Source organism: Erithacus rubecula, assembly GCF_903797595.1.
Source record: "Erithacus rubecula genome assembly, chromosome: 10".
NCBI lineage: Eukaryota > Metazoa > Chordata > Aves > Passeriformes > Muscicapidae > Erithacus > Erithacus rubecula.
Genome location: NC_136662.1, coordinates 2,176,241 through 2,298,905, shown reverse-complemented (window position 1 = coordinate 2,298,905; position 122,665 = coordinate 2,176,241). Strand labels below are relative to the sequence as shown.

At 46.0% G+C, this 122,665-nt stretch overlaps 3 protein-coding genes across 20 annotated transcripts; 2 read left to right on the top strand and 1 right to left on the bottom strand.

The window, feature by feature from the left end:
* The first annotated feature begins 16,343 nt into the window (after positions 1-16,343).
* USP1 (ubiquitin specific peptidase 1) lies at positions 16,344-28,338 on the top strand. 2 transcript variants are annotated; one of them, XM_079313977.1, is made up of 9 exons: positions 16,344-16,995; positions 17,197-17,362; positions 18,437-18,560; positions 18,883-18,990; positions 19,463-19,623; positions 20,103-20,806; positions 21,922-22,092; positions 23,177-23,378; positions 26,714-28,338. In XM_079313977.1, exons 1-9 carry the CDS (start codon positions 16,359-16,361, stop codon positions 27,417-27,419), a joined length of 2,979 nt encoding a protein of 992 aa, XP_079170103.1. In that variant the 5' UTR covers positions 16,344-16,358; the 3' UTR covers positions 27,420-28,338. The 2 variants fall into 2 exon arrangements, with proteins under 2 accessions (XP_079170103.1, XP_079170104.1); XM_079313978.1 differs by having other exon boundaries at positions 16,857-16,995; positions 17,169-17,362.
* On the bottom strand, positions 27,801-119,484 carry DOCK7 (dedicator of cytokinesis 7). 17 transcript variants are annotated; one of them, XM_079313963.1, is made up of 51 exons: positions 119,336-119,484; positions 111,102-111,207; positions 98,800-98,975; positions 98,633-98,701; positions 96,141-96,270; positions 95,807-96,019; positions 95,347-95,432; positions 93,485-93,551; positions 92,077-92,226; positions 91,280-91,360; positions 90,109-90,274; positions 89,379-89,521; positions 87,870-87,963; positions 86,822-86,984; positions 71,542-71,659; positions 70,773-70,843; positions 69,893-70,031; positions 69,607-69,708; positions 69,293-69,379; positions 68,323-68,554; positions 66,842-67,006; positions 65,322-65,491; positions 61,700-61,792; positions 60,435-60,524; positions 59,319-59,414; positions 59,083-59,223; positions 58,852-58,965; positions 57,586-57,756; positions 56,749-56,888; positions 53,089-53,258; positions 52,135-52,289; positions 51,335-51,517; positions 50,782-50,917; positions 49,679-49,775; positions 49,213-49,230; positions 47,305-47,401; positions 46,457-46,591; positions 45,690-45,842; positions 45,065-45,223; positions 44,704-44,804; positions 43,767-43,959; positions 43,191-43,334; positions 42,290-42,421; positions 41,704-41,718; positions 36,936-37,070; positions 36,009-36,098; positions 34,970-35,206; positions 34,308-34,451; positions 33,421-33,527; positions 32,366-32,533; positions 27,801-31,139 (listed from the first exon to the last, which is right to left on the bottom strand). In XM_079313963.1, exons 1-51 carry the CDS (start codon positions 119,371-119,373, stop codon positions 31,097-31,099), a joined length of 6,423 nt encoding a protein of 2,140 aa, XP_079170089.1. In that variant the 5' UTR covers positions 119,374-119,484; the 3' UTR covers positions 27,801-31,096. The 17 variants fall into 17 exon arrangements, 16 of the variants coding, with proteins under 16 accessions (XP_079170089.1, XP_079170090.1, XP_079170091.1 ...); XM_079313964.1 differs by having other exon boundaries at positions 36,936-37,061; XM_079313965.1 differs by lacking the exon at positions 49,213-49,230 and having other exon boundaries at positions 36,936-37,061.
* On the top strand, positions 77,043-86,124 carry ANGPTL3 (angiopoietin like 3). Its single transcript, XM_079313992.1, has 7 exons — positions 77,043-77,607; positions 78,609-78,719; positions 79,523-79,640; positions 80,341-80,454; positions 81,612-81,707; positions 83,228-83,485; positions 84,704-86,124. Exons 1-7 carry the CDS (start codon positions 77,119-77,121, stop codon positions 84,883-84,885), a joined length of 1,368 nt encoding a protein of 455 aa, XP_079170118.1. The 5' UTR covers positions 77,043-77,118; the 3' UTR covers positions 84,886-86,124.
* Positions 119,485-122,665: the final 3,181 nt, after the last annotated feature.

The window sequence follows — 122,665 nt, the reverse complement described above, 5'->3', positions numbered from 1 at the left end:
ATTCACAGAATGACTGGGTTGGAACAGACCTTCAAGATCATCAAGTCCAACCCAAGCCCTAACACCTCAACTAGACCAAGTGTCACATCCAGGCTTTTAAAAGCACATCCAGGGATGGTGAACCCACCACCTCCCTGGGCAGACCATTCCAGTACTTTATCACTCCTTCCATGAAAAACTTTTTTCTGATATCCAGCCTATATCCCCCTGGCACAGCTTTAGACTGTGTCCTCTCATTCTGTTAGCTGCTGCCTGGTCATCCATCCAAACTTCCAGCTGGCAGCTGGCAGAGCAGACACATGGAACAGGGTGCCCAGAGAAGCTGTGGCTGCCCCTGGATCCCTGGAAGTGGCCAAGGTCAGGTTGGACAGAGCTTGGAGCAACCTAGGATAGTGGAAGTGTTCTTACCCACAGGAAGGAGTGGAATGAGATTTAAGGGCTTTAAGGCTTCCCTCCCAAGCCCAGCCAGGCTGTGATTCTGTGATTTCGGGCATGTGGCTCAGTGATGGGCAGAGTGCCCATCCCAAGCCTGTCCCAAGCTCCTGCATTGGCATTCCCCTCGGGCATTGCTGCCACTCCAGGCTGGCAACAGGGACAAATCCCTCTGTCCCCACACTGAACTTCCAACAACCTCATGCCTGCAAAGGCCGAGGGGTTCAGGGCTGCAAAACCCTTCCAGGGCTGGGAAACAAAATCCTGGGAAGTGGAGGCATCCCTTGGGGCTCTGCTGGGGGCTCTCACCAGAGCAGTGCCTGCACCTTTCCCATCCCTGAACCAGCAGCACAGCCCGGATCTCATGCTAGAGAGGAAAACCACATCTTGTCACAGTGTGAGAGCAGAGCTGCTGGCGCTGCTCCAGCTCCCTGCAGCCCCCAAACGGGGCTCTAACACATGCACTCTGAAGAAAAGCAGACAAGTTTTGCCTTTGCAGGAAGCACAGACCCAGCAGCGTTTGTCCTTCTGCCAGCTCTCCCCGAGAGAGGCAGGGATGGGTTAAACTTCCTACCCGAGGAATGAGGAATCGTTCCCAATCCCGCCGTTCCCACGCGGCCCCGTCCCACGGCTCCCTGTCCGTGGCTTTCTGCTTCCACCAGCAATTACTGAGCCTGGGCTTCCAAACCAAGCCCAGAGCTGGCTCGTTTTCTGCTGAATTCTTCTGCTTTAGTTACGCTTGTGTGTCTCTTCCTGAGCACATTCTGCTGCTTGTGTTCTCCAGGCAAAGAAGCACGGCGGAAAAAATACACGTATTTCTGTATGATGCTGGTTTTAGAGTCATTCTGAAAGAATTGCTTGGTTTTCCCACTGGACAGACCTAGCAGGAAGCTTTAATTTGGAGCATTTCCTCATTGCAATTACCCACATACGACCTACAGTTGTTCCCACATTTAATCCCTCTGGAACTGGAGAAGCCTGTGACCCCTTAAATAAGCTTTTAATCGGGAGCTATGAAGGGAAGGAGTCAAAACACGCAAATTAATTAATTATGGGCTGGTGCTTGATGGATTTACATCCAGCCTCTGATAGCGTTGCCCAAGGGGGCTGCTGCAGGGTGGGAAGTGGGGAAGGGGCTCACCAAGACTGTCCCCCAAGCATGAGAACTGAGGTCATGGCCTGAAAGTGCTGCTGCTTCACATCAGGCACAGCAGCTGCCAGGGGGGTTTGCTCCCATGGATGAGAGGAACCAGCTGGCCCTGAAGTGGCTCAAGAGCCACCCATGCACCCCTCTGCTGCCCCCCTGGCTGCTGGCAGGGCTGCTGCCTTCCCCTCCCCACACAGAATCCCTGTGGGAGGGATGGCAGGTCTGGGCTTCACCCCTCTCCTCTCCACCACGGCTCCATCACAGATTCGGGTTAGAAGGGACAACTGGGATCATCCAGTGTCACCTCCCTGCTCCAGCAGGGTCATCCCAGAGTGCCCTACTCAGAAGTGTGTGCAGATGGGTCTGGAATATCCCCAGTGAGGGAGACTCCACTGCCTCTCTGGACAATCTGCTCAGGGAAGTTCTGCCTCATGTTCCGGCAGAAATTCCTGGGTATCAGTTTCTGCCCATTCCTCCTGTCCCACTGCTGGGCACCACTGAGCAGAGCCTGCTCCATCCTTGTCCTTTGGATACTCATATCCATGGATGGGGTCCCTTCTCAGGCATCTCTTCTTGAGACTCAACCCTCTCAGCCTTTCCTCACTCCACAGCCTCCACTCCAGGAGCTCCACGTCCCTCTTGTCCTGAGGGGCCCAGAGCTGGACACAGCACTCCAGATGTGCCCCACAGGGCTGGGCAGGGAGGCAGGATCACCTCAGGGTGACCCTGAGGCAGAGCTGGCCCTCGGCACCCAAAGGGTTACACCCAAACCTGCTCCATGCAGGCGGGCTGGATTGCACAACAACCGGCTGAGCTGTCCCTGCAAATGGACATAGCAGGAATAAAAATGGCCTCTCGGGGAATATTTGGTGTGCAGATTTTTCAATTTCTGTTTTTGCTGCAAAGGAAGGAAAATAACCCCCTTGCAGCCTGCTGGGGCTGTGCACACGGGTGGGATCTCTGCTGTGATCCACTGGCACAGCCAGGGGAGGAGCTTCCCTCCAGCAGGAAAAAAAAAAAAAGAGGTTTGAAAACTTTGCGGGATTAAATAAATACCTGGCTAAATAAAAGCAGTTTAAAGTTCTGGTTTGTACTGCAATGAGTTGTTGCCATGAGGTTTCCCAAAGTGAGAGCAAACAGGGCTCCTGCTGGATGAGATCTGAACCCCAGGGGCCCATCAGCACCTTCCCACGTGTGTCTGGCATCACAAAATCACCACTGCCCTGTGCCCCACAGCATCCCTTGGAACAGCAGCTTGAGGGGGCAGAAGGCAGCTGAGCAGACCCAAAACTAAAGTGGGGAGAGCAGACAACACCTGAGCCACTGCTACAAACCCAACAGAACCCAGGAGAAGTTCCCAAGCTGGATCCATCCCAGCTGAGGTGCTGGGCAGGCTTCCCTCTGTGCTGGTACCACAGGATGAAAAACCTGTTACTTACTGGAAGAGCCTTCATCCTGGGGCCAGGGGATGGTTTCAGCACATGCTGATGACAAGGGGTGCCCAGTGGCACTGGGATTTTATCACACCCCAAGAGGAAACCCCCTTGCTGCTGCCTGCCCAAGACATCTCCAGAGCTGAGCTGGGAGCTGGAAGCAATTTGGGAGTGTGCTGGAGAGGGATGAGCTCTCTCTGCAACCCATCAGCTTGTGGCTGATGATGGAGAGGTCCAGGCTGGCCTCCCACCCTCTCTGAAAAAAAAAAAAAAAGAAAAAAGAAAAAAGAAAAGAAAAAAAAAGCAGCAGAGGAGGAGGCGGATGGGGCTGGAGCTGGGGGCTGTGCACATGGAAAACATCCTGGAGGCGTGTGGGGCCTCCCCGGGGTTTGAAGGGAGAGGGCTCACGAGGAAGCTGAATAATGAACCCAGCAGCACTCCATAAAGGGGAGGATCTCTGCCAGCAGCCCCGGGTGTGCAGCCCTTGGTACTTAAACAGCCATTTCAGGCCCTTTCCCAGTGTCTGTAATAAAGCCGTGTGGATACTGATTTTATTAAAGCAGCTTGTTGCTGTCTAATAAATGTTATGAGCTTCCTGCCAGCATTTCCATTAGAGACAGGGCAGACCTGGAGGGATCAGATATCCAAACTCTGCCCCTCCTTTATGGCTTTCCAGGAGGGGAAAATGATCACATTCACCCCCTCCTCTGATAACCTCTTTTCTGACTGACCTTCAGCTCATTCCAGCCACAGACTCACAAAAGCTTTGGTGGATTCTTGTGATTTTATCCCTTGCCTTGAAAACTGTGGTGTTTTCCCTAAAGTCTTCTTTCCCAGAGCCAGGTGATCACAAAAAGCACCCAAAGCCCTGGGACAAAAGTGCTCCACAGACAGAAGGCAGACAAAAATCAGAGGTGCCTCATTTTTAATGTTTACTCTCTTTTCCTCAATCCCACAAGTTTTGAGAGAAAACAATGAAGCCCTGCAATGGTTTCTGGTCTCTTCCAGGCTGCTGGTTTCTACCTCCTTGACCTTGGGACAAATCAAGCTTTGCTGCCATGATACTGAATAACACCCACGTGGTCAAAGTGGGAAATTTTAGGTGCTTTTAGGAAAATCCTGTTGTCTGCATTTCTCTCCTCCTCCCTGGGTAACCACCACCATCCCCCATGGAGACAGAGCCACTTCCCATCGATTTCTGACCTGAGCCAACAAGACTTGGATTGATCACACTCCTGACAAGTTTAAAAACCTCTTCACACAGGAACTTTTCTTTTTCAGGCCACCTGAAACCACTGTCCTCATTGATTGGGAGTGCAGAGAGGGTGGATGTGTCGCCTTCCTCCTCTGCTGGTGATTTCTGTGTGGATAATGGGAGTGGGAGCCCTGGAGCAGCATTTCCCACCCCTCACCCATTTAGGAAATGGGGATTTTCCTCCAGGTTTTTGACCAAGCCTCAGCCACATATTGCTGGTGCAGTTTTCATATTCAGGTTTCACATATTCAGGTTTCAGTAGTTTCAGCTTTCTCACTTGTACCACATTCAGCCCTGACGGGCAGAGGAACCAGCTGCAAAGATGAATTTAAGATACTCTCACTCTGAAGATGGAGACCTCTGTGTCTGGATAGGTTTTTCACCATATTTCACATTTCTGACTCCATCAGATTGTCCATTTGGGCAGTGTATTATCCTAATAATGACACCACCTTCTTTTTTCATGTGCTATTTAAACCCTGCAGCCAGTTCCTCCCCACTGCTCTCCCTGGCATTGTCACTGTGAGGATTTCTGCCCCAAGCCATGGGCTCCTTCACACCTCTGGAGTTGGGCTCAGAGTTTTATTGACCAAAATCTGCATCCTGCTGCTCTGGAGCCAGGCACAGTCACATCACCCCTGTCAAGTGGGGCACCAAATGGAAAATACAATAACTTTCCACATTGACTTTTTTCCCCTCATCAATGGGGCCACTGCTCATCCCTGTGGCTGCTCCCAAAGCTTCCTTGAAAAGACCCAAGATCTGACGAGTTGGGCTGCAGCACACAGTGATGAAAATGCAACATTTAAAATATTTGGCAGCTGTAAAACCACCAAGGGAGGGACCTGAGCTGGCACTGAGCTCGTGAATGAGCCTGTGTTCATCCAGCAGCCGTGTCCCAGCATCCCAACACTGCCCCTGATTCAAGGAATGCTTTGAGATCAAACCTCTCCCTCCTGAAAGGCTCCCTGCCAGAGCTGTTTGATGGGAAGCAATGTCATATTGGTGGCAAAGAAATATTGGGAATGGGGCAGCCCCAGCACTGCATAAGGGATGACACCCTAAAACCTTACTCACAACAGGATTTTCTGGAGAGCAGCAGAATGTGACCATGGTTTTCCTGTTCACAGGAAACTGCAGCAGGAGTCTGACAGAGCCCACAGCAGCAACAGGCTCCCTGACATCCCATCTCCAGCAGCAACAGGCTCCCTGACATCCCATCTTCCAGCTCCAGGACTGCATTAATGAATTCATCCACTGATCCCTCCTCAACCACAGATTCCCCAGCCAGGTCCCTGCTCATCGGGCTGATTGTCACTTCAGCAGATACATTTACTTTTTAAATATTACAATCAAAGTGACAAATAATCAATGATTAACTTAAGATTCCAGGTTCCCCCTCCTCCTTTACCATCCCAGGTATCATTTAAGAGATCAGCTTTTCCCATTTAGCCCATCTGAAATCAAACACCTGGAAGATTGCAAAACACGTCCAAAGGCAAATGCTGATTTTTTCACATTGCTGTGGTTGCTACCCTTGCCCTGCATGAGCAATGGTTTTGGGTGTTCACCAATTTCATTTGGGCAACGCAGCTAAAATATTTAATATCTAGGGTGGCTCTGGACAAGGGAAACCCTTCCTGGCGGTGTCAGGAAAATGAGATATCCCTGAAGAGTCCAGACCCTTTTCCACTCCTGGATGGTGAAATCACACTCAGAGCATCCAGATCGTGAATTCCTCCATCCTGAACTCAGGTGAACTTCCAGCTGAGATTATCCAACCCAGCTGCCCAGGGCACGCCTGGTCCCGGCACAGCTGGGCTGCTCAGAAATGCCCTGGCAGCACGCACGGGAGGGGTGCCTGTCCCTCCCTGTCCCTCCCTGTCCCTCCCTGCCCGCTCGGGACACGGGGAACCCGAGCACAGCCCCGGCCAGAGCCAGCAATGAGTCACGGTGCCAGGATTTGCTCCGTCCTGGACGCCGGCAAAGAAATTGGGAGAGGCTGCGGGCAGCGGGGGGAGACCAGGCTCAGCCTGGCTGAGCCACATCTCCATGGCTAGGCAGGGATTTGTGGTTCGGCTTTTAGGCTCAAGGCAACTCTGGGGACTTCTCCAGGGTCTGGGGGCTCTTCCCAGCACTCACATGGTGATTTCTGGGGGTCCCACAGGGCTCGGAGCTTTCCTGCCCTCTCCCAGCTGCCCGCCCAGCCACGCTCGGTGCCTCCATCCCGGAGCCAGGGGTGCTTTGGAAACATTCCTGTCCCGAGTGAGCCACGGCTGATTCTGCCCCTGGGCAGCCACCCGAGTGGCCAAGAACCCTGAGCACCCCCGGAGCATCCTTGGAGCACCCCCGGAGCATCCTTGGAGCACCCCCAGGAGCATCCTTGGAGCATCCTTGGAGCACCCCCGGAGCATCCTTGGAGCACCCCCGGAGCATCCTTGGAGCACCCCCAGGAGCACCCCTGGAGCATCCTTGGAGCACCCCCAGGAGCATCCTTGGAGCACACCCAGGAGCATCCTTGGAGCACCCCCAGGAGCACCCCCGGAGCATCCTTGGAGCACCCCCAGGAGCACCCTCCCAAACGCTCCCACGCATCCCCTGAGCACCCTGGAGCATCCCTGAGCACTTCCAAAGCATCCCTCTGAGCATCCCCCAGGAGCAGCCTCTGAGGCAGCCCCAGCGCACCCCGCGCATCCTCCCGGAGCCCCCGAGCACCCGCAGCGGCAGAGCCCCGATCGCTGCCCGGCTCCCCGGCTCGGCCGTACCTGCAGGGCAGAGCTGCCGCCGCGCTCCCGCTCTGCTCCGGGAGGGACCCGCGGCGGGCCCGGGGGCGGAGCGGGACCCGGTGCCCTCCCCCGGGCTGCGGGCGGGGCGGCCACAAAGCTGCTGCTTGGGATGGTTTTTTAGTTTTGTTGGATTTTTTTTTACTTTTCCCCATGCCCGCGGTATTCAGTTTAACGCTTTATTTATACTTCTGTAGCTCATCCTGTTTGCACAGATGCGGTGGGAAGGGAAATCGGCGGGGATGGGCTCGGGATGCAGAACTTGAACTGGTTTTGCACCAGATGTTCTCTAGCTCGGCATTTCAGCCCCGCCCGGTTCCTGAATGCAATCACATGGAAAATACAAAGAAAAGGCAATTTGGGTTTTAGCCTTTGAGCCTCCCCATGTGTCCCATCCCAGCTGCACCAAGTGGGACAGGCAGAAATCCGTTAAGTGATGCCAAATAATACCTTCAACACTGGCTAAAGCTTTTGATTTTGCTTGTCTTCGAGACACAGGGGCAAATCCCAGCCCTGCTCCAGCTGTGGCAGAGCGTGGGAGAGCAGCAGCTCCAGTGATGCTGGGGCACCACATGCTCTCCATCTGGGCCAGGAACTCAGCATCCAGTGGGGATGGATGTGGCTCACTGGGATCCCCCTTCCTTTCAGAAGAGCCCAAAAACCTTTAAATTCTGACTGGGAACGTCGCAGGGGGAGATCGAGGGTTGGGCTCTGGCTGCTGCCTCATCACCCAGGAATTGCAGAGCCCTCCTGGCAGTGCCCAGGCTCCTGGTGAACAGGGAGGAATCAAATATCCCATTACCCAGTTCAGGAGTGGCTGGGGCTCTGCCCTGAGGCAGTCTGCCCTCATTTCACGTGAGGGGCTCAGGTGCTGAGTGAGAGGAACACATTTCCTCCTAACAACAGGTCAGAGAACTAAGGGAAAAGTGTGGGATCATTCAGGCTTCCCAGGACAGTGCCTGCTCCTGCTGCTCAGGGTATTCTGGCAGTGCCCAAAAGAGAGGGATTGTGGTATTGGGGTTTTTTTTCATTGTTGTTTTTTGGGGGTTTTTTTACTGGTGGAGGTGGGGGGTGATTCTGACATTATTTTCTTCTCTTGATCCTGATCAACAAACCAACTTTGATGTGCAGCCATGGTCTTGGAGAGACAGCACCTCTCCTGCTGCTCCTGGGAGCATGCACTTTATCCATTACCCATCCCTTGTGCTCATCCCATGATGATCCCTGAGCCTTAATGACAACAATGAAGCTTTTGCAGCAGAAATTTTGAGCTCCTACAGGAAGCTCTTGTGATTGCAGACATTCAGCTGAGCTTGTTTTTGTTCTCATTTCCCTGGGGTTAGATTAAAGTGCTCAAAGGTGTGTGTGTGGGGGGTAAGAAGCTGTGCTGGCAGCTCACAGCTCACGTTTCTGTAAGTGTGCCTCAGAAAAGTGCCAACTACCAAAAACCCCATTTTTGAGGAAACAGCCAAACCCAGTTCCCCTTTTCAGTCGCTGAGATTTCACTTGCTCAATAGCTGGAAGAAAAAGAGTCTTTTCCATGAACTCTAGGTTCTTGGAAGTGTAATATAGAACTGTGGATAACTTATATGACCTGTTTGATCCCAGAGAATAAATGGTGCTTTCAAACAAAGCAGGATAAACAAGGGGAACTTTGCTGTCTGCACAAACGAAACCGGATAATTTGTTTAAAAGCGGATTAGGTGAATATGGTGAGCACTCCAAGGCAGCTGATACACATGAATATTGAAGAACCCTCTGAGATGCAGCCTGCCAGGAGCTGGGAGGGGACATCAGGAATGCAGCCACAGCCTCTCCCTGCCCATCTCCCACTGTGTCCTCCAGCTCCCTGCTCGGGCAGCGTCCGAGGCCGCGCTCAATTTCCATCTTGCAGAGTTCAGCTATTCTTAGGCGAGGTTGTGAGTCATTAAGAGCTTTCAGATTGTTTATTTGTCAAGCCACAGGCACTTAGATTTACTTCTGAAGCCAGACAAGCTGCTCCAAGGCTTTGTGTGTGCCACAGAAATGACTAGGTGAAATTCCAGGGTGGGAGGTCAGCCCGGCGCCCGGAACGCTGCACCGGACCCGCCCGGGGGCTCCTTCTCAAAGGTCAATACAAGAGGGGAAAAGAACAGCAAGAAGAATGTGGTTTCCTACAGCCTCTCACCACCTGATTCAGCTTTTATGTGTGTGTTTTTAAGAGAGGCACTGGACTTTGCTGGCTGGCTGTAATGCCTTGGAGGCTGGATGGTGGTTTGGAAGGGGAAAGGACTCGCTGGGGAAGGTTTCCCTGCTGGGGTGGGATTAAACCCTCCTGGAGGCCCTGCAGCTGCCAAGAGCAGCCAGACAGGAGCAGAGAGAGGCAACAGAGTTGATGTTGTGTCCAGAGACTGCAGAGCCAGAGGAGGGGCTGATGTGCTCGAGCCCCTTTGGAAAGGCAGCACAGAATCACTGTTGTTCTATAGGATGTCATGTTTGTGCCAACATCCATTTTTGTAGATGCTGTGCAAACTTCTGCTGTGCTCACAGAGCTGCCTTGTATGGTCTGGGAATGCCAAACCCCTGCCCCATCCACCCTCCATGCCTGTGGCCTTCCACTTTTGGCTGGCAGCACAAACAGGGCAAAATGCTTCTGCCAGTGCTACAGGAGAACAAATATCAACCCAACAAAGCAGCTCAATTTGGGAGGGTTTTATGAATCAAGACATGATTATAATGAAATTTGACAGTGCATCCCCTTTCACACCCCAAATCCAGAGCTTCCCTACACATCCCAACCAACTGGATGCAAGCAGGAAAAATTGTGGAGCATAGATACAACCTCTGTGTCCAGGAGAAGAAACAGCCTCCAGGAACCAACCTGCTGCTCATTCAGCCCTGTGCCACCCTGGTTGTGCACATCCTGTGATCACCAAAGTGATGTGGAAAAGATTTCATTTGCTTATGGCACACAGATCACCCCTGTGATGTTCACATCAAACCACGTGGGCTTGCCTGGCAACTAAATGTGCTGTAGTTGTGTTTCCAAAAAGAAATTGTTATGTCCTTGCAAGTATTTAGGTTGCCTAGAGAAGTTGTGGCTGCCCCATCCCTGAAGTGTCCAAGGACAGGTTGGACAGGGCTTGGGGCAACCTGGAATAGTGGAAGGTGTCCCATGGCAGGGGGTGGAATGGGATGAGCTTTAAGGTCCCTTCCAACCCAAACCAGTCTGGGATTCTGCAGTGAACAAGAAATGCTGTTGCTCATAGCTCAGGTGGCCCTGGCACAGCCACAGCTGGAATTCACACATCCACTGACAGACTCCAAATGTATTCAAAGGGAATTTCTTTGTTCAGTTGTCCCTTGTAAAGTGCTTCTCATTTTTCCCTAAATCTCTTGTGGGCAGGTGTGTGTTCATGACCCTGGGCTTACTGTAATGCTGCTCCCTTCACATAACAGAGAGAGGCTCAGCTGTTCTCTGCCTTAGCTTTGGTTTCCAGAATTTTCACTCATGTGTCATCTGTCCCTCTGCTCTGTGGTCTGATTCCCACTGAGTCACCACGCTGGGAGTTCCTGCCCTTCAGCAGTGGTTTAGTGCCTGATGACTCAGGGGCCAGCTTCTCTGTAATCCCTCCAGGAGCTGCACCTAGAGAAGCCCTAGGGATTCCTCCAGTTCCATCCTCCAGGCTGAAGAGTCAAATGTGACCTGTTGGCTTTGCAGGGATAAAGATGTTACCTTTATAAAGCTGCCAATTCTCTCTAAAAGCCAAGCAAGGGCATCTAGTGATGTTCTTGGTGCTGTGAGCTCCACAGACTCCTCCACAGGAGATGTTGGTTTTTTCCTGGACACCTCCCTCCTGTACCCACTCACAGCCTGTTCTTGTACCAAGGGGTGGGGCAGAAGGAGGAGCTGATCTCTCCCTGCACACCTCAACATCACAAAAGTTTTGTTTTCACTTGAGTTATTCACTCACATTATGATGTTTGTGGCTGTGTTTAATTTTAATATTTATCAGGTCTCTGGGATAGGCAAGAAGATGACAGGATCCCATTCTTCAGCTGAGATTCCAGCAGGGAGTTCAGAAATCAGGAGGGGATGGCACTGTGGTGGGGACAAGCCCTGGTAATTCTGATGAGCAGAGGCTCTGCAGTTCCCTGCTTGTGTTGGGGTCACTTTGCTGTGTAATTCCTTAAATCCTGGCAGAAATGGCTCTGCTATGGAGAAAAACAAGTCCTCACCTGAATCTGAAACTTTTATAACGTGACCTCGTGTCTCTGGGTGTGGATGAGGAGTCACAGAATCCCTGCTAGGAATGTGTGGCCGTGGAGATGCTGCCAGCAGATGGTGCCAGCATGTGCAGGTCGGGCTCCCTCCTTCCTCTGCTTCCAGGAGTGAGCAGCAGCTCCGTGCCATGTCATCCCCACCTGAGAGCAGAGACAGGCAGGCATCTCGTGTGGATTTTTATTTTGGTTGTGGTTTGCAGTGTAGCACCTGCCTTCTGATGTGAATTCCAGCCCATGGCAGCAAACTGCCTCTGCTGCCAGAGAAGCTCTGGATCCGTATTTATCCGTGCAAGAAAATATGCACAGATAGGAAAAACTGGGAAAAACATCCTTAGGGATGGAGCAGCACCACATAGAGAGCACCCCCTTTTTTTTTTTTTTTTTTTTTTTTTCCTGCAGCTTTGCTTTCAGAGAGATCTGAGGAGAAATGTTCTGTTCCAGACCTGGCCACAGAACCCTCTTGCCTTTGGCAGATTTTCAGAACTGTATGTTTATTGTTATGAACTAATTACTTTATCTCTATGTTATAGGTGCAATTCCTGCTATTTTCTGAGATACCAGACAGGCACATGTAGCTCTAGGAAGTTCACATATCACAATCCAACTGTGTTTTCTCCTAGAAGGGAGATAAACAAGAGCCAAGGCTGTGTTATCAGTGGCTAAATACCTTGACCTCCAAACTTATAAACTCTCCCACATGGAGGAACTTGTTATGGTTTGTGCATAGACAAGCTCATGCTTTGTGGCTCAGTCCTCAAAGATGACATTTGCCTTCTGAAGCTGAAATTAAAAGAGCTCCTTGCAGGCTTTCTGTGGAGTTTACAGAACTGTAGCAATTTCTGATTTATTCTTTCCTGCTTCCCCTAAAATCTGTATTTTTATGGATTCCAGCAAACAGCTGGCCACTGAGGTCAAGGTTTTGGGCCAGGTTTTTCTTGGCAGAAGCTGAAGCTGCTGTAAGTCCCCAGGTGGGAATGAGCTGCTCTGTGACCCAAACTAAGATCTCACCCCTGACAGAAGACAGTGGCTGTGCTCACCCCTCAGCCTGACACCAAATTGCCCAAACTCCTGTTTTGTTGCCAGAGCCAGGCACAGCCCTGCACAGGGGCTGCTCTCAGAGTTCTGCAGTGGCCAAATTGCTCCCAAATACCTCGAGGCAGCAGCACTGGAGTTAAAGGCAGAGTTATGAAATGATTTGAGATGCTCTGAAAGCAGATGTAGCTCGTCAAGCAGGGATAATTCAGGGTTTGTGACATTCCCAGGCTGCTGGCTGTGGGAAGAGTCAGATTTCCTTTCCTGTGGAGAAAAGCAAGTCAGACAATTTGTTCCTGTTTCTGGCTGTGAAAGGGCACAGACTCTGCATGAACTGTGGGGACCACCAAACAATAAAATCCCTAAATAATCATTTCTATTCCTTGTGCCTGAAGCCAGTCCTGTCCTGACTTTTTCCAGTCAGCATTCTTATTTGTCTGGATGGTTTCTTACCTTTTCTGTGTGGGGAATTTTACCAACAGTCATATTCCTCAGCAATAAAATGGGTTTTGCCCAGCGTGGGCTGCAGAACTTCCCACCCCAAGGTCCCTGTGTGATCCAGGCCTGCTGAAAGAACACATTGTCTGCAGACAATTTGCACCAAAATTCACAGAATAATTCTAACAATACCAGAGCCCTGACAGATTTATAGGCCTATCACAGATATGGCTGCAGGCTCTGGAAATTGATTTATATTATTCAGCAACAGCTAAAGGTTGGGGAGGTTTTCCCCTGCTGGGAGTTGTGCTCTGCACTGGAGGCTGCCTCCAGGACTCCAGAAATCCCATCTCTGGGGAATCTGCTCCTTCCAGGCATTTCATGTGGTTATTTTTGGCTGTGCCTGTGGAGATTTCTGGTCTCCCAGCACAGCTATTTTTATAGCACATGGCTGTGAAGTCCATAGTATGAAACATAATTTGATTTTGAACATTGGAGTGCCCCAGGACCATACACAAGGAATCACTGCCTCCTGCACCTGCTCCTTCTTTGGCCTGTGCCTCAAACACTCCTTTACTGTGTGGAGTGAAGCTTCAGAGCCTTCTAGACAACAGTTCCTTTATAGAGCATGCTAAGCTGCCATAAATATTTAATTAGGTGTTACTGTGGGTTTGGAGAGATACAGAAAAAAAAAAATAATCCCCATTTCCTTACATTTAAACAGAACCTTTTCCTGCTGGAAAAAATTTCCCAGCATTAAGCACTGACAGGGAGCTGTATTTTAAGAGGGGGCATAAAAATCTGAGAGGGTGAGAGGTTGGTGGAGATTTCAGGGAGGGTTTTTCCTCAGTGGGAAGGAGCTGCTGGATGGCAGGTTTGAGATGGAGCTGTGTGGGTGTCTTTGAGGCAGAACAGCTCCATGTCAGGCTGGGGGGTGAAGCTCCTTCCCAACCAGGGCAGCTTCTGCTTCCTGAAAATAAATCATGGCTTCAGGGGCATTTGGTAATGAATCAGCAAAGCAGGCTGTCCTGGGGGTGGAATTCTTTGGGTACAACAACCTGGACTGGGATTCCAGCTGATGAACTCATCAGAGAAAGGTGAGAGAGAAGAAAGAGGAGGAAGAAGTGTGACTGTGTTGCCTAATTTAAAAAAAAAAATAAATCAATCAACTGACAGACCTGCAGCTAAGATTTCACCCCATTTTTCCATCCAGGTGGCAGAGGGGAAGCTTAAATATCACTCAGAATGTCTCATAATTATATTGGCTTTGTCTCTCAAAGGCAGAGAGAACTAATTTGGAGTGGAAATTAAAAATGATATATGCATGGTTTGGTCAGAATAACGATGATGGGGAATTAGGGATTAATTTGTGTGTATATTAAGGGAAAGAAATTATTTAGAGCAGAGTAAGGGTTATATGTAATCAGATGAAATTATCAGTAGAAAAAATAAAACAGGAAGTTTTAATTTTAAAAATGCAGGAAGCAGAGCTGACATTGAGCTGGCTCAACACTCAACACAGACCTCTTTAGGGGAGCATTTGGGAATTGTCCCCACACTGTGAGAAAAGAGCAGGTAAAGTTGTTCCAAATTTAGTTGGTGTGCTGAGTGAGTATTCTGAGGTGTTGGGTTTGCCTATGTACTGCTTGTGTGGCAGAGGCATTTGTTGATTGAAATAATGATATTACCTATGGAAACTGAACTGCCTGCTTCATTAGCCAAAAAAAGAAAAATACAATAAATGTAACACACAGACCAAAGCCCCATAACCACCATGAGAAATGCTGTGTGCACATCCAGCCCCCCAAATTTGCTCTGCAAACATCTCCTTTCCCCTTTTTAGTCAGTTATTGCCCCTGAAAAGTCAAACCACGAGCATGGAAATGCCCCCAGGTCTGACTTTACCCCCAAATCTTGGCCTTCCAATGTCACTGATGGTGTTCCTAGGCAGGAGCACACCTGGAGTTCAGCTGACTTATGAAATGAGGAACTACCTAACGTGGATTTGGACTCCCAGAGTGTAAAATTGGATATAAATAGTCTTCTCTCATGTCTGCTGAAGCAGATTGCACAGCCCACACTGAGCAGGGCAGACCTTGGTGGAGATGAACAGCCTGGGTCAGGGAACTTGTGTATCCCAGAGCCAGCCTGGAGCACCTGGAGCCCTGCCCTGGGAGTTTATTCCAGCCTGGAGCCCTGCCCTGGGAGTTTATTCCAGCCTGGAGCACCTGGAGCCCTGCCCTGGGAGTTTATTCCAGCCTGGAGCCCTGCTCTCAGAGTTTATTCCAGCCTGGAGCACCTGGAGCCCTGCTCTCAGAGTTTATTCCAGCCTGGAGCTCTGCTCTCAGAGTTTATTCCAGTCTAGAGCACATTGAGCTCTGCTCTCAGAGTTTATTCCAGCCTGGAGCCCTGCTCTCAGAGTTTATTCCAGCCTGGAGCTCTGCTCTCAGAGTTTATTCCAGCCTGGAGCCCTGCTCTCAGAGTTTATTCCAGCCTGGAGCTCTGCTCTCAGAGTTTATTCCAGTCTAGAGCACAGAGTTTATTCCAGCCTGGAATCCCATCTCAAGGCCCAAACACTCTGAGATTTTCTCATCACAGCCCCAGGTTTGACTGCCCAGCACCTTCCAGCTGCCAGAGAAGCGACTCCTCAGCCAATGCCTCAAACCAGCAGCATCACACAGCCTTAATTAAACACTTTATTAACCAGCCAAGCACTTCCACCACCCCTGGGCACCACCCACCTGGATAAGACTCTTGTCTGACACAAAAGCAGCTCTGTAGTCCTGAGTGTGTGTGAACTGCAGGGACCCCAGGCAGTGTTTGTGGAGCTAAAGTTCACCTGGCAGAGCTCCAGAAAAAAAATCCATCCATGTCCAGTGGGAATGCGAGATCCCAACAGCTCTGGGCATCCCACAGGCCAAGGAAATAAATCAGTATATTCAGCCTGGGAATCTGAACCCTGGATGTGCAGGCACACGTATTTTACCTACGAGAGAAATCAAAACCTGTGCAGGAGCATGCCTGTGACTGTTGGAATATAAATTCCTTCTGTAATTCATGTGAGTATTTAGGGGTGGTGAGCTGCTGTGATAATTAATTTATGCAGCAGTAAAAAAAAAAACAAAACACTCAAAACCACTGCAAGAGTGCAGAAAAAAAGTGATTTTGTGGAGTTCAGTTTGCTTTAGTGCTTAACAGTGCCACGCTCAGGGGAGGCAGCAGCAGCTCGTCCTGGGGAAATTCAGCTTTTGAGTGCTCGAATTTGGGATAATTCACCCAGGTCTGGGTATTGCTCATTCAGTTATGCAATTGTATAAAATATCTCACGTGAGTAACTTACTAACTTCCCTGTTAGAAAACCTTTATGTGTAAGCAATGTGCATCCTTTACCTATAGACTGGATGTGCTGGAAGTTTAAAGAGCAGAGTGCGGTAATCTATTGCATTTTCCCACATTCTCTATTTTTTGGAGCGTGGCAATCCCTAAACCAGAAGTTTTGCAGCCTTAAGAGCCTGAGCGGTAACAATTATTCACTGCCCCCTGCAGAGCCGTGCCGGGAGGGCCCTCAGGCCGGGATGCGATGGGAATTGCCGCTGGAACGCTCGGTTTTTATGGAAAAAGCGCGGGAAGGTTCTGACGCGGCCGCTCTCGGGCACTGCGGGCCGGGCCCTCAGGGCGGGGGGAGGGGGAACGGAGCCGCCGCCTCTGATTGGCCGAGCCGCACAGAGGGCGTGGTCACAGCGAGACCAACTCACCTCCCGCCGGCGGGGGGGTGGGGGGTTCTCCCCACGCAAATGGTACAGCCCCAACCCGAGCCCTTTGGCCGGGCCGTTACCAGCGCCCGCGCGCGCTCAGGCAGGACCCACGGCGGGCTGCCCGCCGCGCTGCCTGATGCGGCGGCGGCCTCGCGGGGCCGGTGGCGGAGTTGCGCCGGCGCGCAGCCGCCGCCGGTCTGTCCTCCGGCTCCCGGCAGACACCCCGCCGCCGCTCCGCATGGCTCTCGGCCGCCGGCCTCTCGCGGCGGCGCGCTCGGTTTTCCGGCATTCTCGCGGGGCGGCCGCCGGCGGGGTGGGGGGGTTGCGGCGCGAGGCGGGGCGCGCGCGGGGCGGGGGGGTCCTCGTCGGCGCGCGGAAAAAAACGCGCCAAGTTCGCTGACGGTGTCCCCGCGGTCTCCATGGCAACGGCGAGCGGGAGCGGGGCCGGCATGTAGCGGTGAGTGAGGGGAGCGGCCGCACCGCGGCCTCGGGCCCCGCCGGCCGCGGGGAACATGCGGGGGGCGCGGGGGGGCGGCCCGAGCCCGGGGCGGGGGGCGGCGGGGCCGCGCTCGGCCCCCTCGGGGAGTAAATGGCGCCTGGTGTGCGCGTGTGTGTGTGTGTGCGCGCCAGGTGTGAGCGCCCCGGCCGCGCCCCGCAGGAACCATGCCCGGCGTCCTGCCCGGCGACAGCGCCAGGGCCAGCCCCTCCAAGAAGAACAGGCTGTCGCTGAAGCTCTTTCAGAAGAAGGAGGCGAAGCGAGTGCTGGATTTCATCGAGGCGCAGGAAAATGAGCCGAAGGGCGCGGAGCTCCGAGGCGCCGAGATGTGAGTGCCGCGCGGGACAAGCTGTTGTGGCGGTGTTGGGTCGGTCTGGCGCTGCTCCATCCTCCGCTCCTTTCGCTTTCGTGTTCTCGCACACATAACGTGCTGCGGCACGCGCCAAATTAAACGATTAACTGGCGTTAAATTAACCGTCCGGCCGGTTTCATCAAACTGAACGAACTAATTGCTATCACCGATGTCTAGTCTAAGGAAGCAGCTTTGGCCCACCGGGGATGTTTAGTTGGATCAAACTTCGGGATCACTTGCAGAAGTTAGTTTTTAAAACCTAATTAATCGCTGGGACCAACTTCTAATGACTCTTTTACGAAAACAATTTTGCCCCCATGGGGGTGTTTGGTTGGCACAAACTTTGGGATTAGTTGAAAAAGTTGGTTAGCTTTAAGTTAATATAAGTATTTATTGTGTCACTGAGCTATTTATATTAATATTTAATTTCCTAGCAAGGTGAACTATAGTGAAAATGTGTAGGATGTTTAATTGTTGTCATTCATTGGGGCTTTTCAGGCCCTGTGCAAATCTAGCAACTCATTTCATTGCTGGTGAGGGGATTTAAGTGGGAAAAAGAAAATTGTGGTCAGAAATAATTTAAGACTTTAAATTTTGTTTCTGTTGTGTCATTACTGTGTATTAATCTATCACTGATTAATAATAGTGATAATCAGGGTATAGTGTGACAAGTTTCTTTTTAGATTTTTTTTTTTCTTTTTTGTTCTTGCTTTGCATCCAGAGATGAAGTGATGTGACTGGAGCAGGGGGCAATGTAAAAATACATTCTAGGCACATTTTTCTGCCTTATGAATGAACAAAGCATGTACAAAAGCACTTAAATATGAAATTTTTGATCCATTGAATCAGTCTCCTGGTATTTGATGTGTTGGAACTTAGAGCAGGTTTTTTTCCTGTGTGGTTTTGGGTGGGTTGCTGAGGAGTCAGAGTGAATTCAGACACACTTTGCCATGACTTTGATCTGCATTTCTCAGTGCTGAATTCTCTGAAGTGGGGAGAGATGGAGAGTTTTCCCCCATGTGTCTCTTACCCCAATTCTCTGTTTCCCAGTGACCAGGTGGTTCCTGCAGCACAGCCCCCCTCCCTTGTCAGCTGTGAGAAAAAAGACAACATGCTGCCTTTTGTGGGCTTGAACAACCTGGGCAACACCTGCTACCTGAACAGTGTCCTGCAGGTGAGGCCATGCCCAGGGGGGCTCCAAAAGGGAGATTTTGGTTAAGTATAAATGGGTCAAAGCAGTTCATTGTGGGTGCAGTATAAAGGGCATCTCATTACAGCAGGGAAATAAAGATGCTGCTGCAGGAGATGTTTGCCCTGTGGTTGTCTTGATTGGGAAATTCTTCAGTTTTCACACTCGGGGCTCCTCCCTGCTGTGAAAAATCCTGGATCTTTGTATGCCTGGGGACATGCAGAGCTGTGTGGATTATAAATGTGCATTTATGTGTGGAATAACTTCTTACTTCAGTTATTCTCATGTTTTCAAATGTTGCTTTCAGGTATTATATTTTTGTCCTGGTTTTAAAACTGGAGTAAAACATTTATATAACATTATTTCAAAGAAGAGAGAGTCTTCAAAGGATGAAGGAGAGCAAAAGGCAGAAAAGGTAACAAATCCCCCTGTGTTCTTTATTTGTAACCTTGCAAGGCAGGCTGCCCTGAATGCAGTGAAAATGGAACTGATTTCTGTTTCTAAGAAGCTTTTCAGCATTGTTTTCTACACTGTTACTTCAGATGGAAGATGTATTTGAGTTGTTTTGGATTTTAGCACAAGTTTTGAAGTCTAACAGAAGAAATTTGAGGAAGATACTTGGCCATGCTTCTGGCACAAAGATAATTATGATACAGTACCTGGAGCTGATGGAAATAGGATGGTTTGGGATTTTAGACTAATGGCTAATTGGGCTTTTGTTTTCTTCCTACTTTAAAAAAAAAATCTGAAACCCACCTGCCTCTCATAGCAGACAAAAAACTCAGCCAAATACAGAAAACCAAGGGAGGGAAGGAGAGAAAAATGTTACTCTTTGTGACTGATTGACTGTTACAAGTTTTTTTATTCCTTTTACATTGTCATTGCAGGGAAGCTGTAAAGAAGATCCCTTGGCAAGTTATGAACTCATCTGCAGTTTGCACTCCTTGATCCTTTCAGTTGAGCAGCTTCAAGCCAGTTTTCTCCTAAACCCAGAGAAATACACGGATGAATTGGCCACTCAGCCCCGGAGGCTGCTGAACACCCTCAGGTACAAATCCCTTTAAATGCTGACAGAATTTTTGCCCTGACATTTCCAGGCCATTACACTGCCCAGCTTTAGAGGCTGGTGGAAGGAAATGGCCTTAAGTTTGGGGTGGCCTTCTGGGAAGGAGGTTTTTTGTGCTTGTTGTTTGCACCTTGGTGTTGGAAATTTGAAAATAAATTTGAATTTTGTCAGACTGTAATGCAGAAGGAGTTTAAAAGAAGGTTTGGGTACAGAATTGTTACTGAATTGCAGAGTGGTTTGGGTTGGTGGGGGCCTTAAAGCACATCCAGTTCCACCCCCTGCCATGAGCAGGGACAATTTCCACTATCCCAGGTTGCTCCAAGCCCTGTCCAGCCTGGCCTTGGTCTCCTCTCTATACCTGGAGAAGATCCTCTGACTTCTAAATCCCTGATTTCAGTCTCAAATCTCATTCCCCAGTTAACAAAGGACACCCAGCCCTCATTTTTTGTTTGTTTGCACAGGGAGCTGAACCCCATGTACGAAGGGTACCTGCAGCACGACGCCCAGGAGGTCCTGCAGTGTATCCTGGGCAACATCCAGGAAACCTGCCAGCTGCTGAAGAAGGAAGAGCTGAACAAACTGCCTGTGGAAGAGCCTGCAGCTAAACTGGAGGAAAAAGCCAACCAAAACTCTGAGAGCAATGGATCTGTCAGCCCTGCTGAGGAGGAGAATCCCAGCCTGGGCGGAGACGCCGCCAAGGAGAAGCTGCTCAAGGGAAACGGGAAAAGGAAAAGCGACGCCGAGGGAGGCAACGCCAAGAAAAAATCCAAAGTATCAAAAGAACAAATTGCAGCAGAAGAAAATCAAAGACAAACCAGGTCCAAGAGGAAAGCCACGGGAGAAAAGATGGAAAACCAAACTGATGCCATTGCCAAGTGCTCTGGGGAGAGCGAGAGCGCCAAGCCCACGCAGAAAAAGTCACGCCTTAGGTTAAACTGGTTAAAATCTTCCTGCAAACAGCCCAGTATCCTGTCCAAATTTTACAGTCTAGGAAAGTTAACTACAAACTTGGGATCCAAAGACCCTGGGAAAGAATATGACTGTGAGTTTGAAGAGTCAGCTGTCAAGTGTGAAAATGGTGACAGTAAAGAAGAATATAATGAACCAGCGTCTCCCGTGGAAAGCCATCATGGAAAAGGAACTGAAAAAGAACCAAAAAAGGAAGGTTGGTGCACAAGTGGATGGGCTTAAAATTAGTAGGATTAAGAAAGTACAATGCGTGGGAAGTCAACCTTCAAACTGCACAGCCTGCAGAGCTCTAAACACAAAATTAGATTTTTCAGGAATTGAAGATGATTTTTTTAGGAAAAGTAATTTATTTTTATATGTGTTTGTAATTTTTTTTTTTTCTTTTAGAACTTGACCTGTTTAGCTTAGATCTCAAGGCATTTCTCTAACATTCTGTAATCATTGTACAATGTGTATAAAAAAGGCAGAATATTATCAGGTTTGTATTTACCATTAATTTTTGTCATCCATAGAAAGAGCAAGTGGATTCAAGATGAAAAGGGATATTTCTGGCAGGAGCAAACAGAACCAAACCCCACTAGCTATGGTTTTACAAACAATATCCTCTTCTTCCCTTCCAGTTCCTTCATCTTTCCATATTCCCAACCTTCCCAAGAACCAGGAAGGACTCAGGATGTATTAAAGATCTAATCTATTTAGATCTAATAGATACCAATTAGAAATGCTAATTGGCTGGCAGGTCTGGATTTTGTTGATGTCAATGAAATAAAATACGTGTTGAGGGAAAGGCCCCAGTATGAATCCAGTACTTACTAATTTGGAACTTTCCACCCACCAGTTTTTTATAAAAAATTTGAAGAAACGAAGAGTCTTCTGCATTTCTTCTGCAGATTTGGCCAAAACTGGCCAGTAAATTTAGGAAGGAGGAAAGGACTGAGAATAAATAGAAACCAGGCAAACCCACAGTGTGGTGCTCCTTGAGGAGTTCAACAATCCTTGCTAAGGAGTCAGAGCATTGATAACAACCAAATATTCCAGAATGTGACACTGTCACACTTCAAGTATAAAACAAGAACCCAATCTTAGAATAGAAATTAAAGTGTGAGGCCCAAGAGACAGAGTGTCCTTATTTACTTACAAGCAGGTGATACCATGAAAAGTGCACGTGATTTGTTTTGCTTTTTCATCCCTATCTGAGATCCCTGAAAGGCCATGGCTGTAAGTGTTTTTTTTTCCAAGGATAACCAGGATCTGAAGGGTCTCTGGGATGAAGTGCACCTTGCTCAGGGATGTGCTGTGTACTCTCTCCAGGTACAGAGCTGGCTGTCTTTGAGCTGGTGGAGAAACTCTTCCAGGGCCAGCTTGTGCTGAGGACAAGGTGCTTGGAGTGTGAGTGCTTCACAGAAAGGAGGGAAGATTTCCAGGACATCAGTGTCCCAGTGCAAGAAGATGAACTTTCTAAAAGTGAGGAGAGTTCTGAAAGTAAGTAATTCCCTCAAAAAAAAAAGAGTTGTGAGGTGTGTGCCTGCCCCAGGCAGCCGTGGGGAAGGGACAGTGCTGCAGTTGGGAACATGGCTCCTGTTTGTGCTGGCTAAAATTAGAGGCTGTTATCTCCTGTCCTGATTAACTTTAGACTTTGGAAACATGGTGCTGATAATGTTGACAGATCCAGATAATATTCAAATTGTTCCAGATCTTAACACGTAGCATGGACTGCTCACAATCCATCACTTAGGCACCTGTTTTCCTGCTTTGAATAGGTATTTCCTATGATTTGAGTCTTTTTTCTTTCTGAATGAGAATTTTTTTTTCTTTTTGTAAGAAATATTTACATTTTTTTCTTAGAAATAAAATAAACAGTAATCCAGTTTTTTTCCTTAGTTACTCCAAAAAAAAAAAATCTTAGTATTTTCAATTGTTGTTACCTTAATAATATTCATATTATGTTTGTAAATGTTAGTCATGTGGTCTCTTTCACAAATTTTATTGATCTATATGCAGTTTTTAGCTGTTTTCAAAAGGAAGCGTGGCAAAAAAACACATCTTGAAATTCGAAATTTTAAGGGGATTAATTTTAGTTGCCATTGGCTTAATTTGGAGCAGCTTTTCCTGCTTTTGCTCCCCATTTTGCTGAAGGATTCAGAAGAAAAATGTGTGGAGTGATGTTCCTGTGTGAAGTGCTGCCGACAGTGTGAGGGTGGCAGGGGAGGCAAAATGCAAGAAGTGAGAGGGAACTTTCTGGTTATTTTGGGGGTTTGACTTAATAAAGTGAAATTCTGGTCTCATACAAGCTCTCCATTTTCAGACATAGCAACAAAATTGTGTGATCTGAAACGAGCTTTGGAAAAATTCTAATTTTGAGTAATGATATCCATTAAGTGATGTTTTCACCCCTTCCTGAAATGCTCCAAAGATTAGAATCCATCACATGTTTTGCACATACTGAGTGTTCTTTGCAGTGTTGCAGGTTTGGAGTGATCTGAACTTGACATATTTTGTTTTGTTGCTTTTCTGGCGGGATGTAAATATTGGCATATCCGTGAACGCAACGATTCTCTTTTTCTAGTTTCTCCAGAGCCAAAAACAGAAATGAAGACTCTGAAATGGGCAATTTCCCAGTTTGCCTCAGTGGAGAGGATTGTAGGAGAGGACAAGTATTTCTGTGAGAACTGCCACCACTACACGGAAGCCGAGCGCAGCCTTTTGTTCGATAAAATGCCCGAAGTGATCACAATTCACTTGAAGTGCTTTGCTGCCAGTGGCTTGGAGTGAGTATGAATTGCCTGTCTTACCAAACAGGGTCCTGCAGCAAGGGAAATCCTACCCCAAGAGCTGGAAATGCTTTGGATTTTTTCCAGATTTCCAGATTAGGAGCAGCATCCCAGTGATTTAATTCCAATGCCATAAAGGCTTTGTGTTGTTTCAGGTAGTGGCAGAAATTACCTGCAGAAAAATGGACTAAAATTTTTTAGCTCTACTCTTAGAACAACCTGATGTTTCTTAAAATTTTATTTACTTTAAATATCTCCTTATTTTAGGGGATATTTTAAGTTTTAAGTAATAAACTCTGAGTTCAGAGGCAACTTTAAGTGCTTTACCAGAACTGCATTTTATGGTCAGAGGTTGTCTCTGCCTAAATGTGAGTGAGGGAAAAAAAATAATCAGGAGATACACACCTTAAAGAACTATCACTCATTACCCCAAAATTGACAAATTCCTTCAGAAATACTTTGGTCTGTACCTGAATGTGAACACTTAAATTTTGGGGAATAAAAATCATCAGGTAGACATTTTAATGAGCTCATACACACCCCCACCATCTAAAACCAAACCAATTATTTTAGAAACACAATAGTATCAGCATCATCAGATATTCAATTACTGGGTAGTCAGTTTGGTATCATAATTGTAGCAATCATTATGTTTTTAAAGAAGTTGTGGGAGTGTTCTTTGTATTTTTTTTCCAATACTTAGGAATTTGGGATGAGAGGAAACAAGAATCTGTCCCTGCAGCATTGTACAGGAATATCCAGGTTTCTGACAAAGCAGAAAGGAAATTTCCTTTGTTTTTCCAAAGTCTTTCCTGACCTACAAAATTGTCTTTCCATTATCTCCACAATATTTGCTAAAACACGGATTTGTATTTACTGACTTAAAGCTGCACACTTAGAAATCATCACAGTTGAGCAGGAAACATGAAAATTATTTTTCATTTGCTCCTGTATTTCCTATTTTCTTATTTCCATGAGGAAGGACCTGCAGTTAATCAACTCTGTCCTGCCTCACTCACTTCTGTCCTGGCCAGTTTCAGGTCCTTGCTCCAAAACACTCAGACCAGTTTCCAGGTCAGAGTGAATCCAATCTCTTGTGGTTTTCTTCATGTGTCCTCTCAGTCATTCCATAAATTTTCTGCCAAGGGCTACCAGTCAGAGATAAAGGAAGTCATAGTGGAAAACCTGACATAGAAACCTGTGATGAAGCTGAAACTTCTAAAGAAGAGTTTCTTGATTTTTTTTGGGTTGGATGTTTTGGGCAAGATGCTGTCATTGCTAAAAGTAGTAACAAACTCTTCTACTGGCTTTAAACTTAATTTTTTTGAGATAAGAATCTTCAGACAACTATTAGCTCCCACAAAAATTTGGGAATCTGGTCTGCTCAGTTGTGCTCTACTGAGTTCTCTGATGACTGAGTTGCAAATAAATGAAAAATGAAGGGTACTGTAAATATTTGCAGTTAATAGGGATTTTATTCATATTTTCTAGATGCTGCTTTGCCAATTGTTCTGTTATAAAATAAAGCAGCCAGTGTGAAAATCTCCTTGCCTGGGGAGGAGTAATTCTCTTTGGCAAGTGTGTGTGTGGGGAAATATGCCAGGCCATGTGTGAGCAGGCTGTGAAGCTGTTCAGAAGGAATTTGTTAATTGGTAATATGTAATTAAGAGTTTCCACTATAGAAATTTAACAATCTGTGAGAAAACCAGTTTTTTGTCTTGTGAAATTCAGTGCAGTGGGTAAAATGTCACTAATTGACATCAAAGGATGTGGCTGCAGAAATCAGGTTTGCTGTGTTTGAAGTGCATCAGTCAGAGCAGGCAGAGTACTTGGCATGCAATTTTTCTGTCTTCAGATTCTTATCATTAAGAAGAACAAAAAGCTAATAGGAAAAGATTTCCTCTCTTATTTCCTCCTCTCCAAATCTTTCTGATGCTGGATGTCATTGAGAAGAAAGGTAGAGCCTGCTTTTTCCTGTTTTCTGTCAATATGATTGTCCCAGTGTGCTTGAGTGGAACTGGATTTCTAATCCAGGCTATCAGCCAGCAGTTCTGTGTTTGTTGACTCTCCTCTGAATATCTCTTATTTCTGGCTGCTGACAATAGGGATTTTCAGAAGATTTAAGCTGTGTTATTTCTGATTCTATGCTCTTCTGTGTTGCTTTTGGTGGAGTGAAATATGTATGGTAAGAGAGATCTGAAGTGAGGTTTCACTGAACTGGAGTGACTGAGAATCTGTGTGTGTGTGTCACTGTTTATTCTGTGTCTCAGGGTTCATGGCTCAGAACAGGAGTGAAGCAGAACCAAAATTAAATCCAGGAAAAGACTAATCAGTTACTGCAGTTATGCCATGGCTGCAGTTTCCCTGGATTTAAGAGTCAGTTTTTCCTAGGGTAAATCAGTGAGCTCTTGGCAACCTCAGTGTTACAGGCTTGCCTGTACTCCCCAGTATTTTTCCCTACAACACCCTCACAGTTGAGTAAGACTGAGTCATGCCTGGAATTTATTAGGACATCACAACCTATTGTTAAATAAAGGGGTTAATTGATCTGGGCTGATGCAATGTGTAACTCATCAAGAGCAGAATTACTCAAGGAGGCTGATGCACAATAATGAAATCCCAATACTGACTTTCTCTCCAAATTCTGTAGAAGATCCTTACAATGAAAGGACTTTTTCCTTCCTGGTAAATTTGTGTGCTATGAACAAAATACTGAGTATTTATGGAATACTAGAGGCTTTTCCAAAGTAAATTAGCTACAGATTTGTTTGAAAAATTTAGAATTGCCATAGGACAGCTAGTTAAGAATCCCAGGTGAGCTCCACTAATACAGCTACAGTGCACACTGGGGGAAGCTGAGGAAAATTAGTCACAATCTCTGAGTTATATTAAAGCTACTTGAAAGTAAAATAAGTAACACTTTATTTAGTAAATGACTCTTCCAGGAAGAGAAAAAAACAAACCCAGCCCTGTTTGGTTCAGCCTTGGCTGTTGAAGAGGTTTTTGGTTTGTTTTTGAACAGGATGGTGAGAGAGAGAAGGGGGTGTTTGTGCAGAGATAAGAGCAGGAGTGATAACAATCAGCTGAACTTTTATCATTACTATTTAAAAATGATCTTTAGCTGACACTTTCAAAAAAGAGATTAAAATTTACACTTTTGGGGCTGTGAGATTTAACATTAGCCATAAAAATGCCGTTCCTGACCGGGGGTGCTTGGGATGCAGGGAGCAGTTTTCCCTTGGAGGAGAAGGGATGAGGATGCACCTCTGGACCACCTGCAGCGTTTTTGGAGGCGCTGTGTCCAGATGTGTAAGCTGCGTGTCCCTTGGCAGGTTTGACTGCTACGGGGGCCTGTCCAAGATCAACACCCCGCTGCTGACCCCGCTGAGGCTGTCCCTGGAGGAGTGGAGCACCCGGCCCACCAACGACACCTACGGGCTCTTCGCCGTGGTGATGCACAGCGGCATCACCATCAGCAGCGGCCACTACACGGCCTCGGTGAAGGTGACGGACCTGCAGAGCCTGGAGCTGGACGGGGGCAACTTCCTGCCCGAGCCGGGCTGCGCCGCGCTCAAGCCGGAGCCGCTGACCGAGGAGGAGGCGCGCGCCGTGGCCGAGGACTACGACGACGGCGAGGTCTCCTTCAGGCTCAGCGGCGCCGCGCCGCCGGGCAAGGTGCTGGGCAAGAAGAGCACGGAGGCCGTGGGGCTGCTGGGGGGGCAGAAGAGCAAGGCTGACTGTGAGCTGTGTGCCAGCAAACAGCCCAACCCCGAGAAGCTGCTGAGCGCGGCGCCCGAGGCGCGCGGCGCCCAGCCCGGGCCCCGGCAGGGAGAGCCCCCGGCGCTGGCGGCCGGCGGGCCCGAGAACAAAGCGCTCTACGTGCTGCACAGCCTGCGGCAGTACCAGGGCAAGTGGCTGCTCTTCGATGACTCCGAGGTGAAGGTCACAGAGGAAAAGGACTTTCTGAATTCTCTCTCTCCCACATCGTCATCCACATCGACTCCGTACCTACTGTTTTATAAGAAAATTGTAGAGTGATGCTGTACTTGGACTGTAAATATTCGGGATTTGCATACACCTCTCTGATTTGCATCCAAACTACCTGGAAGGAACGGCTGGTTGTTTTTTGAAGCTACTGATTCTTCATCTTTTCTGGTTTGTTTTTTTTTTTTTTCCTTTTGGTGTCAAGTGGCTCGACTTGAATTAACAAAACCTGACATTGGACTTGACTCACACCATAACTTTTCTGCTGGAGAATAGTGCTCTGACCTTTTAGAAATACCAGTTTGTATAGATCCTAAACGATGCCCACAGCACCCAGTAGTGGTTTTAATGCAGCTCTAGGTCTCAGACATGCCTATTGTATTATTAGCTTTTATTTTTTTTTTCCTTTTTTTTTTTTCCTTCCTCCCCCCCCCCTTTTTTTTTTTTTTTTTTTTTTAATAAAAGTTATTTGTATTCATACCCTGGAGTAAATGTATATTAACTAGCAAATTTCATCAGAAGTTGTGTATTTTTGTAACTTGGGAAGTAACACTTCATATTTAGTCTTTGGGTAAGGGACGTGGTTTATTCTCCTGCTCCAGTTCTTCCCTGCTCCTTGCAATCTGAAGCACAAGGAAAAAGGTCTGGGAAGTTTGTCCAGAGCACTGGAGGGAACTGAATTCATGGAAGTGTTTGACTGGTCTAATTTGCATCTTGGTGCATAGGTGTTAATGAGCAAAGTGTAAATAGGTGTGATTAATCTTTTAAACCAGAGACAGAGTGTAGTGTAATTAAAATAATTTTGTACTTTGAAGAGTGAAGCCCTCAAATCTGCATCTCTGTTTGGGGTGGTTTGGAACCTTCTAACTAAAGTTAATTTGTACCTGGAGCTCACTGAAACGTGGGGGAAAGGAGAGCATTTGGCTTTGATGCTTTGTTAAGAATGTACATACAAAATAAAAAAGTTATGATCTGCATCTGAGACAAACAGCTCAGCCTGTTGTGTTTGGAGAGGGAAAGCAGCAAGGGAAAGGGCTTTGGGAACACTTACAAAAAGACTGGGAAATGATCTTAAAGAATTAAAGTGCTTTTAGAATACATTCTGTGCTTCTCAGCTGGTTCTTGGACAGCATCTCCTAATTTGAAGGTACTGACTACAGTTGGGAGGTTAAGGGGAAACTGCAAAACCAAAAACATTCGCACTAAATACTAGAGATGAAAATCCCAAATTCTCTGCCAGAGAAGGGAAGGTGACTCCTTCAAACTGGTAATGAAAATCTTAACAAATATGACTCAAAAAAGGGGATTGTTCAGTCTGTCCCAGGATGGATGCAATGACATCAAGTGTTACTACAGGCTCTCAGTATGCCCTGGTTATATTTAACTTTTTTCCACTACAAATTAATTTATTTACAGGAAAACCCCTAAAAACCTCTCCCTAGTTAATTCTGCAAACTTAATTTTTACTGTCTTTTATTATAATTTTGTATAAACACAGAGGTAAGTCAGGAAAAATCTCTTTTAGTGTATTTTTCATGTTAAGTTTGACCTCTGATTGGTGTGCAGGCCTTGATTTTGCAGCATAAAAAATCTGCAATGACAAAATACATTTGCCCTTTTCCAAAGCATTGCATCATAATAACAAATAATTTCAGAGTCTAAACCAAGAAAAAGCTACATTACAAAAACAGTCATCTTACCTTGCAAGGGCAGCCCAATCCTATTACAGAATGCAATTTTTTAGGCTTTGCTGAAATTCAGCCTGCAAATGAAAGTTTATTTTTCCACACCTGGTGCAAGACTTTATCTTTTTCATTCAACTGCAGCATCAGGAATGTTCCAAGGAAACAAAATACCATTATTTACACTGAAATAGGATGGAGGGAAGATCCAGGTGCCTTCCATCATCCCAGTCCAGCTTGGGAGGAGATTCTTTGTGGCAGCTGAAAACAGCCTCAGCTGAAGATGCTGAATGAAAACCCCTCCTCTGGCACAGGGAGAGGACTGGGGCTGGATTTTGGGATATTCACTCAAGCACCACTTGCCAACCCCCTGAACTTGTTGCTTGTAACCCCTGGCCTGGAGCAGACTGCTGTAAATTAAAGTTTCATCCTTCCATGGCTCCTGGGATTTGTTTGCACTGTGTAAATATTTTAATGCCTCTTCCTGTAAATCTCTTCCAAAGCCATTCCCTCCTTCCTTAATATTTTCCATTCTGACATTCCCTGACTCTGGTAGCACCTCCAAGGCCTTGTCAACACCCCATGGAATATCCATAAAAAGGTTGGAGTTTTTTTCTGCAGGAAAATCCATGCAGGTGTTCTGTGTTCTACCCATGACACAGAACAGATTCAGGATTATTCTGTTCCAGGGAACCTTTCAGAGCCTGGCACACAAAACACCATCACTGTGGAGCTGTTGGGATAACAGCATGGGAGAAGTGTCCAATAACCTAAAATAAGTATCAGGAATTTTTAAAAAAATGCCCTCCTCACCCTAAACTTTCAGTGCTGCTGCAGAAAGGGGGGCACTTCATGTATAAACCCATTTTTCCATATATATATATATATATAATGAGCATGTTTATCAAATTCAGGTTTTGTGTGTATATCTGGTTATTTTTACGCATATTTAGGTATTTATGGAGAGAGAATAAATGTGTTTAATCACACACCACCTCTTCCAGGGGACTTTGTTCACCACAGAGAGGGAAAATATTAAAGACAAGATGTAGGAGTTGTGGACTCAGCTCCAAATCTGATGTTTTCTCAAAGTGCTGTGTTAGACCCTAAAATACCTGGCTGTAAAACACATATTTCTTCATATAAACAGCAAGGCAAAGAATTTTGCTTTGTACCCTTTTAAACAGTGATATCATATTAGGTTCTTTTGCCATGTGAAATTAGGCTTTAAATTAAAAAATGGACACAAAATCAGTTTAGTTCCATGGACTAATTCCAAGGGGTGAGGAGATGCTGGAGATGTCCATGAACACACACAAGTGAAGCTGAAACTTCACCTGATGGACTGAAAGAGGTGAAGAGGTACCAAGCTGTGCCTCCATCTGCTGCTGGCTACAGGTGGAATTATTTTTTGTTTGCAGCAAAAGAACGGGGATAATAAACATTCAGCACTTGGTTAATTAATGTTACCATGACTTACCTTGTTCTGAACCTTTTCCCCAAGGATGCTGAGCCCTGAAGTCCAATGCACAGGGAATTAAAGTGTAAACATTCACATATTTAATAGTACCATCAAAATAACCATCAGCATCATCACTACATTAAAAACTTCCAAAATGCATTTGCGTATGGTCCTAATATAAATTAAATATAGGAACTAAAAGTAAAATAAATTTAACATTAGGTAATGCTATAAATAAAGGTAAATGAGTTTAGTGTACCTTTGAGTCATAAAAATGCCTTAAAAAACAGGTAAGTTTACAGCTCATCACCAATACTCTGGATACCACTGCCATGATGGTTTTGTTTTTTTTTCTTTTCAAACATTGAGAAGTCTACATTTGACAATTCAGAATGATTTTTTTGGCCACTGAACACTTTGATGGAGGAAGAGGTGTGTGGGATGTCCAGGATGAAGTCCAAGTTTTATTTCACAATAAAACTTCTTTGATTCCCAGCGCTGATAACAAGGCTCTTTTTCTTTTCAAAACCTTAATTTTTTAAGTGCTTTTTTTTTTTTTTTTTTTTTTTTTTTGGTTTTTAACTCGTTTAGATTTCCATTTTGCGAAGGCTCATCCTGCTGAAGGAGTCTCTGAGGGAGAGAAAATACAATGATGAACTCAGATTTTCCATGGTGAAATAAGAAGCCTCAATGACTCTGAATTGATTTCCAGTATTTCCTAGAGCTGGTTACAACAAAAATTAAGTCCACTGGAATTAAAACTTGTTGCTTTTCCAAGGAATTTGGTTTGGGTTTGTATCTGGGATCATCCAGAACACTGACAGAAAGTTTAATCCCTGTTTACACACAGAAGCAGCACAAACCACCTGCACAACTGAAATCTTATTTAAATCTTTCAAACACATCCCTAAAATGGAATTTGCCAGGAATTACTGGAGTTGGACTCGATGATCCTTGTGGGATCCTTCCAACTCAGGATATTCCATGGTTTTCAGGATATTTTATGTCATCAGATAATAATTACCACACCAAAAGCATTTGTAGGGCTCCTGGCTGGATGGGGAGGGAAGCTCTGGTATTCCCACCATGCCAGCCAGGGAAATTTGCCAGGAAACAGCTGGGACACTGAGCTGGGGATAACAGAGCATCCCAAAGCTGGACAGGGAGGGAAGGGCACTCACAGCCAGAAACCCCCTGAGCTCAGCTCCAGGAACATCCAGGGAGCTCCACAGCACAGATTCCCTGGAGGGTTCCTGCTGGGAACCACTCCTGTCCCTGTTCTGGGAGCCACAGCCTGGCTGCAAAGTGGCTGTACCCAAATTCTCCCTGCTCATTCATGACCTACACATGGAGGTTTTGGTCATCCCATCTCTGGAATTTTTCCAGGTTGGACCAGCCTGCTCTGGCAGAAGGGCTGGGACTGGATGATGTTTAAGATCTTTCCAACCCAAACCCTTCTGTGATCCTGTGATTCCCACTGGGATTTTTATGTCCTGTCTCACACAAAACCCAATCTCCAGCTTCCTGCTCTTCCAGCACAGAAGACACCAACAATTTTTCCTCCCTGGAGCAGCTGATCCCAGTTTCATTGGGAATGAAGTCCTGCCACGCTGCATCTAAAAAGAATGGGATGCAGGATGGAAACAAATACAGAAACCAAGTGTCCTAGCTGAGGAACAAAAGGAATGCTGCAAACACCACTACCACAGCTGCTGGGAAGGGAATGAGCTCTCAGGAGGGACAGAAGGGAAAAGGAACGGGCGCAGCCGAGAGACTGCAAACAAACAGATGGAGCAGGGAAGCTCAGACCCCTCAGCTCCACACCCTGTGCCCCAAGAGGAACCCCAAATATGCACCTGTGGCACGTGACAGGCAGCACTGCCTTGTAGAGCTGTGGGATCTTCCTGTTGATCAGGGGCTGCAGAGCCTCCTTGAGCCGGTGGTAGTTGCGCTCCAGCTCCCGCTGATATTCCTTCTGGTCCGGCCCGATCAGGCTCTTGTTCTTCCTCAGGGCATCCTCACACCTGCAAAACAAACCCTGTCAGAGCAGAAAGACACCCCACTACAGGTTTGTTAACCCAGTAGTACAAAAACATCCATTCTGTCTCTTTGGGATCACAGGGAATATCCTTTATCTCGTTTTTTGGTTATCAGGGCTCAGCTGAACCACCCCGTGTGCAAGGAGCAAGGAGAGGGTGTCACATCTCCAACTTCCAGAGTGACAACTCCTTTTTTATTGTCATTTTTTCTCCAGTGACATTTATCCTCTCTGAAGAGAAATGAAAAGCTTATTTCCACAGAATCAGTGGATTTAAAGATGGATAGAATCAGGAGAGATTAATAAATAACAGCCTGGGATTTTCATCAGGAACTCTTCTGCCTGCAAAGATGTAATTTAAATAAAGGGTAGAACAAGTGTATCAGTAAAGCCATTTATTTCACAAGGGAAAACTATCCTTCCACTGGATCTACTTGCTCACAGCATTTTAATTTCAATTATTTTGGTAATTTTTTAATTTCTTGGTGCTGTAAAAGATGCTGGACTGAACCTGCAGCTTGCATGACTCAAGGAAAGTAGAGCAGCCAGGACATTTCTCCAAGGAATTGTGCCAGCATCCCTCCACTCTGGAGAAATTCACTTCAGAAGGAGATTTCATCTCCTGGCCAGTCCAGCAGCTCCTGATCCTGCCAGGCTGGGAGCTGTGGCCTGTTGTGATTTTTGGGACACTTCTCAACTGAGCTGGGATCAATTCCTTCCTGACAAACAGCAAGGACCCTGAAGGCACAGAGCAGCAGCACCAGGGGAGGGCTGGGCAGGTGGAGGGACAGGACAACCCTGGGTCACTGGTGTCCCTGCCTGGGGTGGCAGCAGCCACTGCCCCTGGCAGGTGCCCTGGGGACTTTTCCATACCTTTTTGTGAAGTCCTTGAAACAAAGGCGGAGTTTGTTGTGGTGTCTGAAGAGCTTTGGGTCGTTGGGGATTTCAGACAAGAAAACTTGTGCAACTTCTAATGGTCCCTTTAGGAGAAGAAGGGGCACAGTGAGTTTCTGGGAGCTGCCTGTCATATCCAGACACTGGAGAAAGTTCAGCCACATAGAAAACACCCCCAAAACACAACATTTCCTTACACAAAGCACCCTGAAGAGCTGCAGCTGGGATATCTGGTGTAAATCACCAAACTCACTGACAACTGAGTCTCCTTAAGGCCTTGCTTTGTTTTATTTAAAACTCTGCTTTTGGAAAACAGTGTGAGAAACTGCACAGATTCTCCATTTGTTTTCCTTTATAAGGACTCCTGACAAAGTTTGCTCAACTCACAACTGAGGCAAAGTTTAAACAATGCAGATGGAAGCCAGGGAGTGTTTGCCAACACTGCAAACTCAACCCAGCACTCAGAACTCCAGCAGATTTTTTTTTCCAGCTTGTGCACTGTGCTTTATTTAAGCTCCTTCAGTTTCTCCTCAGTTTTTCTCCACTGCTTTCTATTTTGGTAAAAATCCACAGCAGGACACAATCCTGCAGAGCCTGGCTAACAAAAAGAAACTTTTAGGAAAGAGGAGCAGGCAGAAACAACTGCAAGTACCAGGAAGGAGCATTAATTGAGGAAGGGATGCTTCTTCCCAGCCTCTTTGCACATTTTCAAGACTCTTACTCAAACAGAAAATCACTGGGAACAGCTGGCCTAGACCTTCCAGTGACCTTAAACACATCCCACAGACTGAATAGGGAAAAAACTAAAAGGGAATTGAGAAACAAGGCCCAAGGCTGTGCGCTTCCAGCTGGACAGTGATCCTCACCTGATTCACTGTGGTACCTACTGATCCCTGCAGCACCATCTGCAGCATCTTGGGGTCTGCAGGGTCTTGGTGGGTGGCAAAAGCCAGTTCCTGTGTTTTCTTCTGCATGTCCTCAATGGCAACTTCAATGGGGGTCAAGATAATCTAAGCAAGAAGCCAGAACAGGATTTTTGTTATGGCTGAGCTTAGCAAGCAGGCACAGGCCTTCAGGAACAGCCAGGTCACAGTAGGGTGACACCACAACAGGACCGACAGGACTCCAGAAATGCATTGTCTTGGTTCAGTGACATCAAGAAAAGGTTTGATTTTTGGATGTGTTTCTGGGCACTCCAGAGCTGCCTGAGTGGCACTCGTGTCCCTTTGGGTCCCTGCAGAGCTGCAGCACTGCTCACAGCACCCCAGTGACCACACCTGATCCTGCCCAGCCTTGGAAAATTAACAAACCTCCATTACCACAGAAGCATGGAATGGTTGGGTGGGAAGGGACCTTAAAGCACATCCCATTCCACTCCTACTACCACAAACAGGGCACCTTCCCTAGACCAGGCTGCTCCAACACCAATCCAATGGGATCAGGGAGAATCCCTAGAACCGCCAAGCTCCTGAGCTAAGCTGGAACTGGAGCTTGCCAGGCACCCTTTCCCACCCAGCTGTGAGCTGACCTCCTCCTTGTGGATGACGTTGATCCTGGTTTTGATGTAGGGGAAGGCGTGGGAGGTGGTGAGGATGGTCTTGCGCTTGAACTGCTCGTGCAGGTCGCCGTGCGCGCGGCCGTCCAGCGTGAAGGGCGTGCAGTACATGAAGCGCCGCAGGTTGTAGTTCTTGTCGAAGTAGGTGATCCTGTCCTTCATCTCGTACGTGTCGAAGTAGGGCTCCACGTAGGTGATCTGGATGTAAGCCTGCAGGGGCAGCAGGGGATGGGCTCCTCAGCTGCACTGTGCCAGCTCTATCTGTGTCCCCTCAATGCCACCACTGCACCAACCCGGGCTGGGGTTTGCCTACAAAAATCCCGCTCGCAGCGAAGGGACCGGGACAGCCACCAGTCTGTGGGTAAAGCTCAGAGCTTGCTGTCCTTCCCTTCTCGTGCCTTTCACTTCATGGAATCATGGAATGCTTTGGGTGGTGGGACCTTAGAGCCCATCCAGCCCACCCCTACCACAGGCAGGGACACCTTCCCCTTAACCAGGCTGCTCCAGCCTGGTCTCAGACACTTCCAGAGATCCAGGGGCAGCCACAGCTTCTCTGGGCACCCTGTGCCAGGACCTCCCCAATATCCAACCTAAACCCTTCCCTGTGTCATGCCCTGTCCTGACCCACAGCCCTGTTTCCCAGGCCTGCTCCTGCTCTTTCTGCTGCACTTGAAGGACGTGGTACAAAGGTGACAAAATGCTGCAGCTGCACAAAAGCCACAGAATGAAAGGCACAGCCCCTTCTTCCTTGCACCAGGCAGAGCAAGGCCAGCACAGCCTCTGTCCTTTCACCTCCTCCCTTCCCACCCACCACTACCAGGGCAGGGAAGGGAATGACAAATTCTGCATCCTTGGTGGAATTATTATCCCAAACTCTCCTTCCAGGCAGCCACAAGATGCTCAGTACATGGATTTTGTTGCCCACGTGGTAAAATTCAAGGGAGAATGTGTACCATTGCTTTTTCACCCATTCAGGACTATTCTACTTGTAGACCTGCACTTGTGCCCTTACCTTGTTGGGATCAAGTTTACATTTGTCCACAGGGTTTGAGTCCTTGATCACCTCCAGCACATCTTCCCCAAACCGTTCTCCATAAAACCCCTACAACCAAGGAGAGAGGAACTGAAAGCAAACATCAAATGCAGCCCTGATGGGGGCTGGGGGCAAAGGCACAGTCAGGAAAAGTGAAGCTCCACATGCCTTTGGCAGAATGTGATTTGCTGAAGCCAGGAGAATTCCAACAGTCACATTCCAGGGGCAATGGGAAAAAACAAGCCCTGGAAAGCAGGAGAGCTTTCCAACAGTGCCTGGTTCTGAACGAGGCATTTGGGTTTGTTTTGTTTGTTAGTGACTGTGTGCAACTAAAATGGATCAGTTTGGGATCCACTGGTGTTGGAAATATAGAATGTTTAATCTTTAGTGAATGGTTTTAATTAACATTTAAATTAACTGTTTTAATCATAACCTATATATATTAATTAGAAATACTGTATTATTCTTAAATTACTCTCAGCCAGCATTTAACAACGTTGTCATAACCTACTTTGGTGGGAGCACAGCCTGGGAAAATTAATGAAGCTTTAAGTTTTGATAAACCAACTCTGCTGTGCTTCAATGAACAAAGCCTGGGAGAGAGAGATGGACTGTTGAGGTTGGACATTGGAATGCAGAATTTATGGACCACAAGGACATTTTGGAAAAACCAGAAGATAAACAAGAGGCTAACAAAGACTCAGTCTATATCTTGGAAAGACCCTACTGGAGGAAAAACATAATGGGAACACCACAAATTCTCAGGGAGATCAGGGAATTCCTCTCCTCCCCCAGAGGTGGCACCAAGAGGAAGGCAGGGGACTCCCAAACTGCTTTTCCAAGGGGGGGGTGTTCCTGTGAAACAACTGATGGAAATCACTTAAACTTCCAATTCAACCCTCTCACCTCCAGCCGATGGGAGATTTCAGCCAGCTTGGTTATTGCAGGTTCCTTGTAAACAAACTCTTGCTCATCCAAGTCTCCAAACTTAGTTCCATAAAAACCAACTCGAAAGTAGGTGCCAAACATCCTCTTTCCATCCTAGGGATGGAGAAACAAGAGGTTATTTCAGGGTGGAGACATGCACACCCCAAAGCACGGCTGCAGGCAGGCTCCTGAATTTATGCAAAATGAAAAGAAATTTAAAAACAAGGGAAAAAAATTAGAAAGAAAGAAAGGAAAGAAAAAATAAACACACCTGGAACTCAGCATGGATGCATTTAGCAGCAAACACCACAATGGAATTATAAACTAACATGGAATTCTATGGATCAGTTATGACCATCAGCCCAACCCTGCAACAACTTCTCCCAACCCAGGAGGAGCCTGGAGGTGACACCATGGAATTTTGGAATGGTTTGGGTTGGGAGGGACCTTAAAGCCCATCCAGTGCCACCCCTGCCATGGCAGGGACACTTCCCACTGTCCCAGGTGGCTCCAAGCCCTGTCCAACCTGGCTTTGGACAATTCCAGGGATCCAGGGGCAGCCACAGCTTCTCTGGGAGCTTGAGACTCACCACCCTTAGAGAGAAGAATTCCTTCCAATATCCCAGCTAAATCTATTATCTTTCAGCTGAAGAAGCATCAGATATCTCTGAGAGGCAGCCAAAGGCAAATCCCTTTGTTGGGATCATTATTTGAGGCTCTCCAAAGCCTGCAGGGCTCAGACACCCCTGGAATCACCCAGCATCGATTCCCCCCAAATCCACCCTCCAGGAATTGCAGGGTTGGGCCCAAGTCCATGTCCAGTTCACTCACACACAAACACACACAAGTGCTTTTGAACCAGCATTGCAGCTGGAAGGTGTTACACTCTCTAGGAACTGTCTAGGAGAGAGGGCCAAAGTCACTCCTGGTGAAAGCAGATGCAATCCTGTGCCATGTACCTGCTTCCAGGGGAGCCAGTGGTGAATTTGGCCCCGAAACGCAACAAAAGTAGAGAAACAAGAAAGATTTTTTGCTGGAAAGGCAACGGAGAAAATCTGATTAAGAGAAAGAGAGAGAGAGAGAGAAGAAAAATGCTTTAAAAATTAAAACACACCTTGCTTTTGTTAAAGAACTGCATGCACAAACCAGGGATGCCTTTCAGCAAGAAACTCCAAAATGTTCACCTTTACTCTCATGGCAAAGTGTGATTCAGTTTAGGACACTCAGTGTCCCTGAGCTGGGTTAGATTTTGGCTTCAAACAGCCCTTACAGGTGTCCTGGCTGCCAGGTTTTATTTTAGTATTTTACTATGGCAAAATGGATCTCTTGTGGTGCTGGTGAACATGATCTAAGGAAGGCAAACTAAAAAAAAAAAAACCTTCAGGCAAACTCCAGGCAAAAGCCACTGGCATTGCCACTGCCTTCTCCTGGCTGGAGGAAACTCTGGAGCATCCCCTTGGAGGTGCCTGAGGGCCAAAAATTTCCACTTCAGAGCTCAGCTCTGTCCTCTGAAGGCACCTGGGGTGAGTAGCAGTCCTCATCCCAAAAAAGCAACACCAGGCTGTGCCCAGGCTCCCTGGACCCTGCTCTAGAGCCTCTGGGAATCCTCCTGCAGAGAGGGGCACTGCTCCAGCCACTGCCAGGGCTTTCATCACTCCACAGGACCCCAGGTGGAACTCCAGCTGCAGAGCTGTTGCTGTTTTACTGGATGTTGCCATTTCCCTGATTCCCTGTCTTTGTCCAGTGCTCATCCCTCTGGATCTATGCAGGATTAGCTACTGCACACTTTTTTTCTCATCACTACCTTTTCAAAGCCACAGTTGGAAGAAAGGAAGAGAATGCTGCCTGTTGATCAGCATAAATCACTGAGTTCTGCTGCCATTTACTAAAGGTATCAAATAAGGGTTCTGGGGAGCCCCAGGAGTGGCAGAGCTCCAGGGAAGCCTGGTGAGGTTCCCTGTCCCTGTGTGGGGCAGCTCCCAGCTCATCCCCATGCTGCTCTGGCTTTCCCTGGTAAATCCAGATGCTGAATCCCAGAGCCAGCAGAGGGGAGCACTGTCAGTCCCTGGTGTGACTCATACTGAGAATCTGTGCCTGGGAGAAGGGAATGGGAGCAAATCCCTTTGGGAAAAACATTTCCAGACCACTCCAGGCCTCCCAGGAGCTGCCACTTCCCTGGGATCAGCTCCATGCCTGGCATTAGGGACAGGGGATGGCTCTGCACTGGGATCCCTGAAACTCAGCCAACACCAAACCACTTCCCAGCCACAGCAGGGAAAAGTGAACAAATAACTTAATGCTCTGTGGTCTTGTTTCTGGCAAGAGCTAAAAATGCAGATATGAGGGAGGAATTATTAAAAGCATCGTATCTCCTATTATTTTATAAAAAAATAATAGGATTTGGGGAGGAGAAGAGAATGAAGGTGAACACTGAATAGCCATCACACAACTGGCAGAGCAGGTAACAGCCACCATGACTTATGAAGGTTCATGATTTGTTATTATGCATGGTAAATACCTTTTCAAATTGCTAGGAATAAAGTTTTGGGGTTATCTCTTGCACGCACACAAAAAGCTTTGCCAACAAGATTTGGGGGGGAGAAAAAGATAAATCAGATGCAAGAGGGATCATTTGCTTCCTTCATCAAGACAGCTGCAGCTGCCTGAAGGTGCAGGAACAAAAGCAACTCCTTCAAAATGCAGAATCCAACCCACCTTTACCAAACTCAGCACTGTTACTTTTCTGCTCAATTTTAACCCAAGGTCCTTTGCAGTGTTGCCAACTACTACAACTCTTCCAATATTGATTTTTTTGGGAAAGAATCAGCTCCTGGAGCCCTGTTACCCACTGGCAATCTCTCCCTGCTTAAAAAGAGTTTTTAAATTCTTGTGGCACGGCATGTAAAGATTTTTTTCTTAACTTTCCTAATTGGAAAGCAAACCAAATAGAATGAATTCAACATTTATTCCATGAATGAGCAGACAAAGGCCATCAGTTGGTGTGTTTAAGGAGAGCTCAGGAATGCTCTGGTGCCAGACTCAGGACACTGCAATGCTTGTAGTTGGCAACATCACACTCCTTGTGACATGAGGGATGTGCTGCTGTTGGCATAGCTCTTTGCTAAAATGAAATTGGGGGTTCCACAGTGTCAAACAAAAAAAAAAAAAATACAAACAAAACAAAAAGGGGAGGTGGGGGAAAAAGGGGCAGAGAAAGGGAAAAAAAATTCCACAAGTAGGAACTTACCACAACAGACAATAGTAAGAGTGGGGAGGAGGGTCAGCAACCAGGGCGATAGAGGAGAAAACAGAAAGTATTTAATTAGGGAAATTCCATAAAACAAACAAGCAGCAAATTGGCAGCAAATAAATTTTAAAATTAAAAAAAAAAAAAGGGGGGGGGAGCATCCATTAAAATATTTAAAATAAGGGAGGGGGGGGAAAAAAGGGGCAAAACATGCAACAAACCTGAAAGCTACAAAGCACAAAGGTCAGAAAAAGTGTGGCAATGAAGGAGCACGATGACAGACGAGAGCTGAACCCACGGTGTCTTTACCATGCAGTAAAACATGACCAAGTGGTGTTAGAATCATAACCAATGGCAGGAGTCTCTCCAGGGGTCGATTTAGGGGCAGAATCATAAAAGAGATGCTCACAGGCCTTGTTGGCTTGAACACATTGACATCATTTGCACACCTAGCACAGGTTCTCTGCTGGCTCTGTCTGTTTGGACCTTCCATGGGGACAAGGGGATGACTTCCAGGGCCAGCCCTGAAGTGGCAGGGTTTATTTTAAGCTGCTCAATTTCCTTTTTTTGCTAGGCTGGAATTGAAACTGCCATTCAGACATCACCAGCCCAAATTATGTCCCAAAACACCAAAGGTTTTTTTTCTGGTCTCGGCCTCAGATCAGTAAATGTGTGGTGGAAACCTGTAGGGAGGTGGCCCAAAATGAGCTGCCTGATCCATAGAAAAGCAAAAATAAACTGGAAATATGAAGCCTAAACAAATAATATCATATTCACAGAGCTTTATAGTGCTTTCTGAGACTTCTCCATGCTCATGAACCCACTGTGCCAACTGGACTAGGGCTGGAGTCAAACTGGCCCAGCAGATTAATCAATTGCTTTGTCCATTTTTAACCCAGATTAATCAATTGCTTTGTCCATTTTTAACCCAAAAGTGTGGTTCTCGTGGTGTGTGTTGCAGAAATGTGAGCAGACAACCTCCTCAAAAATCCAGGCAACAAAACTGGCCCCAGTTAACACAACTGAGCCCTTCTACTGCCCTACATAAATTGACTGAGAACACAAGGAAGCAGTTTCTCCTCTGAGATCAAAGGTGCACCTGCAGCAAACCAGGTTTGTGTTTGGTACCTCTGAGCATTGGTGCTTAAATCGACCCCTGTGGGTGGGGTGAAAATATGGTATGGAGGGATGATTTTCTGTGTCAATGCTGATGGAAAGAAATATAAACAAATTATAAAAACAAACTAGTGATGATACAGTGGCTCATTCACCAAAGAACCTCATTAGTGGAACACGTCAGCATCCATGCACTACCTACAGCTGCTTATGAAGAAATTCCTACTACAACCACAGTTTATTGGGAATTCTTTGGTTAATGAATTGTTTTAAATAGCAGACAGCAACAGAAATACCCACAACTAGCACATGTGGGCAAGCGTTGGCGTGAGTCATCTGGAAACTCAATTAGTGTTCTCTGCTAACTAAGATGGAGTTACCTACCTCCCAGCCAGTACTCTGTGTGATAAAAAGTAAAAAGGGCATGTCACAGACACCAAAAAAAAAGAGTTTCAAAGGCCAAAACATGACCAGCAATAACCCTGCAATGGTTTCAATGGTTCTAAGTCATCATGCATCCAAAGCAGCCTCCTCTGGCCCAGCACAGCCAGGCCATCACCAGCCCTTAAGCTGGTGGCTTTTGCACCATCCAAGGTTGGAAAGGTTCCTTCAATTCTTTAACCACCACATGAACAAACAAATAAACCCCCCAGCATTTCTGGATGTTACCTACCAGGCTAAAGACAAGGTACAGTGGGTTTCCCCAGCATGCAAAACACAAATTAAAAGAACATCTAGAAGGATAAACTGGAATTTTTAACTCTTGGATAGTTGTGAAGTTACAACAAATCTTGGTATGTGATGTTCTCTGGTGTTAAATTTCAGAGGAAAGAACTGTTAATGATCCTTGTATTTACTGTGGATCATCATTTGACAATTCTCATGGGATCTAAGAATAATGGTTTCTCATTTTCCTTGCATTTGAAGCTCCTTCACAATTCACCCTGCAGCTGAAAATTCAAACTATTACCTGGTGAACAATCTTGCTGAATGCTTCCTGCAGTTTACCATGAATAGCAGACAACTTCTTGGCATCTCTGTTGGCTTCATGAATAGGAATAAGGACTTTGTAAACCTCATTAACTGCTTCATACATGCCAGCCTACAAAAATAAGGCCCATCAGATTGCTCCATCAATTCAACAGCCAGATTTACACACACAGCATTTAAATGATAAAACTGCAAAATGAAAAGGTGGCTGAGACACCACTGTGGGATAAACCCATATTTTCTTAAAATGTACCCAGAGATAAATGGAATAAAATCCTCAGTTACCCCTGAAATCAAGTGTGTGGTGCATTACACCTTGCTGTCAGTAATTAGGATCATTAACATAACCAATCCTGGGATATTTTGGATGGATACAGGCACAAGAGCAAAATGAGCCAAACATGATCCCAACCAAATCTATGGGAATTAAATAGGGAAAAACTTAAGTGCACATTACAGCTTTTTCTGTTCAGCACATCTTCAACCCACATGACTTCTGCACCCACTCCTGGCACACCAGGAGAGGTGGATTTTGGAAGATCTCAGGATCTCTCTCATGATGGGTCCAGCCCATCATGGGTAGTCACTGCATAGAGTGGTTCAGCAGGAATTCCAGGTTTTCACCCTGGATTTATTGCTGCTTGTGTTTAAGCACACTGAATGACACTTCATGCTGTGTAGTGGGAATTAATTCACTTGTTTTCCTTGGTTTGCTCCAGAGGGCAAACCAGGCTGTCTTAAACAATTAAAACTCCAATTGCTCCATGCAAATTGAGCATTTGCAATAGAATTATACACTCAGAGAGAAAATATTTTCCTTCCTACTGCCCAGCAATGTGAGGTTGCTGGAGAAGGGAGGTAAAAAAATGAAAGTCTTCTACCATGGAAAAAGATGCTGCAGCCTGTTCCAGCAATCCCACCAGACCAGCTTCTGTAAAATACTTCCCAGAACAGATTCCTTCTTCATCTGGGGACACAACATCATCAGAAACTGCTGACTCTTCCAAAACATTGGAAGATATGTTCTGGGGAGATATAAATAAAAATACATTTACTCAATTTAATCAACACTCAACATTTTCAATACTTTGAAAGGCAGCTGATTTGCAGTCAAATCCTGGAATTTCTATAGAGGTGACTTTCTACTTTTAGAGAGTATATACATAAAATATAGCTTTCTATTCTTGTGGAGTATATATGTAAAATCTAGCATTCTATTTTTGTAGAATATATATATGTAAAACATTTCCATTTTTGTAGTATATATATAAAATAGATCTATTTTTGTAGAGCATGTGTATAAAATACACATTTCCATTCTCACAGAGCAGCATCTCATTCATCCAACAAACAGTGAGCACAGTTTGAGGATGCAGGCACAGAGCTCCCAGCACATGGAAACACTTTGTACCTCAGCAGCAAAGGCCAAAAGACCCCTTGGGGAGGAAAATGCCCACCTGAAATGTGACACAGCCCACAGGGAGGTATTTCCTGTCCTCCAGCATGCTCAGGTACTCAGCCACCAGGGCTGCAGAGTGCACCAGGCACTGGGCAGACTCGGCGTGGTTGCTCCTCTCAGAATGTTTCCCTGCCATGTTCTGCAGCCAGGTCAGTCGCAGGTCAGGGGAATTCTGGTAGCCCTTGGCAATCCTAGAGGGAGAGAAAACATCTGTGATTCCATGTCCTTTCCTTCTGAGCCAGCACAGCCCTCCAGCATGGCTTTTTCACATTGTATTTAGTCATTTCTGCTCAAACACCAACTCCCTCAGTGCTGTCTGGAAATCCCTGAGACAAGAGGCTGTGGAGATGGGAAGTCACCCTGAATTACAGATTTTTGAGTCAGTCAGTGGTGGGTAAGCAGTGGGTGATGCTGAAGCTCTTGACCAAAGCCCATGTTTCACCTGAGACTGGTGGCAATCCAAAGGTGTGGGACAATCAGAGCACACCTGCCTGGCTCCCCACAACAAAACCTCTGCTGACCACTATGAAGCCTTCAGGGCCATTTGTGCAGACAGCACCATGAAATTTGGCACTTGGGAGCTTAACTTGGCTCTGGAATATCTTTGGCATATGGACACCATTGTATGTAGCACCAAAAACCCTTTTGGGCAAGCAGGTGCTGGAAGACCCCCAAGTTTTCCCTGAAGCAAGCAGGGAGAGTTCTCTGCTCAGGTGGGAGATGAGATTTCCAGGGATAGCTGGGGAGTGAAAACTACTTTTATCCAGATAAGCTGCCTAATGCCAAACAAAACCTCTCAGCACCACATTCAAACACAACAGACAGGCACATATTGGTCTGTGAGTAGTGAGACCCAAAACTGCTCCAAAATCAAGTCCTGTAAGTGCCCAAATCCACGTGGAGCACTGACACTGTTCTTACAGAGTCAACTCTACCTGTACATCAGGTCAATCAGCATTTCTGGATCTTCCTGGTGCTCCTTCATTTTAACTGTGTCTGACAGGATCATATGGAGGTTGAACACTAAATCCTGGACCTGTAAAGAAAAAGCTGTTGTAAAGAACTGGCAATGGGAATTGAGCTACACATTATTATGTGAGGCACACAGCCACTCTGAGTCTTTGTGTATTTGCATCTTGTCAGGACTAATCAAAGATCTGAGTTTTATGTGATTAGATGATCAGAAAAACCAAAACCCAAATCCTTTTCAGGGAATGCATGCAAATTCCAGTTCTAGATGGAGGTTTAGGCACAGCCTGATAATGAATTACTTGTCTTGTGGTTTATGTCTTTTACCTGGTCAGGAAATGTTGTCTCCCTCAGTTCCAGATCTTCTTCAGCATATGTCAGAATAGTCTTGAGGGAACGCCGCAAAAATTCTTCATTGAAGTTCTGGGATGTCCCCACCAGGGATGAGAGGGACATGGTCACCTGCATCTTCACTCTGGCAAAGTTCTGCAACAGAGATGTTGTTATGGTATTTCAGCAGGCTGGAGACAGTGCAAAACCAGTGCTTTGGTCATGGCACCCTCCTCCTGACCTGACAGAGAAAACTGAAGTTTTGCAAGAAAGGTTGTCTCAGAGTAATGATGAAATTTGGTGCTACCAAATAAAAGAAATAATCTGATGATTATTTAGATCTAGATAAAGGTTCTCCTGCAAAAAACATTAGTGTTATCTGTTTCCATATGTTCTCTTCTCACACATCCTGAACAGGATGATGCTCTCACGCAACATCCTTGATCCCAGATGTCTTTGGTTAGATCAAGCCTAAAAACTGGAATCCTATTATCTTTGCTGCTTCCACCCCCTTCACAGCCCCTGGGCCCAGAGCCAGGCTGTCCCCCAGGGGACTGGACCCAAAGCCAGCAGCCCCCAAGCCCATTATGTGCAGTAACAGGTGAAGGGCAGCAGGACTCACGTTGCCAATCTCGAAGTTCTGCCGCATGAGCAGGTACAGGGAGGCACTGGCGTGGGACCTGATGGTGCCAATGCTGCTGCTGCAGTGCCTCAGCAGCCTCAGGCACAGGTCTGCACATTGCTCTGTCTCCTCCTCAAACAGCAGCTCAGGGAACTGGAAAACAGCAGGGGAGGAAATGGGTGCTTGGACAGGCAGGAAGGAGCACTTGGATAAACAGGCAGCAGTGAACAAGAGGAGCCCAATCTTTCTGTTTGGAGGGGAATGATGATCATTTGAATCACTTTAAGTAAGGCAAAGCTGAAAGCACTGGAAGGAACTCATTTTACCTTCCCCTCCTACTTGCTCCTACATTTATACCCTCACACTGATTTACATCACTCCCAAAACCTCAGGCTTAAAACCCTGAGCTTCTCCCAGCACACCTATAGAAACTGGGAAACAAATCCATTTAAACTGAGATTTGTTCAGCTCAAACCCCACCTGTGCCTTGATCTCCCCACTGAGCAGGTGCCTCTTCCCACTCAGTGCCAGCCAGCAGCAACCCCCATCCCATCCATGGTGTGTGAGCTGCACTTTTTGGTGCAGCCAACCCCAAAATGCAGAAATGCAGGTACTGCTCATGAAAATCAGGCCAGGCTATGCTGCCTGAAAATTAATACTGCCCAAAATAAGAACTGCTTGGGGAAGTGACCCCATATAAAGGAAGAAACAGCATCTTCCTCCCTCAGTGCTGCTCAGGGTGGATTTCTACCCCACAGGGGATTCACCTTTGAGACCAAAGCTCTCTGTGTGGCAAAGCAGTGCTGGAGGTAAAGGGCACTTTGGTTGCAGGCCATGCTGTGCAGCAGCACTTTGAGCACCCCACCCAGGATGCTCTCCTTGGACTCTGTCACGGACACTGTCTGCAAAGGAAACCAAAATTCCATGAGAAAAATGAACCTCCTGTGGGCCTGTGTGTGGGGGAGAGAGCAGAGAGCTCTGAACAAAAGCCCTTTGCATGGGGAAATTACCCACTCAGCCCCAGGTGAGGAACCTGATCCATGGGTAAAGCAGGTGGAATGGGGATTCTTTGTCCCCTGTGAGGCTCTGATCTTTGGGGACATTGTTCTGCTGGACGGAGGGAGAGCCCACAGCTGGGTTATTCAGGCACAGAGTACAATCCCTGGGATCCCTGAGTCTCTCTGCAGATCAGAGGTGGATTTGGGAAGCATGGTCCTGCCTGCTCCCAGACAGTGCCCAGGTCCACTTGTACAGAAATCAGGGGACAAAGTGAGTACAGGTCCAGGAGGCTGACCTGGAACCCAGTGGTTTGAGGCAGGTTTGGGAAGAACTGGAGGAACTGTTTGGGATAGGGCAAGATTTTTACAGTTTATTCATGAATAATTATTTCTTATACTACAAGGGGGAGAGAATCTTCAAATTCTCAATTTCAAGACTGAAGGAAGGTATTGCAATGTAAAACCAGATTGTTCCAGGCTGGGATTAGGAGAGGCATCACCCCTTTCCTGCTGCAGCTGAACAGCTCTCTCAGCACTGAGGCAGTTTTGTTTAACAAAGTGCTGCCTGGCCAGGTGACTGTAATGCCATTACATCTCCATTTTCTTATCAACCTCACCTGTACAACTATCTCTAGAGTATCCAAAATTATCAGGTTGGCTTCTGTTGCAAGATTCCCATCGATGAGTGCCTCGTGTTCTATCTCTGCCCTTGATCTGATCAGAAAAAACAGAGCAGTAAAATTACTTCCTGATTAAGGAATAGATCTATACATTTTCCAGTCAAAAATGTTCTCTCACTAGCAGGAAACTCCCAGTCACAGTTTGTATATTTATCACTGGACAACACTACGGGGATATTTCAATGCACCCCTGAGAGGACAGGAAGGAAAACTCAGTTTTTCACAAGTACAGACTTACAGAGGCTGCACGTTCATCATGCTTGGAGAGCTCACACTGCTCTCTGACACTTCATTACTCTCCCAGGAACACAACAACAGTTTAGAAGCCCAGTCCAACCCAAACTGGCTCAGCAGCATCGTTAGGCATGCGACAGCACAACCAGGACCAGGACATGTGGCTTTATGCTGCAGGCTGTGGACACACGGTGGTGCTACACGAGCTGGGAACCTGCACTGGCAGCAGCACAGTGCAGCCTGCCAGGCTGCAATCTTATCTCTCCAAGCTACCCTGCATTTAATCCTTGAAGCACAACCTCCACTCTGAGGAGGAGGACAAGGTTTTGCTGCTCCATGCCAGGCACTTGCTTTCCTGGAAAGCCTTGCAGAGTTGAGACACCCACTCACACCTGTGGCTGCAAGAATCCAGCCCCTTCCATGGCACCAGCTGCACTGGGCAGAGTTCCAGGGCTGTGCTGCAAGAGCCCAACCCTGGCCTGCCCTGCCACAGGTGCCATTTCTGACAGACCTGTGCCAGGCCAAACCCCAGCAGGAGGGCAACCAAAATCCCAGAAAAATACACAGAGAGAGGGAGAAACAATTTGGCTCTTGGAGCTGAACTGCAGCAGCCCTTCCCTGCCACACTCCACATCCTTCGGGAGCTGGCTCATATCCCCAACATCTACAGCACAGGAAGTTTTGGGACCTGGCCCCACATTAAATAAGACCATCTGAAGAACACGACAGCAGCTGCAAGCTGTGCACAGCTCTTGGAAAGTCTTGTTTATGGATTTTCAAATAGCAAGGCTCTACCTACACACACAGGACACAGCAGACCCAGTCACAGCAAGCAGGGGTTAGAAAGCAGCTCTAGAGTTTTATCTAAGCAGCTCATTTTGTGAGGTGAGACACCATCCTTTGACCACCAAGGAATTCCACAGCTGGTAAATGTGTACTTGAGGTCCTTCTGGGAAGGAGAGGGCTCAGACCCAGCACTGGCAGTGAACTGATGAGGCTTTCAGGACAAATTTTAACCTGGTGTGACTCTAGAATTGAAATCTACATCACTTCATCAACAGGTTGAAATTGAAATACCCATGCCATTTGGCTTTCCCAATGACTCAACAGGACTGGAACCTTGGACAAAAAGCCACTACTTGTCATAAGGAGAAATTACATTTTTGTGTGGGACAAAACAACTAAAGACTGTGAAGAATTGCCTTCTACAGAATCAATGTCTGCAAGAGTAAAATTTGGCCTGATTTCCATCTGGGCTCTGAGGACCCCATTCCTCAGTTTCTTCAGAGCTTCACTTGAGCTGAGATTGCTTCCCTAGGATAAGGAACAATTCTTTTGCTGGGAGGATGGAGACTGCAGGTTGCAATTTAAGGAGACAGAAAACGTGCACAGCAAAGCTCAAACACAACTCCTGAGCCCTCTGGATTAAATCACACCAAGAGAGGGGAATTTTCAAGGAAATGGGTGTAAGAAGCCAAAAGAGCTCATTCCAGTCAGTTGCACACACACACTGAGAAGTTCTGCCAAGCATCACAAACAACGCTGTGATGATTGAGTCTGCAGATGTACAAAATGGCAATTTATAAGAACTGCACACCAATGCTACAGTACCTGGCTGGTTTGTGGCTTCTAAAAGCACAGCACATGTGGAAAAACAATCAAAGTGATGGATTAGGACAGGAAAGGAAAGCGAGCTTTGAGAACTCCAGAATGCTCTTATGAAATAAAGGAAATATGACATGAGATATAAATGCTATCTGTGGAAACTCTTAATGGATCTTCCCTCTAAATTACAGCTTAGGGCAGGGTTTTAAGACAGTAATGGATTGTATAAATCTCTTTAAATCTGATTTGGAAGTCTAAGGAAGCAAGGGACAGTGGAAAGGCAAAGAGTTGGGAGGGCAGTATTAAAAGCTATTTGCTTTTTTTTTTTTTTTTTGGCAATGCCAGCCCTGTGCAGCTGAGGGCTCAAACCTGCTGGCACAAGGGCTGAGTGGCTGCTGGCAGTGACCAGGAGGGGGACCCTGCTCTCACAGCCCTGGCACACGGGTAGGGCAGAAGGATAAGGCAGAGTTACTTGTCAAGCTTCTCTGTGTTCTGCCGCCAGTGAGTCATATCCTTTCTCCATCTCAGATTCTCCTGACTTCCAAAGGCACTCCCAGAAGGGCTCCTCTCTGCAGGGGAACAACAAAACAACAGCACTCAGTCAGCTGATGCTCATTCTGCTGCACGAGCAGCAGCTCCAGATCTGCTCACAAGTGGCAGGTGGCAACAAAGATGATTTTCTAGAGCCTGAGGCTCTGTGGCACTCACCCAGGATGTTTACATGGCCCTAATTCTGTCACTGCTGAGTGGCATGAGACACAGAGAGGCAGCTGAGATACTTACTGGTGAGAAGAGTCACTTTCTTGGACTGCACAAGGAGCCTGAGGGTGCCAACCCTCAGCATTCCAACACTGCTGTCCTCAACTGGCACCCAGGAATGCTCTCAGGGTGGTGCCAAGACCCCCCTTCCCACCTCACAGTCTTTTATTCTCATTGCTGGGAGGGAAGGGGAACTTCAAGTAATAAAAGTAAACTGGCCATATTAAGAAGAAAAGAAAGGTTCCCATCTCTGAGGTGATTCCTTGATTATAGCTCTAAACTACTCATCCACCTTGGCCCACAATGACAGGCTTGTGTGGCAGAGCAGGAGACAAAATCACATTTCTGATTCTTGTCCTGATCCCTGGGCCACCCTTTGCATTTTGGGTGTTTATAAAAATTGCTAGGTTTTACAAATAGTAAAAATCATCAGAAGGTGCCTGTTAGCCCAACACAGCTACTTCAAGCTTCCTTAAGTCAGCAGAAATGTCCAGGCATTTTCAGAGCTGTCAGAGCACGATCAGGCTGTTTGTTTTCCTCTCTGATCCTTGAACAGGACACTCTAGAAGATGCTACACTGAAAAAATTAAGGCAAGAACACCCCATAAATGAGATGTGATCTCACTTAAAAAGGCAATCAAGTAACAAACTGCCTGTAATCTAGGAAAAGTGTAGAGATTTTGCAGACCCAGGGAATGATGCTGCAAACAGCTTTCCTCTTTGTATCCCACACCACAGATAGGTGCAAAGAATTGCTGGGGATGGGAGGAGCAGCTTTTGGAAAAAAGGGATGGCACAGAGGACTCCTTTACTTACCCAGCTGTCCTCTACTTCTTCTGACCATTTCCTGCCTTGCCCCTATGCTGCCCAAAATTGCTTCTTCAAGTTTGGCTCTCATGTCTTTTGACTTCTTAAACGTCAGACTGTTCATTCTTTCAAACACTTTCTTGCCCTGCAAGTTCCAAACAAAACCATGAGGGAAGATTCTTTCAAACTGGGATATTTGCTAAGAGTTAACAACTCAAAATATCTGAAGACATGCAGTAAGAAAGGAATGCAGATTAAGCTGGTAGGTAGATAAATCACTCAGATTCCAGCACTGCTACAGAAAACTCTTTTTTCAAAGTGACACTGCAGCAGTTCCCAGATGAGGGGCAAAGCAGCACAAACTGCTTGAGAAGTGGAACAAGGCACAGACACTCACATGGCTGAGAAGTAAACATGGGAAAAGCCTGGCCTTGGGATTGTGAGTACAGGAAATACTTTGGAGGGAGCAGGAAATGCCTTTCTGCAGTCGTGTAAAGGATGGGAGTGTAAAGGTCCCAGCAGGGCCCAGGAGGAACTCCAGGAGGCTCTAGCTTGGCAGTACCTTGTACTCAAAGCAGGACACACAGAGATAGAGCAGGTCCAGCAGGCGGTTGAGCTGCAGCACTGACAGGTCAGTGAACCATTTCTGCAGGACACTCTCATCTGCATTCTTCAGCACCCAGAGCAGGCAGATGAGGAGGCTGCGGCTGGACTCTGTTGAGAAGGTGGAGTGCTGCCTGCCACTCTGAAACACAGGTCAGGACAGTGCTTCACACCCACACATCCCACTCACCACAGAGTGTGAGTTTCTCCCCCTGAAATAACTGTAATAGCCTCAGTAGCTTAGGGGTTAAGTAGAGGGGCTCCATTTATCTCATGCATCTATCAGTGTCTCACTGAGAGTGCATCTAAATCCCAGCAAAACAGGCTCCTGGTCCTGGAATAAAGGTAAGAGAAGGCAGAAATGGAAGGGTCTGCCTGTTACCAGAATCAGGATTCCCCCTCTGGGCAGACAACAGGGAAAATGGCCACTCCTTGTCTTCAGCTAGGTGGGATTTATCTGGGGTAGAACTTGTTCTTAGGGCTTTAAGCTCCTAGTGACTATTGCACTTCACAGAGATTTTGTAGGATTGTTTCAGAGCAAGAGAATCTTTATCAGGAAAGAGAATTCTCCCTTTTTCTGAGGTTTGCTGATTTCTATCCCTCCTCAGCATTTTCTGATACCTCTTTGATGTGATTTGTCCTCCTTGCTACCCCTCTGCACACTCAACTACAAACTGATGTGGCCCCCACAGAACCTGCAGAGTATTTGCTGCTGGACACAGACTGAGGGTCAGGAAATGGGGAGAGGTGGATTTGTACCGAAGAAGGGAGTAGAAAACTGCTGGGCCTGGTGAGCTGGGGGACAGAAGTCCCTGCAATGGCCATGGCCACAGTCTGGCTGATCATGCTGCCACCCTCGCTCTCGTAATCGTCCACGGTGACACAGCTCGGCCTCCCCCGCTGGTTGTGACTCTCTGCAGAGAAACACAGGACTGCAGTCAGGCCCCAGATCCAAGGCTGCACCCCCAGACTGCACCCACAGTGCTGCTCTCACTGAATTGAGAATGCAAACTGAAAATCACCCCATGCAGGGGTCCTGCAAAGGACAGGACAATGATTTGAGGGCATGAGAACAAAAAAAGCAATTCCTAAATGGAACCTACACAACCTCAGTACATAAACACCTTCTAACAGCAGATCTTTTTTCCCTTTGAATACTCCAAATCCTTTCTTGCAGCTTTATGGTGTCATTAAACTCAAAGGATGTAGAGGAGAACTCTAAATTCTGAATTATTCCTGACTGGACTCCCTGTTATGATTTGAAATAACCTCTGCTGCTCTTTGGGACACTTTGCAAAGCACCCCTGAAAATGAACTGCTGATGGAGCATATGATAAGAGGAAGAAGACGAATTCTGCTTTTCCTTTGGAATTTGGAACTCTGCTTATCCTTTGGCTTTAGGGACTCTGGCACAGAGCATAGATGGAAGATGGCTCTGCATTTACATCAGCCAGTGGGATGCAAACTAAAATACAATGTGTGGGGTTTTTTTTATTTCATGCCTACAAGTAGGCAAATGCAACTTTGGAGTGTTAACAGGCATTGAAGGCACATTTTGCAAGTGAAAACAAACATGAAAAAATGTCCAAACCGTAATTCAGAAACAACCTCATCCAACAGCAAAGGCCTTCCTACATAATTCAATTTCAGAACCCAAAGACCCCCATCTGGTAAGCAGAGAAGCAGATAACCAAGGCAGGGAATATCAAATACCTGTGAAGTCATAGAGCTGAGGCACAGTTTCCATGATCACGCCAATCAGAGGTAGATACAGCATTGCCACCCGGGCCTTTACCTGGGGGTCAGCGTACCGCGGGTCCGAGTCGTGGCTGGACAGCAGGTTGTGTACCATGTTGATGACCTTCTTATGCAATCCAAACAAACTGTTAAAAGACAGTTGGGTCATGCACATTAGTTAATATCTTCAAAGGAAACTCTCTTTTGTAACTAAGGGGCTTCAAAAAGGGGGGGAGAAAAAATCCCGTTTTTTATTTTTAACTTCCCGCGAACTGCTGTTGCATGTGGGTTTTTGATCTCCCATGGATTTTACAGATGGCTGGTTTTTCACTGTGCCTTGTAAAATGGGCAAAAATATCTTGTGGAATGTACATCCAGTATAATGTGAACACTCTCATATTTTCCTTTAAAAAGCCCCAAAGTCCCAGCTACTGCTATGCACCGAATCTACTAAAAACTCATTAGAAAAATTTAGGGAATATGGAAAACAGGGAGAGAAACCTGAGAGGACAGCAGGTTTGATAAAACCATTTGCTGTATTCTTTTTTTGTTTGTTTGTTTCTATTTAACACCACTTACAGTTAAATAATAATTTAACAGTTAACAGTTTAGCAGTTTAATTTAATACAGTTAAATAATTTACAGAGAGACAAACCCTCCTAAACCAGAACATTACTTCAATCAAATGATCAGGAAGTTTTCTGCTTCAGCTCCCCACCCTACCCCATGCAACTATTGAACCAAAACAGGATATTACAGATCCATAATTTTGAATAAAAAGTGGCAAAGACATGAAGGGATAGAAGGAAAAACAGTCAAAATGGCTTCTGTCATTATTCAGATTCAAACACTGACAGAACCCTTTTATAGAGCACCATGTGTGACCCTCCTTAAAAACACAAAAACTCCCCTGAATCTCTCAAGGACTCTGCTCCTTTCAATCCCCTCAGCCACCACGCAGAGGCAAAACTCTCCCAGAGCAAATAGCAGGTTCTCTCTGCAGCTATTTGCTTCTGTAGGCAAACCAGCCAAGAAGACACTTTACCCCATGCATGAAGCAGCCAAGGAAGCTCAGACATTAGGCAGTAGCAAAACATAAGCTGCAATGTTCAGACCTGAGGTATTAAAACAAGTGCTGAATTTCAGGCAGTATCCACTTTACCTGAAAAGTAGAGGTGAGTTCTGGTTAAAAAAAAAAAGAGGCTTTGACTGGATTTTTGGGGGTTTGAAGTTGACTATAAGGCAGCAGTACAGCTTGGGAGGACATCAGCTGTTGGAGTGCAGGACCTCCCTGTGGCTTTTAATCAAGCCATAATGAGATCTTACAATTGCTTGTTTGTGTAATTAGAAAGAGCCTTAAAAACTAGGAAGGAAACGCTTATTTAAGTGACTGGTTCCTTCAGATTAAGGATAAAGAAAAGTCTTTGTATTATTTTGAAGGAGTGGCACCTAAATCATGTTCTTAAAAATTCAAGGGAAACTATCCCACAGGCCATAAAACTGCAGATAGGGAAAACATCCAAGCAATGCTGCCTAATTCCAATTTAGGGATCTGTGGATTTCTTTGCCATTTTCCAGGGCTGAGTGGGCACTGTGGTGATTGATCCATGGACAGAGGAGGAAATGCAACCCCTGCTCTTCCTGCCTGATAAGGCAGCGAATCGATCCCGCCACCCTCCCTCCATCCCCTCCCTTATCTCAGCCCTGGCCTGGATTTCTGTCAACACCCACCCACACTGCTGCAAAACTGACTGTGGCACTGAACTCTGAGGGCTGCATTCTGCTTTTCTCACTTCTGGCCTGCAGCCCCAGCCAAGATGGGCAGCGTGGAGGCTGTGTGATGGCCAAAGCACCCCCGCAGTGTTTGCACAGATGGCTGTGCAGGGTCCAGCTGCTGCCACTGTCACGTTCAGCTGGATCCCTTCCCCTGCACACTCTGTCTGTCCTGTCTGCCAGCTGCTCTGCAGGGCTGCTCTGCACCCTGGCACACTGAGGGATGTACTCAACACACACCTCCAGCACCAGGGAAATGACTCCTCTTCTGGCCAACTCAATCCAAAGAGTTCTTACAAACTGAGCTAAGACTAAACTTGTTAATGGAGCAAAAGAGCAAGGACAGAACACATTTAAGGCTCTGGATCACCTATCAAAGCCTAAAGCAGGTCTCTAACACAATAAGCAACTAGATGAACAGCCCTTTCCACTCCTGCTGCAGGATAATGAACTGGGAACAATTCTGAGCTTTCTCCAGTGGTGGCCACAATATTTTATGGAAGGCAAGTGTGAACTCTCTGCTGGTGATACTGTATGACTGTTAAAAGTCTTCACAGAAAGGGAAGAGCAGATCTGAACACACTTGTTTACTTTCTCTCATGGATCTACCAGGAGAAATGCAGAGGGCTTGAGCTTGAGAACTCAATAAACCTGAAACTCTAGGTTTTTCTGGAAAACAGTAAAAAACAAAATGTTTTACAGGTACATCTGCACCCAAATTCAGGAACTTTGATCAAAATGCATTTCCAGAGCTGAACTGGTACCAGGGTGCTTTTTCTGGCTAGGCAAGGTTTGAGAGAGGAGCTGCCTCCCCAGTGGACAGCACCAACTCCTCTGTGCAGAGATTACCAACCTGGGTCAGGCTGAGGGGCTTGGTAGGCAGGTAGAGAACAGAAGGGTTGTGAAGAAGGGCAGACACACTCAGAGACAGAGCTTGATTTCTAACCAGTGAGCAGGATGCTCCTCTGGCACAAAAAAGATTTCTGCAGACAGCCCATATGGGTAAAGATTTGCTGCTTTTTCCATTTCAGGCCAAACAAATGGGACTGCAGTGTGTTATGTATATACACAGGAAAATATTCCAGTTTATGGCATCACTTTCTTCTCCAAGAGGAAACAGAATGAATGTTTAACCCCAGAGACCTCTTGGCAAAGGGGCAGAATTAACCATGAATCACCAGCATTTGTCGACTCGGCTGATATTTCTGAGCCCACCTTGAGAAAAATGTCTGTGAGGGAACTCAGGACTGTGGAAGCAATCAATAATTTCCATTGCAACCCATTTTAAAGATGCAAGGCAGAAAACAGCCCTAAATAACACGAGGAATAGACTGGATGTCAGGACTGCAGCAGAAAATTATTTGCTGCACAAGCCAGGGAAGTCACTGACAAACTCTGCATGCTTGACTCTATTTGTCTATTTGTGCAATCCACAGGGGCCTCATCAGTGCATAATTTACAGTTAAAAAGAGTTGGGAGAACCACAGGCAAAATATATTGTAACATTTAAAACCACCAGCAAGAGAGGCTTCCTAAATGTTGGAAATTATTTTCTTGTTACATTTGAGAAAACCTATTTTTCTTTCAGAGCTCCAACAGTGCCCCTGTAGCATCTGGGGGCTCCAGCAGGAACCTCTTTCCCTTCTTCTCAGCTGGAAAAATGTGACTGAAATCAGATTTACAGAGTGTGGAACAAGGAAGAAACACAAGAGGCAAGAAGAAAGAAGATTCTTAAATCGCTGTTTTCTTGTCATGGCTTACAAATTTATATAAATTCTGTCCATGCCAGGACTTTCTTTGCATCTATCATTTACTTGGAATTACAGAAAACTCCCTGAAAAACCAAACTTTGTAAAGATTTACCCTTCTGCATCAGGATCCAGAATGACAGCCAGCTCTGTGAGCACCAGCCCAGCCAGGTAATGCTGCTGGCGGAAAGGCACAGACAACTCAAACATATTTGCAATCTTCTGGTCTTGGACATTTGTGGAGAACCCAGAACTCTGAAAAAATCAAGTTTCAGAAGCTGCATCATGAACTGAGTCAAAGCTTAGGAAATACATTAGAAGCAGTTTTCAGAATTAAAGACAACCTCATGCCTTTTCCCTTTTTTGTTTGGATCAACACATCTACACTTAAATTCCATCCCAGCTCAATAACCCTTCCATTAGTTGTTTGTTGTTATTGTCTTCCCCTGTTAGGAAAGTTAAACCAAATAACCTTTAAAAGTGGATTGGTTAAACTTTTAACTTAAGGATGCTCTTATTCAGGCTGAAGAAGGCTTTAATTTGATTTAGTTCATTTGATTTTGCAACTAATTAATCCACTTGAACGACAGACTAATTCAAATTAGTTCTTCAGAGCAGGCCAGGACTAAGCTGCAGGGAGCTCAGAAGAGTTGCCAGAAAAGGGCTGCACTGGACAAAGTGGTTTTTTTGATGACTTACTTGTCCAAAATAAGAGGGGACCAGGACCCTAAGGACAGTGTGTGGTCACTGCCAGGAAAGGGATATGGGTAATCTTTGCTCAGTAATAAAAGATCAAAAACAATCAGAACCTATGTGGCAGGAAAAACTGATTTCTAACTAAACACTTCCAAAAATATTAGCAAGAGGGACTGAAGGTACAGTGACACAACTGCCTCAGAGGATTTAATTCTCAGCACCAAGCTCAACTTGTATTTCCCAAATTTCTCAGTACCTGGGAAGTGGCTGAAGACACAGATGGTGATGGAGATGCAGGTGGTGTGAGCAAGCTGCAGGGTAAATTCAAGGTGACATAGTGCTCATGGCTGCAAACGATGCGCAGGAAGTCCAGCTTCAGAGATGCCAGGTTGCTTGGATTTGATAAGGAATACACCTTTGAAGACACCTGCAAAATCCAGCCCACAGCACTGCAGTCAGCACCAAAAGAGAGTGTAACTGCAGGGTGAGCCCCCCTGGCCCACCCCTGCTCCCCAGAAACACCCCCAGAGCAGGAACTGGAGAACTTGGTATCATTAAATGCTCACAGTCACTTTTTTGTGCCAGAGATTAAGTTCCTGATGTGCAGGAGCCACACACATCCCAGACATATCTCTCAATAAAAGATCTGTACATCAGTCATATTTAAATAACCAAATGAAGAACTGTGGACTTCACCTATTGGGGGGTTGGAACAAGATCATCTTTAAGGTCTTTCCAACCCAAACCATTCTTTGATTCTGTAATTCCCACATCCTATTGATTTCAGCAAGGAGTTGTGAGGACCACAGTGGGATTCACTAACAGCTCCAGGATGCAGGGTGGTTTTTATACATATATCTTTTATATATAAAAATATAATTAATGCCACATAATATATGCAATATACAGCAGGAAACGTAAAATCTTAAATGCTCTTGCTGTTCTTCTGCTCCTTACAGAGAATGTTTTAGACTCTACAGGGAAAATGAGTCTAAGCTTAGTCCCACTTCTCACTGACCCCTTGTTATCTCCCCTGTACACAGCATCAGAATGGATGTTTGTACTCAAACAAAACATTATGGCTCAAGGTGATTTTCCATGTCACACAGCAAATGAGGAGCCCTCCTTATGGGGAAGGATACTCTTCATCCCCCAAAGGATGGAAGAGGAGCTCAGTGATCAATATGATCATCCAGGGTCACTGTGTCCTTAAGAGACCACAACAGTCTGAGCTTCCTCACAGAACCTCCCACTAATTTTTGATTCAATTACTCTTGAATGTGGTAGGCAGAGGGAATAATTTTCCCTTCCTGCTGCATGTCCATTCACTCCAGGGTGTGACTCCTAATTCACAGTTAAGAGTGCAATCAGAGAGGTATAAACCCTAAATCACCCCTGAGAACACCTTGCTCTAAGAAGACGTGAACAGTGGAATTCTGTGTCCATATTTGACTGTCTGTCCAGAAGAATTTAACAGTAACAGGCTCTGCCATGTTAAGCCACAATGTTTATCTGCATTCACCTGTTTGTAGCAGGTCTTAATAAGATTAAACACAAATCCTCTGTCCATGATGGACAACAAATCATTGAGGAAAAACGCGAGGCTGGTGTTGAGCCGCTCCACCATTTCTGTGTCCTGGAGAGAAGGAAGAGAAAACCAGAGAGCAGATGAAGAACCCAGGGTGTTTTCAAGCAAACAAGAGGCAGGAGTGCTGGTGGCTGAGCTGGACTCAGTGTAATTGTTTGCCATCACCTTCTGGAAGCGGGAGACTATATCACCAGCGATTGTGCTGACCAGTGCATTCACATCATCCATGAAGCGCTCCGGGAAACGATTCTTCCTCGGCACATCCATTTTGTCAGCAAAATACAGATGATGCACCATGCTCTTCACCTATGGGGATATAAATTACAGCAGAGCCACTTGCAGCTGTTGCTGGCTCTGTTTGAAAGCAGGGGCTGGGAGACATCAGGGAGGTGTTTGCTCACCATCAGCTCGAAGAAGAACCAGGCCTGCTGCAGAGCCGCCTCCCGCACGCTCCCGCTGCACACAACCCACTGCAGGGCCAGCTCCTCGTGGAAAAGCTACAGAGTCAAACCAGAGTCAGCCCCAGCCTCCAGAGCAGCTCCCAACACAGCCCCCATGAGAAATGTCAGCACGGTGCATGGCAAGTATGGCAAACAATGAGTTAAGCAAACTAAATAACTGAGGACATGACAGCAGTGGTGGCATCCCATAAAGAAATCCCCAGCTAACAATGAGGGATGAGGTTATGACATGTGATGTGAGAAACGTTTCACAGCATCTCGCTCCAGGATTGAATCTCAAGTGTCAAAAGATTTTCCTCCCACCCCCAAGAAATAATAATTTTAAAAAAAAAGGTTGGTGCTCAAATTAGTTTAGTTTAAAAAGTCTACCTTTCTGCCTGGTTTGATTTTCGCAGGAAAAAGGAGTAAAAAGTGGACATATAAAGTGATTTGTAGAAAGATGTATATTTACTGTGAGAAAGAACTTAAAACAGTAAGAAAGAAACATGGGGCTCAAACAGCTCTTGGATTTCTTTTCTTGGGACGACCAACCCACAGACTGATGGTGACAGTGGCCACATTTTCATTACACAACAGCTCTGGCATTTTGCCTTTCTGACATTGTTTACAAGGTTTGCACTTCCTGTAAGGGAGTTCACTTTCAAAGTGACTCCCATTCCCTTTCTGGAGTCTCTCTGGATTAATATGTGGATAAGCAAGCTCAGCACACTGAGCCATCCAACACATTTTCATTTTGCACACAAAATGTATCATTTACATGTCTAGACAGTGCTATTCATATTTTTTGAAAGCCAGTAATAAACTGGCCTCAAACACGATGGCCATTAAATCAGACAAGCAACTCCTGATCATTTAATTCTTTCCAATTCAACTCCAAATACTTCACATTCCCTACAGCCTGGATATTCAGAGGTGTTAAGCACCAGCAGTTCCTAATGACCTCGGAGAGGGGAAAAAAAAAAATCAGGCTATAAATAAAAGAATAAATTGCATCATGTTTTCAGAATGACTTGACCTCCCTGCCCCACAATATCAATTGTCTCCACTGAAATCTACCTTTTTGGTTGGTAATCGTCCTGTTAATGTTTGTAAGAAACTTGACGTCTCAGTGTGCGAAGACATACGATTACAACTTCGATCCGTAGCCTACGGAGTGGAGATGAATGAATGATGACAGGACATTAAAGTTTGCTGTGGATGGGTTTTGCAGCTCAAGGACAACCAAAGTTTACAAAAATACTCTTCCAACTGTAAGGGTTTTTTTTACAGGTTTTTAAGCATTCTCAAACTCTTAGCCATTTACAGATTGGGTCTAAACAAAACGACAGAAATTTGGATTGGTTTTAAGACATACAGGTTATTTAAAGAATTGCATGTTCTGATGCACAAAGACAATGCTGCAAAGCATGAAACTTTTCCATCATTGCATTTTATCAACATGCACAGGGAATATTTGGAATTTCAGTCCATACCTCTCAATCTACCAGAGGTCAAGCATGGGGGGTTGTACCCACACCCAGCTGCTGCTGCCTCGGGCAAGGAGAAAATCACTCAAGTTCTGCTTCTGATGGAAATAATTTGCCATGAGAGCAAGTGAACTTGGACTAAATATTTTGGGAAGGCTGACAAACTGGGAAGGAGGAGCAGTTGAGAGGTACGTTCAAGGCAACCATGCAGTGGAGAGCAGCAGGCAACGGGGGCTTAATAAATAAATTCTTCCTGACTGAAGCTGCTGTAAAGTTTTCATACTTTGCAACACAGAACAATACAACTGGCCCTGGCAAATCACTGCCTCCAGCACTCAAATTGACAAGCTTTAAGAGAGAATTTCATATGTGGCAATCAATTTGGGTTCACAATATTCCACTCAAACAAGTCATGAAGGATTACTGGACGATGAGTACTAAATGCTTGATGAGAATGGCAAAATGGTTCACGACATCAAAAGGAATGGCAAACATGGACAAAACTATGAAGCTGTGATTAATGTTCCCACTTAGAAATGTGCTCCACCTGAAGCTGAAACTAGCATGAGAGAAAGAGAAAAAAAGAAAACAAAAGCAGTCACAGCATTTACATTTCACAGACCAGCAACCACTGAAATGAAAGGAGGGGACACGTTCACGCGATCGGAGGTTTTTCATGCAGTGTGGTGGGGGAAAAGATGAGAATTTATAAAATCAAACTAAAAAGCTTTCAAATAAACAATTATGAAAAAAAAAATGAAACCACCAAAACTGGAATATGCACTGAAAGGAAGATATTCTACAGGGAAACATCAGGGAAGACAAAGGCAGAAAAACCTCTAGCGAAGACACCACCTGTGTTGATTCTGCACTTGGGCTGGGGTTGGATCCCCATGGGGCTGCTTTTGGACCACCAGTGTTTACCCAGGAATTGGAGCGGTCTAAGCCCTGGGCATGTAATAGAAAGCAGTTGGGAAAGGAAAGAAATATTACACTTTGCATGCCATACAGTAGTCAAAGTTCAGTCCTTACAAGCAATCAAAGTGGGTACACTGCAAACACATCAGCACTCAGAACTGTTGAGGCAGCCTGAGTTCTCAGGTGCCTGTCGAGACACTGAGTCCAGAGGATTATTTTATATCTCACATACATACAGAACATTAATCCTGTCAACAGCTCTGGTCTGGCCTGTCCTGTCTGGAATGCTTGACATTCAAAAACTCTCCTCCTGAAATATCCCACTTGTCCTTTGCTCAGTTTAAACCCATTCCCATGGAGCCAGCTGAGATTTACACTGTGACAGAGGGAAACTGGTGCTGAGATGTGAAGATGCTCTCTGAGGTTTCCAGCACCTTCAGGGTAGCCTGGAGTTCTTAAGCTCTACAGCTCTTACAGAAATGCTGAGAAACAGAAGAGGCTGACTGTCAACCCTCATAACCTTTCCTGTTTTAAGGGAATTAAAAGTCCAGCATTGCTGGCAGAATAACCCTGTGGACAGGATTTCACATGGACACTCAGGCATTTCCTCTGGGCACTGTGGCAAAGGGAGGAAAGGGCACAGACTTTTTCTGGAGCCAACCTGTTTTGCCAAGCAAAACATTTGAAAATGCTGTTCAAAAGCTCAGTCTAGCCTGTACTCCAAATTCTACTGCAATGGATCATTTTGGCAAAATTACTGTGGATCCCTCCTCTCTCTGCTCTCTCCTCCTTGAGTCACTCAGAAAGAAGGAAAAATTTAAACTTGTGCTGATCCCAAATTCAGGGGGATGGAATGGACTTCCCTCAGTCCCAGGAAGCAGCTCTGACAGACACAATTCCTTATAAATACCACACATTGATTTTGACAACCCTCACCTGAGTGAGTTTCCATCCTCGTTTCTGTGCCAATTTAGGGCTTTTTCCCAATATATATAAAGCAAAGCTGCAGCTGATCAGCATAAGCTGCAAAGTCCACCAAGCCAAACCATCTATTTCTCTCAGCAAACTAAAATCCACCTCAAGGTTGAACCTGGCATGAGAGCTGTAACCTGGGATTCAAACCATTAATCCACCGAGCTCCTCGAGGCAGAGCTCAGCAGTGCTGTAATTTTGCTTAAGATGTCCAATAAAAAAAATACTGAACACATAAGGAGAGTGTTTTAATCTCAATTACTTTTTGGCAGGAATAAATCAAAGCCCTGTGCCCTGCTCAGCCCCATAAACATGCTTTATTTTGCTCACAGTGATTTAAAGGACTTTGCAGAATGCTGAACTAAGCTCTTGTTTTGTAAAATCAGGTCTAATTTTGAAAATGCCTTTATCCCCCTCACATTTCTCTCTCAAGGATTTCTAATCTTGTCACTCTGGTTCTGAGGATAACAATTAAACATACACTGTGTTGACAGAAGCAGAAGTAATTTGATAAAAATCTGGAAGAGAAGGATTTTTTCCTCTTCAGAAAATAAAAGTGTACAAGAGCTTCTCATTGCTTGGCAGAACCAGTCCAAAGTTCCCAAAGCTGTTGTTAAATTCTGGGGTTCAACCTGCAGCTGGGTCTGTGCAGGAACATAATCCACATCTGTGAAAATCCACTGGCAGAGCAATGAAACTCCACAATGTCTTCTGGGTTTTTCCCAGAATATTGCCAGCATTTCAGGATCCTTTTAAACATGTCTTTTTAGACACTTAATAAATTTTCTTCAGTAGGGAATAAAATTTACATGGTTTCAATTCACAAATGATGGCAAGACAAGTGACAGATCTAAGATCTGTGACAATAAACAGAAATTTTCCAAATCCTGTAAAGAGTTTTCAAAATGAAGTAAGAAGGTGATAAGGGAGACTTTAAGCACTTAGACCACACCTCTAAATACCTTACATTAGAATAAAAAAAACCACAAGACTGGACTTTGAAGACTTTCCTAAAACAACAAAAAACCCCACAATTTGAGTTGTTTTAAAGCAGAAAACTTCCTGTGATAGGGAACCTGCACTTCAAATTAGAATCTAGCTGGGAATATTCCTTAAGCCATTACTTGGAGAAACATTAGGGATTTTTGCATCCTTTAACTCATGTCAGCATCTCAAGAAGTGTCTTTTCTTTCATTTATTAAGAAACAGAAATAATTATACTCAACCAAAAGTCTGTATAGCCAGACTGAGGTTAATTCCTGATGTTCAGACTCCTCTAAAAGAAAGTTTTCCCTCAACAATTATCCATGGAATAGGTTTTCCTTTAAAGCCTGGAGTATCCTTCTGGAAGAAAATCTCTCTTCATTTTGTATTGTGACATTATTCACCAAGCCAGCACACGTTAAACCTGAGATAGCCTGGGTAAATTCCATATGCACATCAGTGCCTGTGGCATTTCACAAAAGGTCAGGCTTGTTTAATTAGCAAGATACTGAAGTGGTCTTTAAAATATTTCAAGACTTCTAAATCCAGACTTTGATGTAAGAAATAATCATTTGCCTACCCACGATTCTTCAGCCTTTTATTTGGTGAGCAAATGATGTTATTCATTAAAAAATGGTAACCTCTTCCTCAAACTGTGTTTTCCTTGCTCTTATAAAACCCAGCATCAGCCATGTCAAGCCTGACTGGTCAGGGTGGTGGCTTTGGTAAAAACCTTGCTCCCTAAACTTCCAAACGAATTTAACAGTTCCCTGCAAGAGCTCAGGAATTCACCTCTGCTGCAGAGTGAAAGGTCATGGTGGGAGAGAGCCTCACCCTGGTGAACTTATCACAGTTTGAAGGATAAAAAAAATAAGAGAAAACCCCAAAGCAGCTCAGGCACCCCTCTCAAGTGAGGGAATTACCAACAGTGCTTTGTCCTGGCTCATCCCACCTGTTTTAGGCACAAAATGAGGGGCTCAGACTGGGACTTTGGTGGTTTTGTGTAGTCAGAAGTCAGCAGGAGGAGCTGGATTTACTGATCCCTCAAGAGCCAGAGTAGAACCACGCTGGATGCTCTGCATCCACACTGGAATGTCACTGTGTGGTGTGGGGAGCCAGTGGGAGTCAGTCCCCCTGCAGCTCAGCTGGCCACTGTGCCTCTCCAGCCATCCCAAATCCTCCCTGGGCCACACAGGGAGCAGGAATATCTCTGCTGTGTGCAAGACACGTGCTCTGGACAAGAGGAGTAGGGAAATCTGAGCAGCTGAATGCAGAGGAGGGAGTTTGGGGTTGGAAGAGTGGGGTAAGAGGGTGCAAGGTCTGGGGAGACACAACAGAGCTGGGCACAGGATTCGGCTGCTGGCCATGCAAAAAGTGAGGGGGAGACAAATCCAGAAGGACTCCTGGCCTCAGAAGCAGCTCCAGGATGGCTCCAACAAGTCAGAACCATCTCCAAGGAGCAGCGTTCCTGTGGTACCAACAACTCCTGCTGGCAAAGGGCTGAGGAGGGGCTGGGACAACCCCCAGGCACTGAGGAAGGAATGGGAGGTGCTGGGGCTCCGAGGGTCCCTGGCAGGACAGACAGACAGACAAACAGACGTACCTTGGTGCCGATGATGGAGCGCACCTCGTCGTCGGGCGAGGTGGGGGTGCCCGAGATGTCGGGGTTGCTGTTGCTGAGGCTGCGCGAGCGGTTCAGGTTGAGGCTGGCGGGGCGCACGGCCGACCGGGCCATGGTGGCGTAGTGCACCGAGCCGCCCAGGCCGCCGGGACCTGCGGGGACAGCTGCTCATGGCCACCCTGTGCCACCCAGAGCCCTCAGCACAGCCAGGACTGTCCCCTCATCGGCCATCCTGTGCCACCCAGAGCCCTCAGCACTGCCAGCCCTGTCCCCTCATCGGCCACCCTGTGCCACCCAGAGCCCTCAGCACTGCCAGCCCTGTCCCCTCATCGGCCACCCTGTGTCACCCAGAGCCCTCAGCACTGCCAGACCTCAGCACAGCCAGGACTGTCCCCTCATCAGCCATCCTGTGTCACCCAGAGCCCTCAGCACTGCCAGACCTCAGCACAGCCAGCCCTGTCCCCTCATCAGCCATCCTGTGTCACCTGGAGCCCTCAGCACTGCCAGGACTGTCCCCTCATCGGCCACCCTGTGCCACCCAGAGCCCCTCAGGACACTCATCCCCCCCCCAGCCTCCCCTGCCCAGCTCTCCAGCACATGAATAAAATTCTGTTTTATCCACTGGGAAGCAGGAGACTCCCTGTGGGATTGCCTTTACTAACAGGATGTTTTCCAGACCTCACACTCAGAACCCATCAAAGGTGGGCACAGTTTGGCACAGTTTTATGTGCAAAACCTTCCCAACACCTCTCAGAGCTTTCCCACTCTGTGCATGAATATTCCTTCCAAATGTTTTCCAGGGCTGTCACTCACCCCACCTCTTTTCCATCCCTTGCTCTCAGCAGGGCTGGGATTAATTTTTTTCCCTCCTTTAATCAGACGTGTTTTCTAGTATTTTACACTCCTGCTTGAAATATATAATGTCTATATTTTATATGTATATATAAAAATAAAAACATGGTTTTTATATTTATATATATATGTGTGTGTGTGTGTGTATATATACACATTAAAGTATGTAAAATACTACATAGATAATAAATTCAATTAATGTAGTCACTTTTTCTTGAATCAGCTCAACTTTGGTCATCAACTGCAATGGCAATAAGAGCAAGTCTTTTTATAATTGATGGACAACACTCTTTGGATATCTATTCTATCCAGCCAGTGTTTAAATTTTTGCTGGAACTGATTAAAGTATAAAAGTTCTTGTGAAGGAGACTGGGAAACATGACAGGCCAGAAGTGCAGCACACCTGCCTCATGGAAAAAACCCTAAATCCCAAATTTTTTGCTGTAATTCATGATCCTTCAGCAGTGTCAGTTACTTAAAATCATCAAATAATCAAACTCATCTTTTAAGTGGCTACACTGGCAAATTAATAAGAGGGCCCTGCAGGGAAGCAGCCACACAGTTGGAGCTGAGGAGCACCTGCCAGCAAGTGGTTTCTGACTTCTTTTAACAAACTTGAAATAAAATAGGAAAAAAAAAAAAAGAGCTACCTGGCGATGGTGAGTTGGGATAGGTGTTGGGTAGGCGAAAAACATAATAAATATAGGAAGCAAGAAGGCTGTTCCTGCCATGCTGGTCCTGGTTGCCATCCAAGTTCTTGTGCAGCCTGTTTATAATTGATGCCATTGCTTCAAAAGATGCCTGGCCCAGGTTAACTGAAAGCAAAAAGTGAGAGTTTGGTTTAGACTGCAGCAGGACCCAGGAGAAATCCTAAATGTGCTGTTATCCACCTCCTATAGAGTATTTGGTGGAGGTTCTTAGAGCTTAGCAAGCATTTCTCATCCCAAACTGAGCATGATGTTTGAACCATGGCTAAGAGAGCAGAACAGCTGCTTCAGTGATCAACTTTTATTAATAATAAATTTAATGAGTTTAGGCTCCATTTCTGGAACCAGCCCAACTCTGGTCATCAACTGCAATGGTAACAAGATCAAATCTTTGTTTAATTCCCTTTGGATAATACTCTTTGGATATTTATCATGCTTTTCTCAGTTAATTATTTTCTCTATTTAAGCTTTAACCAAAATACAAACTGTATCAAAAGAACAATTTCATTTTCTTTAAGAAAAATGTTGTTCTAAAAATGAGCACAAAAATCTACACACAGATTCCAGCAGATATCCTAAAAAAATTAAGAATGGAGAATACAGTAGCCAGAGAACGAAAATCTAATTTTAAATAAATCAAATCACTAATGTCCATAATATTCCATGCAAACCAACTAAACCAATACAGAACACTGAAAGAGTGAAAGAACATTAAATAAAAAATAAAAATGCAGGTAAATTCTTTCCCAGAAAGATTAAATAAATAAATAATTTATATAGCTAAGAAAATTTTTAACAAGTATTTTTAAAGCAGTCTTAGATCCCTTATATTCCACCATGCCAAAACTCAGGTTTCCTACAAAAAAAACCAGCAAAAACTGCTATTTTAAATACTAAGGATTTAATCCTGACTTAAACTTGAGAGTTTTTTTGTATTGCCAAAGCTTAGTCCTTCACAGGGATCAAAAGAAGGGATTATTCATGCTGGCAGTATCAGATCACAACAGGAACATGCATTCTGTATTTTCCTGACTTTACCTACTTCCAGATTTTCCAAGGTGACTAATAAGGATGAAATCCCTATTTTCTGTCAGAATGGAGACACCTTAACAGTGTTTACAGTGCTAAAAACATGCTGAGCATCCAGAAAAAATCAGCCTTTTTTTTTCTGGTGGCTCAATTTGGACACCAAATTCCCAGCCTTTCTCAGAAGCTTCCTATTAAATATTAAATATTGCTCCTGTGTAAATCACCCCAGATCTGGATGCCAGCATGTTTTATTTGGGAGACACTTGGTATATCAGTGACACTAAAATAAAGCATAAAAATGGGACTTTTTTTTTTACTTCAACATAAATATGATTAAAAATTGGAAGTGTCAAACTTTCAGCTATGTAATTCTCTATAAAACTTAAATAAAATACCTATTTGGCCTGCAATGACAGGAGGTCTTACTACCAGAAGGATCAGTTTGTCAAGCAGGAGATGAAGAAATCGCACTACCGGCTCCAGTTGAGAGGAATTTAAAGCTGAAATGCTGCTCTTCAGTTCATTTTCCAAGTTGTTTTCCATAATTCTCATGTCTCCTATTCTCACAGGGAACATGTGCTCATCCAGAGCATGGACAAGTGCAAAGAACTTGTCAAGGTAAGGGTCCTACAACAAGTAAAATGCCAACAATTAGTAAGAATCTCCAAAATATCTTTATTTTCTATGGATTTGTATCTCATGGGTGGGTTCTCACCCTCATTTTTCTATCTGGCCATTTAATCTCTCAAAATTAGTAGAAATTCAATATATTTGAGAGATTTGTCCATATTGAATTCTAATTCTAGTTTAAAAGTTATTAAATACACACAGACTGTGTGTTCTTAGAAAAACCAGACAAAAATTCACTAAAATCACATTACTATTTACAGCACAAATAAAATACACAAACCCCATATCAAAATGACAGAGTGGGAATTAATAAAACAAAAGTTGAAATGATCAAACAAAATGACTGTCATCTCTATTTTCAGATCAAAGATAGACAGAGGGGAAATACAGGGAGAAATGAAAGAGGAGGAGGGGAAAGGGAAGAACAAGAAAACAAGAAAACATCATTTGTCTGGCTGTGTTAGAGCTGTTGTATCAAACACAACAGGCTGAGGTCTGAAAACACTGTTGGCCATTCACCCCCAGTGAATAAAGGCCAAACATCTCATATTTTTAAGCAGAACTTCTCAAATATACTCACAGCAGAATGTGGAAAAACAGGTGTGCTGGCTCAGAACTGAAAATGAGATTGGAATTTCACTACAAGGGATTGTTACACCCTTCACAGCATCAACTCTGACAGCGTTTCAACTGTCAGGAGATTATTTTATTCCAGTGACTGCTCTTGACATGTACCTGAGTGTGGAGGGATGACACAGCAACAACTTCCACGTTGAAAACCCCTTTGTGGTTATCCACCCACTTCATCCCAGGAAGGGGAACCTGCAGGTTGAGGGAACAATGAGAGGGGATGTGACAATTTAATTTATTTTCATTTATTTTGGTCAGATCACAGGCACATAGCCACGCACAAACACTAAAACTCTGTCTAAATTAAATGATATTTAAGAAATCAATAAATGCACACACACAGATATGTACACACACATCCTCTCATTTTTTTTCTCATGTGTATTCTGCTGGTTTTCAGCAGGCAGAACTCAGCTCACCTCTGGGGAAAGCACAGAATAAGCCTGTGGTGGCTTCTCCAATGACACAGGAAGACAGAACTGACCTGTCTTTAACCGACCATTCTGAAGCATTGGGATCCACTGGCAAGAGAAGAAAACAACAAAAACACACATTTCTTAATTGATTTCTTAATTTCTTTGAGTTTTTGCCAATTTCTCAAGCTCTCCAATGGGATATGAGCACACAGGTTTGCTGAACAAAGAATCAGCAAATGCATTTGAATGAATCCTGTGCTGAAAAATGCAAGAATGGAAAGACACTCACGGTGTAGCCAACTGGAGTCTCCAGGGGTGTGTTTTGTTTTTGTTGACAACTGACGTGGTAGAAAGTAAAAAGCAGGTGGTGGTGGTCTGTCAAAGTGGCTGGAAGCTTAATCTTGATTTCCTCATGAAAATCAGGAGATCTGTGCAGAGAGCAGAGCCTCAGCTGAGTCACCCACAGTGGTTTGCTACCTTGTGCTCAAGACTGAACCCTTTGAGTGAAAGGATCTGCAGGGAAGGGAGTGTATGGGCTATCCCAAGGGATTGAAATTCACTTTCTGATCACCAAAGACTGGAAAAACTTCCAACCCACAAAAAAAAAAAAAAATGGACAGCAGCCTCCTCCTCACACAGGCACTCTGAACCACATGAGCAATAAACTCTTGTCTCAATGTGGACACTGCCACAACCCTGACCTGCAGGACAGGAACCTCTCCTGGAACATCTACAGGACAGGAATCTTTCCTGGAACATCTCTCCCTGGCACAACTGCAAAAAAGCCAATAAAATATTCCTGCTGGATTCAGCACTCCTCACCCCAGCTGCAATGGAATGATTTTCAAGACCAAGTAGCTCCAATTTGTAGCTAATGTCTAAAAGGCTCCAAGTAAACAATGTGGGCACCTGCTACTGTGAGTTTGGAACATAAATCTTCATGAGTAGTGACTGGAGCTGTACTTGGAGCATCTGCTGAGCTGGGCTACGTGCTCAGGATCACACAAAGATGATTTGTACCACAGCAAACAAAGACTCTGTCTCCCAGTGGTCACAAAACCCTAAGGACAGCATCAACTGGCACTGCAGTCTCTGTGAGTGCTGTCCAGACACTGACTGTTAAATAATTAACACCAGTCACTGGTAACTGCACTTCCACACTCTTTTACCTGTTGTGATACACCACAGCTGTGTATGCTTCTTTGGAAAACTCAGGACAGCTGGATTTGCCAAAGATGACCTGCAAAAAGAAGAAAAAACCACAGGAACCCCCATATAAAACTGTGCCAAGAATTTGTTCCATAATCCTGCAGAGACATTTAGAGCTCCATTTATTGTGCACCTGTACAGTTACACCTGCTTGCTCCCTGCCCCCTCATTTAAGGCAGCACTTCACTCAGTCTCTGAAAAGGCACAATTTGAACACTCCAGTGACACAAGGACACAGACATGGCAGAAGAACTGATGGATGGAACCACCCCTGCACAGATCCTCTCTGAGTGGGGATGACTGAACAAAGCCATCACCTTTAATTCTTCTGTCATGGAAGCCAAGCTTCTATTCCCACCACAAGCAGCATCTGCTGCAAACACAGAATCCAAGAATGGGTTGGGTTGGAAGGGAATTTAAATCCCATCTCAGGAATGAGACAGGGACACCTTCCACTATCCCAGGTTGCTCCAAGCCCCATCCAACCCAGGCTTGAACACTTCCAGGGATGGAGAATCTCTCTGGGCAACCTCTGCCAGGGCCTCACCACCCTTATAACCAACAATCTCATGGTAAAATTCCAGCTGCTCTACTGTTACCTTGCAAACTCTACACAAATGCTCTGAACTACAATTTCCCATTCCTCTGAACTTGAAACACATTTCAGTGAGGATTCAACCCTGATGCAAGGAGTGCCCTCCCCCCAGGGAGCACAGAGCTGTCCCTCACCTGCATGGCATTGCTGGGATCCTCTCCATACATGAACTGCACCTTCACTGTGATGTTCCTGGCTGATCCCTGGCGGTTGGCAAAGTTAAGGCTCTGTGGATACACATAAAGGAGATTCCTGCAAGAGACAAAGGCAGCAGGTGATGAGAGAGGGGTCACACTTTTATTAATGCTGTCATTTAAACCTCTGTGGAAAAGCTTCAAGTGAAGGGTTTGACAATTTCCACTCACTCAGATGCAGTGCACACACAGATAAACAATCTGTCTTTGGTAATGACCCCTGATTTCAAACATCAAAAGACATCATTTTTAAACTCTCATCATATTTTGAAACAGTTCTGGTTTGGAAGGGTACTTGAAAAATCCAAATAAAAATTTCCCAGTGGTTCTACAGTCTGAAAAGTTCAAGTGGAAAGAAAACATATGAATACAAAAGCTTTATTTACTTCCACTTTATAGACTTTATTTGCTCAACACAGAGCAGCTGGTTTCTGTTAAATACCTTCCTTCTTGTGGCCTGTCCTTTTTTTTTTTCTTTTTAAATCTCCTGATATCAGGATGACTTCAGGTTACATTTCTCCTCTGAGAATGGATTAAACTAAATGGATATAAGTACCTTCAGGTAATGACAACACTCTCAGGCATCTAAAGAACTGTTTCAAAGTCTAAAGTAATAAAGTGCTCATCACTTCCACAGGGAATGTGGCAGGACATAATGGGAGGAAATTGCAGCACAGGAGATTTAGGTGAGGCACAAGGGAAAATGTTCTGGCTGTAAGGAGAGTTAAAGCAGTAGAACAAATTGCCTTGGAGGGTGTGAAACTTCCATTTTCTGGTGGTTTCTCAGGACAGGTGAGGCAGTCACTCTCCAGATGGGTTTAAAGACAACCTCAACCTTTACTGGGCAGGGGGCAAATTCTGGAAACCCCCTGCAGTTCCCTTTCTCCAAATCTGTGATTACTTTAACAGCCATGAGAGATGCAAAATTCTGCAGCATTTTCTGTCCTCTGAGCCCTGCTGGGCCCTTGCCAACAAGGTGAAAGTTGGATTCACACTTCATCAGCAGAACTGTCCACCACAAACCCCTACCTGTCCTTTGTGCAAGTGACTTAGACCTACAGGAAGTTCCTTGATGTTCTTTCAGAGAATAAAAAATAAGCAACAACCCCACAGACTTTTCCACCTCAACACTCAGTTATTCGAAGGAAATTAATTTTTTCTTTGTTGCCAAACATAACTAAATGTATGAACTGTTACACATCTTTAAAAAAACCAGCCTGGAAATCCCCAATCCATCTCCCACACAGCCCTGCCCAGCACAGCAGCATCATTCCTGCCTGCAGCTCCAGCAGGGATGATTCCATAGAGCTCAGTGAGGGCTCCAAGTGCTGCCTCCAGCTCCAGGGATAAAGGACTGGCTGCATTCTGCCCAAACACTGCAGAACCAACCCTCTGACACCCCTGGCTTGTGAGCCAAGAGGAAAAAGAGGTTCCCTTCCCTCTGGGAACTATTCCGTGGGTCTGAACACAATTTTTAAGTAGTTTCCAATTGTTCCTTGTCCCAGAGAGACAAGAGATGCCAGATGGGCTCAGAGAAGTGAAGTGAGGAGCACAGCAGGACAATATTTAAGGCACAATAAAGCAGCTGCTGTCGAGTGCTGGCAGCAGGAGGTTGGTAACAAAAAGACTCTTTTTTGGATTCTCAGGAAGGCAGTAACTCAGGGAAGGTACCTGGTGCCTTTTAGATGCCAGGAGTTTCCAAAACACCTGCACTGGTGGGACACACTCCTGCAGGAGCAGCTGCAAAGGGAGGCTGCCCTTGGCTGCCTGAAATGGCAACAAATGACAATATTCTGGCCAATGAATCCCACCCAAGGACTTGGTTCTGGTGGCAATTCCACCTGCTGCCCAAACAGTCCCATCTACACACACCCAGCTAATGCTGATCCTAAGGAATTCCCTAGGAGCAATCCAGCTCCAGGGATATTTGGGGCAGCCTTATGAACCAGGCTCTGCTTCACCCCTGCAGGCAGAGGAATAAGCTCAGCAGGCAAGTGGGAATTTCTTCCCTCTCAAGTCCTTCATGCTGAATTAAGTTTTTGAATCCCATCCCCACTGGTCACTTTGCCAAATCAACGCTCTCCTACTATTTCAGAGGGGGCCAGGGCCATTTTTGTGACTCTCCTAAATTACTTTGCTCTGCCATGAATACATTTGCTGCTTGATGTTCTTTTTAAAATGAAAATGGATATGAAAATTTACTCTAAAATGTACCTTGCTCATAAAACTTTTATTAAGTATTATTAGTGCTTAAGAGAAGGATTTAAGGTATTTGTGAAGCCAGGCTAGAGGCTCCCTATATTAAAGGCAGGATTGATTTGTGCTGAGAAATGGGACAGGTTGTTCTCCTCTCCATTGCTATTCAAGCCCTCATTAAGGGCATTTCACTGGGAAGAAGCTCTTGGTGCTTATGGGATTTCAGATGTACAGATCCCACAGGAACAGGGGACAGGGAGATGCTCCCCCTGTCAGGCATCCTCTCTCCAGAGGGTTTCCCAAAAGGCTTCTTCCCTTTGGGGAAAACTTGCATGGAAAGAAGGGAAAAAATGCCCAGCTTGCAAATCAGAATGTGACTCCAAATGGAAAATTCCTGTTTTACCTCACCACAGAATCCCAGACTGGTTTGGGTTGGAAGGGATGCAAAGATTGCACCCCCTGCCATGTCCAGGGACATGTTCCACTGTCCCAGATTTCCCCAAACCCTGCCCAACCTGGCCTTGGACACTTCCTGGGATGGGGCAGCCACAGCTGCTCTGGACAAACTGTTCCAGGGCCTCACCACCCACACAGAAATTAATTTATTCCCGATATCTAATCTAATCTAAACCTACCCTCTTTCAGGTTAAAACCATCACCTCTTGTCCTGTCACTTCAGGCCATTGTCCCAAGTCCCTGTCCAGATTTCCTGGAGCTCCTTTAACCCCTAAAATCTCCCCAGAGCCTTCTTTTCTCCATCCCCAGCTCTCCCAGCCTCTCTTCTACCCTACACAACTAAAATCCTCACATCTTCCTGTCTACACACAATTACAGGAGCCATGGAAAGGGACTGATGGCTGAAAAAGTGATAGGAACATTATAAATGTCTTGATTTCTATCAATAAAAGTTTCAGGTAGGAGCTTTAAACCCAAGGGCTTGTGTTTGGAGCAGTTATTAAACTGCTACACCAAATACATGCAAAGCTTATCCTATTATCTCAAACAGATCTCTAAAGTACTTTTACTTTCATAAAATAAATTGCTGAAGTGCAAAGGCTTCCCAAACCATGGAAATAATGGCACCAGGCACTCCTCTAAATATTTATGTAATATCATTGCAGCCATTTTGCAAAATCCTTCACAAAGGTATTAAAGCATTAAGAGCTGCTCCTAACTCTTAGAGGGAATTTCTAACTATTATTAAAATTTCCCTTTTCAGTAAAACCCAGAGACCTTTTTCTTTGCTTTATTCCTACCATAAAAATCATTTAAAGCCCATATAATCAGGGTCACCCAGGTGCATGAAAGATCTTCAGGCTCATGTTTGTTATATACATCTTTTCCTGACTGAGCTGACAACTCTCAGAGGCAGGATTCCCTCCCAGGGTTTCCACAGCTCTTGAATTTTATGGTTTATTCATGCCAGCAGCTTTTCTCTCTGCTTTCCTGTGTCTCACTTTTCTTCTGGAAAAGTGATTTTTCTCTGGGACTGTTGTGACATCTAGGGGTGTTCTGGAGTGAGTTTAGCACTGCCTGATTTCACTGGCCTTGGCATTAATATGGAAATGTGCCTGGCAGCTAATTATTATTAATATTTGACATCAGGGCCTTCTGGCTGCCTTTTCCCTTTGGAAAAACAAACCTTTTCCATAGGTAGTGCTGTGCCTCAGCAGCACATGGGACACAAGTTGCAGAAACCTGATGGAATCCCCAGTTGCTTGGTCATTGAGCAACTTCCCATATTTTTCTAAAGACTATGCCAAAAAGAAAGATTTTTGGGGGGTGATGGCATTAGGAAGAATCCAAAATAAACCAGAAAGATGTCTTGCATGAAACAGTTAAAAAAGAAAATGGTTAATCTGAAACCACATAAAACCAAAGCCACATAAGTACTGTGAAGTGGATTGAGGAATGTCTATATATTTGTTTTCTTTTTTTTTTTTTTTCAAATTATATAACCAGTTCTTCAAGTTTTGCAGCCCAAAATCCCTGTGTCAGATGCCAGAGAAACAATTCAGATTTTTTTTTTTTTAAGGAATCCCTATTCTGCCCAGAGCTGGGCCTGATGATCTCCCTGCTTCTGCTGTTTTCCCATACTTCAGGTACTCTGATCCCAACCATACTGGCACAAAATACTCTCCAGCAATTCATCTGAGATCTAAAATACTTTCACAGTATTCAATTGTGAATGGGAAGGTTACCTGAACATCACCAACCCCATAGCACACAAAAAGTTCAACATACAAGGTCAAAATTTCATTTTTTAAACATATTTTCTATGGATGTTTCATATCATACGTGCATATGTACATGAACAACACAACCAAAAGACCACAGGAGGAACTCCTAAATATACAAGAATTTAGCAAAAACCTAAAATCTCTCCAAAGTACATTGAACATTGCTTGATTTTGATCTCTTGGATTGCTATGAATGGGTCCAGAAAGAAGAAAAAAAAATACCTTTCACATACACTGCAATACTACCCAAAAATGCCCTTATTTCTATGCAGAGACCCACTGCAGAACTGGGCATTTATTCCAGAGCACTTAAGAGCCCTTCTTTATGCAGTGTGAATCTTAAACAGCAAAAAGAATGGTAAGGTGAGAAATGCAAGCAAGGTGTTATTTATCTCACCCACCTCTGGAAAGCAGCTCTTAAAAAAGAAGTTTTATAAGGTGTAAATTACTGCACAAACCTTAACACAGCAGGATCACATCCAGGCAATCTCTGGACCTAATTCCCTCTTTCTCACTTAATCTGGGCTCCATGACAAGTAAATCCACTGCAGCACAATGAGTTACATCAGAAAATGGCCCCAGATGAAAATCAAGTCGTGTGAATCATCTGGGAATATTCTGCCCTTCCACAGCTCATCAAGGAGCTTCACAAGCTGAACATCCAGTGCTCTTAAACATGGTAAAAATCCTTTCACACTCCTGAGGCAATAAAGGGAACCAAACAACACAAACCAGGAGCAATTTAAACCCTTACCAAGATTATGGGCCAAAATCAATCTATTAAAAAGAGTTGTGTGAAAAACACAGAGTCATTAATAACACTTTACACCAGAAGGTCTGGCAGATGCAAAAGTTCAGAACCAGTTCAATCAGCAACGTGCCAGTCTCTCAATTTTATCTTCCCAGGTACCAACCTACATTCAGGAGGGGTTACACTCGTTCAAACACACAGAGTTTAATGATCAACCCGCTGCTCTGCCTCTGCTAAAATGAAAAGGGGTATAAATAGATCTGCAACCCAGAGCAGCCACAGAGCACAAGGCAGCACTGGGAAAACTCTCTGCCTCCAAGAGCAGGAAACATGAAGATCATCCCAGTTTTACTCTTCCTGGCTCTCCCAGCTGCAGCTGACAAGGATTTTTTCTCCGTGGGTCCCGCCGGATCTCCGGAAGCGAAATCGCGATTCGCGATGCTGGACGACGTGCGGATCTTGGCCAACGGGCTCCTCCAGCTGGGCCACGGCCTCAAAGACTTTGTCCACAAGACCAAGGGCCAGATGAATGACATCTTTCAGAAACTCTACATTTTTGACAGGTCCTTTTACGAGCTCTCCCTGCAAACCAGCGAGATCAAGGAGGAAGAGGAGCAGCTCCGGCAAACCACGGCCAGGCTGCAGCTCAACAACGAGGAGATAAAGAACCTCTCGCAGGAGATGAACCTGAAGATTGAAGACCTCATCCAAAACAAAAACCAGCTGCAGGAGCAAGTGTGGGGACTGGAGGACAAGGTCACCAAACTGGCCATTATCCAGCCTTCGGTGCAAGATACAAAAGAAATTTCTTCACTCAAAGTAAGTGACTTGTGAAAGGCCCTGACACACTGAGCCAAAATACACTGCAATGCTATTATCAGTAATTATGCAATAGAAGCTCATGCTTCCCCTTGCTCCTCTGCATTTTGAGAAAGAAATCACTGCCATAACCTTTAAAAAAATCACTGTCTTACCCTGTCAGGGTAAGTGTTAATTTTGCAGTAAAATTCCCCAGCGAAATCAGTGAAAAATTGTGAAATCGTAAAGCTCTGCATTACTTTCAGTATTTATTTGGAAATCAATTTTAACAATAAAAAACTTTTGCAATTGGGAAAATTACAAGATTCCTGAGCCCATGGGTTTGTACATCACCCCAAATCAATGCAGTGGGAACTGGCTGCTCAGTGCAGAAACAGAGAGGGACATTTACAGCACCTGCAGGAAATCCAGAATCAAAGAACCTTACAAGTGTTAATAAAATTAACATGTAAATAATGCAAGTAATTAGGTGGATATAAGGTTTTCTATAGAAAAGGAAATATCAACTGTATTTTGCAGGAGTATAAAAAGGTCAAGCAATGTGTATGGGAAAATGCTGGATGTTTTGAATTTGAATGAACCTGAATCCCAAGCTGATACCCTAAATGCTGGGAATTTTTCCCTTTTTTGATCCATGCCATATATCTAGTTTGAATCAAGGGTCAATGAAACAGAACATAATGGTTCTGGATGTGAAAATGAAAGGAAAAGAGCAATTTTTAAAAGAATCTGCAAAGCTGCCAGTAGTTTGTCTCAAAAAAAAAAAAAAAAAAATTAGAGACAAAGCAGGCAAACCTTTGGAGCTGGACTTTGATAATCCCTGAGGGACCCTTGCAGTTTGGGATATTTTAGGATTCTCTGGAAAAGGAAGGGGATATATAATATTCAATGGTTTGTGCCTCTCAAAACTGGCCCCAGGACAAGAGTTAGAGAGGCAGAACCACTGCTGAAGGTCTGCTGCTGCTCCTAACCCTCCTCCATCCTTCCCTCCCTGCCCCCAGGCTTTTGTGGAGCAGCAGGACAGTGACATCAAACAGCTCCTCAAAATCGTGGAGGACCAGCACGTGCAGCTGGACAGGCAGCACAACCAGATCATGGAGCTGGAGGACAAGGTACAGAACCACCCCTGCTTCTCCTCCCACCTGTCCCAACACTGAGGGAGTTCAGGGTCCAACCCTTGTTCAGTTTGGGATGCACAGGAAGGTGGGGACCATTCTGAGGTACCAGTTTTGGGGAGAGGCTGCAGAGCTGCCAGGCAGGAGCTATGGCCAACAGCAGCTTTGAGATCTTCTCTCAACATCAGGCTGCTGCATTTTCTGACTGTTAATTTGGGTTTTTTTTTCCTCTTCTTATTAGATAGATAGATAGATAGATAGATAGATAGATAGATAGATAGATAGATAGATAGATAGATAGATAAATAGATAGTTCTTCCATTGGTCTGGAAGACTCAATGCTTTCTACCTCTTTCTTAATTTCCAAAATCCACTCCCAGAGTGAATGTCCAACATGTACCACTGTAACACAGTACAGCCAACATGCTCAGATTTAATTTATTCTGAAAGGAAAATGCATTTCAGCCTAAGGACCTGTGGGTTCTGTCCTCTTAGCTGTTGGTATTATTTATCTGAGTGATGTCACCTGAGGAAATAAATTAAATCTGTTGGTCCATCAAGGTGCACCATGTGGGAAGGGGTCATTTCCTCCCCTCATGAATCCTACCCTGTCAGAGCAGTGGCACACTTGGCCAAAAATCCACCAGGGTGGAGCTGAAGTTATTTTTGTGTAGTAAATTGGGTATTCTACAGTATTACACTTGCAAGAAAAATTATTCTCTGCATGACATAGTCTTGATCCTTGAACCTCATCATTCCAGAACCTTGGGAAATTAACAGTGTAATTCTGGCTCTTGCAGCTAAACCACATCGAGCTCCAGGAGCTCCTGGAGAATTCCTTCATGGGGGAGGAGCAGGAAGCAGAGCCCATCCCCTCTGCTGTGCACAAACCCACGGCTGGGACACACAGAGCTGATGGTGAGACCCACTGAGACCAGACCACAGCACATGCTGCCTTCCCTGGGGCTCTGGGACAGCCTTGACTGCTTTTTAGGAGTCTAAGACTAAAATGAGATTTTTATGTTACACACTGGGCTGTGGGAAGGAACTAGATGTCCTTCTTAGGAAAAAATGTCATTATCTCTTTAGCCCCACTCCAGCTGTACTTGTCTCTGGGTGACACACAGGAACAATGCTCAAAAATGCCCAAAAATGCAGTAACAGGATCCCTTCCCCTCTTGCAAACATGTAAACATGGTCACCCATGCCTTTACCCATGTCTACCTTCTGGAGACTGAACACAGAACTAATTTACTCCACACTGGCTAATTATAAGATTTAGAAATCCTTTCTTTGAAGTTGAAAGGCACTGATGAAGAGTAACAGTGGGCATGGCATTTCCTAGGAACTTTACAAGGGGCAGGAAAGCCCATTTGCCTGAGTCTAGTCTTAAACCTTAGAACCTTTCCAAAATCCCCCAAACTGAAACCCTGCCTAAGTTCAAAAACACAGACAGTCCAACCCATGCACACCTTGGCAGCTGCACTGTTATGCCCAAAGCAGTCTGCCCATTCCATGCCATTCATTGTAAAATAAAATCACCAGTATCATCATTCCCATTTTTTTTCTTTAGCTCTCAGCCCAAGCAGGATTTCTAACAGGCTGTTTGCTCCCCCAGGTGCTGCTGCTGACTGCACTGCTCTCTACCACACTGGGGTGCAGGACAGTGGGGTCTACACTATCCAGCCCAATGGCTCAGAACCTTTCAATGTCTACTGTGAGATGAAATTTGGTAAGAGCTGTACCAGCAACAGTCTAATTTTCACAGAAATATCTTCCTCTAAGCCAAAAAACTTTGTCTCTTCCCAAAGTCCACAAAAATTTATGGTTTATGTATCCTCTTGACTTCTCTTAGTGGCCTGTCTGCTCTGAACTCAGGTTTCCCATATCCTGAAATCTCCTTATCACTGCTCTCATTCTTTACTCCCCTCTTGTTTATACTGAGGAAAGGACATTCAATCATGTGACATAAATTAAGGATATGCAAATCCCAAGCGCCTTTAACTGCAAGAAATAAAAATGGTCACTATAAAAGCCATTATAGTGCAACCATGAATGCATTTCCCAAAGAAAAGCAAACAGCAAACAATGTGCTTTTACAAAAGTAAAATGTTGTCCCTGAGCAGGCTCTATTTAGACTGAGCTGTGCCAGACTAACCCAGAGAAGGGACATGATTCCTGTGCCACGTTTGGGTGGCTCAGCAGCCAGCAATACAATTGTCACATCACCTACTCAACCTCCTTCCTAAGGACCCAAGTTTGTTCCTTTTGCCACCAGGATCAGCCAGAGCTTGACCAGTTCCCTCATTCCCTGCTTGCCCTGCACCCCCAGAGCTGCTCTGTGCCTGTCCCCTGTCCCCTGTCCCCTGCTCTCAGAGCCAGGGAGCACATGGGGCCACCTCACATGTTTGGGTGTGCCAACAGAGCTCCCAGGGCTGCTCTCTGCAAAACCCTGGCACTGCTGGAGCTGCTGAAGTGAGGGTGTCATGACCTGGGGCCAGGGCAGCACGAGACCCCCCTGCAGCTGCAGAGGGGACACAGCCCCAGCAGCTCAGCCCTGCCACAGCCAGGCACTATCAGCAGACACTCTGACCCCCTGAGCCAATGGCTGGGGCATTTCTTATCTCTGCTTTATCAATTCCTCTGTCTCCCAGCCCTCATAAACAAGAGAAACGCATTTCAGGCAGCCCAACAGAATAATTCTGTGAGTGCAGCCACCCCAAGTAGACACTCAAACAGCCCTGGGCCCTCTCCAGTGGGGCTCACTTGAATCCCCTTCATTAAGGCTTTAATTAACTCATTCCACCTCAAAATGGGAGCACCCCAGAGCACACTCAGGGACAGGTAAGGGGGCCAAGGCCAAGCTGTGACTTATTTCCCCTTTCACAGGCACATCCTGGACTGTAATCCAGAGGAGAGTGGATGGATCACTGGATTTCAACCAAACCTGGGATGCCTACACCAATGGCTTTGGTGACCTCAATGGTAAATATCCCTTTTTTGTGTCTCTTGGTATCAACTGATTTGAGAAGCTGAATCTCCTTATGGAAAGGAAAGCAGACTAAACCTGGAAACAACAGAAAGTGCTGGGTAGTTCCATAACTCATGGAATTCTCAGACATCCCTTCAAATGGGTGTTTAGAAATTGAAGCAAAACCAGAATGCTTTAAACATTATTTTATCAAGATTTTACTATTTATAAAACACCTCCCAAACACACACAAAGGCAAAACCTCATGAAGTTGCTGTCACTAGTTGCTCAACCTTGCTGCAATCCTGTTACCCTTCCAACCACATCAATTTTCCAGCCTCAGGAGAGCCCAAGGCTGTGTGTGCTCCCCTGAGCAAACACCTCAGGCTTCTCCAGAGTGGCCAATCCCCTCCATGGCTGCATAGGGTGAGGAAACACCCACACTGCCCTGTTAATCATCAACTCCAAAGAATCTGCAGCACCAAGTGCTGCCCAATAGCTTCCTAATCCAGACTATTTTCCTTGTTTTTCTCATATGAGATGAGTGACCTCCTCTTTAGGAAATATTCTGACTTTCTAAGTATAGCACAAATCTAAAACTCATCAAGGTGAGCAGCAATACTGATTTATTTTCACATCTTTTATAATAAAGAGCTGCTGTATCTCAGTCTTCCCCTCAGTTCTGGGAGAGGAGCTCAGAGCTGAGCTTGACTTCCACCTGTAAAGTTTATCTGATCCTGCTGGATGCTTTAGTGGCTCCTTGATTGATTTCCCAATTCCCAAATATTGCACCAAGATGCAGCCAAATGTTTTCAGTGTTGGGTTATGCAGAGAGTATCACTGCTCTTAGCTATGTCCTACTCAGTGCTCTGCTGCATCTTCAGAGGTGATAAAATAAACTATGTCACAGCTCCTAACCTGGAAATTAGGGAGTGTTTTCTTCAACCATCTTGTCTTCCATGGCTTTAAATGCCAGCTGTGTGCATGGCACTCACATTCAGCCCCACTTTCCACATGTGGCAATTAACTGTGCTGATAAAAAGCTCCTCAATGAATATAATCTATGAAACCAATTAAACTAATGATCAGAAATTCCAGCAAAAGAAAAATTCCCTTTGTACATGAGGGTGTTGAAACCCCAGTTTGGTTCTGCAGCTCTTTCCTCCCAAAATGCAACAATTGCCATTAGGTTTTATGTATGCCACTGGCTTCATTTGTCACACACTTCCAATTACACACCTTTTAAATGTCTTCACCTCCCTCCCAGAGTTTCACACGAGGTGGGAAACTCAAAGGGGGAAGCTCCAGTTCATTTAGAACTCTTGCTTTTATTGATCATCAGTGTGCAATTAAGCAGAGGTAAACAAAAAGAATGTAGCAGCAGACCTCTGCAAAGATCAACAGTCCCCAAGACTCAAATCACCGATTTAATTAAAGCAATTAATAAAGCCTTTTAAATACTGTATTTTCACACACACTACCTGCAGGTTATCCCTAACATCAAACTCAACCTCTCTTCCCTCCGACTTTGCAGAGGAATTCTGGCTGGGCCTGAAGAAGATTTACTCCATCACCAAGCAGGGCAGCTACCTGCTGCGGATCGAGCTGCAGGACTGGAGGGGGAACAGGAGGCACATCGAGTACAGCTTCAGCCTGGGGGGCCCCAGCAGCAACTTCAGCCTGCAGCTGGCCAGGAGGGCAGGGAGCATCCCCAACGCGCTGCCCGAGCGCGCCACGCTGCGCTTCGGCACCGCCGACACCCGCCCGGCCAGCTGCCCCCTGAGCCAGCAGGGTATGGGACAGGGGCAGGGGGAACCATGGGGACCAGGGGAAAACATGGGGACATGGGGGATCAGGGGAACCCAGGGGGAACCAGGGGAAACCAGGGGGACCAGGGGAAACCAGGGGGAACAGGGGAAACCATGGGGACATGGGGAACCCAGGGGGAACCAGGGGAAACCATGGGGAAACCAGGGGGACCAGGGGAAAACATGGGGACATGGGGGATCAGGGGAACCAGGGGAAACCATGGGGAAACCAGGGGGACCAGGGGAAAACATGGGAACCCAGGGGAACCCAGGGGAAACCAGGGGAACCTGTAGGAACCCAGGGGAAACCATGGGAAACCCATGGACTGGGCTGGGAGAGAGCTTAAAGCTCACCCTGTACCTGGGTATGGGACAGGGGCAGGGAACCAGGGGGAACCAGGGGAACCATGGGAAAACCAGGGGGAACCAGGGGAAACCATGGGAATCTGTGGGAACCCATAGAAAGCTGTGGGCTGGGCTGGGAGAGAGCTTAAAGCTCACCCTGTACCTGGGTATGGGATGGGGGCATGGCACCCACGGGAAACTATGGGAAACCATGGGAACCCGTGGGAAACTGTGGGAACCCATGGGAATCCATGGACTGGGCTGACAGGAAGCTTAAGACTCATCCTGTATCTGGGTATGGTCAGAGGGGATGGGAACCCATGGGATACTGTGGGAAACCATGGGCTGGGAGAGAGCTTAAAGCTCATCCTGTACCTGGGTATGGTCAGAGGGCATGGGAACCCATTGGAAACCCATAGGAACCCATGGGCAGGGCTGGGAGGGAGCTTAAAACTCACCCTGTACCCCAGCCAGGGGGGATTTGGGATCTGTTCCCAGGGAGGAGAGGGAACCACCTCAAGTTATACCTGAGGAGACTTAAATTGATATTTGGGAAAATTTTTCATGGAAAAGGTTGTCCAGTCCTGGCACAGGTGCCCAGAGTGGTGGAGTCCCCATCCCTGGAGGGACTTAAAATCCATGCAGATGTGGCATTTGGGGACATGGGGCAGTGCTGGGGAATGGCTGCAACCCCCGACTTTAGAGGACTTTCCCAACCTAAGCAGTTCAGTGATTTGGGAATCCTGGGTAAATAATGCCAATTAGCTGGAATTTAGGGTTTGAAGCAGATTTATGTTGCCAAAGGAGCTGTTTGCCACAGAGCACAGAGTGTCTGACATTCCCACATTGCTCCCCAGGAGGCTGGTGGCACAGTGAGTGTGAGGAAACCAACCTGAATGGGAAATATGTCACACCAAGGTCCAGGGGAAGGCTGGACAGAGGAAAAGGCTTATACTGGAAGCCTAAGAAAGGAAGATACTACCTGCTCAAGTCAACCAAACTAATGATCCACCCAACAGACTTAAAAGCTTTTGACTGAGTGCTCAACCTGCAGCATTTTAACTCAGAACAAACACACTGAACTTTACCACACCAAAGGACTGTGTTACCAACAGATGCCATGTCCCAATCCATGCCCTGCATGGAATTTCTCCAAAACATAAACCTGAGGCATCTGAGATGGTCTTACAAAATGTTTGGTGAGTATTGTCATTCCCTCAAGCCCCAGTGTCAATGTGCTGCAAATTTTCATGGAGTTTTTTCCTCCCCAGGATGAAATTTTAATGCCTAGGAGCCAACCTGTCAAATATTGGATAATAATGTTTGGGGAAATAGGTTTTCAGGCTCTGCATTCCTTTCTGGGTTATGTAGTAGGGAAAACAAAAAGTTTTTTTTCTGGGAACAAAAGACTGGCAAAACCCTAGGAAAGCATTTAGGAGAAAAAGAAAAAAAAAAGAATTTTTTTTTCTTGAAGTAACTAACTGAATGTTTGTATTTTTGTTGTGGAATGCTTTAGGAGTAAATGAAAGATGGGTAATTCCTGGTTTTAGAGCTCTGGGTATTTCCAGACAATTTTCCAGGAGTGTAGCTGAGGCCAGTCCATCACACAGGGATTCAGAGCAGCCTCTGATCCCAAACTCTGCAGTCACTGCAGAACTGAGAGTGCAGAGCCAAACTTCACTGAAAGGACATCTGCTCTCCTCACCTGACATGAATCACAGCCAAGCCCTGGTGACCTTCCTAAGGAATTAAATAAACAACCAAGTGAGCACACAACAAAACACCTTTCACTCAGGGAACAGCTGCTCCAATGGGGTCAAGGCTGCCAACCCACAAACCCAGAGGCACAAGCCATGGCACAGGGCTGGTCCAGCTCCTGGGGACACTCACATGTTGAACTTGAGCTGCAGAACTCACAGTGACAGCCTTGGGCTGGCCCTGGAAGTGCTGACTGACAAAGCCCCAGTCCTGCAGTTCCCCTGAGTCATATTGACTTGTTTATCTTCCCCAATCCTTGTACAGAGTGGATTTTTTATCTCAGCACTTGCAATCACACAAGAAATGGTTTTGGTTGTAATTTGTCAGAGTGAAGCCTGGTGAACAGAATGTGTTAATTACAGAAATGCTGCCAAAAAAAAAAAATCCTTTTAATTCTCATGGGTTTGTAACAGAGATGAGATCATGCAGTGTTGCTTATTTGTACTGGTTTACAGTAATGTTAAATTACCTGTCCAATAAATAAATAGACAAATAAATAAATGGCTGAGACTTTTCAAAATATAGGATATGGAACTTGACGAAACCCTTCTTGTAAGCTTTGATATAAAAACCTGGTTTGTATCTAAATTTAAATAAAGGATTTGCTAAGTTGGTGAAGTTACTCAGCTGATGAAGACAATTCCACTCAGCCATGTAATGTCTTCAAAGATACTGTGAAAAAGCTTTAAATTAATAATGGAACATAATGAAAAGAAAGGTTATTGCTTCCCAAGATATTCAGAAAAAATCCTTTTTTTTTTAGGGTTTCAGAAGATTTTTTGTCAAGTATTGTAAACAAAGAAATTGCTTGGAAATCAGAATGGAAATGTGAACAAAGGGATTCTGCATTTTCTCTACTTCTATCCCTCACTTTAAAGAAAAAAAAGTCATTGAAAGTGACATAAATTAATAAAACCAGTAAGAGAATAGTGACTTTAGCAAAGGAAAAACCCTGCATAAAACTGAAAAGAATTTTACCAAATTCCACCCTGAGTTCTGAGAAATGGAGAAACCTCTCCCATGTTCTCATTCACAGCCAAGTTTGATGCAAACCTGTTTATTCCTCCCCAGCTGAGTTTTCTGCTGTGTCAGCCTGAACCCTTCCCATGCCTCTGGCCATAAACCAAATCTTGCAACAACCTCACTGATAAGGGGAGGAATTTCTACACTTGGCAGTCTCAGGCCCTGGAAAGTGAAATGTATTTCAAAATTCTGACCTGTATGTGGTGTTTGGGACATAGACATCCCTGGCAGGGAACTCCAGGATTTCTCTGGTGGGTCTGACTCTGCTGTCTGGGTAAAGCTTGACTTGCAGCAGCTCTGGGGTGAGGCAGTAGTGGGGGTTCTCTGGAGCTGGAGATATGTCTATCTTCAACTGAGCTGCAAGAAGAAAGGCATTTTATTAATTAATTAATAGTAATTCATTTTTTAAAAGCATAATTGTGCTTTGTTTCTTCAGGTTAATATCCTATATATTCATTGGCACTCTAGATATTAATTTAATAAATCCATAAATGATAAATGACAGCCAAAGTGGATTTGTTGACAAGTATCAGTGAATCCAACTGATATCTAAGGCACTGGGGGACCAGATAATAAGAACCAAGAGAAAATATGCATTTTAACATGGAATAGATGCTTTTTACATAAGAAAACTGGGCAAATCCAGCCTAAATAATGCTCCTGTGAGGCCCAGCTATTGTTGCAAACAAAACTCCATCAGAGGAAAGGCTGAAAAACCCTGAGATAGGTCAGGCTACAAAGCAGAGGTGAACTGGGTGAAGTGAGCAGAGCAGTGAAGTGCTTGGAAGGCTGTGGTCACTGCCCAAGGCCATGGCACACCAGATTCAGATTAATTTGCAGCAAGATAATTTTGCAAAGTTTTCTTAAAACCTAACCTGGCTGCAAGGCCAGCTGAGAGCTGGGGAGATGATCCAAGGAAGAGGCAGGATTGCTGTCCCTGGAGAGTTTTATGGGCAGGTTAAGTAAATATGGTCAGGAATAGCACAGGTCAGGGACCAGCTGCACTGAGGTGTGCCAGGGTTTCTATTCCCCCTTCCCAGAGCTGGAGCCTGCTCCTATTAACCAGGAGTGGGAGCCTGGACTGAGATCTCCTTTTGGGGCAGAGAGTGGGATGCTGAGTTTGGGGTTTGCATCTTCTCCTCACAGACACCACCCTCAGTGTGCTGTGCAGGGACCACCCTCAGGGATGTTTTTGGGGTGCCTGGGGGAGGAAGCAAGGCCAGGCTGGGGGGCAGGGGGTACCTGTGATGGGCCTGAGCCTGCGCAGCACCGACGAGGGGCGTCTCATGTCAGCCAGGAACTTGTACAGGTCCTCGTCACTCAGGCGATCCCCCTCCTGCCAGGGGACAACATCTGCTCACCCAGACAACCCCCAGAGAGGGAGCAAACCCCAGCTCCTCCCTCTGACACCAAACTGCCTGCCCAGAACAAGGTGGTAGCATTAAATGTTAAATTACATTTCATTTCTCCGTCCTTTCCCCTTCCTTCGTCCCTCATTCATCATCCTGACAGCTGCAGGAACTTTTAATTGAAAGCCTTTTCTCTCCCCATCAATATTATCTTTTTCCAAACTGGAAATGGCTGCTAGAAGATTTCCCAAAAAATACCCATTTTTTTAGCAAGTGTAATGGTTTGAAAAAGTATCTGTCATTCAGGATCCTCATTCCTTCTCCTCTGCCTTTTTTTGGGATGAGCCCTTTTTCCAGAAAAAGCAGAAAGTGCAAGTTGCCAATCTTCCTTGTGCCCATTCTAATAGCTCAGAGTTTTGCTAATTTTGGAAACATTACAGAAAATGGGACTCTGCCACCCAAAAGCAGAAGATACCCATTTTAAAGGTAAGAAATCACAACATAAAAAAAAAAAAGTGAATGTAAGGAGAAAAACACTGGGTAGTGTCCAACTTATACTTAACAGGAGAAAAGGAAGATAATAAAGAATCTGAAATTTAAAATCTTAAATTAATGTTTGGCAGTTTTTAAAGGAAAAATTTTATAAAATAAGCTGATTCAAAGTAACACATAACCTCAACAAAGTAAATAAATACCTGCTTTTGTAAATCATTGCTAAGTTAGTGACCAATTTTTCCTTAAGTAAATGTGCCATTAAGGAAATCTTAGAAAATTTTCAGCTCATTACTTTTTGCTAAGCTTAACTAAAAAATTTGCTCCCTTTAATCATATTTTGTACTCTTCAGGAGACTCCCAAGCTGTGGCTGAGAGGAGCTGCCACTCAGCAAAGCAGCATCAGATGCAGAATGCTTTGTTTCCCTCAGGGATCCCTGGATGTGTCCAGGGAACTGATACCAACCTTAAACCACTGTGAGAAATTGGATTCACCACTGCCAGAATTAATATATGATATTGTGCAATATGTAACTGAAAGAGGGGAGGTTTAGATTAGATATTAGGGAGGAATTGTTCTCTGTGAGGGTGGGGAGCCCTGGAATAGAATTCCCAGAGCAGCTGTGGCTGCCCCTGGATCCTGGAAGTGTCCAAGGCCAGGCTGGAGCACACTGGGATAATGGAAGGTGTCCCTGCTCTGGCACTGGATGGTTTTAATCTCCCTTCCAACCCAACCCAGTCTGTTATTCCATGATAATTAATATACAACACAACACACTGAGTGCTGCTCAAAGATCCCCTGCAACTGAGGACAGAAACCCAACACATCCCACATCAACCCCTCAGTGAGACATGACCCAGCCCTTCTGCCCAAGAAACAGCTGCTGGGTGACACCTGCTGCTGCCACACCTGTTTGAAGAAGTTGGTGACTGTGAGGGTGGCAGGTCTGAAGCTGCTCAGGTTGCAAGCCTCGTCCCCACTGGTGGTTCTCTCCAGGGAGCGCCGCCCCACGATGCTGGAGTTCCTCCTCTCTGACCACGACCCCTTGCGCTCTGCAAAACAGCAGCTGCTCCCTCAAAGGGCTGCAAAACAAACCAAACTGCACTCCAGAGCCCACTGCTGCTCCTGCTTTCACAGGGGGAGAGGGGGTGATGGCAGGAGGTGACAGAGGAGCTGGCTGTGCTGGCAATCAGGAGGATGCAGAGCACAGCTGATCCTGCTCTCCCCAGCCACCTCACCCCAGTGCCTTCCTGCTATGAAAGGTCTTCTTTGTGCTGAGATTTATCTATTTCCCTTGCTCTGAAAGATGATGGAGTTGGCAGTTTTGGGGATGCTGAAGAGCAGTTTTGGATGAGCTATGTGGCTCACAAAGATTAATCCACTCCTTTGGAAAATGTTCATCAGCCTGTAATGCTCCCTCAGTCTCACAAGCCTGGTTTTAAATAATAGAACAGATGGTTTGCTTGTAAAATCCTTGAAAGATAAATCCATTTGTTATCATGGACCTCTGTTTTAGTTCAACCATGACCCCAGGCCATGAGGGCAGAGGGAGGAAAGTGATAAAAGGAGCAACAGCAGCTACAGGACATGAATCAAAACCTCTGGATTTGCCCCCATTCCCTGATGCCCAATCCTGTACCTCCTGTGCCAACTTCAACTTCTGTGGAATCTCTTTCCAAGCTGCCAGCACTGCTCACAATGTTCATGAGGTGAATGGCTGTCCAGGCAAAAGGCATCCTGTACTTCCCCAGCCTCTGGCAAAACTGCTCTGCCTGGCCTTTCAGTTTTTCCAACTTCTCCTTGTTCTGTGAAGGAAATATTCAATCCAAGAGGTTAAAAGGAGAGGAACAAGAGCAGAGGTTCATTGAGCAAAACCAGTGAGGAATGATGGTGTCTGTTCTAACTCCCAGTGATTGTGTGTCTCAGCAGCACCTTCCACAGCAGGATCATCAAGTGCTGGGAAAATGCAACTTCTGTTTCCCAAAAGCACAGCCAGAATAGCCTTTTATGTTCTTAACCCTCCTGAACAGCCTGATAAATCCCACTGAGCTCATCTGGCCACTGTTCCTTCAAGAAAATCTGAATTTTCCCCCTGTGAATTCTGAAAGGGCCTTTCCTAATGTGATTTTATACAGCAGGTGCTCAGATCATCTGTGGGAAACTCAAAACATTCCTCCAATAAGTAGCATCATACTCATTTTGTCAAGGAAAAAAGGGGATTTTTCCATAGCTCTGCATATTAAAGAATAATTTTTAGAGCTTTAGGGAGGAAATATTTTATTAAGAGGTTGATTAAAATGAACAAATCATCCAAGCTTTTAAGAAAACCTAATGGAGAGGCTGAGATCACAAAAAGGGCTGGAATCTCTGCTCTGCCCTTCACCCCTTTGATCTCCAGCTGGCTCAAAGCAACTGCACACAAAATTAGGAACAATTTTTGAGATTCTTTTAGATCCAGGCAGAAGTGATGGGGTTAAAGCTGCAAAAGCAGTGGAAAAGTTGAAATTTTTACTGCAAATTCCCATCAAAGGCTGCTTTCCCTTGACCCAGCTGATCCTTTGGGACAGGGAATCACAGATGACTGAGCTTGATGGGAACCACAAACCTCCCCTGGCAGCCACAAAAACTGCTGACCTTTAACTGCTCCACCCCAAAAAGGCACCAAGACTCAAAGGCTCCTTCTTGGCCTTTAGAATGGGATTAGATTCTTAATTAAAAACTGGATTAAAGACAGGAACAGCATCAACCTTCCAAGGTAAAAGAAAATATATTTAGTTTTTTAACAAAACACCAAAAAAAAAAGTTCTTACCTTTGTTGCATCAGATTCTTTAAAAATCATATAAGGCTCTGCACACTCCCCAATATCTCCCTGCTGTAAAACTTTCTCCAGCTGAGAAGTGAAAATGAACCATTATAAGGACATGTATCCAGCAAGGATTAATAAACTGAACAAGCACAAGGAAGCAAAAAATTCTTTCACAAGAACTGAAGCCTGGTGAGTTCTTGTGGAAGAAGAAGAATTTTCACACTGCCTGTGAACTGAAAATCTGGCTTGAACTCCCCTTTTTTTTGACCACAGGATGATTTTTATGCAGTCCAGCCAAAAATCTTAACTCAAACCTGAACAAGCAACATTTGTGCACTCACAGAATCAAAGGAGAAAACAGAGAATAACTTTTATCTTTGTGTACTTTATCCCAGGAGTGACCAATGCTGCATTTTATTTCAGTTATGGGTCTCACTCTCTTAGCAATTTCAGCCCTTAAATACATCTGAAAATCTGGCTGAGGGGGGTGTATCCTTTTAGAAATGAGATTCAGAACAATAGATTTTTTAAATCACTGACTTACCTGTCATTTTAAGGAGTCAGCACACTGTTTTATATAAAAACCAAGGTCAAGCCCCAGAAAACTGATTTATATCATCAAGGAAACCCTTGTGCTCTTTGCAGTTTCAGTGCATTGAACTGGTTGTTACAAAGGAACTTAAGTGAGAATAATTGAAATAAAACAGCACTGTTTACACTTCTGAGAAGAGAATTTCTATCTTATTTTAAATAAAAAACCAAAATACCCCAATAATTTTAATTTCCCTGGTATTTCTTACCTTTATGACTAGAAAGACATCCTGGGATGGGTAGGTGATAGAAAAGATGGCAGATCTGGCCAGGGTGGAAATAGCAGCAGGGGGGACATGAGGCCGAAGCATTCCCTTCATTTGCTCAGAGTTTAAATCAAAGTAGAAATTCTCTGAAATCTAAGGAAGAAATTGGGCAGTTTCCAGCATTAGTGATTTTTTTTTGTAAATTCTTCATGAATTTTAAATTGTTTTAAAACGTATGTGTTTAATGTTAATATATAAAGAAATGTTAAAAAGTCTTTGTTTCAAACCATGTATGAAAAGAAAAAAAAAAAAAGGTTTTTTGATGAAGAAATCAAGGCAGGACAGTGAGAAAGGAAATGGAGGAAACACCACAAACTACCCATAAAATTTCCTCCAGCTCCTCTAAGGTGTGTAAGCTCCATCACAGGATTAGGAATTATCACTGTTAGCTGAACTGAAAACACCAAAATATCAAAACAGAAACAGAAAAATAAAAAACAACACCCCTTGAAAGACAAGCACTGAGCTTCCTACCCTAAAACACCAAATCCTTGACTGCAAAACTTCAGAGCCAAAAAAAGATGTGAGCAGGTTACCAACACCAGAGGTCACTAAAGAACTTATTATGTTAGAGCCAAAAAAAAAAAAAAAAAGGAGTAATGAGATGATAAAATTGGCTTATGAAATGTGATTTAAATATTAAACAAAGTTCACATAATATTCCACATAGTCTCATCTACATAACTTAAATCTCAATGCATTAAATTCAAGTCTTAAAGAGATAAATGTCAAAATGCATATTTTTAACATTTTTCTCTCCACTGCTGCTAATATCTCGAATAAGGAAAACTAAGAGACTCTTTAAATATTAAATACAGAACATAAATAGGTGAATAAATGTATTTTCTATTTCCTATAACTTAGATCTTGAAAAGACTCCTCAGTTTTGTTTTGATTTTACAATTTGACCATGTGTGACTTTCTTGTGCATTATTGAAGTGTTGCTTGGACCCATGCCATGCTGAACCACCAAAAAGGGATTAAGAAAGTCATAAAAACCTACTCTAAATAAAAGATTTCAGTAACCTAAATCCTCTCTGGGGAAGAGACTTTTGAAAGATAAAATTTTATATATACATAACATATAGATATAGATATATATAGAGAGAGATATATATAGATAGCTATGTATCTATATATTCTCATTTCAGGCACTCACATATTAGATAATATTTTTAGCAAAGTGATTCTATCTCAACTGCTTTACCAAAAACACACAAGATGGTTCATGAGATGCCATCATCAGCCTTCCAACCTCTATGTCACTTCTCTCTTAAAGCTTTGACACCAGAATTAACTCTTGTTTTTATATTTCAGTGGAAATGTCACACTCAAGTAATTAAAAACCTACCTTCTTCTTTTCTTTAACATCATACAAAGCCAAACTTGCAAAAATGGGCTCAATTTCTATTTCAAATCTTGAAAGAAGGAAACACAAAATCAGTTGATTTGTATTTTGTCAGAAGGAATAACCAACCCTGTCCCCAAATTCTCCCTGGGTGATGGGAATTGAGATGTCAGGAGCAGCTGAGCCAACCCAAGGGCTGCTCCTGCTCCAAGGGATTTGATTTCCCAATTTCCAATATATCCTGTCCTGGTCCTTCCCACTGATGTCAGTGCTCCTTTGGCCCTTCTAAAAGCCATTTTAACTCACTGAAAGCCAAGCAAAGCAGCCCAGAAGCCTCCTCAAAGAGGACTCCTGGACACTCAGGGACACTTATTCTGGCAATTTCCAACAATTAACTGTTGTCAGAAAACACCAACACCACCCTTAGAAAGTGCCAGCATTTCACAGTGACTGTTATCCAGTGTTTATGCAAATTCCAACACTCCCAACAGGAACAGTGACCCACCAAACAGAGCTGAACTTATTCCCAGAACACCTGGGGAGTTAAAGGCATTTGAAAACATTCAAAACCTGTCCCTGCAGCACAGTGAGCAGGGGCTGAAATGCCATTTTTGTCTGCACAGCCTGCCCACAAAATTCATGCCCCATCCACACTGGGATTCCCTCCACACCCAGCCCTTGCAGGGAGCTCTCAGCTCAGAATCCTTCTAAAAACAGGGACAAACAGGTGTTTTCTCCAGTTTTGCAACAAAGCTGAGATTAACCTGCAAATGACCCTGCTTAGGTCATCTGAGCCTTCTCCCTGGGGAAAATGTCCTTGTTTTGTGCCACTGAGATGGCACAATCCTGGATTACATCCCTGAGCACAGGCTCAGAGGCTCCCAGGTACACAAGCAAACATGTAGCTGGGCAGATTTGCTATAAATTTGCAGCCAGCAAGAGATGCTTAAAGAGCAGAAAACATTAATTTCCAGCATCTAACTTATTTATGCTAAAGACACCCTCCTTTGGAGGGAAAGCTGCTCTGCTACTGCATATTATGTTGTTCCAGTTCATAAAAGGCTGCAAAATCAGTTCATCTCTATGGCTATATTAGGTCCTGGAGTACTCTACGAGCAGGAGAAATGTCCCACACATATATCTCAGTTATGAGCAGCAACTGGAGCTCTCTAATAAGAAGGGTTGACCTAACTGAGGACACAGAAGATGAATACAGCAGTGTGGAAAATCAGTTTTGTACTTTATTTCTCCAAGGGAATAACAGTAAAATTTTACCTTGTGTTATTAGAGAAGAGTTATAGGCAATGAACCAGCTGCAGGTAACCCTATATTCAGGAGCTCCACTTCATTAAACTTGTTTAACAGGTTTCTATTCCTCCAGTTAATGCTTACTAAGTATATAAAGTCTTCACTCTTAAAGGGACACAGTCAAGGTTGTTGAGCCTAAACTTTGGCAAATCTTTGGCTGTCTTTATGTTTTTCAGGCTCGAGCATTTTTAATCTTTAAATTGAATCTCAAATTTCCTCCTTAGGGAGGGGAACACCAGTGAGTGGCCAACTGCAGAGCCCTGGAGGAGTGTGGGGAAGCCTCATGTCACATGCCAGTGACATGGAACAGGTAGAGCTGGAAAGCAACAGGGACAAAAGCCAAGGGTGGTGGATATTTCCTGTCTCATCAGTCTGCAGGAAGTCTTGAAGATACAATTGTGTAACTCACCCTTTATAAAATTAACCTCAAAGCTTATGACCAAACAATGCAATACCCCTTCCAAGGCAGTGGAGTTATTCTAGATGCACATGGATACAGCAGCAGATTTAAATTCTGAATTTCTGCAGTGCAGCTGGTCTGTTGGGGTGGTACTTACTTCAGGGACAAACACTTCACCAGGAGTCTTTGGCCAAAGTGTTCTTTGGGTACTTCAGGGACACTGAGTCTCTCTATGGGCTCCTCCTGGAATTAGAGACACAATCCCTGTAGAATCAGGAGGCAAACACATCTACCACTTTTTTTCTTCTAAGACACAGCAGCAATTTAATCTAAGGCTTCCCAGCACGGTGCATTCATCAGCAGCTATAAATATGCTAAATTAAATCCCTTTAATGTTCCTACATTACTGGGGATTGCATAACCAGAAGGGAAACCCAATCTTCAGAAAGCAATATCTATGGGCAAGACAATATGCTGAAAAACACAAAATAGCTGCAGTTCTCATGTATGTTAAAGACAGGTGACCTTAAATCCTTTAAATCCATGGCAGACTGAGAGCTTTCACATTCCCTATCCCTTCACTCCTCTTAGCCTCACCCACGTGCATGCAAAAATACCTCATCTGGTGCTGGGTGCAGTGCAAAAAGCTCCTTATGCCTGTTGGCCTTCCTCTGCTCCTCGTTGTGGTGGTCAATCTCCTCATTTGGGGTTCTGTCCAGCAGGTTTGGGAGCAGGGCATCAGGCAGGGAGTTCTTGAGGTCGAAGATGCTGCAGGCCCAGCTGCCCCGGGGCGTGTCGTCGATGGACATGGAGCGGCGCTTCAGATCATCCTGGGAGCCAGCAAGGAAAGGCAGCTCATCAGCTCATCAGCTCATCATGGGGAAAGGGATGCACTTTTAAAGCTGCACCATAAATCAGGTTTTAGGCAGTCAGGTTTTAAAGGGACATTACTTGTTCATCCTGGTAGCTGTTGCCATCTGGAGATTCGTCGGACTCGAAGACCTGTTTGGGGAGCCCTTTCTGCCTCTCCTTCTGTTTGTCCAAGGTGTTGGGATTGAACCCAGTTCCCAGCTTGTGGTATCTGCAAGTAGAGGATTTCAAACACGTTCTCAGCAGCCCCTTTTGACCTGACCCCTGAAGCAGCACCCCAGAACAAACCCAGCATTGTCAGCTGGGTGCTCCCGAGGCAGGAGCTGCTCTCTGCAAACACAATTTCCAGTCAGCTCCACTGGAGCTGGGGCATCATCCAACAGCCACTATTCCAACACTACAATGTCACTCTGTTCATCTATAAAGCCACTCTGGGTGATGTCAAAAGGAGGATTATCAAGGGCCAATTAAAGTCGTTGTAAAATGTGCCATTGTGATGCCAAGCTAAAAACAGGCTGGGAACACAAGGGCTGAGGGCCAGTGGTTCTGCTGGGGCAGGAACTGACTTGGAGCAGATGAAATGATTAACTGGAAAACCAAAACAGCAACTCAGGAAAATCCTGAGCACCTCTGCAGAGCAACTGACTAAAACAAGTGTCTTGACATAGCAGCTCTGTAAGGAAAGTGGGTCCCTCAGAGCTTTCCAGAGTGTGAAGAGTCTGCCTGCTGGGCTGACAGGAGCAGGTCTCTTTGACTAACAAATTTTTGGGTGTCAAATAGCACCAGGTCTGTATTTATACACACACACATGGGTAGAGCCACAGTCTCCCTGCAATACTCACTCCAGCTCAGTTCCTGGGATCACATCTAGAATTAATTGTTTTTACCATGCCCTGGTACTAAAGTTATCATAGAGGGATGGTCCAGACATGAGAAAATAATGGATATGCTAGCAGTTAATAAAGGAAAGGAACAGAAAAAAAAGAGGAATGCAATTTCCTTGCTAGGATGTAATTCCTGAGAGCTGAACAATAGGATCTGTATAATCCTCACATTGATGTCTGCATTTCCATCACAGCTCCACCAACAAGTGCAAATTATCTCTAATTCACACCTGACTTCCTCAGTCTTGCACACAGAAATTATGCCATAAGCTTGAAATCAGAATATGCTAGAGGGTTTTTTACTTAGCTTTTTCAATATCATCAAAGGAATTACTGAATGGGTAGATTTCCCTGCCTCAAAAACATTTTGGTTACAAAAAACTGGAGGCAGAGATGTACATAAAGATTTTCCCTGGGGTGGGGAAGAAAAGGATGGAATGTCACCAGTCAATTCAGCAGCTCTTCCAAGAGCTGGGGTTTGTGCCCCTAGAGCTAGCCAGAGGACCTGAAACCACCCAATGGGATGGACTGAGAGGAAATTGTTGGCATCCTTACTTGAAAAACAATTCAGCCCTTCCCAGCTGAGATTTTGGGCTCTTCCCCTGCTCCAGCAGTAACTCTTCAGTTTCTACCCATGCACTGGGTAGAAATTTCTACCATGCACTGCCATGGTTTTATCCAAGCAGAAAGTGCTGTGACTCTCAGAGGAACAAAACTCCACCAAAGAAACCTCCCCAGAGCAGGAATCACAGCCAGGAACTCCAGGTACCAACAAAAATCACTGAGAAACCAAGAGTGAGTGGCTGTGTGGGACACCCTGTCCAGGTCTGTGATGTGCCCAAGACTCTGCTGCCAAGGCTGGGAGTTAATAAAACATCTCCCTCCCTCCTGGGTACCTTTCTGGGTGGGTTTTATGTTTTTGGTATGAGATTACAAAACACTTTTTATTAGTTCACGTTAGCAGTGCCATCCTGAGCATCCCCTGAAGTGGCTCTCAGGACAACATTAAACCAGTGAATTGTAGCAACAAACAACCACAAGGGCAGAGCTGGAGCTGCACTGAGTCACTTGTAGGTGATGCACATCACATGGATCACTTACTCCTTGACAGCAGCTCTTGGAGTCAGACTTCAATCATCTGAGAGTTTGTGCTCCAAATAAAGGCTCTCAGAACCCTTCCTGCTGATCTGTATGGACTAATCAATGCATGCCCACCCTCTGAACTGTTAACTCATTAGGTAAATGTTGTGATGGTTCAAATATTAATAATTATTTGTTTGAGTGATGTATTTCCCCAGGTCTCTCTGGGAACCTGCAGAGGCACCTTGTCTATCAGATGGTTGTGACTGCAGGTAAATCCTACATCACTGCAAAATTAATGCAGCTACAAACAACTAAAACCAGATGGAACAAAGAAAGAAACAAATGCTGAAAATAATTTTACTTGTCCACATTCCTGAATTGCTCTGCCATGGTAAAGGAGCAACCATGGACTGAAACGTCCTAGATTTTCCAAAATGCCCCAAGGGGTTTTGACATCCAAGATCCAATTTTCCAAACACAAAGCATCAGTTCAGCTGAACTAAAAGGCAGAGCACATGGAAGCAGCGGCCAGGACAATATTTTTGAGCCTCCTTGGCCGAAATTTCAAACTGAACTTGAGGTGCCAAGCAGCAGAGGTGAACTCACTTTCTGTTCACGATCGCCCAGTCCTCCGTGTAACTCCTGACACAGTCCCTCACGTGGGGATCCATCTCACTGTGAAAAGAGCAAACAGCAGAGATGACAGAGCTGATGGGGACTCCCCAGACCCAGCTGAAGTGCCTGAGCAGCAGCAGCAGCTGCTGCTGCCCCACCTCTCCTCGGGCACGGCCGACAGCAGCGTGCGGCACTCGCGGGGCGCGGACACCACCTCGATGTCATCGTGGGGAAACTCCAGCAGCTCCCGCAGGGGCCCCGACTCCAGCAACAGGGCAGGGCTGCTGAGACACTCCTCCAGGTCCACGGGCTCCACAGCTTCTGTGAGAGGCACCTGGGGACACACAAAGCACCACAGGGCCTCACGTGGGCTGAGGGAATAGAGAAACCACAGTTTGCTGCTCTGTGTTAAACCTGTTCTTCTGCCCTGCTGGGATCTGATGCAGCATCAGCTGATGAACCCCAGGGGTGGTAAGCTCAGCTAACACACAGCACAGAGCTCTTCCTCATCTCTTATCTTTTATCTGATGGCCCTCTGCGTGTTTCTCTGGTGTGCATCATCACCACCTTGAAAATACAACTAGAGACAGAAAAGGTTACATCTATTTTCAAGAAATACAACAAAAGGAAACTTGGTGCTTGATTTCCCACACGTCTGAGCCTGGATTTGTTTTTACCAGGCTCTGATCCCAAGGGGAACCTTGATCCTGATCCAAGATGCAGGAACCTTTCCTCCCCCAGGCATGGCCCCAGCCAGAACCCAGAGCAAAGCCTGATTTACCAGGAGCCCAGGCAGCCACAGGGCTCTGAGGACTAACATTATTTTGAATTAATCCACCTCTCTGGGCAACACAAAACACAATGTTCACCCACCACAGGTACAAGTCTGACCACCTCTTCTCCCTGGTATCAGAGCCTTTAGTGCCACAATGACTCTGCCCATGCCAGGAAGGGACACTGCCCTCAATAAAAAGGATTAAAAATCATCTTTACTGGGCACAAAGCACAAGGAAGGAGAGTAAATGTGCAGGAAAACAGCAGATTTCACTGATCTCACCACCCTGAGCTTTTTTTAGATACATTAGAAGAAAATTTGCATAAACTGGATACGTACTCATTGCATAACTTGTATTTTTACATATTCTATTACATAAATACATATAAATATTCTGATATGAGATCATTATGCTATGAGGCTATACATAAACATAGACATTAAGAAAATGAAACACTAAAAACAAGTTTTGAGGAAGCTGTTTCTACAGCCATTGACAGATTTCCTAGAATTCCCTGGCACATGCCAGTGAGGCTGAGTGTTTTAACAAGTCACAAAATTCACATCCAAATTCAGCAGTTTTCTCTACTAACTTCCCCTTTCCTGTCATCCAGATGATTTCTGTGGGACAAGGAACTATCCTGTAGCTTGTGTTGGAGATGACTTTAAAAAGAACACTCAGTTCCTTTCAGATGTGCTTCCCAAAAATATTGCTGTACAAACCCCAATTTCCAGTTTTCAAAATATTACCAACAAGTTTTGAAATTAATCAACTTTTTATTCAAGGAAAAAGACTCAGCAAACACAGAAGGTACTGAAAGAATGTCCCTACAATTGCCCCTGCAATTTTCTTAGAAGGCAAATCCTTCAGCAGGAAACCAGTGTGACTCCAGGGCAGTCAGGGGAGTTGGACCAGATGACTTTTTCCAGATAAGAATCTGGTTTACAAAAAAAATATGTGATGGCTAGAAACATAGTATTTGATTCTGCCATTTAAGCTAAATAAATTAATTTTTGTGCAAAGAAGTGTCAAAAGAATCATTGAAGGGATCTTAAAGACCAAACCTCTGCCATGGGCAGGGACACCTTTCACAAGATGATGATCATCTCTTTAACCCCATAACATTTTCCCTCTTTCTAATCTGAATTCTTGAAATGGACTCAAAGTGATTTTGGAGAACTCTGGAAAACACAAACCAGACACTTTTCACTGTTTTCACTGCTGCAGTGCTGGCCACGAGCAGAACTTGTCACTGCTCCTTGCCAGCTGAGATGTCACCAGCTCACCTGTTTTACAAACAGGCCAGCCCCACTTGGCAGGAGATCCCTGACAAATGTCACTGAGGGGTGGCAGCTTCTCCTGCAGGAACTGCCACAGGTGCCTGCTTGTTTCAGGAGCTGCAAACCTCCAGTGCTGCCCTGTGCCAAACAGCCCCTGCCACTGACAAACTCAGAGCTAAACAGGAGCCACCCAGCAATGGAGACTCCTTTAAATGGAGATAAAATTAAAATCCCTGGGCAAAGGCTCCAGAAGCAGGGGATGCCCAGAGGTGCTGGGAAAACCCCTCACATCCTCCCATGGCCCCATCCATGCAAGGATGCTGCTCCTTGCTGGGCACTCCCAGAGGGGTGAGGAAACCTCATGGAATAACTCAAAGCTGCTTAGCTCACCCTATTTTTAAGCCCTAACATTTTAAGACTTACTTTTATTCCTTTTTCTGACCTGGCAGCTCCAAAGCTGAGGGATCTTCCAAGAGTGAGCTGCCCATGCAAGTGCTGTGTTTTAATTTGCACAAACTCATTTATTTACCTGTGATTCTCTAACACACAGGAATCTATCCCTCATCCCTTCCACTCTCTCCCCTCCATCCTGATAAACAGAATTACAGAACAGATGAGGAAAAATCTCTGTATTGATGCAGAGCTCATGGGGACATGCAGGACTGAGGGTGTGTCACAGCCCAAATCACAGCCCTGGATTCTCACATCCCCAAACAGGAGCACTGTGATGTGCTGGAGATGAAGAGATGCCAGAGATGAAGGAAGTGGCCATGCCAGTTAAAAACCATCCAATTCACAAAGGCAGGCAGTGCTCAGGGGCTCTCCAAGCCCTTCACACATTTCAGGATTAAGCCCAAGGTTGCACTTCACAATTTTCCAGTTTGTCTCTTTGGGTAACTATTGTACCATGAAGATGTAAACAAACATCACAGTCAAACCCAGAGGCCTGTGTTAGACTCACCATCTGTGCAGCCAGAATTACTGTCTAGCACCTGAGTAAACAGGCCAAACATAAATTCATGGGTTTGGAGAGGAACTACTTGGTGTCAGACTATTGGCAGATAAAAGGCAAGAACATTATTTTAGGCTTCAGATATTTGTGGGGGAAGAAGTGATGAAAGAGGAGGAGGAAAGAAGGATGAATAAATGCACCAAAAGGAAAATGAACTTAAAAGATGTCCCCATGTGTGAACAGAACCATGAGAGCTGCTCTCAAGGCTCTTGCTGTCAATGGTTTAACCTTTCCCCTGTCCTGCTTCATGTTCCAAAGTTGTGGATGGGGACAAGGACACACAAAAGACCTAAAAATGGCTATTCCTGTGTGACTTGGGCAAGGCATCAGCCACCTGAAATTGCCACACAGACCCACCAGGTGAAACCTGCACAGAGTTGGACAAGCTCAGGTAAAGACCAGGTAACCCAGCCCCAGCATCCCAACCATCCTCAGTGCTGCTGGAGGAGCAGAACCTGCTCTGCCATCCCCCTCCAGGCCAGCTGCCCTCCTGTGGCATCCAAAAGCTGAGTGCCCTGGCCTGCAGGAGTGTGACACTGTGGGACAGCTGATCTCAACTATCACACAACTGCCAGAAAGGTTGGAAACCTGCAGCAGGAGGAGCTGAGGGGGACAGAGCTGTGCTCTCCCCCAGCCCTGCTGGCTGGAGGGATGCAGACACAGCCATCTGCAGAGAAATCTTCATCCTGCTCCCAGGAAAACCCTTCTCCATCTCCTGGCAGCTCCAGGGAAGCCACTGTAGGTGTCACCTTCACAAAACACAGCCAGCTCTACACTGGATTTCCAAAGGCAGAGGGACAATTCCAGTCAGTGTTTGCAAACATGCAGCCCTCCTAACAACTGGTTAATCACAGGATCCCAGAGTGGTTTTGTAGGAAAGGACCTTAATGCTCACCCTGTTTCAACCCTGACACCTCCCACTGTCCCAGGCTGCTCCAAACCCCAAAGTCCAGCCCTGCATTGGCCACTGCCAGGGATCCAGGGGCAGCCACAGCAAATCTGGGCACCTGTGCCAGCCCTGCCCACCCTCACAGGGAAGAATTTCTTAGTATCTCATCTGATTTTCTCCTCATTTAGTTTGAAATATTCTTCCTATCACTGTCTGCCTGTGTAGAAAGTCACTCACTCTCCTTGTTTTAAGCACTGAAAGGCCTTCCCTAATAAACCTAATGGAGAATATTGGAGTGTTACTGCAAGAAATCCTTGCCAGGGGGTCCATTTCTGTTGAGTTTATTAAGACCCTCCAGAAACCAAAGTTTGCAAGAGCCCTGAGCATGTTCCCCACCAGGACCACAGAATAATGTAAATTAATAGCAAATACATGCTAAAAATATGCAAAGGAAAGCTGCTGCCAGAATTCCTGCTCTTTTAAAAAATACTATTTGATTTTGTGCAGGCTGTGATTACAGATGGAATTCTGGACAATTCCCTAACAGGGTTTTCACTCAGTCTTTATCCCAGGATCAGGCACTGCCACCTCACTCATGGCAAGCACTCTTCTGGTGCTATTAAATCCCACAGGAGGACAATGTGGGGAGAAAGGGCAGCTCAGGATGAGTAAGAGGGGCATAACCTGCTCCCTGCCAGCATAAACACTGTGTTTATCACAGCCCTGATACACTGAAAGCACAACAGAAATCAAACAGGACTCTGAGACTCACAGCTACCCCCATCAAACCCCTCACTTGGAAATAACAACTCTGCATGTGCTTAACCTGACCACAGACATGTTCAAGCACTGAACTCAGACAGCAGCCTGCTTGATTTTGGCTGCTCCAGCCCATTTAACAGCAGTTTCCAGAGGTGCACCTGTGCTGCTGCAGTTCCAGCTCTCAGCACTTGCAGGACAAACCCCTATTTCAAAGGTTTACAGCTCTCCTGCAGTGGGGGCACTCAAGCTTTCTTAAGGTTGTGTTATTCTTCACTGTTACATCCCCTTAAAAGCTGGAAAATAAAACTGCATTCCCTATCGACTTTGCCCTTCTGCAGACAGCAAACATTGTATTTTTGGGGAGTTTTAGTGCACATGTCTCTCTCCTATTTATTTCCTCCTTTTGAGCACCTACCTGGATCATCACCATCACTTACAAAAGCACCTGCACAAATCTGCAGGAGGCTCAGTGAGGGGATGTGGCAGCACTCCAGGGAGGGTAACAAACCTTCATTCCCTTGGGCCAGGCATCCCAAAGGGATAATGTACAGGGAAAGCTCCAGGGCACCACTGCAAAGCTCACACAAGGAAATAAAAAACAGAGCAGAGGTCAGGCTGTACAAGACCTGCACCTGTGCAGGCACCTGAAGAGCCAAGACCTGCTCTCCTGGGCACTGAACAGCAGCTCAGCAACAACCAGGGCAGAAAAAGGGACAATTATTGTCTCCATCTCACAGGGACTGGCTGCAGCACAGTGCCCTAATGTTCACAGGCATTCCCAGGCTTGCCTGGAGGATTCAGCCCATCCTAAACACAGAGCTGGGCACAGGGGACATCTGCACCACGAGGAGTCTCATGGTGACACACTCAGGTCCCTGTTGGGCTCTGCAGACTTGCCCAGCTCATGCATGACAGCACAGCCATGGAAAGAACAACATTCCCTCCCATTTCCTCCTCCCTCCCTCACCTCTGCCCTCCCAGGGAGCCCCAAGAGCACTCAGAGGTTTTGACATGACAGCTTGGCAGGATGCATCTGGCACAACAAGGATTTGAACCCAGGCTGCTGTGGCCCAATCCAAGCCCAATTTCCCTTTTATTTCAAATAAGATGCATCATTCCCAAGGGCAGAGCCCCAGCCCCTGTGAGGATCCCAGTACAATTGAGGGCTCTGTACAAATGACAGAGTGTGGGAGGTTGTGCCTCCTGTGTGGGAGTAAAACTCCCTGTGGGGATCTGATAAGGGACCCTGAAAAATTAACCTTGCACAGAGCTCCTCATCCCAGGGAGGATCCTGACTGCTATTTTTACTTGGCAGCTAAAGCACTTCTTCAAAATCAGGCTGATATTTCTTGCCAATTTTGAAATCAGGACAAAGTTCCATCTTAATTTCAATACCTCCTTAAATATTAAGTGATTTATAACGTGCTAAAACTGCAACAGATTGTGCCAAAGCTCCAAATTCTAAATTAATACCAACTCCCCACCCACTGCCTTCCCTGGGCAAAACCTTGGGAGGACAGAAGCAGCAGATTAACATTTCAAAGCTGAGCCCAGCCTTCTCTCAGCTATCTCTGGGTCTCCAGGGCAAACAGGCACTTCCCTTGCTGAGCAGCCAGGAATGCAGATGGCCTGTTGGCAAACTCCTGTCACCTTCAAGGCACACTGCTATCTCAGGGAACAGGAGTCAAATCTGATCTACTGGAAGGGCTCAGAATAAATCTGAGAATGTAATATGCTAAAAAAAAAAAAATTTACAATTTGCAGGCAGGTTAAAGAAGGTAACAGTTCAAAGAAATCAGCTTGCTAAACTGAGGCATCAGATTTTATTTTTAAGTGTGAACTACAGGCAAGTCACTCTAAGAGGTTTTGAAACATGAACAGTGTAATATTAACCACTGACAACACTCAAGTAATGAAAAAACATGTTTTACTTGCAAAAAATGACATTTTCTTTCAACTGAGCACTCCAAAAATAATCCAAGTGGATCCAAATTCAAAGACTCACATCTTTGTCTGCTGCCATCCCTGCATTTCAGAAAACCCATATTCCTGATGCCTGGTGAGCCCAGAGAACTCCAGCATTTCATTTTTTGGCTGCATTCATAATACATGGAAATATTCAAATGAACCAAGGAGATTCCTGGGCAATCTCTGCTTGCCATCAAGCACAGGCAGCTCCCAAGCCCCAGCAGGGATGGCACCTCCCCAGCCACAGGTGCAGTCATTCCCTCCCCTCTGCCTCTGGAATGCAGCTCCCCATCTCCCCTGCCTCTCATTGCTTCTTTTGCATGATGTTCTGTGAGATGTCATCACACACTGAGCAGCTGATGGAAATCCTTCATTTTCAAATTGCAAACGTGCCCCAAAAATGCTTGTAAGCATTCTCTGGGTCTGAAGCCTCCATGCTTAAAGTCTGAAAACATTCAGTTTTAAAATCTGGGTTCAGTGAGATCTGCAGTGTGGGTCAAATTCTATCCCAATGCCTGAGCTAGAAAAATCCCTCTAATGAAAGGAGATGGATTCCCCATCCCTGGCAGTGCCCAAGGCCAGGCTGGACAGGGCTTGGAGCAACCTGGGACATGGGGAGGTGTCCCTGCCCCTGGCAGGGGTGGGACAGGATGAGCCTCAAGGTCCTTCCAACCCAAACCTGGGATTCTGTGAAATAATTACAAATCCACCCACCTAAAGAAGGATCCTGCATGCAACAAGCCAGTCCCCAAACCAGTGAGATGTTTGTACAAACACTGCCAGGTTATTTGCTGTGATAACTGGTTGCTAATGTAGGAAGCCATTTGGGTATAGAAATATTAATATTAATCAGAGATTAATTAGTTATCTGGGAATACTAAAGCAATTTCTTACCAACCCTAGAAAGACATGAGTTATGCCTCCAAGGACGGGTAAGAAGACAAGATCTTTGATGACTAAGAATTGTGTAATTTCACCAAGAGTATCTGGAGAACACAAAGAGAAAATGCAAGTGCTTGACTGTGTCCTGTCCCTCCATTCCTTGTCCCCTGTCCCTCTCCAGCTCTCCCTGAATCCTTCTCCTCTCCAGGTGAGCATCCCCTGCCTGTTTATTAACAATTATTTGGTATAATATAATTTAGTTAAGAGTATTTCTCTTTGCTAACACCAGAACTGTTTCAGTCATTGCAGAGACTCACATCTCCAGAGGACACCAGGCTGACCTGAACAGATAAAACTCTCCTGACTTTGCCACAGGGCTCACTGCTGCCTTCAGCACTAGGATGGGGCAGTTTTCATGTCCTGCAGCACAGCAGAGTTAACTGGGAGCAGCCAGGGGAGCCTCCCCTTCAGCCAGGCAGGGCAAAACCTCCAGGAAATTCAAATAATGGGATGCACCATCCAGCCCCCATCAGCCCTGAGACAGCATGAAGACTTGGCTCACTCTCCTTTTCAATTTTTGGTGATAAAATTTCTTGGCTCTGAACACCCCAAACACCCTTTCCAGAGCCACACAGGACATTGTCATGTTTTCCTTTGCTGTGCTTCCCACTCATTTGCACAAATCACCTTTTCTTCTTCTCTTGAATTACATTAAAATAAACAATGGAAATACACAAAGGAACCTATATTCTCCTATTGAATAATTAGATGCTATCTTTGAGTACATGGCCAAAGTCTGACATCCAATAAATCCAAGACAAAGCCTCAATTAGCCCAGATAATGCCCATAAAGCCAGCAGTGCTTCACAAAGATATGTAAATGTCAGCACCTTCATTTTACAGGAGAAAATGAAGTGCTGAGAGCAGACATGGTCAGATCACATCACATCCAAGAATCCAGACCCCTTTCTTCCCAGACTAATTAGTATATCTTATAATAGTTTTCCTTTACATACTAACAATCATCTCTGCTGTAACATATATCAACAGGCAGGAAAAACTACCCCCAACCCCTTGGAAAAAGTTGTGATATTTCTGTAAAACAACTGAATGTACAATCAATCTGCTTATTTGCAAGTTTAGTAAAAAGCTGCTCTTCTAATTAAATCACAGAATCATTAAGGTTGGCAAAGTTCTCCAAGATCATCCATGCCCAAACTTTGACTGAACATCATTTTGTCAACCAGATCATTGCTCTAAGAGCTATGTCAAATCATTAAAATATAGCTCTAAAGATGTAAAGAAGAGGGAAAAAAAGAGACCTGAAAATGCTTGTAAAAATTAAGAGAATTTTTTCTCGGAGAAAAAAAAAAATCAAGTTTTGGACAACAACCAAAAAACATTTCAATTTTTATCCTTGGCACTCAAAAGTGAAAAAAAATGCCCAATATTTTATAAATCTTTACTTTCAGTAGACAGAGTTAACTGAGCACAAGGAGCTGCTCCACAGAAACAAACAAATTTGGGAAGAAAAGAAGGTGGTTAGTCAGGAGGGATTATAATGGCCCACAGTAAACAGCCTGGTTCATCAAAGAGAGCAAATTCCCCATGGTGAAGATGCTGGGGAATTCTCCCAGAGGAAGTGCAGGCTCTGCTTTCACCCCTGGGTTGGTGGTGAGGAGCTCCAGCTGCCAGCAGGGAATTCTGAACCTCTGGGTGAGCACAGCCATGGATTCCAACCCAGAGCACACCCAGGTGCAAAAGCACTCTCCATTCAGCAGTGGGCTTGGAGAGACCTGCAAAAATAACTCCAGAAAAACAAACCCTCCTTCTTGGAACTCACTCACAGCTCCTATTTCCCAACAACAAACTGTCAGGGCCTTCTGGTGTGGGTTGCAAAAATAAAAAAGCTAATAAAAATAAAAATAAATAAATAAAAAAAGGGAGTGCATGCTGCCAGGAGCCCAGCCTGGCACCTTGGGTGACACAGGAAAAGCCTCTCAGGGCATTGGACCTGTGGCTGGGCTTTGAGGAATGTGCAATTAAAATCAGCTGCTCCCAAAGTGGCACAAGGGTGGAGGCTGACAATAATAAACTCATTTGAAAGCAGTGTCTTCTCCCCAGCTCTACCAGCTACCAAATTAGAAACAGTTCTGGCAGCATTTTGTCTGCTGCTTGTGAGGCAAAAGGGAAGAGACTTGCTAAAATTCAGCTGACAGGTTTTTGCATTTATCCCAAGTTCAACCACGGGCAAGTCTGTGGAGTGGGGAACATCCCTGCATGGCTCCAGCTGACAAGAAACAAAAGGCCAAAAGGCTCTTCATTCACAGAAACTCCATTTCTCCATAAAAATCTCTCCATCAGACTGACAGGACTCTCAGACCAACCATCACAAGCAGCTGCTGTTGGCAACCATCAGAGAATCAGTGCTGAGCTTCTCTGGACCAGAATTTCACCACAGTGAGCAGGGTGGGCATGAAAAACCAGATCTGCACAGTCTGGAGTCACAGAACCATGGAATACCCTGAGATGGAAGGGACCTACAGGGATCATCCAGTCCAGCTCCTGGCCCTGCACTGACAGCCCCAACAATCCCACCCTGTGCTGAGAGCACAAATAATTCTTGAACTCTGGCAGGCTGGAGCCCCAAAATCCCAACCAGCTGCCACAGTGGGGACACAGAAACTCAATCACATTTTAGTAGGAATTTCCTATTCACTCCCACTCTACATGTCCTACTTTAGGCTTTTAAACCTGTGTGACTGCACAGAACTGAACTTTTCCAGAGCAAACACAGCTTCACACAGCAATGCCTTCCCTCTGCATAATGCTGATTATCAAACCAGGCCAGGCAGGCACAGCAGATCCTGACGGGTGCCTCAGGGAGAGAAATTAACCCAAAATTCAGACAAGCAAACCTCTGTTGTATTATGCAGCCTCAGGATACAGACTCATGACTTAACTAAATAGACTTTTCCTGCAGACTATCTCCTACAAACCATCACCCCGTGTTAATCAGGCTTCTGCAGAGCATCTCTGCTCAGCACCCAATTTAATGTGACAAACTGGGAGCTTATCACAGCAGCCATCACAATGCAGTGTGATGGGAAAAGCTCAGAGCCTGCTTCCAGCCTGCATGACCTTTTCCAGCATTTTTATAGATTCTTGCATATATTTATCAGCAAACAGCAGGGCAACAGGGTAATGAGAGCTACTGATAATACCACGAGCAGCAAGTCTGATCCTGTATCAAAAATTACATGTGAAGATCAACAGGACTGAAGCTTGGAGCACAAACACTTGGTTGGTGGCAGAATGGAAAAACCTTAGGAATGGGAGAAAAAATGAAAATAGACAATTCAGAGTGAAAAGAGGTGATACAAGGAAAAACTGATCAAAAACATGGCTGGGTGAGGAGCAGCCTGGAAGGTTCACAGAAGACATTTCACTTTATGGGAGCAGAAAGACAATTGAGCCAACTCCTTCCAAGATGAAGCCACAGGTGAGCCAAGGGAGGCACAGCAGCTCCTGTGGAGTGCAATGGGAGTGCATTGCTCAGCTGAGCAGTGCTGCAGGGAAGTGCAGCACTGACCCTGAGTGCTCCACACACCACCTAATAGCAGGGACCCTCCCTGTTCTAATGCTGGATTATGCAAAAGACCAGCCAGAACTGCCAAGTCAGGGCTTTGCATTATCACTGCACAGCCCAGCAGAGCCACTGAGGTGAGGCATTAGCCTGGGCAGCAGCTCTCATTAACCCTCCTCTCATTAACCCTCCTCTCATTAACCCTCCTCAGTCCCCACCAGGCTGGGCTGACAGATCAGCTTTCTGCTCTGCTGTGCTCCTGGGAAATGACAGGAGTTGCCAGGAATTCCATCCCCAGTGCCTCTGGCACAGCCAGATCTCCTCAGAGATGAAGTCTGTGCCTGCAGAGAAGTCACTGCTCTGAGCCAGAGGTCAGCCTGGAGATCCCCTTTGAGGTGGCACTCAGCTCTGAGGACACCTTTGTGCTCCAAGGGGGAAGTTTTAACAGGTTACATTGGACATGAGGCACAGGGAATTCCCATGAACTCATTCCAACAGTCCCAGGAACTGAGGGAACACTACAGGGCCTCACTCCAAAGAGAACAACTCTTGTAAACTCACAACACTTGCACAGACTATCAAATTCAGGGCACATTTCCAGCCCTGCCTGACCTAACCACCCCTCTCTGAAGAAAACAAGATGCTCTAATATTTGTTTTCCAAGCTGACTACAGCAAAAGGAACTGCTGTGACCCTGAAGTGAGACCCCAAACAAAACATTTCCAGCCTGAAAAAGTTTGCTGCACTCTTGAAATGTTTACCACAATAAATCTGGAAGGTTACTGGTAGGCCATGCAAGGAAGTTTGACTTCAGAAAGGGTGATTGTGACAATGCAGCTCTTCAAAGTGAGCTGTAAACTTGTAAGTAAATACACATTCCTGAGAAATAGCCACACTCAGCTTGCACAATAATATTTAAAATACTTCAGAAGAGTAGAGGGTTTGCTCTGGTTCTGCTCTCAAAAGTGACAAGGGCAGGAAAACAGCAATCTAAAGTACAGGAGCTTGCAAAGAGCTCTCCATGCAGAGAATCACACACACATGGAATTTAATGCCCACCCCAGGCTGTTTGGGGATATATCAATGAATATCTGGTAAAGACAGCTCCTGTGCAGAAACACAGATTCCCAGCCACACCAACCGATTTGCAACACAGAAACCCCCAAAATTAGTGGGTTTAGCATGGAGTCTTGCCCTTGGTGTTACCAGAGCTGCTCCATCAATAACCTCCAGCAGTGCAGTTTGCTCCCAGGGGGTGAGATGGCCAAGGGCAGCACCCTGAGCCAGCCTGCTCCAGGCACTTACAGTGGTGTGGTGAGAGACGCTGCCGCCGATGGTGAGGTTCTTGAGGAGCTGTGGGGAGCCTCCATACTGGCCTGAGATCTGCTTCCTGACCTCAGCTGCCACGGTCCTGCAACGACACAGGGACACAGTTACCTGGGACAGGGCAGGGTGTGGATCAGACACACTCCCTGTGCTGCTGGAAGGGATCCAGAGGCTGCTGCTGCAGCAGGGCTGTCACCAGTGCTGGGAATGGATCCTGCACCATGAGCTCCCAGGACTCACACAGCTCTCACAAGGCTGAATATACACATTTTTAACAGCAATAATTATTTGTTTTTCTCCCTTTTGTGAACTGCTCTTCTGTGCACATCTGTGGCAATAAAATGCACGTGACCCCTGAGCACAAATTAACTTCTTCCTAGGAAAGCTCTTCTCACCCTTCAGCAGCTCCTGGTCACACAGCTGCTCCTGTACTCTGCATTTTCATCCCTCTGCCTATTTTTGGGGTTTGCAATCACAGTCAGACAAAGGACCAGGAAACAAATGACTGGGTCAGAACAAAAAGGTGTTTCCCTTCCCACGTAGGAAAGGTAAAGGTGACAAGCAGAGGAAATGCTGGCACAGAGCCTTGGGTCTCTGCCAGAGAGAAATTCCACCACTGGGTAATTTTCTCACCAGGAATGGAAAGCACAGAGCAGCCCCTCCATTCCTCCATGGTTTTCCATTTTGGCTGAAGAGCCACATTGTCTTTGGTAAGGCTGAAAACACAACAGGTGTTAAAGCCACCTGGAGGGGGAAGGAAGGACTCAACAGAGAGGGGATGCTGCTGGCCAGGGGCTGTCTGAACCAAGAGCCACAGGTCCAGCCCCACCACAGCCATCCCCAGCTCTCCAGCCTCTATCCCAGCAGGAAGCTGCAGCTCCTCTCAGCAGGGACAGCCAAGCCTCTGAGTAGGGTGGGAATGGTTTTGTTCCAAAACCAAAACCCAGATTCCTTCCACGAAAAAAGCTGTGTAGCTGAAAAGCTGCTGAGTACCCCTGGCCCACAGGACCTCACCAAACAAATGCTGCTCTGCAGGAGTCAACACCCAATTTATTAGTGACAAACCCACCCCAAGGGTCATTCACCACATCACAGCACTGATGGCAGCTCTGGCTCCCACAGCAAATCCCCAGCTCCAAGCAGACACTAACCAGCCCACAAGGCACATGAAGGCACAAGCACAGGGATGATTTTTTTCTGTATCAGTGACCTTTGAGCATCCTCATGGCTAAGAGTGCCCTGATCTCACCAGGGGGACTGTGCTGATTATCAGCACAGCACATGAGCTGCTAAAATCCTGCCAAGGAGATGGTTAAACCTGTCCTGAGCTAAACCTGGACATCAGGATGGGCTCCTGGGTTTGGGATTGCAGCTGGAGGCAACAGCTGTCAGTGGAAAAGAACTCTAAGAGGGAACTGGCTGGGACAATTGAGGCTACCATGGAGAGCAGATGTTTCCTCAGGCCAGAGGATGGATGTAAGATTAGCTAGAGGAAGCATTATTTTGTCTTTTTTAAAAAGTAGACTGCAGGAGGGGAAAAAAATTAAAGTTTTATGTATTCTGGCTGCAAGAAGTCATTTCCTTCATGTCTGCCTTTATCCACAGGAGCTGATGTTTTCACTTCTGGTGGGTGGCTTCTGTCCTGCTGGGCACAGGGAACATCCAGAAAAAGCCATCTTCCTGCTCCCACCACGTGTGCACACACAGACACAGGTGAGAGCAAACCACACGTGCTGCTGGCTTTTGTAGGGAAATTTGGGATGGATTAAAGTGGCTGCTTGGCATGGAAAACACCATGGAGCTGTGTCCTGAGGATGCACACAGGCTCAGTGTGCTCTGTGTCCCTCCTGAGGAGCCACAGAGAAAACCCTGGCAGGAAAAATCTGAGCCCAGCACAACAGAGGAAAAACCAAAATCCTTTCCCCATTTTCAAGAATCATTGTTTCCAGATGGAAGTACAGCCAGAGGAGGGAACCTGTCCTCAGCTGTGGAACACAGCCATGCCTGGCTCCTGCTGAACCCATGGATCCTCAGGAACCTGAGGCATCTCCTGCTCCAACAGGGGAAGGAATGTGCTGCCACAAAAGGGGGGCACTGATCAGCCTTGCTGCTGCCCCATTGATAACCTCACTGGCCTCTGAGGATTCCCCCAAAGCACAACCACAGCAAGTCAGAACTGAGCCTCCAGTGGGTCTCACAGGAAACCAGCATTTCTCTCAAGTCTGAGGCATCCCTGTCTCTCCAGCTCCCACAAGCACCATCAAAACTTCCCACATGATGTAAATGGACATGTCTAAACCTCAGAATTCCTGAGTGCAGGAGTTACTGCATTCATTCCAAGCCTGCAGCCCAATCCACAGCTCAGCTCCTTTCTGTATCACTGCACCCTCAGAGGTTTTGGACACCACCTCCCCAGCAGAAAGCATCCTGCTTCTGACACTTGGAAACCATCTCCTACTGCAACCTGATCTCCAGCTGTATTTATGAGTAATCTGTACCCCTCTGGCTTTGTGGCAGCATGATCAGGTTCAAGAAGCCTCTGCCACTCCTTTCTGCCTGCCAGGTGCCCCTTCCAGCCTCTGAGCTCCCTTGATCAGACAATGGCTATTCCAGAGTTGTTCCAGTTGGAATCACACCCTCCAGCAGATGTGCTTCATCCTGATCACTCACTCCAGAGGAGGAGTAGAACCTTTGGAGAACCAAGTGCATACTTCCACATATCTTAGAGAAGAGGAAATATATCTTAGGAGAAAATATCTTAGCTGACATCTTTTAGGGCTGCTTCCTCCCAGAGGCTCCCAGTTTCCCTGAAACAAATAACACCAGGTCTAGTGGAAGGTGTCCCTGAGCCCAGGATGAGCTTTAAGGTCCCTTCCAACCCAAACCATTCCATCACTCCATGAACACACTTGCCTTCTCCTCCTCCTCCATTCCCAAGGGCTGTTTGTCCATGGCAAACTGTTCATGACCAGCAGTTCATGTTACACTAGAGCCCTGAGCACTATTTCTAACCTAAAGCAATGCTGGTGTTGCACCAAACCCCATCAAGAAGAGAGAAATAAATATTCTCCAAATATAAAAAAAATAATAATTTGGTAGAGCTGAAGAGCCATTAAAGCTTTGATAACTGAAAGGACAAATAAAAAAGTGCCTCTTTAATAACTTATCAAATATTCAAGACATAACCTGGGAACCTCAGACAAACACTCCAGTTAATTACAGCCCACAGCCTCATGAATGTCTATGTTTAAAGTACATCTTCCCCAGTCACTTCCTTTCTGACCTTCTTCACTGGTTAATTATTGTGTGTGCATGTGGTTCACACAGAAAAAGAAAAAAAAAAACACAAGAGGAAAAAAATTCCCCTTGGAACTGGCTCCTAAAGCAAAACAAAACTGGTCATTCTCAAAGTACTCTGAGCTGCAAGTAACAAAATGAAACCATTTGTTTGCACTCCCAGGCTTCTTTACTACACACAAAAATAATTTCTGTTTCTATATGCCCTGTCTGGTCAAACCCAAAAACTGTTCCTTTTTTTTTTTTTTTTTTTTTAAACATTTTTTTAGCTTAAGCAGCGAACTGGAAATATCAGTTCTTCTTTTTGCCTTCCCAAAAAAAGACTGCCCAAGATCTGCCTGGTGATGCCAAGCAAGGTTAGGAACTCTCCTGTTTCCCAGCAAAGGTGGCTCAGGGACAGCCTGGGCTGATGTGAGCAAGTTTCCCTTTTTCACAGCCCTCTCCACTGGGAAAGGGCAACACAAATTGCTTCTCCCCATCCTGCTAATGACAGAACTGTTCCTCCTGCTGCTTGTTCTGCCTCACAGAGAGAGAAAACTGCATTTACCCATCATTTACTTTTTCAAGGGAAAGCATCACCCTCTGCTCAGCCAGCACGGGCTGGAGGCATCCTCACTCACTGTGCCTGGATGTGAATCCCCAAGCCCAGTGGCACTGGCTGAGTGTGTCACCTCTGCAGAGAGGAGCTGGCCCTCTGTCCCCTCTGTCCCCAGCTGGGCTGTCCTGCCTGCAGCCCCATCCAGGTGTGAGTCACCAACCAGGGAAGCTCTGCTGGATGAGGGAACTGCCCCAGGGATGCAGGCAGAGCTCTGGCCTGGAGCCACCCTGCCAGCTCAGCCTGCACCCAGCCTCCCTCCCAAACCCCAGGTCCTGTTTCCTTCTGAGTGAACTCCTTCCCCTTGGAGTGAGATGGGTTTGATTTACAGCAGAGGAAATGCCCAGCCTGATCCTGCCTGCTGCAGGGTGCATGTGGGTTCTTAAATTAACACAGATGAGCAACAACATGTTCCCTTTTTCCTCACCATTGATTAAAAGAGAAAACATCACACAACGCTGCCTGTGGTGCTCTTCTGCTAATATTTTGATTATTGAGGCTGAAACATCACCCTTGGGCTGCAGTGGAGGCAATGAGCTCCCAGGACACCTGACTGGAAATCACCACAGGGCTGGATCCTGCAGGACAGCAAAGCCACACCTCAAGCCAAAAACACCCAACCAAAGAAGGAAGCCTTGGCCAGGGAAGCAGCTCTGCAGCAGAGCCCTAGAGATGAAGTTTTGTCCCTGCCTTCTCCCTTGCTTTAAGCAGGCAGGGATTTTCTTGGGCTTGCCAAGTGCTGCTGACACCCACACGAGACTCCACAGAGGCTGCACGGGGACAGCCAGTGGGACTTCTGGAGAGAACAGGAAAGAGATGCTCTGAAATTCCTCTTAAAAATCCTTTCAGTTATCCCTGACAGTGTTTTGACAATGTAAATGGCATCTGGATGTGGGAAGAGAATAAACTGTGATGAATATTCTGCTGTGACCACGTTTCTGGCCCAGTTTGGTGCTCCTGGGAGCCAGTGACAGCTCTGCTGTTGGTTTCAGTGGGTGCAGGTTTCACACCATCCCTCCTTACCCTGGGGCTGGGCAAAGGAGGCTGTCAGCCCCCCTGACACACCATTTAGGGAGTGTGGAAGGGCTCTAAATGAACAGAAATGCAAATCCCAAGTCCCCTTTCACAGCACCCCATCAGTGTAAAGGGAGCTGCAGCAGAAATAAGATGCTCTGAATGTAGTGAACACAAGTGTTTTCCCCTCAATTCAAATCCATAGACAAGCTGATTACTCCAGGAATCCCATGTAGTGTAAGAGCCTTGGATGATGGGGAATTTCCAAGTCACTGAGTGTCTGAGAGAAGGATCAAGTGCTGAAGAACCCCCAGCCCCAGACAGCAGCACCTCATGGGGTGCCTATTCACATGGGAGCACCTGGGAAGGGGCTGCACCCACAAGGTAAAAACTGTTTTTTCTGGATCCCACTGACAGCTGAGCACAGAAAACTGAAAATCCTCAGCAAAAGAATATAGAACACTAGTAAAAATCACCCTGTGGGGTTTGTGTGAGGCTGGAATGCACTGTAAAACAGAGGGCAGGGCAACTGTGCTGTTCCAAGTCACAGGGATCCTCTCCCACTGTGGAGCAGGAAAAGAAAATCAAAACCCTTTCCAAGCAAAGACACTTCCATGGCAATGGTCTGACCAAAGCAGCAGCTCTGAATTCCCCAGATAACCCAGCCTCAGGATGGTCCCAGAGCACAGAAAGTCAGGGGCTCACAGGAAAGGCTACCTGAGTCTATCCCTGTCATGTTTTTGCAGGGTGAGGTTTAAAAGGGGTTTTCTTCCTCTTTTTTTGAACTCTAAAAAGCCTGCACACCTTTTTCTCTGCTCCAGGAAACAGTGGAGTGCTGGGATACAACATGCTCCAGTTACTGGGACATCCAGGAACTCAGATTTGGTGGAAGGGGTTTCCACATTCTATTTCTCTGCAATATCCAAAAAATGTAGTGGAATAACACAACAAGGAATGTTCACCAAACACAGGTGGCACTGAAGTTCCTCTACTCCCACACTGAGATGGAAGCAACAGCATCTGTGCTAAAGAGGGTGTGATGCACTACAGTTTAATAAGAAATTTCCTACCAATAGATTTAAAATTAAAATTTAACAATTTCATCAAGATCTCAAGGATTATTAAGTCATTATACTAAGTTTAACTCAAGAGTTTCTTCTGATGGAGATGAGAAGAATTACTAAGCACCTGTGATGGACAAATTCTAGTTTAAATCCATCCTGCAAAAACTCAGTAGGACAATCATGAAGACACCTTGTAACATAGTCTCAAAAAGATATTTTGAAACTTTTGGGGCAATTATTGATCACCTCTGCCCAACATTTAAAGATTTGGGTGCCAAGACCAGGCAGGGCATGGCACTGGCATTCTGCAGTGGCTGAAGAAAGCACAGCAGGTAAATAAATCAGAGCTGTGGGACAATCCCTGGGCTTTCCAAGAAACAGCTCAGCCCATCCCATGTTTGTTTTTCTACCTCTACTGTAACAAGCAGTTTAGAAACTCGCAGCTGGACTAAAGGAATTAGTCTTGGATCTCAATGACATCCATTAGAAGCACACAGGCAAAGCAAGAGCAGCATGGCTGCTTCCTGTGAATAAGACAAATGCTATGTGTACCTCGATGAGTCAGCCAAACCGGAGGGCAGAGTGTGAAAATGTGAGGGATCTATTCTTCTGGAAACAATGGGACTGGGGAGGGCTTCCAGCAGCCACCAGCACAGCTCTGGGACTGCTTGCTCCAGGCTCTCATCCCCTAAAACACAACATTCCCAGCAGAAGGAAGGACAGCACAGCCTGGGCATCCCCAGGTGCAACGTGCTGCCCACAGGTTTTTGCCTTCATGAGCACTGGATGTGCAGACCACAAACCAGGAATTTGAGATTTCTCAGAATATGACAATACAACATGGGAAACCCCACAGAAAACTTAAGATTCTTACAAGTGTAAAAAAGTTGGAGATGCAACAGCCCTGACCTCACTGCACAGCACCTGGGTCCTTCTACAGGCACAGGTGAACCCAACCTGTTTGAAGACCACACCTGCCCAAAAACACACTGAGAAACACAGAGTGGATCAGATTGGCCCAAAAGGAGCACAGAGGTGGCACAGCTGTGCTACAACCCAGTGAACCAGGCAGGAATGCTGAGCACCACAGTGGCCACCCCAGGGCCATCATATTGAACTTCCTGCCTGGGCTGTACAGCTCTGACACTCTGACTTCCAGCACTCCTCTCTCATGTGACTATTTCTATGACTACAGTCAAGAAGCAGGAAAAACGGTCTGGCAGCAAATCCATCTCCCCCCACTCCTTGATCTGTCACGTTAACCCCTGGCTGGTGCACATCAAAACGTGCAGAGAACAGCAATGTTTTCACGTGTTTGCAGATCATGAGTGGGGTGGGACTGATGTCACTCCTCCACCTCCTACCCAGCCTTTTCCTTTGACCTCTTTCTTTGTCCATGACCCCTCTCCATCACAGCTTCCCTAACTGCAACTATTTGTACCTACACTTTCTCACTCCATGGCACGGAAATGAGATTCCTGCTACTGTCCACAGCCTCCTGAACTGCTCTGATGGTTCTGGCTGTGACTCCACTGCCGGTCACAGGCAGGAAATGTACCATGGTCAGACCGCAAACAGAAAACCTGCTCCCACCTGGAACCACATGCCTAACACGGAATGTAAATAGGCAGAAACCTGCTGCTGGCAGGTAAATTTCTATAAATCCTCCTCTCTCAAAAATCACCAAACTTTGAGAATCGCAGGGATGCTGAGCCCCGCGCCGCCCAGGGAGCGGTGGCTCGGCGATGCAGCCGCGCTCGCACACAAAGGGAAGGCGCTGGAAGGAAGGCAGCTCCGCGTCTCCGCATTCCCCACGGGAGGAGGTGGGCGCTCCCCGCCCAGGTGCGGGGCCGGGCAGGGCCGGGCCGGCAGGAAAGCGCCGAGCCGCCCATTGTGCGGGAGAGGGGCTGCACCGAGCGCCCGCCCGGCGGCCTTTGTTCGCGGCAGCGGAATTCCACGGCTCTTTTCCTCCCTCCCTCCCCCGCTCCCCGCGGCAGCTCCCCCGGGGCAGCGGCCCCGCGCTCGGCCCCGCTGCGGGCCCTTTGTGCCGGCCGGGGGGGGCCGCGGCCGCGCCGGGCGGACCCTGCCCGCTTCCCCCCGGGGCCGGCAGGGCGCGGGGGCCGCGGGGGCCGCGCCGGGCCCGCTCGCCCCCGGGGCGCGGCGGCGGCGGAGCCCCTCGGCCGGGCGCGGTTCTCCCGGGCGCGGTGCCGCCGCCCCGCCGGCGCGGCCGCCCCGCTCGGTACCTGCTGATCTTCTGGGCGAAGGCGCGGCGCTCGGCCATGGCCGCGCTGCGGGCTCCGCGCTGCCGGCCCGGGCAGCGCTCGGCCGCCGTAATGCTCCGCCGAGCCGCGCACTTGAGCGGCGCAGCTCCCACCCCCGGCGCTCGCCGCGCCCGCCGCCTCCTCCCCCTTCCCGCCAGGGGGCCGCTCCTCGCAGATATACGGCGGGGAGTGACCGCGGCCGGCCCGGTCCTGTCCCCATCCCCGTCCGTGTCCCCATCCCTGTTCCTGTCCCCATCCCTGTCCTTATTCCTGTCCCCATCCCCGTCCGTGTCCCCATCCCCGTCCTCTGTCCCTATTCCTGTCCCCATCCCCGTCCGTGTCCCCATCCCTGTTCCCATCCCCATCCCCGTCCGTGTCCCCATCCCTGTTCCCATCCCCATCCCCGTCCGTGTCCTCATCCCCGTCCGTGTCCCCATCCCTGTCCCTATTCCTGTCCCCATCCCCGTCCGTGTCCCCATCCCTGTCCCTATTCCTGTCCCCATCCCCGTCCGTGTCCCCATCCCTGTTCCCATCCCCATCCCCGTCCGTGTCCCCATCCCTGTCCCTATTCCTGTCCCCATCCCCGTCCGTGTCCTCTGTCCCTATTCCTGTCCCCATCTTTGTCCCCATCCCTGTCCGTGTCCCTATTCCTGCCCCCATCCCCGTCCGTGTCCCCATCCCTGTCCCTATTCCTGTCCCCATCCCCGTCCGTGTCCTCTGTCCCTATTCCTGACCCCATCTTTGTCCCCATCCCTGTCCGTGTCCCTATTCCTGTCCCCATCCCCGTCCTTTTCCAATGTTGTCCCTATTCCTGTCCCCATCCCGGTTCCTGTCCCCATCCCCAGGGTTGTGGCCCCCACTGGCCTCAGGTTTCCGCCCTGTCCCGTCCCCTTGCGGTGCCGCTCTATCCCCGTGTGAAAACAGCGTGGCCGGGCTTGTTGTCGGCACTGACGGGACCCGCCGGTGATTTGGGGTAAAGGCTCCTCAGCATCACTCCCCAGCCCAAAACTGCTGCCAGGCCAACCCTTGGGAGCACCAGAATCCCGGGATTGCTGAGGGTGGAAAAGCCTCCAGGGGCACCGAGTCCAGCTTGTGTCTGATCCCACCTTGTCACCCGCCCAGAGCACTGAGTGCCACCTCCAGGGGTGGGGACTCCAAACCTCCCTGGGCAGCCCTGCCAATGTCTGACCACCCATTCCATGAAGAAATTCTTCCTGATGTCCAACCTAACCCTCCCGGCACAGCATAAGACCTTGCTGGGTGTTGTGAGTCTGCAGGGCATGGCCAGGTCCCTTGGCCAGACGAAACTGGGCTCCCAGTCAATCCTGCCCCATATCATCCCATCTTTTCTTTCAAAAAGGCTGAAAATTGTCCCATCAGAAGATGGTTGGAGGATTGCACCATCCATCTTCCCATCCAAACATGCCATTACTACCAGGGTCTCCAACCACATCATGCTTGGGGGTTATTCTAATGGGATGAGTAGGTAGAAGATGGGGAGTCATTGGAAAAAAAAAAAAAAAAAAAAAGACTTTTTGTGACTTCAAAAAAAGACTGAGCCCAGGACACAATCTGACAGATAACTCCAAGTCGCTGTTACCCAGCATATGCTGTGCATTAATCCAAACCAGAGAACTATTAATAGTCACCCAGGAAGTGCCCCAAAGCAGGAGTGTTAATTCCCCCACTCCATCTGTTTGCATTGTGTGAACCTTTCACACATTGAGGACACCAATCCTTCCCCTTGCAGGAGCTGCTGATTTCCAGCTGTAATTCCTCTGCTTTATTTTATTTCCCCAAAATCTGCAAACATCTCCGTGGGTGAGTGATCCCAGTGGATTTAAGGCAGCCACCAATGAATCCCCTGTGGGTGAGGCTGTGCCCCATGACACAAAGGTGCTGTCATGTGTCACACAGAGATGCTGGCAAGCAAAGACCTATTGTAGGCACTGAGAAAGGGATGTTCTGCTCAAGGGGGAGGGGAGGAAATAGCCCACAAAGTCTGCCAAAACAAAAGACTTTTGCTCTGGAGTTGCTGCCTGCGTGTGGAATTGCACACTGACACAGAGTGGATGGGAGAAGAGATTTATCTCCTTATATCCATAGAAATTGTGGCTGCCCCATCTCTGGAAGTGTTCAAAGGCAGGTGGGACATGGCTTGGAGCTGAGACAGTGCAAGGTGGGACTGGATGAGCTTCCAGCTTCCAACCCAAACCAGTCTGGAATTCTATAACCAAATTCTCATATCTGAGTGTGTGTGCTCACACAGCAGTATTTCCTCTTCCCCCCCTTTTTCCTCCCAAAATGGCACAAGTCTGGAATGCAGGAGGGCAAAATATCCCTGCCTAACCCAAAATCTGAGAGCAAAACTGGGAATCCTGCAGTTCTGAAAGGGAAACACTTCCTGCTGCCAGAGGGTGCAAAGAGCAGCCCAGCCCCAGCAGCCCTGACACAGAGCATGGAGTATCCAAGGTCCACTGGAGACCTTTGGGATTTTAGGTTTCATTTTCCCCTCCTGCCAGTCATTACCACAGAGAAAAGACCTTGGTTAGATTCTGGACACTGCTTGCTGAGTATTGACATCACCTTTGCTTTTCCTTGACTTTTTCAGTAGTTGAGAGCTCCAGCCATCCCATCTGGATATAAAATGGACCTCTATCAAATACAGGAGGGCATTGCTTTGCAGAGAAATAGGTTTTCTCCATAGAGCTGGGTTAAATATGAGCAAAATTCCTCAATTAATAGTCAACACTCAGTGAATTTCAGAAAAATACACATTCCCCATTACTTTTCAGATAGTGACCAGCAAAAGTCTCCAAAGTCTGTGAGTTTACATAGTAAGAGATCATAACATTGGTAGAAATGTACATGTGACCTTGCAAAAAAACCCCCAAGAGATTCTGTAGATTGACCCTAAATTTGCAGTGCATGCAGCATTAACCAACAGAAATCAAGGAAAAAGTGAAGAAATAAGAAAATTTTGCAGTCATTGAGCATTATTAATCCAATAATGCCAAATACAAAAATTAATGATATCAACACAGGGGGGATTGATGTGGTGGTGTCAGGGTATTATTTTGGGTACCAAGGTGAATGTTGCCTCTTACAGGCACAGTCACAATCCTTCTGCCTCTTGCTTTGTCATCCTAGCAGTGAATTAACTGAAGGTCTAAAGAAACAAACTCAATCTTTGCAAAGAGGAGAATGTGGCAACAAGAGAAATCTGTTACATGGAATTACAGTCTGCAAAAAAAAAAAAAAATACAACTTCTTTAGGAACTAGCAGATCCCTCTGATTCAGAAACAACTGTT

Coding starts and splice junctions, on each gene's coding strand:
- USP1 (XM_079313977.1), top strand. CDS start 16,359: ATGCGATGGGAATTGCCGCTGGAACGCTCGGTTTTTATGGAAAAAGCG. Junction 16,996..17,196: donor AGCGGGGCCGGCATGTAGCG/GTGAGTGAGGGG, acceptor CGCGCCCCGCAG/GAACCATGCCCGGCGTCCTG. Junction 18,991..19,462: donor GAGAGCAAAAGGCAGAAAAG/GTAACAAATCCC, acceptor TTGTCATTGCAG/GGAAGCTGTAAAGAAGATCC.
- DOCK7 (XM_079313963.1), bottom strand. CDS start 119,373: ATGGCCGAGCGCCGCGCCTTCGCCCAGAAGATCAGCAG. Junction 96,271..98,632: donor TGGGCGATCGTGAACAGAAA/GTGAGTTCACCT, acceptor CTCTACTTGCAG/ATACCACAAGCTGGGAACTG. Junction 42,422..43,190: donor CTGCAGCATCTTTTTCCATG/GTAGAAGACTTT, acceptor TTATTTTTGTAG/GCTGGCATGTATGAAGCAGT.
- ANGPTL3 (XM_079313992.1), top strand. CDS start 77,119: ATGAAGATCATCCCAGTTTTACTCTTCCTGGCTCTCCCAGCTGCAGCT. Junction 81,708..83,227: donor TGGCTTTGGTGACCTCAATG/GTAAATATCCCT, acceptor CCGACTTTGCAG/AGGAATTCTGGCTGGGCCTG. Junction 83,486..84,703: donor CTGCCCCCTGAGCCAGCAGG/GTATGGGACAGG, acceptor ATTGCTCCCCAG/GAGGCTGGTGGCACAGTGAG.